Raw genomic sequence first — 140,017 nt, forward strand, 5'->3', positions numbered from 1 at the left:
TGAATCTGGTTTCTCCTGGCCCATACTTGACAAAGTTTGTACTGTAGCAATCCAGAGGTAAATTTGCCTCATGCTGATAGGCATCTCTCATGCCTTCTGTCCTTCACTTCAGTCTCTTAATGTCCTTGCAGTAGTTCAATCTTGTCACCTAAATTGAGAATAACTCACAACAGTTGGTGCTAATATTTACACCACTATTGAGACCGTTGGTCAAGAATCTGTGCATAGCAAAAGACAGTTATTGCTATCTTCAAAATATTTAATGATTATCGTCATAAGCAATTGGAAATGACTAGTGGATGAGAGCTTCTGTCCCCTAGATTTTTATTAAACCAGAATAGAAACTTGCATTACTCAAACAAGTCTGAACTAATCAAATCTGAACAAGCTTTCAGAAACCTTATTTAAAATAAATACTTTTTATTAACAAAATGTTAAACAAATAGAATGCAGTTCTGTCATCTTTGCTCACTGATTGCCTTTTGCAGTTCTGAAGACAAGGATATTCTTAATTAAATACAGTGCTCCCTAGTCTCATAAAGGTTGTCCATTTGTTAAGTTCAAGTACTTTCTTAGAGAGGATGTAGGTTTTTTAAAATATCACATCCTTGGTGTCAGTAATGTTTTACAGATAGGTAAAATTGTCACATCCTTGAACTAAAGCTTTAATACTTAAATGAAATATGAAGAATACTTCAAAAGCCTTTGATGATTTTATTAACAAATATGTTTTATTTAACATGTTATGGCATAAGATTAAAGTAAAAATTAATAAAGTAAAATATATGCTTTTGCAGATATTATAAGATCAAAAAAATAGTATTTTAAAAGTAAAAAAACCCCTAAACAAGTTGTTATATTCTCTGTGCTTTCATTATTATTCTTTCAAACATGGTGCTTATTCACTGTATTTCAGCTGCAAAGCTTCTGCTTTCACATCCGGCTCATTTAAGAATCTATTATTAATTCCTTTAAAACATGCAAATAGTACAACTTCCAAGAAGAACAGCCACATAGCCATAGAGCTACAGAATTTACTGCAAGAATACTGATAAATAAAACATCAGTTAACATCAGTTAGTTACTGTTTAAGGCTAGATCCTTGGCTGGTGGCAATGGGCAGACACTGACTGCAGCAGAACCCAGATGCACTAGCTAACTGCCAGCTTCCAAGTTCCAAACCATGGCAAGTTGCTTTGTCTCTCCATAAAGCAGAGTATTGTATATCTCAATAATAGTTCATTGTAATTCTTACACATCTCTAGGAAAGTTACATTTTCAAAGGCAATATGTTGAGTCCACCCCAATTTATATATTTGAAAATAGGTTTCTCCGAACAGTTAAAGGAAACCTTGGGTCAAATTATTGCATTACATGAAAAAAAAACCCAAAACACAAAAATGCATATACATGTGTATGTATACGTGCAGAAGGAAGCCACACTGCCACTTGCAGCATGGCCAGATGCAACTGTATGCCATTTAGTGCTATAGACATGGGCCTGGGTTGGATCAGAGAGTACATATACATGAATGTAAACTTTATCCCTTGGTTCGAGAGACCCCACTAAGGGAAGTCTTACTGTTAGGGAAAGGACTAAGGCCAGGGACTGTCTGGAAGTTGAGTTTTATTTCAGGCACCTGTATGTGGACCTGGACCTGCCCCACTGAAGTTGTAGTATCAAAGCTTTATTGCAAAAAGAACAGACTATTTTACACCAAACTGGTAACTAAGTCAGTATATCAATTTTATGGACTTTTGTAGAGCAGATATTAAATTATGTTTTCCATTTCCCACCATGTAAGTCTGGCAGAAACAATACCATATTTCCCATTGGCTTCTATAATTTTGAAGTGGCCAAGCTTAGAAAGGCAACTGAATACACTGAAAGGCATCAGCACTGGGAGTAAAGCACTCACTTCCAGCTCCTAGAAATAGCTCTCAATGACATTTCTTCAGCAGATGAAGAGTTATATTTTTAACTGCAAGCATGGTCTCTGTGCAGGTTGGTTTGATCAGCGTCTCAGGAAGTAAAAATCCAAAATGGCCGGTGTCACGCAGCTCAAACGCAAATGCGTAGGGGATGCCATTTTTGTAGGCCCAGTCCATAGAGCTACCAGAACTCACATCTGAGAGAGGGAATTCAGAGAAAATTTTAAAAAATGTTAAATGCAGGTCACGTTGAAAGCACCAGAGGGTTCTTGTGGCATTTTGTCTCCAGGCCTCAATGAATATACTTGGAACTCCAGCTGTTGCTTGCCCTGATCCTGAACACCCTTCAGAGAAGGGCATGGTGAAAGGTGCTCAGCACAATATAAATTAGACCCTTGATTTTCACAGGAAAAAAAATCAATAACTGACTTTTTTGTGTAAAGCAAAACTTTAATAAAAGAGAACATTTAGAATAAAACTTCAAACTGTTCTTGTCCCCAGGTGAGTGCAATCTAAAGCTTTGCTTCCACAAAGATCTCTCAGCTGGACTGGGGCTCTGCATGCTCCTGGGTTTAACTTAGGGTTTTTAGGCAATTCCTTTGCAGGGAGAAGGGAGAAAACTGATAAAGTAATCTACATTCTCCTTTTCAAAGTGCTTTTAAAATTCTTTTCTCTTAATTTCTGTCTTGTTTTCTCACCATTTCCTTACAGCATGAGAGCATTTGCATAGGTGGTGTCTAATATTAACAAACCTTCCCGAGGAAGTGTGCTTCTTATGCTTTCGTTATCTCCATATGTTGATTACCCAAGACACTTATATTTATATAAAGATCCATCTCTCATGTGGCCTGCTGTCTTCTGTGCAATTCTGGCATTAACTTACACTGCTCTTCCTTTGACATAGTGAGTGACTGCACTGTAATGAGCACAAGATGACGACTGTGCTGTGAGATGGAGGCCCACAATAAAGTGGAGCTCTAGCCAAAACACAGCAACAGCAGAGGAGATGCAGGGGGTTACTTGTGAAAAATCTTGCTATTTACTTAAGCTTCTCACTTTTTCAATGTCTGTTATCATTACCAAGAGCATTCAGGCCTCATAGTTTCAGTAAAAAAAAAGTGTCTCGTTGAAAACTATTGAACTTCTTTTTCTCTTACCTGTCTACGTGGAGAGCTTGCCTGACAAATGTTGTTCCCTATTTAAAAGGCATATTTTAAAGATATTTTGTTATAGGGAAAAATGCATTTGAAATTTCTCTCTGAAAAATGGAAGATGTCCAAATAAAGATACTGTTGCTATCATTTATCATCATCTAGACACAGAGACATTTGAAACCTAGCTTTTAAAGACATCACCCTAAATTTTAGGTAATGTCCACAATTGCAAAGAAGGAGAGGCAAAGTAATGGTGAAAAATGAAACATAATTTGAATTATTTCCTCCCAAATATTTTATAACTTACTAGTGCATTTAAAGTGCCTGATAAAGATATGCTTTTTAAGATCTTGTTTTATCTTTCTTTTTTTTTTTTAAATCTGTTTTTATATGTTCTGAACATGTTATTTGCTGGCTTTCGCCTCTCAAATGCATTGCATTTTAATCTCTTTTATTGCATCGAGTTAATCTTACTGCAATCAACTGACTGAATCAGTCACAAAACTTTATCTTCTGCCTTCCTCACCATCCACACCTGGAACAAAGTTCACTTTAAACACTGTTTGCTTTCTTTGTTATAATAAGGGTAATCTCCTCACTATAGGTAGGTCAAAGTCACAAACCTGTGCCAGAGGAAAACTTACACAAAGTGCTAGATGCAGGACCGTATCTGTATCTTATACCATAGGCTGACTGAAGAGCGTTAACAGCATTATAGGCTGCTGATTCCTGTGGGGGGAAGAAAAACAAATACATAAATTAGACTTTGAATTAAATACTGTAATGTGATTGGAACCTGAGCTATGGATCATTGACTTCCAGCGTAATGCTGTGTTCCATGCGTCCGTGGCAGCTAATTTAAATTTATTTTAAAGGATAAATGCATTATTTATTTTTATTGACAGCAATTCCCTAAATCCCTGAAAAACTTGGTTTGGTATTTTCATGGCATAAAGAAGCTCACTGCACTGCGATCAGCCATTAAGTATTTGTAATTATAGGTATATATACCAATTTAGTGACACAACAAATTTAGGCAACATGTGAGACCATGAGATGAGATAATGTCTTTTTTATGCAGTTTAAAAGCCATGCATGCATTTTCTGCCAGTACCTGTGGATGCATTTCCCAGTCCACTAAACCTCATCTCTGCTGGTCTTGTGAAGGAGAAATGATTTCTTGGTGACACTCCATAGTGGTTCAGTGAGCAGAGTGGGAAGAAGGAAGGAGGCAAATTTCACTCCTGAATCTCTGGCGGACAGGTGAATGTTCACTGCTGGTCTAACTTTCTCCAGTTAGGCTTGGAGAACTCTTTCCACTATTGCAGAAATGTGATTTCAGTACTGTATGGGGAAAATCAGCACCTACATTTCAACACCCATATGGATGCAGTCTGTTTAGGAGGTTCATGGCATCCTCTGAAACTGGGTGCAGAAGGCCTGGCCCATGGCAAGTTCTGAGGGTCACACGTGGATAGTGCATCTGAACACAGAGACAGGATGCACGTATTCAAAAGAAAAAGGAATATTATAATCCCACAGAAGAGGATCCTGGAGAATGTACAGTGAAGGCCAGGAATATCTAGGAAAACACAGAGCCATCTCCCTGTAGAGAGCAGGAAATGAACATCTTTGGAGCTAGAAACTGCTGGACTGTGAACCACTGGGTAAAGCTGCTATGGTTGTTTTATTTCTATGAACTGGAGAGATGTAGGTTTCAGTTTATGCAGGTCTTCATGAACTTGGTCCATACCTTGTTATTCATGAGGCACTAGATGAATGCACTGGGGAGGGATTACTCTATACTTGCCTTTCTGTTCATACATTTTCCCTAACCTTCCACTTTTTTGCCATTGTCAGGAATTGGGATTCTGGCTTAATCCTTGGTCTGACCTGTGCAGGCATTCCTGCTGAGGGTCTTTGTCCACCCGAGTAGAGAAGCCAGAGAAAATTGCTTTAAAACGTCATTCCAGAAAAAAAAAAAAAAGTTTATTTTCACTTAGTGGCCAGCAAATAGGGCTTTGGAGAGTTTATTTTATGCTGAGAACTGCTCCTAGCAATGAAAGAGCACTTTTTTATGCCATTATAAAAATCTATTAGGCAGAACTAGATTTTTTGTCTGTTTGTTTCTCAGCACAGGGATGACAGTGCCGGCGACTGACATTTTCAGCTTGCCCCTTCTCTTCCTCTTGCCACCTCCACGAGAGAGTGCATGGAGGCAGGGACTGCTGAGGTCAGTGCTGCCGGGAACTTCTGCCGGCTTGGGACGTGGTCGCCAGCCAGTGTGAGGGGTAACCTCTGACTCACCCTAACACCAAGGATGAGGAGGTGGGAGGAGGTCTGAGGAAGGGGGAAGGGCTGTCACTTGGGACTCTTCCTCCTCTTACAGACACCTCAACTTCTGTGAGTCACGACACACAAGACCCATGATGGGGTCAGAGGTGTTGGACGCCGTGAGGGCGGCGGGGTGGCAATGCAAGGCCATGGCGGTGGCAGTGGGGCCTTGCAGGGCTCCGGGGAGGGGGAAGCTCTAGCTGCAGCCTGGGGCTGTTGTCCGGTGCCTGCACTGAAGCCCCAAGTACCAGGCTCAGTTGCTCAACAGAAATTTGGCAAGCAGCTGTGCCTACCGTCGCAGGGCTGTGGTGTGGAGCTGGGACGGCCTGACAACAGGCCTGACGCCACGGGAGTGAGAGGCAGGGCTCAGCTGAGGGAGCTGAGATGGGTGGAGAGCAATGTCCTGGTAAACGCGTGATGGAAAGGAGAACAGCCACAAAGGAGAAGACTCCCTGTGCATGACTGACGCGTTGTACAGCAATGAGACAACAGAAGCAAGCCCCGTTGAAATTCTTCTGAAGAAATAGTTTGGCAATGCCCATTTGAAACCAGCACAACAGTACTGGGTTCTGTGCAGAGGCAGCAACCTTCTGGAGGCCAGAGCGGGAGTGACCCAAGTCCATGTCCACCACGTAGGCAGGCGTTCCTGGGCACTGTGAACGCAATGCTCTTAGCCTTGAGGGGTGCTGCTTGCTTTCACTGTTGGAGTTATGTGCCCAAAGAAGGGGACAGTTCTCAACCGCATCATACTGCACAGGTTGGATCCTGAATAAATCCAGGCAATCAGTCTTTGAACACCCTCAAGGAGAAAGCTTCACATAAAATTACCAGATTTTTACAAAGACATACACAAACTCAGTCATGCCATATAAATTCACTACAAACGCTAAGGCAAATGACTGTATAGGAAGAAAGGGGATGAAAAGTAGGTGGAATTTAAACTCTGGAGATGGATGAATGTTTCTGCTGGGTTTTTTTTCAATCTAAAAGCGCACTTTCATTTTAAGTATCTTAAAAGAACAGATTTCAGGAGACTGTTAATAAGAGAGTTGTGCCTAAATTAGAACAGAATATGCATGTTGTGATCAGTACACAGCTCTCCAGTTTCAAAGCAACTGTGAATAATTGAACACTAATCAAAGTAGTAACTGACAGGTCACTAGAATGATACGACCCAGACAGAAACATCCTTTCTTCTGCTCAGGATTAATTGTGGACCCCTGTTAGCACCAAATGTTACTTATCTACTAGGTGTGTGGAGTCCTACAGTTGTCCACTGTACACAATTCGTGGAGACCAACAAAGCTGGTTCCATCAGCAGCAGGAAGCAGAGATCTGCCACTTTCCACCTCATTGTAATTTCCGAAAGAACTGCAGAATCTGAAACCTCAGCCTCAGTCACCATTTTTGACACTTCAAATATTAAAGACTATTCATTTAGGAGGCACCAGGTGATGGAGCCTTTGGCTGTAGGCAAATATTAAAACACACAAATAAATAAGCAACAGTATTCCATTCATTTTCTCTGTGACCCTCATAACGAGTTTTCTAAATAACAGGAAATTACTTCAGTTTCTTATGCTAACCTCCCTGTTCTTTTTGACTCACTGCAATAAAAAGAAGTATAGAGTCCAAATACTAGCAAAATATTTAGAATTGGCATTTGGCTTCCATTTGTCCAGGGCTGTTGTCTAAAACAGTGTCTTTCTTTGTCCCTTTAGGACTGTGCTCTACTCCCTCTGATGAAAAGCCTGATGCAAGGTCTCACAAACCTGGGAAACACCTACTACACATCAAAAACTGGGTTCCTTTGGTCTAAAAGCTGTGGATGGAAAGACAGAGTGTGTGTGCTCAGGGGCAGTTACTCCCCGTCTCAGAACAGAAATCACCCTTGAGCAGCAAGAACAACATGTACTGAAGATTCACTGGTATGTGTGAAAACTCTCAGTTAGAGACTCCTTTTCCTTACAATGAATTTCCTGACACAGCGTCTGCTATTGCCTTACGTTACTCCGGATATTTTCATCAGATACCCAGTAATCATCTACTTGCAGAGGAGATGCTGATTCTTCCTAACACCACGTCTTTACCTTCTGCTGTGTTGTCTGTTCTTCAAAAAAATATTCTTGCACCTGCTGGCCTTCAAAGGAATGAGATCCTGTGGTTTTAAATTCCCAGTCTATGTTTTTTGGTAAGTAATAGCCACCAATTCACTTGGGGAGCTTCTTTCTCTTTGCCACTTCCCAAAAGAGGGTGGAGAAGGTAGAATAAAAAGAAGATTCATGGATTTATTCACAGTCAGTGCAGGGCTGGGTGGTCAGTCCCCACAAGTCTCATGTTTTCAGCTCCTCTGGCTGCTTAGTTAGCTTCTAATTTGCTCTGTTTCCCAGGAATGACATCAGACAGGAGAATTTTTAGTAGCTGCTGAATTAAGTGTCTTAACAGAAATAAACCCACAAAGAGAGTTTAGTTTGTGGAGTGCTGGCTGCTCAGCCTCCTGGGAGGGCAGCTTAGTGAAACTTCAGCAAAGCTCCAGGGACTGACAACATCATTTATTCTGCACAGCATAAATCTAAGGTGCAGTTAAGCTCCTTTGAAGTGAACTAGCTTAAACTGGTAAGTTAAAAGTCACTGCAAATTTCAAGGCCAAAATGGGAGATATATGGACAATGTAAGTTTACTGGGGACTAAGGGCAAAAGAAACAGGCTTGCAACTGGTTGGTATAATGTGTGTCTGTGAGCAGGAGCAAAGTAAAGCTTAGCCACATTTCCCTAAGAGAATAAGCCATAGGGAGGGTTTTATGTACAGGAGACTGGCTAAAAACAGACCTCAGACTGTGAGCAGAGGGGATAGTTCTTCTGCATTTGGATGAGCATGGAATACGTGAAATGTACATATCTGTAAATTGATAGGCTTGCATCAAAAAAAGTCATCTTATTAATGTATTTTTCTAATAGACAAAAGCCACTGATGTTAATTAACTGCTTGTCTTAAAGTATTAAGAACACTATGTCTGAGCAGGATGATACATAAAGCAATCGAAGCTTTACTTTTGGTGAAATCGATGAGATTTCTCCTCTAATTGATAAAGATAAACCATTTCAATTTTATTTTGTTCATAACATTGAGGATGATCTTCTTTGTGCTCCTAGTGTTTAAGTTCTGAGCATGAAGGGACAGAATTTCAGCTAGATGCCCAAGGACTTAACTACATAATTCCCATTACAGTTAATTAAATAAAATGATAATAACTATAATTAGAACCCAGGGATTTATCCTATAAAGTAATTTAAAGGGACTGATGGATAGAAGGCACTATACCATTTTAATCAAACTGCCACTGACTCACTTTGACTGAAGGTTATATAACCAGAAATGCAATTCCAAGCAGATCCAGAATAAATACCACTCAATATTAAATATGTGCAAAGTATTGAAGAAACAAGTCTCCCCTCAAAACAAAATGTACCAAAAAATATTATGTAGGGAAGAAGTTGTCCCAAGTTCTAAGGTACTTACCACGCAGCTGAAGTTTGGAATAGTTGCATATTTGTAAGAGTAAGGGTACAGCAGCATCTGTGCATATGCATGGAAGGACAAATAGGCTTTTATTTGTTTCCGATGTTTGCGGAGAAAATGAGCAACTGCCTTTACTTCAGGCTCAGACTCAGGAAAGGGACCACAGTAGGTGTCATCGCAGGGGTGAAATGAAGCACCTTCATCTAGAGATTGAAAGAGAAAGTTGATGGTGAACGAGCACAGAGAATTTCCAAGGGTCAACTTCTGGCTCAGCCTGTGTGGGCCTGTGTGCAAAAGTGTGAAAAGCAATAAACAAATTGCTTTCTTGTGACTGATGGGCATAAGCCAGTGGGACCTCAGTACAGCAATCTGCTTGTTCATCTAGTAGACACACCAAGCTGCCAATTGGCCAACTACATGCAGTCCTCCCCAGAGGACATATTTTTAACCTAACAGAAAAAGAAGAGCCTGACTTTACTGTATTTTCTTCCCTGGCTTTCCATACGAGTTGCACATTTTATGATAGCATTCCAGTATTAAAACTATTGAAGGGTCTCAACTGGTCAATTTGAAATCAGAGAGCTATACCTCTTTCACTCGTCACTGCCAAGACAAATCTAGCCTTTAAGAGCAGTTTAACATACTTGCTACTACAGAGGTGGTTACAATGGTAGGTAGATAACCTCAACAGGCATTATTGGTTTAGTGGGCATGGTGGTGTTGGGTTACAATTGGACTCGATGATCTTAAAGGTCTTTTCCAACCTAAACGATTCTATGATTACCTTAAGAGTCTGGCTTAAAACATGAGAATAGTTCCTGACTACTGCCTATTTTTACTCTTGCAAACCTTCCAGGAAAAAAATGAGAAGCCACATGGGATGATTGCTCAATTAACTAAAATACAAATCATCTCAGTTTGCACAGGGCTTAATTTTCCCTCAAGTTTGGGGCAGGGGTTCAGTTGCGAGGATATCTTTCATCATGTCAACCTGCTCAGGTGGCAGTAAGCTGCAGAAGTGTAGCCTGCTTGTAACATCCCATGAGGTACTGAAAGATGAAACTCAGAAAAGGAGATGTGGCAGTGGCTCCTTTATCATCTAGCAATTCTGGATCTCATCAAGCCACCGTCTCATTTACAGCTTAAGGCCTGAGCCTAAAAGAACAATATTTATGCAAATCCACCCTGCTCTTTTATCCACTGGGATTTCAAAATGCCACATGTTTTACACTGACCCACAGAATAGTAATAGTTTTGTTGTGACATTCCCTGGTGTCATCAGGGACTTACAGAAGCAGTGTTTCATTAGTGTTCCTTTGTATAGTAAGTACTGCCATCTTCAAATAATAAGAAAAGAGCAGTGTGTGAGAAGGCATAATATTATGAACTAAAACAGGGTTATGCAATCAAAAAGTGGAAGAATTTAATGCTGCAGCTTCATTTGTAATATGAAAATTAAGGCCACAGGTGAGGATTTCAAAAGGTGTTAGTGCTTAGATTGCAGTGGATATGGAAAGGTTATATAGAGGGCAGATGGTCTCCTCCCTGCAGAACAGATGGCCACCAAGTCATCCAAATCCCAAGAGCACTCTACCTCGATGTCTTGTCAGATAATATAGCTAAAGGAGAGCTATTTAACAGAGCCTCCAGCACCTTTGCTTTTTTTTATGGATAGTTCATCTCCTGTAGCAATGTAGTATACTGAATCATGAAAACGGACATCACAGTTAATGAATGGCAGAATCCTACAAGCTAATGAATGGTAACATAGCTCAATGGTAAAATATGACTCAGTTTAGTGACTTTCAGTGAAGAAAAAAACTCTCTAAACTGTCCAGCCTTCTATCATGAGCCATTTGCAATCCCAGCTGTAGTTAATGCCTTTCCTTAACTGAAGCTGGCTGGTGGTAAAAAGAGAGGGTTTGGTGGCCTTGGATAACGTAAGGATAGCCTCAATTTTCCTACTGGAAGTTCTTTTGAAGTAACACAAGAAAGAAAAAAATGATACAGTACGTATCAACTCCTGTGAAATTTCTGAGTTACAGTCATGAGAAGAAAATGCAATTGCATAAAATGTTACCATGCTGCCTTATTTTTGTAACTGATAGCATACCAGGGGAGGACAAATATCCTCCAACATCTACCATGAGATCAAATGTACAAAGGAAACGTGTGCAGAGACTGATAAAACCAATGCTTTGGTATGGAAGAAAGACTGGGAGGATGGATGAGCTGGAGCATGATTCTCAAAATTCCTTGCAGCCACTTCATCTGCCAGTGTGGGGTACTGTCCTCAGTGAGCAATGGGGTGCACTGGAAAATGGGATGCACTGGAAATTTTAACTCCCACTGCTGCTCTCTTGGGGGCTTTGGATGCAATCCATTTAACTGGATTTGCCCTATGACATGATTTAGTTCTAAGTAAGTACCTCATTATTGGCTTTAAAATTGCTATTTATTTCATGAACATTAAACCATTGTGCTAGTTATTGCACATAAGTATATACTGCAAGGAGCATTTCTACTCAGAGATCTTGCTGTCAGTATTCACCTGGGTCTGTGTGCAATTTCTGTGCACTATTTTGGGTACAGGGTGCTGCAGAGTAAAATCTACCACAACCAGTGATATGGCCCTTTTCTTGGTCCCTAGAGAATACAGAAGCAACATCATAAAGCTTACATCAAAGTCCTACACCAGAAGGGAAGAGGAAAGCAGAAGGGATGCTGTGTTATCTTTACCAAATAGCTCACTGCAGCTAGCATTCAGTGGCTTTGCTGGGGCTGGATTCTGCCACAACTCACCTGCCTGGAAGCCCCACAGTGAAGTTCAAGCCTGTCTGCAAACTGCAAGTGCAACAGAACTGAATTAAAAGGTTTTTAAAAGCATATGCAGTATTAAATGTTAAACACCCCATGATTATCAAGCCTCAAAGTGTGATATGATCCAGATTCTTCTCTGCCTCATTTAGTGTCAGATTAATGAGAACATAGGGTGCTGGGTGAGGATCTTCTGAGCACCAGTCAGCCCAGTTCATGAAAGAGCTCTTTATTCTCTGGCAAAATAGAGAATCAGACAGAGTTTGGGGTCCTGTGAGGGAAGCAGAGCATGTGCTTGGTGGGATGATGAGCAACTTTGAAGGAATTTTTATTTTTTAAACTCGGGGTGGGGACCTGTCTTTCATGTTCAGTGGAGGGCAGAAATGCAACAAGTAGTGGACTACAACACGCAATGCGTGTGTGTCATGTTATCGTTTCACTCAGCCTAGAAAAAATGTTTTTTTACTGAAAACTAAGCAAATATTTTCAGGACTGAGTAAAAAGTATGCTTTAACACAGTGGCTAGGGAGCAGGAAGAGGGAGAGGCAGAGTGATTTGAACCCAAGAAAGATGAATTAGGCACAGAAAGAAAATGCACTGTGTGAGTATTAATGTTGCACTGATAGGTACCTATAATATGGCTCTGAAGACTTTGTCAGAAAACCGTTCATTCCAACTATGCCGGTGGCTATCTACCTTCTGAACAGTAAATATATGTCCCCCAAATACCTGCAGTTGTGACTTACGCACTTAAGTAACAGATGGTAACTGTGATGCAGGTCTTTTTGGTTCATTTTTACATTATTTCTGCCTTAAAGATCGTGATAGCAGCCATGGGACTGTCTTCTGTAGTGGAGGGATTCTCAGCTAACACAGGCTTTCTGTAACTGCCTCTGTTTCAGCTCCCTTCTTAATGCAAGTAGAGTCAAAAAAATTGGAAGCATATTTCACAGGTCCATACTGTATTGAATGCATGCTTCTGTTCACTCTCACCTCATTTGTAATCTCCCCAGGCAGATTATTTGCACTCACTTTTATCCTCACAGTTCTCAAAAATCTACTTAAAGAATCCAGTCGCTGCAAGACAGACTGTGCAGTGCTTGAAACATCGAGAGAGTTCCAGTGTAAGAGGGACAGGCTGAAGGGAGGGCCGTTGCACTAGCACTATGCAAACACAGTTTCTGTCTTTACAAGTTTATAATGTAAATAAGGAATGCTGGAGGAGAAAACAGCTGTACAGAGAGGTGAAGGAAGTTGCTCAAGATGGGAAGGCAGGCCAGCAGAAGAACCAGTTATATATTGCTATATTTCACAACAGAGTGCTATTATTTTCTGCTGCACCAGAACTTGTACAGATGCTTACTCCTGTATGACTTGCTGTAAGATTTAATACAATACCATTTCTCCTTCAGTGGACCCATTCCAAATCTTCTGCTAGTATTTCATTACTGCTGCATTCTCTATGCAAAACTGAGGTAAATTTTTATGGAAGTATTTACAGAAGTGCTGGGAGTTTAAAACTGGATCTCCATGCATTTAGAAGCACCTTCTTTCTTTATTAAATCACTAATAATAATGGCCTTAAAATATTCTCAGACATTCTCTGTGAGGCCAACAAAGCAAGTCTGACATTTCCCAAGCTAAAGCCATTTCAGAGAATTGATGAATTAAATAAAATGAAGTTTGAAATATTTCCTAAAGCTGTAGTCAGGTAAATTATGAAATGTGATGGGCCAGGCTCAATGCTGTGCTTCAAATTATTTACATGATTGCAGAAATACAGAATAGCTGTATACATGTTTTTTATTTTGCCACACTCACCATGACTTTTTACTTGTGATGAGATGTGTTTTTCCAAAGTTCAGGACTTCTGTTTTTTTAGAAGCTATAAGAAAGATTTGAGCCTTGGCTTGTGGCTTTATGGGAAAGTAGCTTCAACTTTAACCATGGAAAAGAGAACACTTCACAATGGATATGACCTAACCTACTTAGTCTGTTGGATAATTAAATACAGGGTAATCTGAACTAGTGGACCAAAGTACCGCCAGACTTACCACACCATTTCACTTTCCAGTTGCGATTAGCATCAACACCATGACAGGGAAACCTTGTGTTCTTTGATCTTGTTTTTCTCCAAAATCGATCCTAACATAAGTTATAAAATAGAAATAGCAGTATTACTACATTTTGGCAAAAATCTATTTGTACACATAACAAACCAACCCTGGTAAACATATTCAGTATTATAACTGCAGTAATTTACTTCTGTTTTGCATGCCACAAAGTGATGGACCAGATTATACAGAAATTCATGCTTGAATGATGTAACAACCATTTGATCTTTCCTGTCTGAACAATTTTTTGAGTAATATTACTGATACTACTTACATTTGTCCAGCTAAAATGATATCCATCCACATTAAATACAGGCATGATATAGAAATACAGCTGAGTTAGCATCTTTCTCATGGCAGGATCAGTCTGGTATGTCTGAAGAGCCTACAGCAGAAAAGCCAAAGAAAGTAGTTTCCATAATAAAAATAATTTCCTGATTAAGTATTGTGACAGGCTAAGACAGTCACTTGGCCTTTGGCAGGACAGAGACCTGATCTCAGGGCACCGACATCCTTAGAACTGTACTTGAAAGGCTGACATCTTCCTGCAAATGTGATTAAAGGCAGCGTGTGAACATGTGAAAAAGGTGTTCAAAAGACCCTATTCTCTCTGCTTCTTTGTTACTTTCAAAAGCCAAGAAAATACAACTCATATTACAGAGAAGCAAATGCATACAAAGTGTTTTGTGATGTAAGAGCTGAAGGTCAGTGGAATAGATTCTTAGTTGAGGAAACGAGTTTAGCTCCTGTAAGACAACGGATTGCTGTTGCTTCCACCACCTGGTGGAATCATGCCCCATTATTTGATGGGGTCAGAGTATGTCTTAAAGCATTTAAGGCTCACATTACATACGCTTTTGTTGTATTCAAAGTAACTTACTATATGCACAATCATCAATACAGGCAGCTTATTCATTTATAATTTAGAAAACCCACTACTTCTGGAGAACCTCAAGTATAAAGGTTAGTAGAGGAAGTCTAAGTAGGGAAAGTATTTTTTTTCCATTCTACATCTTAGAAAAACACAGCAAACCAGAGGCTCCTCAGCAGTTCTGTTTGCTAGTACCAGAGATGCTCCTTTACCAGTTTCAGGACGCTTGGGCTCCACATGCTGTAGCAAAAACTGTCCTTGTCATAGCTGGGCATCAAACTTGCATCCTTCAAAGTTTAAGTCTTGATTCTGTAAGGTGAGGAATCAAGTGCTTCACCTGGCAGGTGGAAAGCATATCATACTAACAGTGGGTGCAGAGGGATGCCTGAGGCTGCCTCCTCTCCTCCTGGTGCTGTGATTACAGCCTTCTGCTCTGCAGTATCTCTGGCCCTTCAGATCCAAGAAGTAACATGTTTGGGGGGACAAAGGGAAATGTTTGCTCTGAAATAAACTAAGCTAAAAGCTTTTCAATTGACAAATGCCAGGGAACAGTGTGAAGTAAAAGAATTCAATACTGCTGGGATCCTAACTGTGCAGCCCTTTGGATTATTGAAGCTGCCACAGGAGCTGACAGATGCTTTTTGTGGAACACCTGTAAGAAATACCCATACAGTTAGACATGTCTGGGGCTGAAATTTACTCATGGAGGAGTCTGAACATTTTTGTCTTTACTGAGGGTCTAGTGAGACTTCTAAATACTTTTCCTGTTCATTAACTACCTCTCTGTCATGCAGTGCTTTCTCCTCACCCAGCCTCAGCAGTGCTCTGCACGTGCAGGTCCTTCAGCCTCACTTGCAGATCCAAAGCAGCGTGTCATCCCTGTGCAAAGCCACCAAGTCACCCAGTGCTGCTCCACACCGAGCTCCTCTTCTGTTTCAGCCAGCCAAGGGAAGGGGAAGGTGAGCAATAGAGGGCAAAGGGGCTATAGCACAGAATGACATGAAACTTAGGCAGCAGATGGGACAGCATGGTGTGGAGTGCTGCAGGGTGGGATGAGATGCTGAGAGAATGTAAAGTTATCACAGGGGAGAAGAGGATGACAGTGGGCTTCTGAGGGGAAGCTTGGTGGAGCCGTGGGCTGCCTGGGAAAAAGTCCCTGGCCTATGCAGAGGTCACAGGTCCCCTGACCCATGTGCCAGAAATTCCCCAAAGATTCTTAGCTGGCATGGTATTGTATTTAAATTCAATTTACTTGTATTAAGAAGCCACATCAAGGCTACAAATACATTTGGATAAAAATATTGGTATTCAGGGAACTGCAGCTATAGTAAAAAGTAGTTTTGTCAAAACAGAAAGCAATGGTTACTCAAAAATAATGACTGTGAAAACAAGGGCTCTGTTTCATTGATGTTCCACACGCAGAAAACGCATACTGAAGTAACTAGGGCTACTCTGTGCATTAAGCTAGCCTTTAACTTAAATCTTCACAGGATTAAAAGCCTATATGGTAAGTATGGATGTTAAACTGTAAGACTGTTCTTACAGTGGAAACAGAACCAAGTTGTGCTCCAAAATGTGAGTCAAGGAAAATGAACATTTTTATCATGCATATTTCAGGGAGAAGTAATTTGGCTGGGGAGTAAATAAGGCACCACACACCACTTCCTTGACTTTTTAATGCTTTTCTCTTTTTAGACAATAATAACAAATAAAGCTCAGGTTGTGTTTCCATGGTGGGTATTTACATATCAGTAATAATGAGATTGGCATATTTGCTTGTATCTGTATTTATGTATGCCATTCTTTTGCTGTCAGTTTCATCTGTAATTATGCATTTTGTTATACTGTAGTGTAACTACTGTCTTTTAAACTGCAATACTTAAGAATAAACTCTTTAAAACACTTTTAAAATCATCTCCTTAAAATAACTACAGATAATGAATTAATTTAAGGTAATAAAATCCTTAAAAATTGCATGGATGAGCTTTGCAAATTTTTCAGAACCTTTCCAAATTTGCAAATAGTGACATAGTGGAAATATTTTAATAAAGACTTTTTAACGTTCAATATGTTTTAAATCCTGTGAAGAATACATTTTTCTTGCTAGGTAAAAGCAACACCAATTAAAAACTGAACCAAAACATAAACTTCAAAATGCCGAGCACCCTTACATTTTTTAAAGCTTCTCTGTGTTATTTTAATGCCTGCTGTCAGTGACAAAATACTAGGAGAGACTTCAGAAAACATTATAGTCCACCGTAATACTCTTCAAAATTTTAAGTCTTAAAGTTGATTTAGAGCCAATTATGTCAATCATTCAATTCTGTTCTTTAAAGCATATATGGTTTATCTTAACACTTTGGTTACCCTTTTAGAGTAGCATTTTGTTAAAAATGTAATGGACCTGGTGCAGCTTTCTTCTTCATGGCAAGTAAGAGTGTAGATGGTGTAACCTGGTGTAAGTGAGATGATATTCACTCTTTCTCCTGAAAATATTTTGTCCTTCATACTATTTTTATCTGGCAATTTTATTTGATACATGTAATCAGGCAACACAGGCTGTATAATCTTACCTCCCTTAACAGCGAGGTCTTTGGCAATGTGCCTCACAGTTACTAAGGTGTGTCCTTGCTGGAGCAAAGCCCAAAATTTGCCTTTTGTGACGTGACTCAATTCCTCTGAAAAACAACCATGCAAACCACTCCCCCCCCCCCCCCCCAACAGTGTAGAAATATTTTCCCTTCACTATGACACAAGCAAGATGAATATAAACCATTAGTGAATTAACTGCATTGTAGTTTGCACAGAGCGCTCAGAATACAAAGTAACGTGACTTTACATGGCTTGATTCTGCTTCCCCATCATGCAATCAATAGCAGCTTTGCTGCTGAATGCACAGAGAGCCAGACTGGCCCAATAAATGCTGAATAGTGTTATTAGTGAATGAACAGATGATACAGGAACCCTGCCAACACCATGCAAGCAATCTGCCTGGGGGATGGGGGAAAGGACCAATGATTAATAGGAGGGGGCTCGATCATCTGGATCAGCAGAGTGGTGGTTGTTGATAGAGCTATGCCAGCTTAGACTGGCTGAGGATCTGGTCCATAGGAAATTTAATTTGGGGGATGAAGTGAACAAAAGAGCTATATCGTAAACTGCCAAGGCAATAAAAGGCAAGAGTCTAAAATGGATTTAGGATGCAGTTGGGCTTTTTATAAAGTAAGGGGATTGACTGAGAAGGACAAAGCAAGGAGACAGGGTTGAGAGAAACTCTGAAATTGCAGTTGAGCTTAATAACAATTTGCTGTCCCACAATTAATTATTATTAAATTTAAGGTAACAATCAGCTTTTGCTGTTTCTGGTTTTGAATTAAACAGTCACACTGAATTAAACAGTTACTATTTTAGCATAGGGAATTGACTCCTTTGCTGTTCTACCAGAAATTGCACAAAAAGACTTCCAACAAACAGGATTAACTCTTCCATGCCATTATTAAGGTATCAGTTAAAACATCCTTTCTGACAGTAACATACAATGTTTTACTATTGTCTGTACTTCTTACACTTTAGCAGGGTGACACTATCTGCCATTCAGGCCTTCATTGCCGCTTTATCAGTTTGGCAAGTTAGCAGATAGCTCTGTCTCTGTACTTGGAAGCAGTACATCTTTTTATCTCCATTTTCCCTTTTACTGCTAGTGTCCTGCTTTGGCACTCAAATCACAAGCAGAGTGGTAAGCCTGTTATTAAGGCTAAGATACAACCGAGTATCTAAAAACAAAAAGGGTCAAATTTTCAAGGCTGAAGCTTGAGCTGTGTCTGATTTATTTTTTTTTAACACCAAGCAAGATCTTCCTTCCTCTTTGGGAGCATTTCCCACAGTAGGAACCCAGCAACAGCAACTGAAAAAGATGAGTGTGCTGCAACTACTCCGCAGCACTCAGAAGAGAGCCCTTAAAAAGAGTGTGAAAAGAAGGACCTGCAGGATCCCAAAGCCTTGCTTATGCTGCTACTTAAGGATGCAAACGGAGAAGTCGCTGAAGCAGAAAAGAGGCAGAGGGATGATGGCATGATTGACATGTTAGAGAAACAAACAGCAGTTCCAAGAAGCTTGTGCAAGGCTGGGACCACCCAAGCAATTGCAGGATATTGTGGGGAAGAAGCTGCATAGTTACACAGTTCTTAGTGGAAATAGGAGACACAATTTCTTGGTTCCATTCTGAGAGGTACTACATAAAAACACCTCATAGGTCCCAAATAAGTCAAGGACTGTCTAGCAGAGAAAGGAAAGGCCTGAGTTATTCTAAAGCACTGTGAATACTCTGAAAGGGGCAACACAAATGTCTCTACTAGTAATTGTATGAAATTAAGGCCCACCAAGTTGGTGGAGACCCCCCCCCCCCAAGATGTCTACCACAGAAAAATGTAGTTCTTGACTTTTACGACCTAGTTATGTTGGTCCAGGGTAGTACATATTGAGGGCAACCCGACAGAACATTTGAATACATTTTTTAATTACAATGTTGAGACACAGTTAGATAATTGAGATGCAAACCATTGCTTGTAAGTCCATTTCTGGAACAACTACATTGTCCAACACAGAATTTTTTCACAGTCCTTTCTCATGCTCAGTAGTGTTTCTGCATATCAGTAGTTTCACTGAGGCCCTAATTACTCAGCATCATCATACAGGAGTGGACCGCTAAAATATAAAGAAGATTTTTTTCTCTAGGGCAAGTAATATGTTGGAAGAACAATGTGAATTCTCTTCATGCCTTAAAGAAGAACATACCCAACAGCTTAAAAGCCTTCACAGGGTAGAATTTGAATGTCCTAGTGATTAATAGTTACATAGGAGTTTGCACTAGCAAGTGTCATTGAAGAATTCCTACTACAGGCACAACACAGCTGCAGGGTTACCTTCATTTTATCAAGATGTATACACATTGTGAAAAATGAATAGCTGCAAGCAAAATGAAAGTAATTTTTACCTTCATAAGATCATGGGTAGGCAGAAAGATGCAGCTGGGTAGCTGAAAGTGCACAAGAGAAATAATGCAGTACTTTGGTTTGGAAAACTGGAAACCATTTTAACTGTTTTTTTGCCATCATGAAGATGTCACAGCAAAGGAAAGCACCTTCTCTAACTGTCTTACTGTTGAATAGAACCTGGGAAAATCCACCATGGACCAAAAGAGAAAGAAATACGGCACAGTTTAAAAATGGTTTGCCACAGCTGTTTTTAAAGCAATGCATCACATGCCTCGTTGTGGTGATTCCATGGTACTGCACTCCATGTTTTTGGCATTGGCTTAGCTTTTATCCATTAAAAGAAAAAGCGTCACAACTGAGGGCCCTATCCGGGAAACTCTTGTTGGTAGTGTTCACTGCTACTTTATTTTCCTTTCCCTTAGAAGTGGTGCACATTAGTAATCTCTGTTTTCAGTAGCGAGGACGTGTTGGAGAGGTGCAGATCCTCAGAGTGAAGTGGGATATAAGATGGCTGCCAAAATAACTGAACTCATTCAGAACTGAACCAGCTGTGGAGTGGAGGGGGATGTTGAGTAGAAGCAGAAACTACACACACACAGGTGTGATTACTGCACAGAAACTTCAAATGGCCGGAACAGCATTTGGAGAATGAAAAAAATCATGAAGATAAAACAGATTCTGCATTTGTACCAGCACTTCTTGCTGTTGAAAGGCTGATGAATGAGGTACTGAGTGAAGAGGCTGGAAGAGGTGATCTCTCTGATGGAGGGAAAACAAATAGTGCTTCAGGCAGAAGCCCTGACAGAGAAGAATGAGTTAGCTAAAGATAAGTAAGGCTGAGTGTTTCAAATATAGATGCTGCAGGATAAAACAGATGGATTTTTCCTCCAGATAATGGATATATAGGGAGCACTCAGAGAAGTCAATTTTTTTCTGAGGTTAGGCAGCTAAAAAGACAGCTGGGGAGACTAGAGTCTGGCAAACAATAAAAATTAACCTCCAATGATTGCATTGCATTTAATGGAAGAGCTGCAGAGCATTTGTGGAGAGATCTGTCACCAGGTGACTGGTCCTTCAAGGTGAAAAAAGCCCAGTCTTCACAGTGGCATCATCACTGGCAGCTGTGAAGGAGGCTGCAGGGGGCCAAGGTACAGCCCTTAGAAACTTCTGGCCTTCCTAAAACAAGGGTGTACTAAAAATTGATGAACAGGAGGAAAAAACAGATAGGAAGATTTCACAGAGCAAGAAGATGCGATGGTTTAAAGAGTAACAAAAAATGTCAAGTCAAACTAACATCAGCTGAAGAGCTTTAGCTGAAGGGAACAGACCTTGGAAAGAAGAAATGTATCCAGCTAAAAGGTGAAAGGAAAAAGCTACAGGTACAGCATTTGTTTTGGCCTTGCATGCTTCTGATTCACTTTGTAATATTTCAAATGATTTCAAAAGCTCTTCAGGTTTCTCTGAGCCAGCAGTCAAAGATATGTTAAGAACAGTTGTGTATCTGTCCCCAGGAACAGGAGTGGCATAAATGTGGCATAAATATAGGGAGAGGCAATCAGGCCCTTGCTTTCTTTCCTCTATGGTTCAAAACTTCTGCTTGGAGAACTCCAAAAAAAGGAGCTGGAAAGCCTATCATAGGAAGTGAACTAACTACGTTGTCTCAAAGAATAACTAAATACAGGTGTAAGGAGCATCCTTTAAATTAATATTAGTCTGAAATCCTGCATTGTGGGAACATGGCATTTCAGATGTACCTGTTCAAAAGACTTAAGTCTGTTGACAAGTGTTAGGTCAAGCATATAATCTTTAACAAACGTAAGTGTGTTGCTTCACATAACTATCTTACAGACTCCCAAGATCAGACTATTTCTGAAGTGGGTGAAAAACTGGTATCTGAATTTCATAATCAGCCAGTATTTTGAGGCTCTGGTAGTTATGGATAGCAAGGGGAAATAAATTTTCTGAATCCTAAAGGATTACCAGTTTTGATGGAGTTCAGCAAGACCCAGATATCATCCATAAAGAGAAGGTGTTTTCCTGACAGTGTGGACTTCAGCACTGGAATGAATGACTGAGCGCTGCTCTGACTGTTGATGCAGCATATTGCAGATGTTTTGTCCATCAGGACACAGACTATGGAATTTTGCAGAATGAGTATAAGTGCTACACTGGCTTTCAGCAGATCTTAAAGTAGGAATACTTATAGCTTTATGGCCTTCTGACCACATAGCCTGCATGGCACAGAAGAGCCAACCCTTTTTAACACCGACACTGTCTGGGTCTCCTGCTTGGACCTGTGTCTGATTGCACTGTTGTCCTTATTCAGTTCTATATATGTGTATGTGGTGTTATTTTAGGTATCCTGTCTTTACAGTCAAGCACTTCATAAACATTCCTGAGGAAGAATCTGAGGTCCTAAACCCTGCAAAATTCCTGGTAAAGACTGATCTCTGGGGCCAGGTCCACAAGCCTAATAGCTGGCTAATTGGCAGTATGCATTCCATATGCATCCACAAGGTGACTCATAAATCAGTCTCAAGCTTAGAATAGTGGGGGCAGGTGTTGCCATTTTGCATCTTGGACAGTCTGTGTGTCTCTCTTAGCTCATTATTATGGAGTGAAAAGACAGGATTCAGGCCTGGTTTTGGCAGCAATCAGTACCAAAGTTAGCATTTAAAAAAAGGCCCACAGCCTCTAACTTCTTTTCCTGGGGTCACCTCTCTGCTCCCTGGGTGCACGATGAAGCACAAACACATCACCTTGAATAATTTGGGAACTCATATAACTGGGATCATAGAACACCCACATTTCAGAATTTGGACTTTCAGCCACACATCTCACAAATTAAAGCATACAGAGCATACTGATATTCTTTTCAGATTTGGGATTCTTCTGAGATGAGACAGCTATTATGGCCCATCTTTAAAGGATGATATAGTGCTGCAGGATGAGCAGGGCTTCAGAGGTGCAGATTTGGATTCCTCTACTATACAGCTCCTTTCCAGTGGGCCTGTGGATAGGGGTGAGGGAACATTCATGGATAGTCTAGCAAGGTCAGTGCCCAAACTAAACTTATCAAGTCACCTTGATCAAATCCAGAAAGCTCAGAAGTAATTCTGAACATTTTTTCAGCAAAGACTTTAGATATTGGCTAGGTTCTGGCCCAGAAGAAGCAGATGGTAGCACTGCTCATTCAGGAAAAATACCCACAACAGTCTCACATTAAAGAAAAGTGGCTATGCGCAATGCAATGTAAGCTGACACACATTCAAAGAATAATAATACTATTTTGAGGAAAGTCCTCAAGATTTAAACATCTGAAAAATATAAGAGCCTAGGGAGTCTATGGAAGAGCATGCTACAGTTCACATTTGAGATGCAGATATACTGAAACCTGTCAACACATGTTAATTTTCCTTTTTTCCTAAAAAGGCCCACTTTTGAGGATGGGAGAAGAGGGTAATGGTGTAATTTACTTTGTTTCCAAAGTGTGAGGCTATTTGCACCTTCATTCCAGGCCCCAGTGAGGCCGCTCCCTTAGCGGGATGCACTTGATCTTAATGGATGTTCCCCTTACAGTTGCCATTAGATTGTTAGAACATTTTGTCAAGAAGTACAATCAGTGCTTCCTTCTTGAAGGTTTTTAATTACATTTCTTGTAGTTTCTAATCTAGAAATACAAATTCCTGCATCAGAAACAAAGAACTGTGCATCTTAAAGTCACATCTCTTGTGTGTTGTTTTCTGAAAATGTTGTATGAATGACATTTCAAGGTTATACACCATTGACATGGATCAAATGGCAGCATTTACTAGAGGGAAGAAAGTCAAACCAGATGTAATGGGAATCCTCATCTGCTTCCACTAAAACTGAAACAGAATCTAGTTTTGATGTTAATTTGAATAGCAGCCTGTGAACCAAATTTCAGATTTTTAAAACAATGGCAAAATGCTAAATTTGAGGTCTGGATAATTTGATATCTGAATTCTGCTTCTCCTCTCACAATTGCACACCCAATGAAGAAGAGTTAAATGTTCTTATTTAACACATATACATATGTAATTGTACTTTTGCAAGAAGTCTATAGGTTTTGCTTCTTTGTTTCTATGAGGGCTATTTAATTTTGGATAAAGACATGTTATGTCTGATAAACAAATTTTGTTTCTAAAGCCTACTGCTTTCTACAAAGTAATAACACATAACAGAGTCCCTTTCTTTCCAGCTTGTAATATTTACTAACACATTTTGATGTATGATTAGATCCCGTGTGGTCTTTCTAAAAATCTAGGCTAATAAACCTTTTTTCCCCCTAAATCTTTTGCTGTGGACACAAATTCTGGGTTACATTAAATTAACTTATCTTTGCAGGTTGCCTTCCAAGTAGTCCACATGTAATCAGTTCTGTTTCCTTGTACGGTTCCTCTTGCTTCCCTGCTCCACCACAGGTCTCTTAATATGTTCACTCTCAGGGCCTTTTTCCACCTCTTTCCACCTGAGTAAGGCTTGAAGTTGGGTGGAACTCCACTGTAACCTAACTGGTATTCTACTACAATACTGGTGCAGACGCTTCTCTGTGGCTCGTTAGCTGGTACCTAAAGCTCTGATCCTGTGTGCGCAGGGCGTCCCATTTCTTGACTTGAAATTCAATGACCATGAGGTAGGGTTTGTCAGAGGCCACCAGTATTGCTAAATCTGGTAGAACATCTGATTATCTTTAGCTGAGAGACTACAGGCATTCAAGGATGCCTTCTGCAGAAACAAAAACTGACGTTATTAACACCAGACCTATGGAATACAGAGCCAAGGCTAAAGCTCATGCTGGAGTAGATTATAATAAAAAAACCAGACAAAAACCCCAACCCCCCCAACCAAACAATAGTCTTTGCTCTCCTTTTGTTTGTTTCAAAATGTGAGTAGGCTGGTTTTGTACTTTCAATTATATTATCCCATAATGCAAAACCCTTTCCTGTGCGTTCTCTTTCTGTTTTTAATCTTTAACTTCTATATCTTTCTCCCTTTTTCTCTAGTTCATATGTTCTTTTTCTCTAACTATTGTATTTGCCCAAATACAGAACAAGCCTGCATAGCAGGTAGCCTCTTGCCTTCCCACGCTCTAGCCTCACACCCTCACTTCCCAAGTCTGATCTGCCTGAGTCTGCTTTGTATTTCTAGATAGACGGGAGCTGGGTCCTGCTAAGCTGAACAGCTCCAGATGCTCTGTAGAAAGCGGGGAGCCACTGACTATACCCTATGGGAGATGGTGTCTCCTGTTGCTTGCAGCAAATTCAGTGGCACTCAAGAGCTGCTGCTTCCAGAGGCACAAGCAAGATACTGAGTGTTCCCAAGCTGGATGGGAATATCTGGTGAAGTTTGCAGCACCCGGTCTTGAGCCTGAATGTTAAGTGACATTCACACATAGAGGCTGCTTTCTAAGCTAACTGACTTGAAAAGCCTAGTTGTACACAGGAGTATGGATACCTCAATAAAAACAAGTGACAGAGATCACAGGGTGAAGTGAAAGCTCGATAAAATATTTCAGGCTGCCTGCACAGTAAAGGGATGCGCATATGCTGTTCCTGCTAGAAAAGAAGCTAACATCACATAAATCCAGCATTTCTTTTTGCTTGCCTTAAATCAATGGGCTTGTGGTGCTATTCCTTAGAGTCAACAAACATGCCAGGAAAAATCTGTTTCCAAGCTGACTGCCCTTTCTCAGAACTGCCTGTAAGCGCCAAGGAGGATGGAAAGTGGGCTGCTGGGCTGCAGAGGTGCTTAAGGGAGGAGTTTGCCAGCAAAAGAGAATTGCAGAGTTTGAAGCATGGAGAGGCCTTCAGTTTTCCTAGAGTTCTTGCTAAAAATGTCTAATTCATTTAATGAGAAAAGCTATATCCTAAACCAAACAATCTAATCATCTTGTCTCTCCTCCTCTCCCAGTCATTTTTAATATAATGATGGAGACTGTGAGCATAATGTATTCTTATCCTGATGCTTTTTGCTTTAATGCTGGGTTGAAATACTGCTCTAAGGAAAGAAGAAAATATATGTCATTTGTGAACAAAGGCAATGCACGACTGAGATGGGCACACAAAGGTGCTACATTCTTGTAGTCTCAAGGAACTCCACAGAAACATTCTTTAATCTAGGAAAATGCTTTTACATAGTTAGCGAAACAGTCTTACTAGCAAGCTACTCTCCAAGGATCTCAGGTAACAACCAGAAGGTTTTTATATACACATACACAGCCTATATTCTGCCATAAGCGCTACAGAGAAACCTTGTGATTTTTACCTTGCTGCCACATTGTATAGTGCTTTACGGGAAAACCTTGGTGAGGAAGATGTACTTGAGAAATAGGCTTTCCCACCAGTGCCTGTCTGTCCCAAACATCCTCCTTCCTTACTGTAGTGTGTTCTCCTGCGTAGGAAAGCTGCTCAGAAATAGTTGCAAGTTTGTTCATCTTTACACTAACAGAAGTCCTAATAAGAAGACACACCATCATTGCACACTGATCAGCTCCTGGATCTTTTAGCCTATCCATGCATCTGCAGCCATGCTGACGGGCTCACCCAAGTTGTAGTGGCCCCATTATTTCTGTACTTGCCTTATATACTGCTGTGACTTCTGAGGGAAGGCCACACATGCTTATATGATCATCTCAGCTAACGCATTAGGGTGTTGATGATGCAGAAGTTTACTCTCATGAAGGGACTTATAGGGCCAGGATCTTTCTGCTGAGTTGAGAGATCCCAGAAAATCAAAGGCAGATCCTTTAAATCAGAGGAGGTATTAATACATTGTAGAATTCCACAGTGATGGGGTGGAAGAGAAGTGAGAAAATTGTGTGTTTATAGGAAGACACTTGCAAAAAAAAAGTTGCACCCCTTATTTTGTGAAAAAAATGGTATGCAAAATACTCAAAGCATATGCGTTGGATTTTTTTAAGCCTTCTTTGACTTCTGTAAATTGCATTGCAAAGTAGTCTCCACTGTGCAGGTAATATCCCATCTTGAACAAAAGTTTGTTGGCTAAGGGGAAATGTCAAAATCCTGCAAACACATCATGCATCTGAAATGAATCCCAAAGTAGAAGAGATTAAATGCTGATATAAAAAAAAAAAAAAAGAGGTACTGGAGAAGTGGCAAATGGATGGATATGAAGGCTAAACCCTAGATATCAAAGATAAAGGGAGTATAAATCTAGTAAGATAGGATCAGAGAAACATTGGAGGAACCACTTGATATTCAGAGAATATGAAGTCTATCATTTTGGGTGAAATCTGTCCATGAAGAAGAGCCACCAGATCAATACCTGGCTCTGAGCCTGTTGTCACCAGCAGAATTTTGGTTTTTTTGATCGTGGGTCAATTTACACGACACCAGGCCTGCTGGCAACAGACAGGGTACACCTGTCTCAAAGGGGGAAAAGGATCTTTGCACAGGAGTTAGTAGGGCTCAGTGAAAGAGCTTTAAACTAGATTTGAAGGGGGGAAGGGATAAAACCAAGTTCGCCCTGGGTGAACACACTTGTCTAGAGACAAGCCTGGGGGCAGCATGCCAGTGTTTGAGGAATGGTGTGCTAGCGAGGTCCTTTGGTCTGCTGTCTCAATGGAGGTAAGGGATGGAGGCCCATGCGGCAGCAAAGACACAAGGGTTATTGATGTGTTAGAAAACACAGAAGTGCCTGAGAATGGTCATGTAGGAATCAGGGCTTCTCCCGCACAAAACGGTGGCAGGATCAGTAGCCCAGCTGAAGTGCATCTACACCAGTGCACGCAGCATAGGCAACAAACAGGAGGAGCTGGAAGCCATTGTGCAGCAGGAAAACTATGATATGGTTGCCATCATGGAAACATGGTGGGATGACTCGCACAACAGGAGTGCTGCAACGGATGGCCATAAACTCTTCCGAAGGGATAGGCAAGGAAGGAGAGGCAGGGGGGTAGCGCTATATGTTAGGGAGTGTTTTGATCATCTAATGATGGTGACAATAGGGAGGCTGAGGGGAGACTTTATCACTCTCTACAACTACCTGAAAGAAGGTTGTAGCAAGGTGGGTGTTGGTCTCTTCTCCCAAGTAACAAGTGAAAGGACGAGAGGAAATGGCCTCAAGTTGCACCAGGGGAGGTTTAGATTGGATATTAGGAAACATTTCTTCACCAAAAGAGTTATCAAGCATTGGAACAGGCTGCCCAGGGAAGTGGTTGAGTCACCATCCCTGGAGGTATTCGAAAGACATGTAGACGTGGTGCTTAGGGACATGGTTTAGTGGTGGACTTGGTAGTGTGAGGTTAACAGTTGGACTTTGGGTCCAACTGTTGATCTTAAGGGTCTTTTCCAACCTGAATGATTCTATGATTCTATTCTAAGATTCCATGATATTGGCTTACTATTCCTATGGAATTACACACAAGAGAAATGTCTTAATCTAAGTCCTTAAAGCAAAGATATTGCTGAACTGATGTGAGGCAGTACACACTGGCACTGATTTACCTGGACCGTTACCAGAACTACAATCTTCACATTTTTAGGTCTTGGAATAAAATCCTACTTCATACCTCTGCCAGTATGTGCCAGCATATTTTTGTCCTGTGCCTAGCTGTGTCTGGCTGTCACTGCCAGCTTCGTTTATCAAGCACTTAAGTGTTCTACAAATAAAAAATAAAAAAAGCGGTATAATAGCTAGTTATTTTTCTTATTAATAATATGTTAGATCAGTTATAGCAAAAACTCAATGTTTATTGAACTGAAGGAACCGCATGACTGTAAATAGTTAAACACTTACTTCTTTCACAAACCACTGGCAAAAGGCAGGGCCAATCCACTCTCTTGCATGTATCCCACAGTCTATCCAGACAGCTTTCTTGTAGGGCCGTGATCTTTTACCTAACTTGAAGTGTGAATATTCATAGAAATATCAATAGGTCTCATGACATTAGTGAAACACAATAATGAGAAAATACTAGAATGTTAGAAACACTAAACCATTTTGAATTTCCTCATATAAAGGAACATGAATTTATTGTTTTCAAAGGTACGGCCAAGATGATACACAGGTATGCCAAGATAATGAAGCTGACCTATGGGAAAAAAATTACAGGAAAAGTGAGATCTGTCAATTTCTCTTTTATGAGGAATGATATCCTTAAATATCACATGGAGCAGGGTGAGGAAAAACAATGCTACATGAATAGCCTGATGCAGAATCAAATTTTCAGAACTCTGCAACAGCAGGTGAAAAGAAAGTACAATAAAAGTAAAATTTTTTTTGCATCTTGCCGACACCCTCTAATTTGTGGTCCTAATAATGTGAGTTGAGAGTGCACAGCCCTGGAATTTTGTCAGTAGCTAAGGAGGAAGCATATGTGGCACGTGCTGAGAAGGACTCGAGAGTCCTCTGGGGCCCCTCTCCAGCACAACTGCTTTCCAAGTTGTCTGTAAACACAAAACTTTCCAATTCCCTTAAATCCAAATCCTGCTAATTGAACTTGTCCAGTAATCTATCTCCATGCATATCCAATCCAAGTAAACAGGATTTGGCTTTTAGTTTTCCAGCTTTTTATTTTTTTTCTTCATTAAAGATGACATTGAGAGAGATACTTAGATCTTAGAAACTCATCCTTAGGAAACACTGTTAACCTGAGTCTCCAGTGTACATGCTATAACATAAGTAACAAAGTGTCTGTCCCCAATTCCAGATTTTAGTCTGATTAGTGACTATTTAATCTTTACCTTGAGTACAAACAGTGGTCTGCCTTCATAGGATGTTCCAACAGAGAACATGTGAACAAGATCTGAATGAGTTTTATTCAGATGATGCATCCAACCCTGGATCTGCAAATACAGAAATAAAATTGTCGCTTCAATCTTTGTATTTCATGGGAAGCAACTGTAACACATTTATTAATCTCAGCTCTCGGTCCTCTTTATGTTTTTGGATTTTCCTGTAGTTTTTACTTTTTATGCTTTTTTTTTTTTCGGTTGGTTTGTTTTCACACTTTAATCATCATTGGGCTCTCATAGCTCTATTGGCAGTGGCTGGATGCAGCCTTCAGTCACATGGGATTTTTTTTCCCATTTTAATGTTGGCCATCGAAAATCTGGGGATGGGGCTAATCTGCCATTCCCACTAAATATTAATGGAATGAAGAAAGAAGGTCTCTCAATCTGCCTGTCAGGATACAGAATGGCGAACAGATTGACCTGCAGGACTGAATGCTACCTGCAATATTTTTTTCACAGGCACCAGATCTTATTGAGGTCACCCTCCACGCTCAACCTCGTGACTTTGTTTTGGTGCAGTTTGAAACCATGTATGTGAGCACACCGAAATCAGCAGAAATTATTTACCCCATTATCATCCAGGATAGTATCCCTTATACATAAATTTGTATCTAAGTGTTTTTAAGTCTTTGGGCCTCTTGTGCAAATACTTAAGCATTTGCTCACGTTGCTTACTTAAGTGACTCAGTGAGACTAATCACTCACTGAAATCTCTTATTCCATCAGAGTAAAAGGCCTACTTTAAAAACAAAACTCAGAAGCTGTCAAAAATAGTTACATGTAAAGATAAGCCTTGAATATAAATATTAAAAAATATGTGTTTTCAAGAAGGTGTCTATTTTTGAAGAAGAAACATTCAGAACAGTGTTGAAGATGAACAGGTAACTTGTACAGAGAGTGAAATATTAGCCTTATTAAAAACAACAGTGTAGCAGATAAGAGGAACAATATGAATTTTCACGTACTTCTTCCAGGGAGTGATACACTTCGTAGTTATACGCAGAGAGGGACCTTCGATTCCTATATGACCTCAGCCCAGTTTGGTTTTCTATTGCTTTCTGTAGGTCTGATATGAGAATCCTAGGTAAAAAAAGACAGCAGTATTGCTGAAAAACTGATAGAACACACAAGCTAAAGCAGAACAACAATCACATTTAGAAGTAGTATAGCAGGAGTTAAACCATCCCGATGTTATTTCTTGACAATAGAGTGCTTCAGGCTTATTTGAATATATGCTGCCAGATAAATACTCCAGCTGCTTTGAAATGTAACAGTGCCTTCAAAAAACACAATGAGCTTGTTAAGTGAATAAAACAGAATGATGTAAATAAGGTAGCCAATGTGAAGAAGCCACTTTCACGTGTTTATGGAGTAGCATTTGCTGTCTTCTTTTATAATCCAGTTATACTACATGATCATGGATCTTCAAAAACTGATTTCAAAACCATAAAAAAAATATCTCCTTTTAGGCTTAGAAAAACATGCACATACTTTCTCTTGGGAGTTATTGTACCAGCGTGGAACTTTACTTATACCTACAAGTTGTAGAGGCAAAGCAAAAAAATGAAGAACTTGGTGGCATTATCTTTCTGTCTGAAACATAACAAACAACAAAAAAACAAAAAATCTTGTGTGGTTTGTTGTTTACATGATCTACTCTGCAACAGTTGTTGCCAATTATTTTAAAATAAGTCAGGAAAAACATGAAACAATACTAAGTGAAAATTAAATATGCTTGCATAAAAAGTGAGAGGTTCTTTGCAGTAAGAGCAAAATGCAGAAACAGTGCTATAAGCTTAAAAGTTTCCTGTTTTATGGCAAAACCAAATAATGATACGAATATAAAAATATAATACAGAAAACATCTAAAAAGAATTACATTGAAGAAGTTGGAGCATCTATGCTCTTTCCATCACACCATGGCAGGAGCTGGTAATATTGTCACTGACATCAGTAACAATGTCACTGTAAAACTGAGAGTCATCCTTGTATACCACCTTCTCCTAAAGCATGGCAATGTGTAATCACCATACCACTAATTCATCATTCCTGTAAAACGATGGTCACATGCAACCTTTTGAATCATTGCATTAGCTGCAATGATTGGAAAAAGATGGAAAGAAACTGCATTTACTCTAATCCTAACTCAACTGTGCAGCAGATACCTCAAAGATAATAGGTCTATCTACATATGATATCAAAGTAAAGGTTATCCTCATCTTCAAATGTATTAGTGAAGTAATTGTATAATTAGGAATTACATTGTTCTACACCAGCAGTTTTCATTAAGCAAACTAAGGGCTTATAGTCTTGACTTGCAAATTGCTGTACACTCCAAGACCAGTACTGTAAAGCATTTAAGCCTGTAGTTAGATTAAAGCAGTGGTTTTAGTCAAGTCATTAGGACATCTGATATGTTAAAAAATACTTGCCTGCTTTGCTGAATTCTGATTAGTGTAAGTACCTACCAGGATCAAGTTCTCTTTGTTCACTTTTACAATAATAAATTTAATTTCACAACTCCTGATTGTTTATGTGTCTCTACTCCAAATGAGCTTTGATAATCTTTCTTTATGCTTAAAAGACTGTGTACTCTGTGTGCTTATAACACAAAGGCTCTTAAGTCCCTGAGGTCTGAATATAACCTAAGTGGCTTGGTTGTCAGAGAACTTACGACTGAGGCAATTTGGTGCAGTAAGAGTTTATCTGATGCCTAGCTTGTTTTCGTGACCGTCTTCTCATCATAAAGTCAAACACTGGGACAGATAAGCCTGTCTTATAGGCAAGGGCTAGTCACCTTGCTCATTATTAGGGCTGCTTAATGCTTCCTGTCTTTAGAAATTTGTCATAATTTAGGCAAGCATCACTCTGTCCGGCTGAAGTTTTACATGGTGTTTGCCTCAGATTTTCCAGTTCCAAAAGGGATGTAGCAATAGTTGCAAATGGTGCCTCAAAAATGAAATAAAACAAAAATATTGTGAAAAACAGCCATGAGAAAAGGGTCTGCATGAAACCTTGCCCAGCACCTCAGCCCCTGGGCTGTGGAGCCGCGCTTCAGCTCAGGGCTGTGGTCCCCAGCCCAGCTGCACCGTGGGCACGGCTGTGCCCAGCTGCCCCGCTCCTGCCGCTTCCCGACTATAGCTGTTGCTGCTCTCGTGGCGAGTCCTGCCGGCTCTTGTGGAGTTACAGATGTCAGGAGGCTTGTCAGGACAAAGCGCATGTTCGTCTGAGGCTTTGCAGGGTTTTGCTTCTGATGGCTGGGACCCAGCGGACAAGGAGTCCAAAACGGGCAGTGAGGAGATGAAGAGCGAGAGCAAAGAAACAGTCTGGAGCTGACAAAATGCTGCCCAGCTTCCTTCTAAGTGCACACAACTTGTGTGTCAAATGCCAAAGAGGAAATTTTCCCTGTGGAAAATTAATGTAATGTTGTCCTAGTATTTGTAACACGTTGTTTCAGGTAAACTGCAGAAAGCCTTCACCCCTGCAGTTCTTGCCCTTGCACACTCTGCTCTGCAAAGTAAGTAAAGTTCTTCAAGTACAGGGAGTGTTTATAACACATATAAAATGGCCTTCTGTCATTTCATTAAAGGTGATTACTGTGAGCAGGAACGGCAGCAGACGTGAATACAACTGCTGGGGCACAGTAATTAGGGGATATTTTTTGTATAAGCACAGGAAAACAATTACAGAAATCCCAATCTCATTTTTAAACACAAACAAAACTGAAGCAGCGTTGAACCCACATGAAAGTCACTCTGAACTTCAGCCACCGGGCCTGCGTAATTAATTTCCTTATGTTTGTTTTTGTATTTTTAGAACGAAAAATTAATAAGAGACCATTGTTATAATAAGAATGGAATTTTGATAAGAGTACATATAATACACAATTTGATTTGTGCCATCCTTTTCTGACTGAGAAGTAAGTATAAATAGCCTCACGTAGGGCTTTATTCAGCAAAAGTTTCAGAATTCAAATAACTCATCAGTTGATTATTCAGACACTTAGGCATCTCACTGAAAAGGCTTTAACGACAACAACATTATTCTTGTCTAGTATATCATATTGATAAATATGAAATGATAAGTATACTCTGTCTTGAATGCTTTTAAGGAACGCTATAAATGATATGTGATCCTTAGCTTGTATTTGTTCTGTTTGACTTGCGTTGGGTCACGAGGAATGGAAAGTTATAAAAGAGAACTAGTACATTCCTTTATAATTCATGAGGAAGGCTTGCCTCTGTGTTTGCAGCACACTTGTAAACAAACCTAGCTCCTGTTAAATACAGAGGCAAAGCAGGCTGTAGAATTAGTAATTACCATCCCTCCCTTAACAGATATGATTTCATATACATTGAAAACACTTCAGCTTGACTCCAAAGGAGGACATTTAATTAAAACTGCCTGCCTGTGGGAGATTTTCTGTTCTCCCATTAAAATGGTTGTTTTCTTGGCAATGTCTAGCTGTCTGCCAGTCTAATTGCTATGATGTGGAACGTATTTTTCAAGTGCACTTGGTGTGGCAGATGCAGACCTGCCTTGGAGGCCAGATCTCCGGAGCGAGGCAGAGAAAAGCGAAGCACAGGCTTACATGTACTGGATGTTTGCTTGCTGGAGGTAGGGCAGCAGACTTCGGGACGTGTTCTGGGGTACTCGCACGTCGGTGACCATACCTTCAACGATGTGGAAGGGGCTGCTGGGCTGCCACAGGTCCACCTGTAGTGCAGGAACCAACCTGTAATTCATATGCATTCAGTGTAGGTGGGGAAATCCAGGAGATGGGACGCTTGAAGCTATGTAGGCAAGCACTCTAGGCATGGTATAGATAATAAAACTCTATTGGCTGGTCCAGCTCTATGCTAATGGAGAAGATTTTGAGGAATGATTGCATCCAGCTTACCACAACTCTCATGGGAGATTTGCCAATGGGAAGAGAGAAGGGTCTCAGGAATGTGCTTCCTGAAACAGCTCGAAACAAAAGCTACCTCCAACTTCAAGCGCCTCATCAGACTACGATATATTCCCTATTTATTAGCTCCTATGGAATCCGTGAGTCTTTTATTTCACAAGGTATGTTCTATGTTCACTAAGGCAGCAAAAGAAAAGAATGCTAAAGAGAGGTAGAAAACATAGCATATACCAGTGTTGTTTGCAAAGCGTACCCAAGTTTTTATCTTGACAATAAGCAGATCAGAGTTCAGTAACAGAACGTCACCAATACTATGAAGGAAGCTGTGATCTACCCAATGATTTTACATGAGACACCAAAATAACAGGATTAAGATAATAAAATGATTACAAACTTGTAAAAAACAATAGCTTCTAAATGATACCACATTATTAATGTGATATCTATATCTGCACACACCTAAGGGATGCTTCTTGTCCATTTTTACTTTCTTTTGTTGCCAAATCTGAAATACACTTGGAACTTTAGCCCAGAACATGAATTTTCAAGAAAGCAACAGGGATTTGAAACTCAGTGTTCTGCACCTGGTAGCAAAATGGTTTTGTACTACCAACAGCACCAACAACAGATGCACATACTCTCCAACAGAGGTGAGAACAGTTCCTCCTCTGCCAGTGTGAGGACAGTGGCGAGAACACAAGTTAACAAACCTCTTCCCAGAGCTCCTGGGTAGTCACAGGAGACTATGGAAAGGAGTTTCAACAACAGCCTCTGTGTCAATGTGACAAATATACATGTCAAGTTCCACAGGCCTTAAAAATATGTTATGTTTGTGAGCTGAATACAAAGAGGGGAATTGATAGGGACTACCATGTCCCCACATTTCTTAAAGAGAATTTAAAAAGAATTAATACTTGATAAACATCTTTTGAAGTCTACTGCAATCAGCTGTGCCAGGCTGCATTGATAAAAGTCATGGACAGAGCTCATGAGTGTCCCTTGCCTTACTTGCTTTCCAGGTTGCTAAGGTTTTTATAACCTATATTTTAAAAGCTCCTGACTTCTATGCCATACAAGTGATTTTGGAAATATCTAATGCATTTCACCTTGATATGAACCTTGTTTGAGAAGACAACAGGGGTTTAGTTCCCACCATTTCTCAAATGGCCCCAAATAAGAATATTCCGATTACCAAGAAGGCATCTGATGCTGAACTTGATGCCACTTCTTCAAACAGTAGCAACTTCAGTTCAGTTAATCCAATTAAATGCCTGCTACTTTGTAAGGAGAAAAACTGAAACACAGGGGCAGCCTTTTCTATTCCTGCCAAAACCACTCTTTGTTTCATGCTGCCACAATATGGTCTATGGATCTGTGTGATAGTGGTGAGTGGGCACAGCATCTTTTGAAGTCTAACACCGGGACTGGCAAAGTTCACAAGGCCTGTGAAGCTGACAGCAGCTATGACAGATGGTCAGTAGAAACCAAACTCATGAATTAAATGGTGCTAAATGCTGCTTATAAATAAAGATCCTCTCACTGCGCTAACACCTTATGTTTGTTAGTTTATCTATCTTTCATATTTTGATTAATTATAGGCATCCAGTGAAATTTCCCCCTAATTCAACATGGTTGATTTCACACATGGTTAATTAGAAACGTGTATTTGACTTTTAAGATTTATCCCTAAAAACACAGGTCACAGAAGGTACATTTGTTGCTCTTGGAGTAACAGTGTACCAATCAGCTCAGCTTGAGCCATCTTTATAAAAATAACAACAAATTGTTACACACAAGCTAAGAGCAACTGAAGTGAAATGTCTCCTGGCGAAGTGCAATATCTAAGCACACAAAACTGGAAAGAGAAGTTACAAAAATGAAAAAAAAAATAAAAAAATTGAGATACACCTGAAGCTTGTTGCTGCTCTTTATAGTTACTAAGGATTAATTTTGGTGCATTTCTCCATCATCGTGGAGGGGATAAACCAACCAATATTCACACTATTGGTTACAACACCACCGAGCTTTCTAATCTCTGAGGTATTCTAATTGTACCTCACATTACTGGCTGCAAAGGAGTAACAAAAGCAGAAGCAATCTTCTTTTAACTAATGAATCAGTGGCATATTGTACAGCACTATCCTTTTCTGGCAAAAATGCAGTATTTCATTGCTGGCATTGTCCTGGAAGTGAGACAAAAAAAATCCCATTTTTAGAATGCAAATTCAGCTCAATTCCCTATTTGGGTAGTTTGGTTTCATTTGACTCCCACTTCTCATCCTTTGCAATGTAAACAAAGCATTCAGTGCTCATCTGGGAGATGTTACCTATGCTGTCCAGGGCACCACTTCAATTGCTGACTTGAATTTGCTTTACAAAACATGTAACAGGAAACACATTTCTCCAACAGACATCTTATTTATATTACAACTTTCAGCTTGTCCTTGGCGTGACATGGAAACAGCGCATGAAAGCTGACAAACAGAAGATGAATTTCACAGCTGGCATGTTTGGACTGAACAAGTCCAACTATCCCTTACTCACTGTCAACTTTAGGAGACTTCATCACTGCATCTCCCATGGATACTGAGGGCTCCATCGGAGCCATCACTCTTCTTTCAGCATCATTCCTCTAGCAAGCATGCCTTGGATTTCCATGCTGGGCTCCGCTGGCTAGCAAGTGGTAGTGATATTAATTTTCTCTTATCCTCTTTACTATCTGTGATGGGGTGTTGTTATCCCCACACATTACACATTAGCTATTAAATAGTATTATGGACGGTGTACCAGTCAGTGCCGAAAGACATTTACTTGTGGGTGGTGGGATTTGCTAGGTGGGGGGGAAGATTCTCCAGCTACAAAACGAACAGATGCAGAAATCCTACAGAACCCTCTGAACACACAGCCAAATATTTGAACCTCAAAATTCACCTGGTATCTTGAGGCTAGAGGAAAAGAGAGATGCTTTAGAGTATGTCTGCAAACCTAAACATTCTCATCTCCTTTGCAGAACTCTCTCCTTTGCACATCTTTCCCTATCTGTCAGGCAGCAGGTTGCCTTTAGAGGATCTTGGGATGTTTTAAGCCTCTGGACAATAAGCAGAGCCCAGGCAGGATTTTTCCGTAGGCTCAGACTTGGGACCTGGAGACTAATTACTTGGCACCTGCTGCTGCAAGGTGTGACTGCGGGTACCTGTTCTCAGGGACAGTGGTGGCTCCACAGATGCCCAGCAAATGCTCTTTCCCAAAGTCTCACTGGAGGCACAAGCATCCTGACTTGCCTTCTATGAGAAGAAATGGTATGTAAAAGCATACAGACAGCTCCCTTTCCCAGAGGATTTAAACACATTATTGCTTTATCTAACAAAGAAGGTATAAGAGATTATTAATTGTGACTACATAGTAAGTATTCTTTTTTAACTGAACATTCTTTTTTCAACCTCACCCATGCAAGTCCCTGGGATTCAACTTGTGCTTAGGAAAGCCAGCACTCTTTGGGTTTCCTTGTAGGCAGTTTCTCTTTAAACTGAGGTGTTAAAGACAGCTCAAGAGTATAAATGTATCAGCTCTTACCTGGACACCTTCCAAGCTACAGCAACCCTGAACTCACTAGTCTTGTCTCTAGCTTCTGGTCAGTATGGTGATGAAAAGTCAGCACAAGGAAAAGGGACAAATATTTTTAAAAGATTTGGGTGCTGAGCTAAGAGAATTCAGAATTTCTTCCAAAATTAAAAATGATGCAAATAATTTTCCAAGAATATAAACATTTCATTGGTATAATCCTACATATCACAAATGGTGTACATACAGCTCTGTTGCCCGGCCAAGACAGAAACCAGAGCAGGGAGTTTTTTTCTTCACTAGTTCCAGGTTTTCCTCCAGCTCATTCTGTGCCTGTGGAAAGGGAGCCCGAGAAGAAAGGAGTCTCTTTGCTTTTCCCCAGGAACACACTCATGGCTGCATAAATCCCACAGTCCTTTTTTTCATTCAAGTCACTGAAAGAAATCCCCAGCTTCTTTAGACCACAGGGCCTAGTCTGGCTCATACTTTGTAATTAAAGTCACATTCTCAGGCAGTAGCCTCCAGTTGTTCCTCACTATCCTTTCGTAAACAAGTGTTTAATTTCTTCTTCCATTTAGCCTGAAAAGAAGATGCTTAGCGCTCTCATCAGGTCTGTGATCGTGTATTGATCAAAAGAGATGACTGATGCTTGTCATTGAAAATAACTAGAATAAATCTGCCATAATTTACATTTAGTATCTGGACAAAATTGTTTGTATGATTTATCTGTGTTACACCCCATGAAGACAGTAATTTTGTTATGCTTTATGACCTAGAAATTCCAGTTTTTATACTTACTGAGTTGTATACAGCAATACATGTGCCAAAGCTGGCCTTGTCCTTAACATCACCATCAACAGCTTTCTTTGAGAAATGCTGTCAACTGTATAGTTCAGAACATAATTATTGTTATGATGCCATCAGTTGAAATGGCTTGGCATTTCTGAGCCTCCTGTATAAAGGAATGTGCAGTCAGTAGTGCAAGCAGCGATGCTCTTTGCTCATGGGCTCTATCAGCCTATTGTGGGCTCTCTCAGGATGTATGGGTTTTCCATTTACATCCATGTGCTCGTGTATAGACACATAAACACCCTAACCAGTCCTGAAACTCATGTTTCCAATTAGAAATCTGATAGCAGAAGGTAGGGAATAGAAGTAGAAACTGCTCTAGTCTCACTGATGCTGTCAGAGGTCTGACTATCAGAGGCTTCATCATGTAACACACAAGAAACATAGACACCTATATCTATGTACACAAACACCCCTCGCACACACATACGTAGTGCACAACAGAATTTTAGGCTTCTGTTGGTACCTTTGCAAAGAAAGAATGAAGGAAGAATGACTCCTGTTGACTCTGACACTGGTGGATAATTATAGCTGTGCTGTAGTTCACCTGGGGAGAGTAGAACTGCTGCTCTCTAATGTCTTCACCCTTGCAAGTATTTTCAGGATCAGGACTGATTTCATCCTCACTTGCTCCTGCCAATTAAGGAACTTAATTGACAGTCCTGACTGCAGATCTCCTTCAGCTGCCCTTTATGTGCAGCAAAATGGTCCAGTGGCAATTAAGTGTGGGATTCCTCGTGCTTTCTAGAAGGACTTAAAAGGTAGTCCTAGTTGCTGGTGCAAAGTAATTTAAGTTTCTGATTGAGCACACTAGACATTTAATTGGCTCTAACTTTTCAGTATTTATTTGCTTTTCAGTGAGGCTGGTAAGAATAATTGTACCAATAAATTGGGATTGATTCACGGGATTGCAGCAGCCGTAACACTAGCAGGAACAGAATGCGAACAATGCACAGCTTGAAGTTTTGAGTTTTGCAGATCTTTATGGAACTATAACAGAGTAATGATCTTGCCACTCCAGTTACACTGGTATAATTTTACACTGGGCTCTACAGTGCAGAAAAGAACTTGTAGGCTATTCCTCAAGAGAGTCACTGAGGAAAAACTCATACACAATTATATGGTAATTGAATATCCGTTCTTACAAGTACAGATGCCACTGGGCTAAGTATATTTGAAAGACGTGAAACAGTCTTTAACAGACTTGTTAAAAAAAACCAACCAAACCCCTATTTTCTTTCTTATTAAACTATTTATGGCTTGTTTTATTTTGTAGTTGTTGCTGCACTGCATGAGAAACAGAATAGTGACCCCTGAGTCTGATCCTACTCCCAGTGGGGCTGTGCTGATGACTTTGTTGAGCTCAGACTCAGGCTTCCTCACCAGTAAAAGAGGAAGCAGATTCCTCCCATCTCAGAAAGTCCAGGCTTTCTGCATGTTGTGAGAACAATACACTCACTACCTGGGCTCTCCCGTTCTATCTTGCATCTTCCTACTAAAGTTTGCCTGGAACAACATTTTCCTTTTGGGCCTGGCAAGTGGTTTACAGACACATACTCTGATATATTGATGAATAACCTCTGTTGTCACTTGATGTTCCCTGTGTACGTGAAACATTCTATGCATATCTGACTGGAATCCTAACTATGAGTTATGGTAAAATCTGGACTGATGACTAAAGCATCTGGCTATGTAGATATACTTGCTGTACATGCAAAGTAAAACGCACAGAGCCCTGTCTACTGAGCTAATTCTTTCCTTCCACAAAGTAGGAATAGCTCCATTTGAGCTGACAGGCTTTCTTGCTGAATTTTCAGATGGGCTTTTGTTCTCTGAAGCTTTTTTTCAGCATTTGCCCAGGGAGCTGTAAACTACCAGATTTATAGCCAAGTGATCCTTTTCCCCTATGAGATATTTTTCTGATTCCCTGAACTGCGATGACAGGATCAATTCAGGGATTACAATGGATAAGCAGCTGCTGTAGGGGCTAGAAAACAAACAAAAGGGAATGGAGCTGTGGCTTCAAGGCTTGCTACGCTGGCTCCTCCCAAAGTTAAAGAAGTGCCTGGCTGTGTCCAGGAATTTCTTTTGTAAAAGCTACTGAAGAATGAGTGGTCTAACTCTATTATGCCAGCAATGTTCACAGAGCAGTAGCTTCTTTGCTACCTATACAAACAGCCCTGGTCCCAGTAAGGCGTATGCGATAGAAGTGCTTGTAGACCACTGATGGAGTAGAAGTTATCAGTCAAGGCTCCAATGAAGTAGTGCTTCAAAAATAATGCTTACAAAGGAAAATTCCAGAGCAGATAAACAGAATCTGCTGGGTCTGAGGACCTGAGCAAATCCCGGTTTCTTTGCAAAGCACTTGGGAATGTGACATTTGTTTCTGTCAGTCAGGTCCAACCAACTTAAAACCATGAAAGGGTTCATATATAAGCAACAGGCTCCTCAAATTGTCTCCTAAACAAGAAAGAGCAGGAGACAATAGCCAATCATTGGAGAGTTATATGAGGCAGAGGGACAACAGATGGACAAGAGGAGCCCTAGGGGACACAGAGTGGGCAGTTCTGTAATACTCAGGTCACTGTGGTACTATCATCCTAAATATTTCTCTTTCATTTGTTGATTACTGTAATAATTTGCAAATTATTAGTGTGGAACAGTGAACCTGCAAAAAGGTATTTCTGGTCTTAAACACTGGGTCAGGAAGAAAGATTTGTACCATACCTATAAAAAGAGATAGTATTTATGAAAGCAAAGACTGCAGCGGAACATCTCAAAATTAAGGTCGATGCCTGTGACTGCATTAGAGCAGCAGCCAATCCAAAGACTGTGAGAGTGATCTATAGCTAGAAAACTAAATAACTCCATAAATTTGTACTTGAATTGCTAAAGAATTTGCTGCATTTTAGTCTATCAGAACCATATGAAAATGTTCCTTAACACTGCTATGCAACACACTTTTCATCTTACGTGAAAGTCGGAGAAGGAGCTCCACCATCATTTCTCCCTGTCATACTCACCGTCGTATCTGCTCCAGTGGTCTTTGGCACAGGGACTGTTCAAAAGGTGTTCAAGGGTGTGGGGTGGTGCTGCTGGTGGGAAGCAGTTACCAGGTTCTTATTTGTTTTGCCACAGAACTGAAAGAAACTTGATGTAGGAACATGCTGGAGACAAGAGATACATCCTGCTGTATACATACTGATGGCATCTCCCAGCTGCTACTACCTTTGTCACTTAGTGAAAACCAGAAACTGGCATCTCCTGCTTTGAAAAAGAGCACGACTCTCTGTTCCCCACCTGCCTCATTTCTTATGACCTCAGACACATACTGCCCTAAGAAACAGTTGCATACACGGCAGTGCACAGTGTGTAAGAGCTTTCTGAGAACTTGCTCTGGAGAGATGGTGGTACCGTGGTCCTAGAGTGGGGGGGCTGGCAGGGGGAGCGCAGGGGACCCTGCTCTGCCTGGCTGGGGCAAGAGCGGTCGGGGTCAGAGCCACCTCCTGCTGCTTTGCAGGCTGGGATGGTGGCTGACTGGACTCAGTACATTTAGGCTTCATTTTTGCTTTGTTACTGTGGATGAGTTTATTGGTTGAGTAACAAGTTTAAACAACTTTACAGAACTCACAGCAGACAAATTTTAATCTGCAGGGGTGGCTATTTTTACTGGCAGTGCAGGTCTACACGCTATGTTCACCCCATCAGGGCAAAAAGCAATATTTTGTCACCTGCAAGTTAATAGAACCAGCCAATGAAGGAATCAATTTATAATAATGATTAATAACAAAGCACTGTGGGCAATGGAGCTACAGACCAAAACTAATTTGTGGAAATTACTCAGCAAGTGATTATGACTAATGTGATTTGCCTTTGGGCAATTCATGAACCAGAAGTTAAATGTGTGGAATGAAACATTCATTATCCATTATTCACTCAGTGTAGGCAATGGCATTTGTACTGTAGCACAGCCTATACACTTCAGGCAGGTTTCAGGGGTTTATTACACTAAGCATTATACGGACTTCTTTTTTTCTTAAAAAAAAAGGGGCAAATGTCCCTCCTAAGGAGCTCCAGATGCCAAGTTTAAAAAGTCTAAAGGGACTACACCTTCTCTAAAAGTGTATGAGTTAACCTTACAGCTCAGGTATTGGTAGAAGAGCAGTCCCGAGATCAGAAGGTTTCCATGTGGACTAAAGCCCCTGAGTAGTCATCCAACTTCTTCTGCGAGTTTTGTTGCTTATGCTGTGGCTAGGCTGCTGCTACTGCCCAAGTTAATTACTGGGGGCATATTCTAAGAGAACTTCAAATACATCAAGACACAGCCAGTTCCAGGATGATCCTTCAAGGATGTCCCAGTGTAGGTTTCTGTAAACGTCTCATCCTTGAAAGGGATGGCCCTTGCAACCTGCTGACTTCTATAGCACTGGCTTTAGTGTGGCAGAAGGCAAAGCTCTCCCCGCTTCCTTCCCACTGCCCTGGTGTTTCTTTCTGAAAGAAAGCAGCTAAAGCAGACTGTAAATGACAAAATCGACTCAGGAAATATCAGTGGTAAGGACAGTCATTAAGAAACAGGCAGACAAAACAAAATGTGTGAAACATTGCCACTCCTTCCAGTGCCCCTTTATTTTCTTCCTGATTGTTTTCCCTTTGTCCAAATCAGTGGGCAATAAGAAGGGGTATCTTTGCATTTACTCTATTCTCTGCCTAACACTGCTTTGTATTGTACCATCACGACAATTTTCTCAGCCTTCTTTGTGATAAAGCCCTTCAGAAGGATATACTCATTTGAGAAATGAGCTTTCCTTTTAATTCTTTGGATTATGAAAGACAGGCCAGAGGCACAGGCTAAGTGACTCCGCCTTACAAATGTAGATTTTAAAGGCAGAAGGAAATGGCTGGAATAAACGCAGCACACCATGAGTCTATCCTAAAGCTCCCTCCACCAGACACAGTGAGGAGGGAGCCTGGGACAGAAGGGATTGTTTTCTCTTTCCCTTGCCAGCATAGATGGTCTGTCGTATGCAAGGAAATCCTGCAAGAAGAAAACGATCCGTTTGTGCAGAATCTACTCTGCGTTTGCCCTGTCCTGGCAATTTATTCAATACATTTAAGTTGTGCATGGATCACACATTGGGGCAAACTGGGCTCCCCAAACTTAACTTTTGCACTGCAATTTCTGTATTTCTTTGGGTTGACTAATGGGGACTAATCCGGATATCACTAGAGAGCATAACTTTTGGTACCTTTGAAATATACCTCCTCTCTAATAGACCAACTTGCCAGGGTAGAGAAACATATGTCTGAATCTAAACCCAAGAGCAGGTATCCTTCTCACTTCGAGAACGAAAGTGATGTAACTTTTATCTTCACTGGCTTTTCTTGTCCTTCTAATACTGACAGTGGTGGAGAATAATACCAGGCCATATGATAACTCAGGTTGAAGTCTTCAAATGGCTTTAAATAAAACATTAGCATTCTTCAATAGACCAACTACTTGCAGTTCATCCCGAAATACTTTCTCTGAAAAAAAAAGTGAAATTGATGCTATTTGATGGTTATTTAAGTACAAAACTGTTGTGTTGTGAAAGGATCTTGGTTCCAGCTTTATTTTTCCCTTGAGGAACAGAACATGTGAGTAATATGACAGGTTGGTATTAATTTACTGCTCAAACCAAAATGGATTCTAAGGAGATGTGTCTTCAACCAATTCTGGTTTTGTGACTCTAAAAATCCAAAGTGCAGCACTTGTATATCTGCTGACCCTCCATTCATATCTCTGTTGTTTCTCAGGCATACTGTGTTAAGACAGCAACAGGACTGTATCTGGGCTTTGTTTGTGGCTTATTTTGCACTATTGGGGTTTTTTTGTTGCACTGTCTTCTATTTTCTCCTGAGCACATCATCAGCATTGTGCTTGAAGACTCATGTTTAAAAAATTGAATGTAAGTCAGCCCACTGTCAGTTAAGTTTCCAACTCTGGAAGTCTGGGCATGAGGGAAGAGCAGGGGAGACTGACATGGAGACTTAAAAAATTGCACAACTCTAAATACATGGTTCTTCAGAGGGGTTGATGACTTGCAGCCACTACTGACTTTTGCTGGTATTGTGAGTACTTGGCACTTCTAAGAAGTGTCATTGTTGATCCACCCCTTCATAAGTGAGTAACTTGAGATTTTAATTTTTTTTTAAAGATAATGATAAGTAAATGTTAAACATATCCATTACTTGTTAGCCCCCCAGGTGTCTCTGTCTGACCCAATGTAGATGGGCAGTGAAGCAGCTGCAGATGGAAGCGCTGTAAGACCTGAAATGCAGTGAAACCCAGCCTGTTTTCATGAAAATGGGTGTCAAAACTCTCTCTCTTTTTTCAGTCTTCCCTTCAACCTCCTCAGCTTACTACCTCATCAGAATCAATCACTTTCTAATTAACTAGTCAGATTCCGATGCAGTTTGCCAAACTTTTATTATCCTGCTCTCAGAGTTATAGCATGCAATTATTTATTCAGGTTTCTACTGCTCCCGCTTTGATGGAGTTGGGTGAAGGAATCTCTTTCTGAGAGCCTAAGGGAGCTCTGTAATGAGAAACAGTTGCAGGAAGGTGAGTAACCCATTTGCTTTGCAGGGTTTGCAACATGAGGAGAAAGGAAAAAACACATGTGCTCCCTCTTTATGTTCCAACATCCAGGGGGAAGAAATTAATGCAAAAACCAGCTTCCACATGTATTTCTTGGGTTTATGGTTAGCTTTTTTTTCCTAATTGGGAGTAAAACAATTATCCTTTTTGGGGTATTACAGTAACATTCACCTTTAAGGGTCAGGTCCTTAGTAAGCACTGCAGAAACAAATATAAGACAATAGTCTTTAGGAGAGTTGGGCATTACAGTACAAAGTACTATAATACATAGCATTGCGACACTGCCTCTGCTGAACATCGGAATTCCTCATGCAACATGTGCGCAGGTTGGATGTCTTGAGAATGGGATTTACAAAAGACAGCATCTTGAGTGGGGAACTAACTGAACATATCGTTAAGAAACACAGAGATAATGAAGACAGCCTCAGCCTTCCTACTTAAAGCTAGTAAGGCATCAGTGTCTTGACTGCTGGACCATTCGCAGCAGTAAGCCTTCTCCTGGGCTGAGGTACCTAAGGTAGCTCTGTCCACTTCCTTAAAAAACAGTAGCAAGAAAACTTCATCGTAACTGAAAGATGGAATGCTTCTCAGGAGGGTGCAAGAACTCTTCTAAGATCTTAATTTTGTTTGATTTGGTATGCAGACTGAGATTTGATTTACTTGTATCCCAGATGTTAACTATGGACTAGAAAATTACATGCACCTTCATTCTTTGCCTCAGTGAGAACACAATCATTTACATGAGGTTTCGACAATGGAGACAGAGATACATCGCAGACTGCCTAATAGTTTGCTGGAGTTGAAGGCAGTGAGCAGCCCACAGGTTTTGCCCATGCTCCCATCACTTTGGTACCACTGGTGTTCTGCTGTGACCCAAAACTGTACGTCACAGGACTGCCAAAGTTACCAACGTGTTCCTTTGTCTATGCCCATGCAGCTTTTTCAGCCAGACACAAGTGAAGGCTTGAGTTTGCTGTGCCAAATGACTTTAGCTTGTGCCCATACTGCCTGTAAGGCTGCCCATCAAACCTCTTTACCTTCATAGGTACAGGGAGAAGTCAACTGTTGCCCACCAGGCTCAAGCAGAGTATGAGCTAACACAGGGGAAGACGCAGAGCCTGGGACTCGTGTTCAACTCCTGGAACAAACTCTACAGCAATCATGTTGTTGCTTCCCTGGTTCTGCTCTAGTTAGGCTGTGCTTTGGAGACAATATGAGGCTTGTCCCTCCCCCAGCGCCTGAGGGCAGCACATGTGCATGGTGCAGTCCTTTCGACGCCGTCACAGGGGCCAGAGACCTGGCTTACACGTACTCCCCATCCTCCGCTGAGGTAATGGGCCACACTGCTGTGGAAAGACTGCCTGTGCCTTCGTTACGTGTGCCGGCAAAGCAGCACGCTGCAGAGTGCTCTTGTGCTGCACTTCTACAGTGACACCACTGCTTTTCATTTATATCTGCAGGAAAAGGCCAGGGAAGAAAGTTTTTGGCTTGCTAGTGAGTCTCGTAGACACTCTCTCAACTGCCTTACAAAATTATTCTGCCAGAGCGATTCTCAAACTGAAGCCACTTCCTTTTTCCTATTCCTGTGTGTGTTCACATCTTGAATTAACTCAGTGTTTTAAATAAAACCATCAGCCAGATAATGAAGCATGCAACTATGTATGCTAGCAAGAAGTGGAAGAGCAAAAAAAGCAAATTTGCAAGCATGGCACCTATATTATTTTAAGGCAGTAAATGTTTCTTGTTACAATTGTCAGGCATGATGAATCTAATTCCTATGCTATTTTATTGGGAAATCAGGAATTTAATGGGCAAAGGCTGCTTTCCAGAGTATAAAATACCTTGAAGTAAAGTGCCAAGTGAAAGGCATGCCAGTTAACCCACTACAGTCTTCAACAAAGATCAGAAAAAGAAGATGAAAATCAAACTCACCTGAAGCCTGTTAAATGCAGCCCTCAGGATCTGCGTTTCCCTCTCGCTCTCAGGAACAACTCGTATCACTTTATCACTGCCAATAACAGAACATTGAATTGACACTTTAAGGGTCTTTGCAGCAATGCAATTCAACAGTAAATAGGTTCAGATAGCTACCGTACTTGTGCTCTTTTTCAGCATCTGCAAATTGTCAGATGAACTGGAGCTCTGCTTCTACACTTGCTCCCTGGATTATGGACTTCCATAGAAATGATTTGTTCTTTACAGATTATGGTGTCAGCTTGACCCTCCATTTCCATGTAAATGCTTTTGTTCATTCCTTCTACTTTAAGCCATTCAGGCTGACATCTTCCATACTGAGTATCTGCCTCAGATCAAAACATTTTTTTTTTTTTGCCAAAACAAATAATCTGTTTATGAAGACAAGATTAGGCAAGATACGTTGCTTTTTTATGTTTGAACATTTAATGGGCTTTGAAGCTTTGAAGAGTCCAGTGTTCTCATACGTTAAAGAGGGGACTTCACTTTAGAAGAGAGGTGACCTTCATATCAGGGGCATGCCTTTTGCTTTATCCTTTAAAGCTTGTACAAATTTTGTGACGTAAATAGCTGTTCATACATGCTCAGAAGGTTCTAAATAATAGCAGCTCATTTTATGCACTTTCTTTAGCAGATCTCAGTGAACATAACTTTGCAAACAGGCAAACAGAAACTGAATAGCTGTCCATTCAATGACCAGCATCCATGTCATGAACTATGAGAGGCTGGCGACCGTAGAAAATATAGGGGCCTATCATGTAACTAAGACATCACCATCATAATCCATACAGAAGAGGGCTGAAATAAAATTGCATGGCCAATGCTAATTCCAGAATTTTCCTACATTTTGACTTTTTGAATTTGTACTGTTGATAATCAGTACTTTTGCTCTTCCAAGACACCTTGGAGGTCACGCATATCTTTATTTCTACAATTCCATCCACTAGGCAGAACTCCCTTTTAAAAAATTTCTTTATCTCCCATTTCCTCATTATGTGGGAATGTTATGCAGTACATTTCCCTTGACATTGAGAGAAGTTTGTCCCTTAAATATATTGTGAACTCTCCTACTTTCCTGAAGCTTCTGAGTCTGCTCAGAAGATATTTGGCCAACTAGAAGCAACACTGGTGAGTGTGCATTTGCTGGCCCCACTGTTTTAGGAAGACTCCCAAGCTGCTGCTGTTCTCAGCAAGCAGGCATCGGGTCTTGCCTTTGGTGTATGGCAGCTACAGCTCTGGTAGGACTCACCTTTGTTGTAAGAATCCTTAACGCATATATAGGAAAGCATTAAATACTGTCAGTATGTGGTTCAGAAGAATGCACTGGTCATTGGGTTCAGTACTACTAATAAATATTGAATTTTGAAATGGCTTACTCCACCTCTTCCTGGCAGTCATTTTCCCTTCCCCCATTCTTCTTTAGTCTTTTCTCTCCAGTCAACATCTGCTCCCCTTGGTTAGCCTCTGATCCTTCTTTCTGTATGAGCTCTTCAGTTTTGGTTCTCACTCCTGCTGAGCTTTCCCTGTAGACAGGTCTCAAGCCTTAAAACTCCCAAGTCTTCCAACAGCTTCATGGGTCCAGTTAGACTCCAGATTATGGCTGCAATAACACTGATGTACCCAGAGATGTGGACCTCAGTCCATTCTGCTTGGATGCTGTTGACCTTACTTCACAAATGGTCTATGCCTAAGAAGGAAGATTCTTGAAAGCACTCTTGTTTGTTATAATTTGGCAGCTCTAAAATTTTAGGGGAAATTACTATGCTTCCAAGCCAAGTTTAACCTCCTGTATAGGAATGTACACAGAAAGGAATAAGCCTCTTAGAGTCCTACAACTGCTGCATCTTTTCAAGGAAAATAGATGCTTTTAATTTATCATACATACAACAGTAATATTCTTTCCCATTACTCATTTCTTTCAGAGTAGTAAATTGCTGTTAAGAGGAAATGGGTAAAAAGAAGCTATGGTTACCCAGGACATGTGAAGGTGAAGTAACTAATAAAGATTCATTGACATTTCTGGAAGGATTGGGACAACTGACATATAAAACCCAGATTTTAATGAAATAAGTAGCTAGGCATGTGTTACGCAGCTATAATGGAATTTCAAAGGAATGGTTATCACTTAGGTACGGTCTTGAATTAATACACATCACTCTAAACTGTCTTGGATTAGCTCAGTAACTCTGTCGTTTCCAATGTGACGAAAGACCTGCCTTAAAGAGGAAAATCCTGGTGCTGTGACAGATTGATCACTTGACACATTGTTGAGAAATGCCTCAAGCTGTGGCTGGGTCTGCTGCTAGAGAGCTCATAACAAGCAGTTTAGCATACCTGGTACTGTTAGTATTTTATGAAAAGACAGTTAAGCCATTATGACAAGGCAGTTTCATTTTTTGTGCATGCAAGATGCAGGAATACACTGAATTCCTGAGAACTGTTTGCTGACACCCACTTCTGTAGGCTAGCCAGCCAGTGGATAATCATGTGTTCTTCAAAAAAGCACAGATACCAAATCCAGTTTTACTCCTGATATCTGCCAGTCAAAGAACATAGTCCTAAGGTTATTTTTTTAGCTTTACAGCTTTCCTAGTTACATTTCATACTAAAGAAATCAATTAGCTTAAACACTGCACAATTCCCACTGAATTTAGGGTAGAACTCCAACAGCCCACCCAGTATTTAAGAGCCAACAACAAAATCTACCAGATCATGGACTAATGTGGCTGATAAATGGCAGCTGTAGCCCAAACACTCAGAACGACCCCCTGGTGAGGTCCTCTGCCATCCCTTGTGTCTAGCTGTTGAGGAGAAAGCAGCAAGTGATCATGTACACATCTAGAGAAAGTTGTGTTGCCTGCAGACATATGTCAGCACTCTGCTGATTTATGCAGACAAGGTTATTTTTCTAACCATAGCATCTCTAAACTTTTTTTAAAGTCTATTTTTTTAAATGTCTAAACAAACAGCAAGATGGGATGTATTTTGTAGAAATTAATATAGAACTTTACATTCACCAGGGCAAACTTTCTATTTACCCCTAGCAACTAGGCTAATGGAATTTAAAGCCAGGACTCAGTGAGATCATTTGAATTTTGTGTAAACACAGTTGAAAGCCTTTGCAAAGAGCAATACACAAGCTTCATAAAATGAACTGACCAGATGAGAGTGGTGAGCAAAGAGTAGAAGCCAGACTGCTGGTGTCCCCAGGGACAGCCTTGTGTCTGAGCAAAATGGGTGACCAGCTGTTGGCTAGCACTGACATGCAATGACATTTTTTTTCCCTTCATTACCCCTTATACTTTCAAGAACAGCATGAAAAATGACACAGCTGCTTTCGAAACACAGAATATGCTACATGGGCCTGTGAAGGGTGATATTCCCTGCCGCCAGTGGGGACTAGAACCTATTGGTTTATTTCTTTGGCTCTTTTCATTTACTATTTTCCATTTACTTCATAGTTTTTCTCATCTATGAACAGACCAGATGGATTCAATGAAACCATTCTGCAGCACATATACAACGTCTTTACTGATGGAATTAGTAGTTCTCTCTCATGAAACTTTCCTGCTGAAGTCCCATGGCATGAACTGCATTTATGTAAATTCCTCGTTTCCTTCAGGAAAATCCTTCTTATTGTTTTATTTTCCTGACTGATGTGAACCTTAATCAGCTCGCTCTCCTCTCCCATGGAATTCAATAAAAGTATGTTTACAAAGGCTTTACAAGTATTTTAAACACAGTTTGAGGAATGATATGTTATAAATCAAATACCTATAGAAAAAATCATAAAGAAAATAAATCCCCACTTAAAAGCATCCATTCCTAATGGTAGAGGAGGGATTATAGTTCTTGAGAACAAGCTGCCATAGCTGTTGCGTTTAAGTGGTTCATTAAGGCTTGGGAACTAACTACACACTGAAAGACACATCTGAAAAAAGGTACAGCATGAAAGCCTCTCATCAACTCCCAATATGCCATCAAGTATCATTTGTGATAAAAGTTCAATTGCTTCATTCCCTTTTCTCTGCTAAACTCCTCTGCTAGTCAAAATGCTAAAAAATATTCAAACGTTAATTTTTTTATCTCTCTTCATTAGTGGGATGAAGAGCTTCAACTGTGGACTCAATACTGTTACAAAAAACAGTTACTTAAATAAGGTTGGGCTCCTTCCTGAGACCTCATGGGGACATCTGGAAAGGGAACTTTACAAAACTTCCTGAGCCCTTCTTTACAGTTTTCTGTATTATAGCAAATGCTGATCCAAACAGATGAGAGCACCATTTGCATTTTCTAGGTAGCATTATATATATTTTCTGCCTGTAAGGCAGAAAAACTGATGTTATTCCTGGTATAAGGAAGAGGTAGCTAATCTATAATTTTGAATGAAAAAGATTTGTTTGGGTAAAGTAGACAGAAATGCTGCACAAGCAAAATAGGTTATTGCATGACGTTTATCAGTATAGCACAGATGGCTTCTCTGAAAACTGAATTTATATGCAAGTTGCCCGCTAATTTCCAGGCATGTGATATCCGAGTTTCATATATGTTTCTTCGGTGCAAAAAGTGTTTCCTACTTTACCCAAGCAGGAAACTTTAGGGACTAAACCAATGTTATATTACTAGTACTCTTCCTTTAAACAGCTTCATTCCAGAGACAGATGGTCTGGAAAGGTGAATGACTGCAGAAATTCCAGTTTTCATTTCAACTAAGGAACAATGCTTTTCCAGGCAAAGTTGGCCTCCAATGGCTTGTGAACGTTTCATATACAGCTGTCTAGCTCAAACACAGGAAGTGGGAACCAGTTGCTTCAGTGCATGTCTCTGTCTCAGAAAAAAAAAGTGCGTGTATGGTAATGGATACCATCTTGCTTCACCAAGTGTCATCTAGTTGTATGCAAATATAACAGAGAAAGAAAGTAGTTACTCAGGGCAGAAAATAAGAAGTAACAAGACAAATACACACTTAAGAGAAACAAACAAAGTAAGAAAGTAGACGACAAGGAGATATAGTGCTAACTGTGCAGCATTAAGGTATGCAAAAACTTGGGAGGTGCCCATTTTGACCCAAGGGGGAGGCTGCAGTAGTCTGCTTAAATGAAACAGCATTATACTCATTTGAATTAACTTCCTAAGAAACGTATTATAATAACATGTTTGCATGAAATAGCTGATGATTGTTTAGCTTGGATGTAATCCTTCCAATGACATGTTATATCAAGCACAGCTACTTTTAAAGAGAGGGCCATCACCATTCCAGTAACAGAGATTACTGAAAGGAGCTTCTGCTATAACCCCATCTGCTTCTTTATTCCCACAGCTCATATATTTCTCCAGTGAGTTGCTCTGTGCCTTGTGAGGAACTGATGAGTAGATGGTGATGCTGTCTGGCCTGGCATGGGCCTGACAGTACCAGGATGCTTCTCTGTCCATCTGGGTGCTCCCCCGCCCAAACAGGAGAGCTTCCCCTCATCCTCCCTCTTCATCTTGGCTGCAGAGGCATGTTGGACAAGCTTGGTTTACTGTCCTGATCAGGTTGTGGCAATCAAGCACAGGGCTGCCCAGCCAGTGGCCCTGGACAGACCTGATTACATCAGTTGCATATATTTTTATCCCTTTTCCCGTTCTTGACCCTCCCTTTCACTATGCTTGTACCTTGCTTTCTCTGTCCATCTTCTCTCAAATAAACAACTCAGCCCTAATTACTTTTTCCCAATTGGTCCCAGCTTTGCTACATCTGTACCCAAATTTGGTCTTTCTGGGTAATCTCAGCCTCATATGGTATTACTGATAGGGTTACCTAGGTATTGTTGCCTGCAAAATGTCCCTAGTATTCCCCTTCAATTACCTGTGAAATTCAACCACTTCTCACATAACTCCTCCTTTACCTCCTGCAAGATCCAGCTGTCCTTCACAGTACTACCTGAAATTTTTGTCAGCTTCCCACATTGTCATATCCAGCAATTTCTCATCTCATGTCCCATAGTTTGTCCACGTCCTGAACAGTCAGCTTAACCTCAGGCCACGGTCTAGTCCACAGCCTGCGTGTGCCTGCAGCCCCAGCCCTCCTCCATGCTAAAAGTCCACACAGAAACTCATATGCTTTTCTGAACTTCAAAATTGTTCATTCTAAGCCCCACATATTTTTTCAGATAACTGCAGCAACTACTTCCAAATTAAGTACCTCGGGACTCCGCACAGCAGATTTGCTCTTGTCCTCAGTGAAATCAAAGAAAGAACACCAAGTCTGAAAGAGTGTTGTTACAGAATTTAGGTATCAAAAGGCCAAAGGGGCAAATGGTTCAGCATTAGAGGTCTACATTAGACTTCTTGCACTCCAACTTCCTTTAAGACCTTGAGCAAACCATCACAGGACATCTACAAGTGAGCTTAAGTGCAGGCTTGGCAGAAGGTTTCTTATACTGAGCTCCACATGCTTTATATCCATATTGCTGGATGTCACTCGGTTGTAAAAACCACACACTCCGTATTTGGTTAGAGATGCTTCCGAGTGGACCAGTTTGTTTGGTCCCTCTCTGCCCCATCCATTCCAATGGCCCCAGCAAGAGTCTGGGCTCTGTCCTGGTGGGTTTGCTTGAAGCACAGGTACTTGCAAAAGGGTGGCCATTCAGCCTGACTCAGGACCTGAGTACACACTTGCCTGTAAAGCATGATGGACAAGCTTAGGCTTAGAGCTATGCTTAGCTGACAGTGTAAACATGGCTCAGCTCCCCACCCCTATAAATGGGGATGATAGCATCTTTTAAACTTGTGAGGGTACTGAGAAAATAAATAAATAAATAAATAAATAAATAAATAAATAAATTCATGACTTTTAAGCTTCCAGATGGCTACAGTAATGGGAGCAATGCAGGGACCACAGATGGAAAGCAGTAAATACGCATTTTACAGAAGCTGAAGAACAAAATTCTACAACTCTTTTCAAGTCATGAAACATTGTGCATTACCTGACAGACTTCAATGGTGTCACAAGCACTGTAAGAGATCATCTCTAAGCCTAGAAAGATATCAAAACTCCCATGGTCCATAGGTCTGACTTGCCATGCAGCTCTCGGTTTCCTTTGCTTGCCTTTGATCTTAACAGAGAGAAGCAGATACACTCAGACATGTACAATGCTGGGAAATGGACCAGGCTTCTTCAAGCCCTGTTTTCTGTTACAGACAGACAGACAGACAGACACACACACACACACACACAGAAGAGGCAGAAGAGCACTTTATTTGTTCTAATGGTTATACTTCCCCCTAGAGTTATCAAAGACTGTACTGCATGAAACTGGACAAAGGCATCAGTTGCCCGGCAGGTCTGATAATGCCTCAGAAAGACAGTAAATGCTTGTGATTCACTCATGGTGGAGAAATAAAAATCAGCATTTCTGCTTGGTCACCCTTCTCAGAACTTTAAACCTCACTATTCCTTGACTACTTTGCTTTTATTAAAGTGAAAGTACAATCACATCATGTGGACATGGCTTTGGCTTTTCTAGTATATCTGTTTGAGACTGAAAAAATCAAAGACTAATTTGAACAAACAAGGTAAACAATGTTAAGCTACAATTTATGTGTTTTAAAAAATTTAATATTGATGCTTTATTATTTGGTGCTACTTCTTTGCATCCTTTTTCAACTACTTTTTTCAATATTCCATAAAAGCTTTTTTTCAAATAATCTAGTATTTTCCACATCTTGAGCTTTTTCCATGTATAAGTCTCCTGATAACACAGATAATTTGCCGAAGTCTTGTTTGTATGCAAAGAGGGTGTGCAGAGGATCCTTACTTTTCAAGGTTCAGTGAAAAATTAGTAGATGCTGCACTACTTTCCTTTTATGGTTTTCCACAGACAATGAACTGATAAAGAACAGCAGAGTCCAAACAAGAGATGTCCATGTTCTCTCACTTTTGAGACAGCTATGAAATTGTGGAATATGGTCAAAGGTTGGAAATAACCTGCCATGGTTTAACCCCAGCCAGCAACTAAGCACCACGCAGCCGCTCACTCACTCCCCCCCCCCACCCAGTGGGATGGGGGAGAAAATCGGGAAAAGAAGTAAAACTCGTGGGTTGAGAAAAGCAACGGTTTGATAGAACAGAAAAGAAGAAACTAGTAATGACAATGATAACACTAATGAAATGACAACACTAGTAATAAAAAGATTGGAATGTACAAATGATGCGCAGTGCAATTGCTCACCACCCGCCGACCGACACCCAGCCAGTCCCCGAGCGGCGATTTCCCCCCCCACACTTCCCAGTTCCTATACTAGACGTGACGTCCCATGGTATGGAATACCCCTGTTGGCCAGTCTGGGTCAGCTGCCCTGGCTGTGCCCTGTGCCAAATTCTTGTGCCCCTCCAGCTTTCTCACTGTCTGGGCATGAGAAGCTGAAAAATCCTTGACTTTAGTCTAAACACTACTTAGCAACAACTGAAAACATGAGCATTATCAACATTCTTCTCATACTGAACTCAAAACATAGCACCATACCAGCTACTAGGAAGACAATTAACTCTATCCCAGCTGAAACCAGGACATAACCACCATTTTCGGTCGTTCAGGTAAGCTACAAACCTGGAAAATAAGAAGTACTACATTTTCAGTGAAAGCAGTCTTCCTCTGTCTTTAAAGAAATCTTTAAAGACTGGTGGTTTTCTAATAAAATTGCCTAAGTTGTCATCACTGCATACTAAACTCTGATTTTTCACCATGAAAAAAAAATGATAAAATTGATTTACCATATACTGTTTTTAAAAGTGTTTATATTAAAATTCTCATATACCCAGAAGTAAAATAAATCTTTTTTCTGATACTAATAAATAGCTTACCACACACAAATGTAAGGTCTAAAACCTTCCTTTAGAATTTTTGAAGCTCATAGAAAATCCTTAATTTACAGAAGACAAACTATGTGGACTTCACTTTTTATGAGCTATGGTTTTACTTGACCTGCCACAACTGAAGAAGGGAACCTTTCAGTACCTGCACATTTCCATCTGTGTGACAACCACTGAATGGGGTAACTTATCTGCCTTGACGACTTTTTTCAAGGACCAGACAATATGTCAGTCTTTGAAAAACAGTAAGGAAGGAATCGTTACTTTTATTTTCATGAGTCATGCTCTTCACTTAAATTTGTATTTTTCTTTCTTTTTATATAATTTAAACAGAATGTCTATGGGAGGCCCCTAAAAACTTTCCAAATTTATTGTGCAGTTTCCTTTAACAGCAAAGAGGAAGATCTTCTCACCAGCAGGTTTCTTCTAGTACTCTGCTCCTCTCATTGTTTGTAATGAATTCAATCCAAAATGATTCCCATCTTTGGAGAATTAATTTCATTGAGTAACAGAATAAGTTTGGTTGATGGGATATCTGGAGACCACGTCATCAGATACCCTTGTAGCTCTTCTCTGTACCTGTTTCTGGTTTTCTGCTTTTGAACATGGATCGAAAGTGCTATGTAAACTTTGTTGCTCCTTTGGAAAGTCTCCACTCCTACAAACTCAATTTTATGGTCGTAACACACTGGCGCTCACAGTCATCCTATGGGTGAAAACTACATTGCTATTTTTTTTCTCCTTGATCCAACCCGAGGATTTGCAGTTATAAGGAGAAATTCCTGTATGTATGATCTTTAAATTTGAACTATTGAATTTCATCCTAGTTCTTTTAATTCAGTCACTAAGTGCATCGAGTTTTTCTAATATATGTCTAGAACCTTCCTTGAATAAATACCTTGAGAAAATAAATTGGAGATGAAGAAAAACTCTGTATTTTTGTGGGAAATTATAATTCAAGGCATAGAGAACAAGGGATAAAAGCATGAAGCAATTCCTGCTGCTGAATGGGACAAAGTCTGGAAGTATTTGGTTATTCCTGATAGGCAATCTCTTGAGCTCAATTTAAGACCTTGATCCTCAAGCTCTCATGAATGTATAAAGGCTTTCAGGGTGAGCAGGAAGAAGTCTGTACTTATTACTGTACTTGGCACAGAAACACAAATAACTGTTAAGTGTATGAGTTCGCAAGTGTATAAAAAAGAGATCAGAGGAACTGTCTCATACATATTTTAAAAAGTAAATGTCAAGATGGTGAGCTTAGTTTTAATTTAGGACTTATCATTAATGTTTTCGATGTATTTATTCATTTATGTAAGTTACAGCAAGAAAGATGAAAATATTTATGGCATAAAAAAAATGTTATGGTGTGAAATACTGTTGCATTGAGATGTCTGTAGCATGTTAAGTTTCCCCAAACTATTCTGTCATGACTTATTACCTAGTTTGCTTCCACAGACTGAATTTGTATTTTAATTCATGGAAAGGAAGCCTTTAGTGTCACCATACAAATAAAGGACAAACAGGACATACCTCTCCACAGTTTTGCAGGAGGACAGGATCCATAGATTTCAAAGCTGGGGAATACACCAAATTTACTGAGTGTAGTACGGGAAATCCCAGGTCTACTTCTCCTTTTGCTAGTGTTACTGCAGTAGGCTTTTTTTTTTTAATGACAGGATAAACACTTATTCCTGTGTTTCAGATAAGGGTAATAGAGACCTGGGCGCTGAACTGTTCATTAACTTAAGTATGCTATTTTGAAGAAGAAATTGTAAATCTGCAAGCGCTAAGCCTGGGAACAACCACACATGATGTTAACTGCTAAATCCTACAACAGCAGACAACTGAGAGTCTCACAGGGAACCCTCTTATCTTCCTCACACGGACATGAACAAGGCGATGATGTTGACCTGGGATGGCAATATTTCGTGCCCAGGTGGAGTGTCTCTGACAACGGGGATGAGAAGAGTCCCTCAGCAAGGGGACACCTTGCACACTTAAACCGAGGTGAAATGGTATTTGCAAATTTGTCTTCGAACAGTCTGTACAGCAGAATATCTTCCCATCAGCTGAAAACAATACTGCAGGAAAGGAGCAGATTAAAAATATATAAAGCAGAGATGTAAGATAGAGTTTTCGAATTAAAAATGCCAGACAGTTGGTCTCCACGATCCCTGGTACATGGTGTCATTTTTGCTCTCTACCAACTGCCTTGAAAAAAGAGACCAATGAAAGAAACCTAGCAGTAAGTTGAGATGCCTGCAAAAGCTACAGCTACACCTGGGAGTATTTCCCAGTTTAACGCACAACGTGGATGTATCTCAGCTTTGAGCTGAATCCTGGGTGACCGCACTGCACTGTGTTCATCCATCATTTCCCTGCGAAAGGATGCAAGGTGCACGTTGCTGATGGGAGTCCGTGCAGGCACTGGAAGCAACATACATCACTGGGGAACCAATATACAGAAATCCCACCAAATGCACTTGTCATTTAGCATTCTCAGGTTTTGTGCAATAAAATGTTTTGAAAAATTTGGAAGTGTTTTTGGATGTTTAATTACGTAATGGGTTTTCTTTAAATCAACTTTCAAAAATATATTTTGAAATAAATATGAAAATAAAAATGTTTAATTACATTTTCAGTGAACATGGAAACCAAATGTGTGGGGCAAGAGGAAAGAGAAGTAATTTTCATGAAAAATCTTTGGTTTCTAATCAGCCGTGTCACAGAAATCTAGAGCTTTAAAGAATTATACACTGAAAAGTGCAGCTCCAGTTCTGCACCACGTACTTCAAATTGCAGTGTATTTACTGAACCATCTTTCCTTACTGAAATCAGTCCAATCACCTGTGAAGGCAAATTAAGTATGCATGTGCCTGCAGTATGAAGTGTTATTTTACTAACTATAACAGATTTTTAATGTTCACATTTTTATAATTTTCAGATAAAGATCAGATTTTTTTTAATGTGAGAGTTCAAAACAACATTTTGGAACTAGATGTAGTTCAAAGAGCAACCTCATGACTCACAGCACGTCCTCTCTTGAGGACCACTTCTCCATGGTGATGAATTTATAGACAAGGTTTAGAAACCTTCCATGGTGGGACATTTTTAGCACACAAACAAGAAAACTTATCCAGCTGCTCCACACAGCTTTATGGATGCAGTCTTTTTGCTTATACGTCCATTTAAGCTAGTTTCAGGCTCTGTAACTTATTGCCTGAGCCTTTTTGTTTGGAAATATGGGGGTTACATCCTTTTATACATTATCGCATTTGTTTCTCATACCATAGGAGTTACACGATAATCTGCCCAAACGGAGGAACCGGCCACTCTGGAGAGCCAGTGCTGCCAGACTGGGTGTGTGCGTCCTCCCTGCCATACTTACTGCTCACAGGCCAGCAGCTATTCAGATGACTGCTTGCAGCACTTCTATCAATATTTTGTTGAAAGCATAAATAAGACAGATAAGAATAAAGACAGAAAATATATGTTGATATTTCAATGGAACCAAATCTAGGACCTGCATGTAAATATACATGTCTCCTTACACATCAGTAAAATTAATAGTAAACCTAATTGCTTGCAGGACCTGAACATTAGGAGGTATTTGTATATATCTGTGGATTAAAAAAAAAACCAGCCCAAAAGTGTGTTTAATGTGATCTTCATAAATATCTTCTTCATTACTTATTTTATAGGCTCTGAAAATCAGCACAATAGCCATGTAAAAGTGCCTTTGCTTTGATAACCTCCATTTTGAACAGACCGGATTTTGCTTGGTTATTTTTTTAGGGAAGGGGGAAAGTGTTTTTTTTTTGTTATTTTTTTGTTGTTGTTTTAAAAGTAAAGTGGTTTTAAGTATCAGTAAGGGCCATTCAGATGCACCCACGAAAGCCTGAGGTCAGCTGTATTTAGGAGCTGGGGTGTGGAAGCCAACCAGACTCACTTTGCTGGACATGGGTCTCCCTTCATAAAGGCTGTGCAAGATTCCCAATACCTTTGCATTTGTCTAGCCCATCAGGATACTACATTTTATCCTTCTCATGCATTTTTATAGCCATAAATTTTAAGGTTCCAACCTGGCACAAAGTTTCTCAGGGTTAGACTACCCATGCAACGTTGCAATGAGCAGGATTGACGTTTGTGCTGGCCAATTACTTGTTAAGATGGGCTGTCATACATTTTGTCGTTCATTTGGCTGGATCCAGCCTGGTTTGTTTTTCAGTGTCAAAAGTCAAAGCTTAAAAAACCCCCAAACAAAACTGATAAATAATGTACAGCAAGTGGCAGGGAAGAATTAGATCAGAGGGGCTTCCTGGCCAGGCTCCCTAGAAAATGAAAGGTGACCCAAGAGAGCTCTGCTCATGATGTGCCTGCAGCTGCTTCTCAAGGCAGTGCATTTCTTTAAGTGGTATTTAGTATTTTCTTATGAGAGGCCCTGTGTAGGTACGTAAGACAGTCTTAAGCCCTAATGATGTTGTAATACATACATCACAGTTCTTGCACATACATAACTATGTGCCTTGATAAAAAAAGACTTCAGGATGCTAAATTTAAACATGTTTATAGTAGTTAGCAGGTTTGCAGTCTCACTTAACAGCGGGCAACGAATGGGAAGGAAGCGTATAACAGAGTCACACATATAAACAAGATAGCTATGCATAATTTGATGGGTCTGAATCTTTGAACTCAGTCTTGATATGCACATATGCAGTCTGACTCTCCTTTGATCTGTATTTTCCAAAACTAATTCTTTTCTTTTTCCTTATGGCACAAACCAGTCCTGAGTATCTTAAACAAAACTGACCTGCTATCCTATCATTGAAAAATGGAAACTATAGTGCTGAAGAAAACCAAAGCACACCAAATGCAGAATACTATTTAAAAAAACAAAATAAAACTGAAGGCTTGGGGAGGAAAATAAATATTTTAGTGGCAATGAAATTACTTATTCTCTGAAGACAGTTCCTGTAAGGCAGCTGCACCAGCCATTAAGGCAATTACATTTTGCCATTTTCATAAGCTGCTTGAGAAATAATTTTTCTCCACTAGATTAATGCTGTGTCAGTTCTCTACAAAATCACTTCTGGCTTAAGGGAATGTTGGAGATACATGTTGCGTAATTATGGTGGTAAAATCTCGGGACTTACTTTATTGTATTAATAGTTGTTTGGGCGGGATGACTTGGAATCCTATAGAAACTTCTGTGCCTCTTAGTTTGCTAATATCCTGACCTTAAGAGGATGCCATAGCAAGATTTCCCTAAGCAAAGAAGTGGTAAGTCTGCTTGTGGTTAAGATAATGTTTAGCTTAACTGCACCTATCTAGCTTGTTGCAATTTCAATATAACTGAAAATGAGGCCAACTCCACAGGTCTTCCATGAGCAGTACTGTAACACTCCTACAACTTCTAGCAGAGTGCTGTGGATAGACAGAATAGTTTTGTTACATCGTGACAGTCTGAATATACATGGGAGATGTTTGTAGGTATCTAATAAAATGCTGCCCCTTTCTACCAACACAAGTTCATGAACAGACCAGCCACAAAACCGAATTCTGAATTGCTGAGAAGAAGTACTTCGTAAAAAGAATGACCTTAGGCAGGCATCTTGGCAAAGCACCTCTTGAAGAGCTGTCTTCTAGCGGGTGTTCGCAGCACCTGTGTTACAGGCCCAGGTCCATTCCACATTGTGCCAGGCCACCCGACCCTATACAGCCCATAATGAGAGACGGGCATCTCAAGACTATTCAGACTGCTAAAGATACGACTCACCCTCTGGTAGTCCTCTCTCCATCATCTACACTGTGAAGTATTTGCAGAAGAACCAATACAGTGTAGAGCACAATATATTTCAGCTATTTTATATTCTTTTCCTCTGGCAGCTTTACCTTAGGGCTCTATGTTTTATTGCCTTTTTCCTCCCTTTAAGGAACCCAAACTTGCTGTTCTCCCATTCCAGAGATATGACTGCTTTGAGCATTTTATTTTGAGCTTTGCACACTAACTTAACCACTCTGCACATTCTGACACACTTCCTTGAATCAGCTGAGAATGGTTTTTATTCCTGTTCCTCATTAGCACAAGATAAATGTGTATTTTTAAAGTAAGGGTGACAAATAAGGATTAACAGGCAATGAATCAATTAACAGGTCTTGGTGAGGTTATTTACCTAACCAAAGTGAGGTAAAATACTTCACCAAGGAATAAATGCAGTTCGTATATTATAGCTGTGTTGTGAGGCTGATATTTAACTTCTTGGCAATCTGTGTTTATGACTGTAAGGAGAAAGATTTATATTGCATATTCAAATAATAAACTGTTTCTTAAAATATCTTCCAAAATAACTTGGTGTTCTTTTCTTTTTTGTTGGTGTTAATATACACTGTTTTATTCAAGTCAATGGACTTATGCCTGCTTACATGAACTGAGAATTTGGTCTTGAGTTTTCATATCTGCTGACACCTGTGATGTGCAGATGTTAGTGCAAAATGTTTACTGCAGGATGCTTATTGCCCTGCAATTCATAAGTTCATCATTGGTACTCATTTAAAAGATACCTACCTTGCATGGGCAAATAAATCTTTCTGCAGTACAGCCCTCACAGCAACATTTTCAATCCTGACGGCTTTCCTTTTTTTTTTTTCTGTTTAAAAATATCCTGATTATAGGATGAGTTAGATGTAAGACCCAACAAAGCTGCTAACACTGAGGTTATTAGATACCTACCTACAGAAGGCTTACTGAGCTGAAGCACATTGGAATTATAGTCTACACCTGAAACACCATTGGACAATGATGACAGTTTTGGGTGAGTGGGAAATGGGAGATTCCAGAAACTTTCCCATTCTGCATGGAGAGAAAATTAAAACTTTTCTATTTTAAATCCCATAGAAAGACTCAGTGGCCCAGAATAGCATGGATATAAATCAGGCAGCATGTGAAAACTCCTTTTCAGGTGCCTGGTCTTAATGACATAGTGAAGGGAGTTCACCATGTCACAGGAACATCCTAAGTACAGTGTATTTTAAGGATTTTTGTTTTGTTTTCACTGCTCCATTTTAGCTTGAAACTTCTCACAGCCTGTGTTCTTCCTCTGGGGCAGAAAGGTGCTCTAGGGTTGGGAATCATCCATACTAATGCAGTCTGCATGCAATAAGGAGTAACAGTCTTCTGACTTCTCATAAAAGAGGCTGTAGCAAGATCAGTGATGATTAGTGATTGTATTGGGTTTGCGTGGCAAGGTTTTGGTAGCAGGGGTTTACAGGGGTGGCGTCTGTGAGAAGCTGCTGGAAGCTTCCCCTGTGTTTGATGGAGCCAAAGCCAGCCGGCTCCAAGACGGACCCGCTGCTGGCCAAGGCATAGATTATAGTATGAATGTTGGACTAATGCAAATTACTTTGTAGCCTGTTCCTAACAGATCCATATAGCTGTGCGTAATTAACATGGTAATTACACATCTTATATGGTCTGTTAATACAGGCATAAACTGCTTGTAGTGAGCAGTTCAGATCTGCCCATTTGCCAGAGCAAAACCAAGTCTACTTTTAGACCTCATTGTTCACATTTAGCTTATCTATCACATTTAGCATTTTGATTTTGTGAAAATGGTGAAAAGTTAAGCTAGTCTTTTCTAAATCCTTTTCTGGTAAGGACAAACCTTTGCAAGCTGTACAGGAAAACAAATCACAGAAGGATATTAGATCATCTGCTTTTTATTACCTTTTTACAGGAACAGCAAAGATGATGTTATTAAATCTTATTAATATTGTAAACAGAGTCAATATAAATATTAAAATTAATAAATAACACAATAAATATTAATAAAGTATTTTTTTAGTAGTAGATTTCCAAACTTTTTAATACCACTCAACTGGGAAACAGTGCACAGTAAAAGTGAACAATGCAAGGAAGCACCAGATTAAAATGTTCACATCAAAATGATGTCAAGTAGAAGCTGGGTAAGGCAGTTTCAACACAACAGTAAGGAACTGCTGAAAAATGTGAAAGAAAAAGGAGAAAAGCAGTGAATTTTTTTGTTCATTTTTGTAAACAGAAAACTCTAAGGTAGCATGTTAGCTCAAGGAGTACAGTCTTGAACATTAAGAAACACATAGTGAATGGCTAAATGTACAAGTAAGTATCAAATGAATGACTACCACACTACAGATCTAGTGAATTGTCCAGCATCGCTGTTTGCAGGACCATGCTTCAGGAGCCTCAGATATCTGCAGTAATCCCACTTGCCCTGACCAGAGCCAGTTTCCTGTCTCCAGCAACTGTTTCTGCCACGGTGCCTACAGCAGGACACTGCCCTTTTCCCTTCTTAATGCCTCAAATACCTTTAATTTCCTTAAATACCTCTTGATGTGCTTCTGCAAGGCATACGCAATATAAAATTGCTTTGAGATTCTCTGAACGTTAGCATGGGTCAAAGGATGGTTATCTTTATCAAAGCATCTCAAGGACAGCTCTTTTTTTTGGACAGACTTCTTAGCCCAGAGTCAGCATGACATACCTGTGGTAGGTGACAGCCAGCCAGATGCTCGGTTGTACAGTGTCACCTGCACGAGGAACAGCAGTGTGATGCTGAAGCACTTTGGATTGCCCTTCCAGAAACTATTTACTTTTTTTCAATAAACCATAAAACCATAGTAATTTGGAGAATAACGCCGTGCGCTGTATAAGTGGAGGTTTTCCCTCTCTGCCCTCAAGAAAGAAGCTAACAGCTGTGCTCAGTTTACTACAAGGGAAGTTGCCAATGCCAGACAAATTTGTGCCTTCTCTCAAATCTTCAGCCCAGCCTCAGTCCCTTTCCAGGGCTGTTGGGACTTGCCCTACATTTCTTAAGCCTGTTCGTGGTAATACGACTCCGTTTCTAGTAAACTCAAAAGTGAAAGCCTGGTATTAACCACTTTTGTTACTGGAGAATTTGTATTTCTGCTTACTGATGCCTTGGTTTCCATAAAGGAGGGGTTCAAAAGACACCTTCTTCAAGGGAACTCAAGGAAAAAATTGATACTGAGAGTTCACGCTTTGCTGTTTTTGTGTTGGGTGTGGTGCATCCATAGCTAACATATATGGGGCTGTTTTATGGTGATGCACAGCTGCCTCTGGGCAGGAGCTGAGGAGGCAGAGAGCACCCAGTGCCAGACGGGCACCGCGGTGCGGTCACAGCGGCGGACCCGAGCGGACCGCACGGCTCTCCCCAGCCATGCAAGACCTGCCACCCAGGCCAAGGCTGATGGGGCTTTTCTCCCAAATCCACTCAGATGGGTGGCTCAGGTACACACAGGTAAACATTCTGCTTCCCCCAGTATAATTTTTTACTGAAGGACAAATATTGTTCACTAAATATGACTCACTTCAGTCCTCAGCTAACAAAAGAAATGGTATGAATGATCCTGAACTGCTTCAGTAGTTAGTCAGCCAGCCGATTTCTAATCTCTGAGGACAGTGATTTGAGGTGATCTGGGTAATTACTGACACAACATCCTTCAGCATACAGGTCCCAACAAACAGACGATATATGGCAACACTTTCTATTAACTACATTTGCTTCTACAGTTATCACGTCTGGGCCACAAAGCAAAGAAGAGAAAAAATTTTGCTCATTTAAATACATTCCTGGTACAGAGCAGGCAATGACTTCCTTTTTTGCACAATACAAATCTGATTACAATGGGAAAGTATTATTCTGAAAAAGGAGCCAATGGCTGAGTAAAGCTTTCAGAAGATGTACAAAGACAGGAATCGTGGATCACTCTGGACGGAAGCTACTCCCCATTATACCCACAAATTAAAAAAACAACTAATCACAAATACAGCAATTTTGTATCCTCCTCCAAGATACCTCAGAGATTTCAGTCTCTCTAGCAATGATAAAATGATGGAGATCAGGAAGAAACCTTTGCTGCAGGCATGCTATTTAATAGCTGCAGTGCTTGAGACACCTTATTCTGTAGGTGTTAGTGCTGGGAGAGGGACAGAAGCCACATAAAGATTTTAATTCAGATCAGAAGTGCCCTTCCAAAGCAAATCTGAGTGTCCCTTCCTACCAATGTGGTTCGCACTACGACGCAGCCTCTGGGTGCATGTCACACGATGGACCAGTCTGAGGGTGCATGAACTGGACTGAACGTGAACTGAGAGATGCACTTGGGGTGCATGTAATGTGCCCCAACCACAAACAGGCTTTCAGCCCATGGGATCGGATCTGCCAGTCCAAAGCAAAACCCAACCAGCTTCATATAGTGTGGAGAAGGTCTGGTCCTCAGCACCAGCTGATCCAGTCTCATCGGTGTGTCTACATAGCACTACTTGCTAACATAGACATAACCTGAAAGGATGGTTATTTTGACTCAATATGCCAAGACTTATAAGTAGATCTTTACTTAGGTTTAAATTTAACCAAAACTCATACTTTAAATTTACCAAAGGTAGTATAACAACTGGAGGGCATTTCTTCCTACAGAAGACCCCTGTGTTTGAGAGTGTGGATGTATATCCTACACTACTGCTTGTGGAAAACTTTTTTTCCCCACTTAAATCCATGTTATTAACATGTGAGCTACAAGTCATCCTGCCTTCTCGTGAGAGAAGTTTCACCCTCAGACTTCTGTCATAATTGAGGTAAATTCTGATTTGCCAATAACTGCTCAGGAAATTTATCTATTTCCAGAGAAATAATAAGAAGGAAGTTAATCTATTCAGCTTCCAGAAGATTTTTATTAAAATATATTTTAAATACCTCTGCTGCCTCTTTTTTGTGGTCAGTGAAAGCATGGAAAAACTCTCAATGAAATTTCTATTCTGTTGAAGGCCAATTTCATCAAAAACCACCCAGAGTAACTTTTGTTTTTACCAGCTCTACTTGACAGATGTTTTCTGCCTACAGGGGCACTATGTTACACAAGTGTTGAGATCTGAATGCTATCAAAGTCGGTACACACTTAAATGTGTAAAATAAGCTTTCTCAGTTCCACATTAGACTCTTATGTGAAATATTACAGTTCTAAGAAAGTGCCAATGAAACCGAAGCACTCTTCTTCAAAACTTCTCCATAAAATATTTTAATGATCCAGCTATGCATGAACATAGCTTTCTAAAGGTCTTCTGCAAAACCATAAATTCTCTGTTCTTACGGATTTTAGAATCTTATGTCATTAGCCTAACTTTTAAAATTAAGTACTGTAAAAGTTTAACTACTAATTCTGATGCCTCTAGCTTCTTTCCTCTTTTCAGTATTCATGTTTAGCTATTTTTGGGTAACATAAATGTCAGCCTTAAATAATTAGGAAGTACTTTGTCTGAGCCAAAAGTGATGGATTTTACTAAGTGATTTGATAGATTTTAGGGGCTCTTTATATGCTCTGAGGTTTGCACTTCACGTTTATTCTGAAGGTCAATTGGCAAGAGAATGAACTGTGTAACGAAGAGGCTATCAGTTTGGCAGATAAAGTGAACAGATACCTAATTCTCTGGGGTAGATGAGTATTTGGGGTATTTGTCTGTAGGAAGCCTGGGAATCTGCTAGAGCTTGATACAGTTTGCCACAGAAGTAAGTGGCATCCTGGTGCTGTTATCACTGTTGTAAATGACCGTGCTATCACACATGACCAGATAAATACAGAAACGCACCAGATCCATGGCTGTTTTAGGGAGCAGAGCAGGGTGGCTGCTAGCTTGCCATTTGCTGTCACTTTGGATGTGAAAGTGAAGAGATTCCTGATGCTGTAAGTCTCCTTAATGCTCACAGTTAATGAGCAACACTCAAAACTTGCCTTTGGGCATCCTCTAGAGAGCAAAGTAGCTGCTGATTTCCCTTGTCCCACTGTTGTTCCCAGTGAAAACAAGGGAAGAAGCAGAAGCCCTTTATTTATGCTCCCTTTGATACCAATATTATAAGTGAAACTATTTCAATGGTTTTCAAATCAGTTTAATAGCATACTTCATAATACCACACCACAATGTTTTTTATATCAGATTATGAAAGATTCATAATCCGTTGTGTGGCCCGTCACTGGTCTAAGGTTCAACAGTAGTAGCGATTTCTAAATGGGCGCTAAATTGGAAGAGAAGTGGGAGCATCATTATCAGAAGAGCAGCGAGGGCACTGAAGAAGACGGGGGCAGTGAGGGGAAAGGCTGGGGGCAGGGCTCAGCAGGAACAGCCGTCAAGAAGCAGAAAATGGTAATCTGGACACGAAAAGGTGGGCAGTCGGAGGGACGGGCATACAGACAGAAGGTTTTGAATCTTTATAGCAAATACAATTGGGGAAGAAAGTCTATCTATAGAGGTTAGAAGGCATTTGTACGACAACACTTGACTCACTCAGCATAACATACTGGCATTTAATAATAACATACTGCTATTTAATAATTTTCTGGGGTGCAGGAGAAGTCAGTGACTGATGCCTGTGATAAATAGAGCACAGACAGGAGTGCCAACTGCGATTCTCTGGCCTGATGCTTCTCTGCTTTCCCAGTCATTGCTGACTGTGAGTATTCAAACAGTTTGTGCAGACTCTAAGAGAAGTTTAAAAAATTACGAGTACAGGAAAATAAAAGCATTAGGCTATTTATCTGCTGGTTTTGAGTATACAGGTTCACAGTGGAGACTCATTTTCCATGACATTTCAGATTACTAGATATTCTCAACTGCATCATCTGAGCAGAAAAAGTAATTCTTAAGATCAGTATGAATATAACTGGCTCCATGGCTCCAGAAGGCCTGACGATATGATGGCCCTAGACCATTCAGCAGATCAGGTATGTTGTATACAGATTGAAGTGTCAGATATAGGGGCAAGAGTACTAGGATGCTGTAATCAATACACAAATGGAACAGACCAAGAATGAACTATCTCAATTCCTCTATTTTCTAGCTCACTTCATTCGGAAACTACTGATGCTCCTTTTAAGCAATTTTATGTTTTTATTAGGGTTTAATATCCAAGAGGTAATGATCAGAATTCTTTTTCTCCCTAACAGCAGCTTCAATCTACTTCTAAAAGCAGTAAGCGGCTTCTTTGCAGAATACCTTAAATCAAGATATATATAAATGGGACCATTTACAATCTGTGTTTCAGATGACATGCGTGGTTTAATCCTAGACTCATTTTCATAACTGACAAACATAATTCCTCCAGCTGACTTCTACTAATAGACTTCTGATAATAGAGCCCAACACCAAGCTAGAAACTATAATATAAACTTCAGAGTCAGTTTGGTAAAGTAAGTGATTGAGAAGTTTCTGACCAGCAAATGGATGTATTTATGGTTTTGTACAGATGGGAAACCCTCTTCTAACTGCTTGTTTTGAATGTCTGCAAGTGCAGAAATTTGGGTGATGCACAGGAATATTCAGGATCATAATTCCTGTAGTACTGTAAATTTGTCCCAGTCCTTAGAAAAACCAATTTGAAATACATATTTAGAGGCTTAGAAGAACAAGGTTGTAAGCCCTAAATACTAGGGCTGAGTGTGAAGTTTTAACTGTGTGGAGATCCTCTCAAGAGAGAGAAGGGAGGGGAATAAGCCTAAACATTAAATGTTAAACAACCAGGAACACATGGCAGTCCAGACAGCCCATCATCAGTTAAAGCATGTGGCAAACTCAAAGGCCCAATTTAAAGCTGGCAACATAAAGTCTGTGTAGGCTGCCAAAGAACCAGATGTCTCATGCCTGGAAGACTCTCTTTCCTTTCCTGACTCTCCGCTTATGGGTCCTGTGATTGATATCCCAAAAGGACAGCATAAAACATTCATAATCTAATGTGAGGTACTGTGATCACTGCCATACCCAAGAGCTCTTCCTTCTTTTTGTTTTAAACAAAAGGTTGAAAATCTTTCTTACCAATTTAAAACATGAAAAATGACCCCTTAAACAGTTCATCTTACTACTTCAAGCGCTTTGGACTTATTTGGTCTCAGACTCTGTTACCAATATGACTTAATTTATGGAGAAATGTTTGTAAAATGGATTATGGAGTGTCTTATGTAATTTTATAAAGTCAGTTTATGGCTAGATAATACAAATATTTGTGTAGAAATGTGGGGTTAGGTTGGGAAATTCTGGCCACAACATGAATTAAAATGCATTACAGTTTCATTCACTTTGGAGAATTTTGCAACTTTTGGAGAAAACAGCTTGTTTACTAGCAACTGTCCCACATGAGAACTTCCTGAGCCAATATTCCCCAGAATTATTCCGGTTCCTGAATCAATGTCTGCATTCTTCCCCAGCAATTCACAAGGTAAACAAAAAGATCAGAAAATAAGGTGGCAGTGTTATTAATTTTATCTAAATGAACAACAAAGCTATAAGCTTGAAGGAGAAGTGTGACTTGAAAAACATTCTTTGAGCCAAGAATTAATGCACTAGGGTTTGGGAGTCCCTTACGTTACCAAGAAAAGAAAAATAATCTACTTTGGGGGGGAGGTCTGCTAAAGAAAAAAGCCAGAGCTCTTATTAAATGGTAAGGGTTTTGCTTCCACCCAGATAAAAAAAGGCTTAATGCTTTGAACTGGAACTTGTGAAAATCTCACCTATTTGCCTGGTGATCAGTTTTTCCTCAACTTAAGGAGCATTCATTTTTGGCTGGATTCTGATTTTATTGCTGCAACTCCATCAAAACCGCCCTGCAGTATCTTGGCTGCGCTCCCAAAACTCTAACTGGCAAAGCAGCAACTCTGTGTTTTCAAAGTTCGAGATGTGATTACAACTGAGTTATGGCTTGGACTATTCATACTGAAAGTGATGTGATGAGTTTGGCTCTTCTACTGGGAGAAGGCATGGAAGATGGTGAAGGGGCTACTTTGAAAGACTCAGCCCACTGACAAAGCACAGCAAATCCCATTGCTACAATTCTCCGTGCTGGAGCCGTCGTAGTGGTGTCTGTGGTAGTAAGCAGACATTATATGCACTGTTATAACAACCTACAACGGATTTCCTGAGACATGCCTTTACATTTGCTCATTACTTGATTGTTAAAAAGCATTTACAGCACTGATTAGTTGTTAAACATCAATCTGGAATATAGTTTGCTAAACTAAGAAAAACCACAAATGCAGAGATCTTCTTTAAGTATTATATCTTTGCCACTGAAATACCAAACTTTCCATTTGAGATTTTATGTCATTCATTTTGTTTAGACAATTCACTGCTGTTCTCTTAGAATAAAACACTCCATGCTGCATAAGTTGGATTTATGAAACATGGTGCAAACATGTTCTGCCTAACAGCAGGCAGACAGCAAATGCCTAGGGCATTCTGTAATTGTCCTGGGAATATGGTTTCTAAAACATCTCAGATTTATTACTATAATTTTCATCAGATACCTGATACAGTAAATGTTTCTAAAGGTTTTATAGTTTTTATCTAAAAAAGACAGATTGTTTAGTCTACCTTACTGAATGACATCATGCTATTCATACTTTCTGTATAAAAGACAGCTACCTTTGTGTGTGTTGCTTTGACTTAACAGGTTTGGAGGTATAATGGATGCCTTTCCTATTTCAGAAATGTTGATGCACATACTTGTGTGAATATAGAAAAATATACATGTAATTTTTAGTGAAAAAGGACATTGCTATCAACTTCATCCAGGGTGTAAGCTACCTGGGACTGAAATGAACAGGGTGGATTATGTCTCTTAAGGGGTATTGTTTATGACCTCCTGCTTACTTGCCTCTTTATTGATCACAATTTCCAACTCTCACATCCAGAAAACTACTAAAACCAAGCAAATAAACCAAGAAAACCCAAAGAGATCCAGGAGAACAAGATACCAAGTTCAGAAGGTGTCAGTAGAGTCTTGCACTCAGGTATCAGCTATTTCTCAGCCTTGCTTATATCAACTCAACATGTTAAGAAACAGAGCTCTGTCTGTTGATACTTGATGGAAACTATCAGTTTATTACATAAATGCAATTTAGGTTCTTTTTTTGCTGCAATAATTCACAAAAATTAATAAAATGCTAAAAAGAGCTGCTAGCTCCTTACATAAATCATCTCATCAGCATTTGTTGCCTTGTGTCCAACTGAAAACAAATCCCTAAATTGAAAGCATTCATATTAATAAAAAATTGTTATTTTCACCTGTATAAGACTGCTATTTATCATACTGGCTGGATCCACTGTCCAAAAGACCTGTGTTAGAGCTGAAACTATTACTTGATTATAGTGCAGACACAAGACCACAAAGACCTGGAGTTACCTGCTGATCCAGCAGGTAGTAAAATGCCAGTCCCTACCCAGAACAGTTCTGCAGGCTGTTTACGACGACACACGAGGACAATGAAGTAGAAAGGGGGTGAGAACTGAGAGGCAGGTATGAGGAAAAGGAGCAGGTTTTTACACAGCAGGCTGTAATCTCAGCTCACCACCTGCACAGCAAGCAAAAGGAAAGGTCCTTTGAAAACGACAACTGAGAAACTATGTACATAGGCCTTCTGTGAAAGAACTTTTGATGCCAAATGCTATTTCCATCAGGGAGCTGTTGCTTGCCAAGATATGTCCCCTAAGCAGCATTTTCACTAAAAATCTGCTTCTGCTGCTGTAGCACCCAGTGATTTTATCAGATAGAGCCTCTAATGTACTTGCTTCCCATCTAAAGGTGAAATGCTGGAGCGAGGGAAGGGAAAGATTTGGTTGGTCTATTTAATTTTGCTGAGTGTTTGCTAGATAAATAGGATGTAGCTCAGTTTGACTGAAACGGACTAGAAGAGTGAGATGAAATTTTACATGACGAAATATAAAACATTTGTATTGTCTTATGCTATCTTGAGTGCATAGATTTTGAAACCTGTGATCAATATTGAACCTCAGCCTTGCTCGCTCTGTATTTTGTCCTAGAAGAGGACAGCTGCTTTGATATGCCTGAAGGAATGTAAATTAGCAAAATTATAAACGGAAGGGGTTTGTTTTGAAATTAGCAGCAACAGTACATGCCCACTAAATACTAAAATCAGAATCCAGATACACAGCTGTGTTTATTTTTGTTGTTAGGTAATTTTAAAAAATCCAGCTAAAATCACATTATCTGCTTTTATATGAATATACACTTACAATTTAAATTGTCTTTTTTACATTGTACACTGAGATAAATTAATAAAGTGAATTAATTTTCATTTGCAATTATTTCAGTCTATAAAGCTGATGTACAAAATATGTGCACACTGAGCTACACTTGATATGTCATGTGAATTAATACCACACAAATTTAGAGCTGTACAAAACCATTAAATTGTCAGCTCCGTATTTCTGCAGCTTGTTTCTTGTTACACTCTTTTTGTGCCAGGCTATCCTTACATAAAGTTTCATCAAAAATGGAGTTTGCATGCTACATGGCTACAAATAAGATGCCAAAAACTTACATTATGCAAGAAGCAGCACAATATACGAGGTGATACTTTGCTTTTATATCAGAATTTTGTTTTTTCCATCTCAAATGAAAAATATATGGCTTTGTTGTACTTCCATTTTTCTGTTGTAAAGTAGAGTGTGGAGTGACCTAAGCCACACATCAGGACAACGTGTGGCCAAAACAGCAGAAGCCTCTTGGCTTTGGCTGCCATGCTCATCCAACAGGCAATGTTTCCTTCGGTTAATCCCTACCATAAGACAACTCTTACTTCTTCCACCATAAACTCTAATTTTAAACTCTCCCTTCATGTTTCACATGAGTAATAATTAAGCTTAAAACAACAAAACGCCACAGGCAATGGGGACACAAGTCTTGAATGCAGTGAAGAGTGTTTGGTGTCCTTGCAGTGAAAGCAAACTTTCTTGTTTTATGAGCAAGATGTCGCTGCTAAAAGCGAGCATCTGCCTGTTCCTCATAGACAACAGATTCCAGTCTTCTTCTGACATTACTTCATTGTACAACATCTGGTGTTTTATAGCCATGCAGTTTAAAAATAAATACTCTGCATGCAATTTGATAACTTTAAAAATATTACCTTAAACCCACCCATTTATTTATTCTTCTAAGCAGCAAAGTTCTTTATACAACAACTAATTTAAAAAATCCTTTGTTTGCTTGAAGTTTGTGGGGTTTTTTCTCCTGAAAAAAATTAATGTTTTCCAGTGGAGCAGAGGGACTGCTGGTTGCTAAATACACCCTAATAATTATGTTTTCCATTGGCTGCTGTGAACCTGGTCCTCCCAGTGAGATCCCTGCATTTTCCTCCTGCATAAAGTCCTCTTTTTCTGTTCTGTTTATTTCATATGTTTTAACAGAATGATTTTTAGCATTTTCATTGGCCAGCTATAAGCTACTCCATCATTAAGACTGTATTTCATTAGCTCTAAGGTAACTGAAATCTGGTAGATCCATTACCTGTAGAATAGACTTTTAAAATGTTGTATCTCATTTCCCTCAATTCACAGTGAATACACCGGAATATTAGAAACTTCTTTCCTCACACCTCCTAGTTTTCATGGACCTGTCCTCTTTTGTCTCCTGCTTGCTTCTTTTTTTCCAGTGTAACTGTGCAGCCTGCAGCCAGTGTGACTTGCTGGAGGCTCTGCAAGCAAATGCCTTCTAATTCAAAGACCACCCCCAGTGCAGTTGCTATACATAAAAGCTCACGTGTATTTTTTCAGCAGAGATAATGGATGCTGGATTAAAGCAAAACAATGCAGAAAGATCAGATTTCACAGAGCACAGTGTGGATGCCTTGTTCTCTATAATTCTGTACTCTGAACTCTTTCATGGCACTGTCTTGCTGTCTGCAAATTGGTAGGACTGATCTGGTCTGACAAGGTAAAATCTGCAGGTTTTCTTCACACTCGCACAGTTTCATTCAGCAGAAGCAAAAGATCAGGTTTTCCTGGTCCCTGGACCCCTTCACCCACCATTCCTCGGTGTAGCTTTTAAAGCATTTGGAGAGGTCGCCCCTCATAAAAAGGAGACATAAGGCCTAACTCATCTTGAGCCCTAGTCTATACCGTCTCCTTACCGTGTAGGAGACTGGCTTTACTTCACTTTTCCATCATCTCCCAGAAGCTTAAGGTAATTAATCTTTCTACAATTTTGTACTGTTTTCCCATCTGGTTGTGGGTGATAAGTGCTAATCATTACAAATCCTTCTCCACTTTGGTCAGGCAGGAGCAGCCTGTGCTACCAGACTTTTTGAGTGCCTTTTTGTCCATCACTCATCATACAGTCAAAAAATGCCAGTCATCTTATGGAGAAGGTATGATAGGTGCAAGGAGAGAGGGATGGACATAGGAAAAATAACACGCCAGTGGGTTGCATGCTGCCCACTGGCTAAGGACTAAGCATACATGGAGGACCTGGATGCTAGGGTGAGTCATTAATGGTTCTAAAATCTCCAAGTCTGTGACACCTGCTAACCTGCTTCTGAACTGCAAAAGCACTTGAACTCACTGGACACCTCCTTCCTAATTTGATATACATTTTTGGCAGGTGAAGCTAGATGCGAGGCCTTGAAAGACATACCTATCTCATGTGACAAACACCATACAACGTAGTGGGGAGGAAAGGCTGAAGCCTCTGAGTCCTGCCTCACCAAATTTGGGCCTGAAATACCCACATTTCTGTTTCCACGTTGGCCCAGAACTGTCTGGCAAAGAGTAGATCAGCGTCTTTGTCATGTGTTTTTGTCTGACAGATGTCGATGATGTTGACCTGGTGATGATGTTTCTTTGCCTGGGGCCTCTGAGAAATAGAATACACCAAATGTGCTCAGACACTGCATAGCCCATGCCAAGCAGACAGGGTTCCTCACAAGACGTGGTCTCCCTTCTGTTGAGCAGAGGAGCCCTGGGTTCCTGTGCTTCCCTCCCCTTGCAGCTGCTTCGGAGGGAGAACCACCACTCTCCCTCAGGATGACTTAGTGCTGAACAGAAACAACTCTTGCAATAGGGATCAAAACCTGCATAATTACATATTTCACTGCAGTTACAATTCTAGGCTAGGCCTCAGAAAATACAGCAGGAATTATTTTTATGCTGTTGGATAGTCAGTATAAAAGCTTTTACCCTTTATACTCCAATGCTTTGATTTCCTCTGAAGCTTTTTTGAATAGGCCATGACTTTAAGACTATATCAAAATGAAGATAACTGCTCTTCATAAAACCAAAACAAAAGAACCTCAGCTGAACAGACTGAAGGTGAAACTATTTAATTTTTCACAAAGAAAGCAAATTACTTAGACTTTATGTTCTATTAACGATCTCCACGTATATATTTTTAGCATTGTCACTACCACAGGCAGACGGACCAGGGATCCAGCCTGTTGATGACAGAGTAGGATAAAGACACAACGTGCTGTCTTTGTGCCACAGGGTATGTTTACACTGTGTACCGCTGGCAAAGACACGAGCTCATTCTGCTCAGACACTCGGCCTACTAGCCCAGACTTGGCAGTGTGCTTACATGGTGACTCTTGTTATTTGGTATAAATTTTACGCAGAGTATGTCCTTGGCTGCCTGTCTTATACAGTTCAAATGAACCCAAGGTTTATTTCCTTGTTGAAACTGCACTGTGACAAAAAAGGCAGAGCTCTTCATAAAACATCCTTATTTAAATGTCTTCCCTGTTTCCTTGACAAATACAACTATTGTTTGCTTAACATCAACCTATTTAATAAATATAGAGGTTATTTTTCTGGAGACACTATCACGTCAGTCTTGTCTGTTATGTAAAGAAGGATTTACAGCTTCTTCAGACATTAGGAAAGATGAAGTCTCTCTCTTTGCTTCAAAACCCCACACGTGATGATGGCTAGTACCAAGGTTAACTTTTCTTTGGTTTTGCACTTTTAGGAATGTGCTTATTTGAAAATAAGCATCCCACTGTTCCCTGTGAGCCTGAAACACTCATTTGGGATTGTTCCATTGACATCGGTCTGGAGAGGAATGTGGCAGTTGGGACTGATCGGGAAGCCAAATTCTGCCGAGATAAAACCACGGTGTGCTCCTTGGGGTTCACACCTGGAATTAACTGGTTTCAGACAACCATCTCCAGTGCATATGTGCACAGGGAGACTGAGAGGCTTGAGGTATGCAGGTAGGTACCAAAAACCCAGGCACTCCCGCCCGTTCCCTGTGCCACCATGAACACCCCAGAGGCTCTGCAGCAACCAGATCACAGCCCAACAGGCTGAAAGTTAGTCCAGGAAAAAAAAAAAAGGGGGGGGGGGGGGGGGGAGGTGCTTTTTTTCTCTCTTTGCTCCTGGAATTGGCTCACTGTAGGCAGAGGAGTGCCAGTCCCTGAGCAGCAGCTGCACATCTGGAACAGTGGGAGCACAACTGCTTGCCCTGGCAGCAGCTGGCCATTAGCGAGGGTTAGCAGGGTTTGGCTGTATCACTGCACTGCAGCCTTAGAGTAGCATCTGGTGGTAATCTTGGTAGGAGTACAGTGGAGGAAATCAAAGAGTGCACCAGTTTTTCATCAGGCCTACTAAAGTCATTTCTCACATCTGTCCTTGAGGCTTGACTTTCCTTCAGGGTCCTATCCCATACTTATATAATCAAATGCCTGACTTCAATGCATTAATCTGTTCATTTTGTTCATTTTTTTTAAACTAACACCTTCAGTGCTTTGGGAGAAAAAAAAAAGAAAATGGCCAAAACATTCACATTTAAAATCCATCTACAGACTACAGTTTTATCGCGTACGCTACCTGACCCTCAAAAAAAAAAAAAAAAAGTCTTCTAGTCTTCTGGCCTAATAAGCTGTTACGTTGTCTTGTATTTAAGATGTACCACCTGTTATGCTGCTTACCTGAGGCTTTCAAATCTGTAGGATACTGTAATCATGAGTTACTATCCAAATGCAACACAAAAATCTAAATTAAAAGAGCCTCTTTTTCTCTCTCTGAGTCAACCATGAGGTGCTGCAAACTGTACCATTACTCTCCTGAAGGTATTTGAAATATGGTATGATGTAAGAAACAGTAAGGTTTTTTTAGAATAACCTTATTGTAATAAACCCCCTACAAACTCATTTTCAAGGTCCTGCTTTGGTAGCCTCCTCTGTATAGAGGCCTTAACTGAGCTGCAGAACACAAAGAAAAGAAAAAAATGTTTTGATTTTATAAGATTCTGTTTTTTTCATGGCTGTATTTAAGCAGTCTAGAACATCTTCTCCTTAGCAAGTGCTGTTCTGTGTATTGCTTTGCCTGGTAACTTTATGGTGTGGCTCCTCTTTAAACAAGCACACTTGCAAGTCTCATCGTTCCCCAGGGGAAGAGGGGATTCGGCAGAACCTTGTTCTCCAGAGCATTCAGCCTGCACAGAGCAGACACCGGCAGAAGGAACAGGTTCATGCTCCCTGCCTGCTGCTGTATGCCAGACTGTGTCAGCACCCACCCCAAAGACCAGGCACCCTTGCTCCTCCTGGGTGATGTGCAATGTCTGGCTTTTAGTTTCAGAAGAAAGCAGTGCAGTCCTTGGCCTTCCTCCTCATTTGGCAAGCTCAAAAGGTGTGAAGCATTAGAAAATATGGAATATATTGTCCCCATCCATTTGTTGGTCAACTGTTCAATTCAGAGTACTTTGGCTCACCTACCCTCAGGAGCCTTACACAAAAAGCAGCTTTAGAGTTCTCTTTGAAGAAGCTTTCCTTACAATCAGTGTCTTTTTAAGGTCTGATTCTGATCTGATATACTGAGGTGTAAATTAGTAGCACCCTTAAAATCCACACATGTTTTGCTGTAATACCAATACCAAACCAGAACACATCTTTGTACTTAACCATGTGAACAAAGCTTTTAAATCTGAAATCAAAATTTACCAAAAAAAATTAGGATTGGTCTTAATTTCCAGAAGTTTTCTGTCTGTAGGTCTGTTCCTGCAAATCTAGACCAACAAAAGTTCTGTTAAGTTCTGCAAGGAGTTTTGCCTGCAGCAGGGTTTTTAGAGAGAGGTCTAATGCATAATTGTAATTATTGGTTCTCATTTTGCAACCAAACCTGCTTATAATTGTAAATAGAGAGTACAGGATTCACTGAAAGTTGTTTTCTGTATGAAAGATAATACTGATGACAGCATAACTATGTAAGCTAGGTGGGCAGGCGACAGTAACAATGCTGGGGTTTTTTGGGGGGGTACAGCATCAAACTGCAGGAAGATTCTCCTTATCTCCTGCCTGGGAGCAGAGTGAAAATACTGAATGGTGAACTACACTGTCTGTTTTCAGTTTTTACTGCTATATGCATACTCACAGAAGGTTTTGCTTACACGACTACTGAACAGACGCCCAATATATGATCAACGTATCTGTTTCTTCCTTGACTTTTGCCTGAACATTATACCCACAGTGAACTGTTAAATACTATGTTCTACAATAGAGGAGGGAGTACAATTTCAGTTATGTATTCAGAGGTAAAATTAAGGAGAAAAGATAAGTGAAGGACAGCTCTGCAAAACAGAGATGACGGAATTTACCTCCTGGAGATAGTGAGAAATGATTAATGGCAGCCATTCACCTTCAACAGGATTGAGCAATAAACTTTTCCTACAGCATTTTGACCATGTAAGGCTGTTTCAGACATATGGATGACATTTTTACAGATACTAGAATTTCAGGAGACCTTGGGATCCTGTTTATGGGATACAGTCCTGTGCAGTGTATGAAACTAGAGTTCCCTACAAATTATTAGCAATGTATTCAAGAAAAGCAGATTTTTAGCTTCAATTTTTCAAATTTGCTCCTTCCAGAACTGTGATTTTCCTGGACTACAAGTAAGTTCCACTGTCTTTCATCTGAATTGCTCATGTATTTTAGATTCCAATTTTTTAAATAAAAAATGTACATAACTCATATAGTATCTGTCCCCCGTTAAGTGCTTGTTAAAGTTCTGTACAAAACATTCAAAGTTGAGAACTTCATTTTAAGAAGCCCATGAGTGACTCTGGGAGAGTAAATTCACAGCAGCAGCAGCTGAAAGTGGGTGTAGCATAGAATTGGGAGCTTTGGAGTTCACTGCAACTGGTACCAGAAGCTCTGGGAAAAGCCATATTTCTTTACCTTCTTATTTCCATGAGACAGTGAAGCTGGTGGCTTCAAAGTAAATGCTTTGCGCTGAGGGTCTAGATGGATTTGATGTGTGAATTCTCTTTTTTTACAAGTATCTTTGCCTAAGTACACCTTAAATGTATCCTGGTTTTTACAGAATCTAATTGTTGGACTCAAAACCAAGCCTGAACATGAATTTTCTTTAATAATATACTACATTCCTGTTTGTACATATATACTTTTAAAAATGAAGAAAGTGCAAATGTTTACTGGAATTGGTATTACACTTCACAAAGAATCATTCTTACTGGAAGATCATAGGTTGCATCTAATGTAGGAAACCTAGGAAAGGTTCAGAGCTCCCAAGCATGGGTGCAAGCTTTGCCCATGTCCTGATTTTTTATGTTTTCCCTTACTGCCCATGCTTTCTGCCCCTCTCTTCCACCTGCAGAGGCCAGACAGGAACCACACCAGCACCCAGTGGGGTCTCAATTTGGACAAGTATGGGACCAGGCTCACATGGTGACATGAACCTGGAGATCAGTTTAAACATAGCCATAACAAACAGCCATAACGAGCCTCCTTGCCTGGCATTCACTTCACCTGGGTAATGTGGATGTGCACTGTTGTTCCATTAAAAAAAAAAAAGGGCAAAAAAAACCAGAAAGAAAGAGCAACTGAAACACTTCATATTTCTCATTAATAATGAGGAGGGCGGAGAGGCTTTAAAAGGTAAATTTATCATGCTTGAACTTAAGAGGAGAAAAAGAATCAAAACTTGGCAGTAATTTCTTTTTTCCTCTAGGAGAACATAAATGATATTGTGCAGGGGGAATATCAGGTGATGAGAAAGCACAAAATTAGCGTTACAGTGTTGGGAAAAGAATGGGTATAGAGGTCCCAGAGTTGTTGTGATTTCACTGATCTTTGCTCTTTTTAGGAACCAGTGGTGCTTTCATTACAGAATTATTGGTTATTTGAAAAGAGGATACTTAAAACTGTTTGTGCTGGAGAGCTCACAGCTTTTCACCTTTTAGAAGCTACCTGACACCATCCAGAGAAGCACTAAGTGTGGTTTTCATCTGAATGAATATGATTAACTTCCATCTAACACTGGTGGTGTGCTTTCCAAATGCTTTTTTTGCCAGTTGCATGTATGACGTTTTACTTTGACTTCCGGGTGGGGAAGGAGAGCTGAGCAGCAGAGAGAAAGAACATTTTATACACAGCAAAGCAGATCATTTAGTCCCCGATTAAAACATTTGGAAAAAATTTGCAGAGGGGAATAGCACAGGAGGAGTTCCTTTCCACTCCTCAATTCCCTCAGCATCTCATTTTTTTCACACTCATGTGTTTTTTCCATGAGACAGAACAATTGCCAGCTATTGTGTGTAAGGTATTGTGGGATCAGAGGCACTTAGCTATGGTATGTAGGGATATTAATGGGCATTAAAATACTTGAAATTTGCTGAATGCTCTTAGATTTGTTATCTGTGCTTATCTACATGAACAGTTGATTTATGCAATTTTCAGGATGTGATGTCCCAGTAGCTGCAGCATATTATATCTTGGATTACAGAACATTTCTTTACTGTTTTCAGTTTCCTTGTTATCCACCTCAACATCACTCCCAGATTATTTTACACAGCTGTTACACAATAATGTAAGCATGTACCATAGCCTTCACCTGACCAAGAGAAATGACAATTATCTGCTGCACTGCAACCCACAGAAGAATAACATTTTGGAGGAGTTAACATCTCAATCCAATATTTAAAAAGACTCCAAAACCTCCAGCAAAAACTTAGAGAAGAACTGGCCAAGTTTTTTCAGCCTTTGCCTCATTTGTTTATTTGAGGTGGGAGCAGAGGTGAGATGAGGCACGCTTCTGAAAAGGCTTTGGAAGAACAGGAAGTGGGATAGAAGATGGAGGGAACATGCCCAACCGCCATGTACAGATGGAGGCAGATGAGCTGGAGTAAACAGATCTTAGTAGTGATTTTTAAAGAACAAATGAAAGAGGTGCTGTTTGTCCTAAGAAATCTTGACCTGCTAATGGGAAGCCATCTCCTTCTTCATAGGATTCCTAAGAGTAGAAAGATTGCTGCGTTTGGTCAAAAAAACCACAAAAAGTCCATCTGCTCCAGTACTCTACTCTGGAAAACTGTCAAAAGACAACTACCCAAGGAAGAGTAGCAACAAGGCAATAGTGTATGATATTACCAACCTACAGTTGCTTTCAATGCAGTGATCTCCTGGGCTGGATGTCATTTCAGTAGCATACCTAGTAACTTGCCCTTGCATGGACCTGTCAAGCCCCCTTGAATCCTTGTTAACATTTCACATCCTTCAGCAAGGATTTCCACAGGGGGTGAAGAAGTTTCTTTTCAACTTGGTTCCTACTAGAATCATTTTATGCCTCTCGCTTCTTGTAACTGGAAGAAACAGTGAACAACTGATCTCTGTCCACCACCTCCATGTCACTCAAAGCTTGTAGACACCTGTTAGGCCCTAAATTGTTTCAATTAGAGACCAAAGAGTCCTAGCCTACTTGGTTATTTCAGGCACTGAAACCATTCCGTACATTTGGTTATATTTGTTGCCCCTGTTTGAACCTCTGGTAATGGCCTCCTGGAAAATCCTCTTGAATATACCACATCTACTCTGTCAAACCCTGATGTGTGTCCCCCCCTTGCCTACCTGCCCTGGAACCTTTGGACAGAGCACGCAAATGGGAGAAGGAAAAATGTGTGTGTGTGAGTACAGTTTTGAGTTTGCTGTAGGGTAGCTGATTAGCAGTGTCTTTTCGAGGTGAAGGCAGTAGCTGCAAGCTCCTCTTGAGTTCCTGCAGGGACAAGAGTACAGAGGCAGGCTGAACTCCTGCATGTTGTGTGAGGCAGCAGAGGCAAATACACCCATTCTGCAGTCTTTGCAAGAACTCAGTGGGTATGAGAGCTGCTGTCTCTTTGCTGAGACTTCCCAAAGGTATCTGGAGTGCATTTGCTTAAATATGTGTCCATATGGTATACCTGGCCTGCTCTGAACACAGTTTGGAGAAGTTTGGAGAAACATGTGCAATAGCAATTAATTGCCTTAGGTCAGAGTCCTCAGCCAAAGAGCTACAATCGCTCTGTGCCTCCTAGGGCTGGCCTGAGTTTATGACAAATGTTTTCCATTGCCTTTTTTGTTCTTTTTTTTCTCTCATCCTTTTGCCCTAATTATATTAATGCCTTTCCCCTATATGGTACAGCTTCTGCCATGATAGAAATGACTAGGATTGACACATGTTTCTTAGCACAAAATGAAGTCAGGTGGTTGGGACACCCCTTTTAATTATGAAAATTAGAAAACTATATTCACCTCCAGATTGCATTTCTCAAAAAAAACCTACCAAAATTTTTTTCCCCTTGGGTGATGACCAGGTTCAGTAGTGATGGCAATACCTGCTCAACTGTTCTAATCAATTGCACACACTGAGGAAATTGAATGATCCTGCCCAAGACACGGGGCTGATAACAGATGCCTCAGAAGGGCAAGATATATTTGTAATTCTGAAGAAACCTTCATCCCGCTTCAAACTAATTTTTCATCATCTTTTATTGACACACATAATGCCAGGATAGTAGAAATTGAAAAGATTAGTAGAGTGGGAAAAATATCAGGTTATTTTTCCAGTTTGCGTTACACATGTGGTACACATTCTGGTTTCTGTTACAAATGTGACCACATTTTCAGCAAGGCTTGTAAATGTATCTTGGCCCCCTACTACAATTGCCTATTGACCAAGAGTTTTTATAATGAACTCTAGCCTTTTTTTTTTGAGTAGTGATTTTTGTAGTGCTTACCCAAATTCTGGAAGCTGATGAAAAATCTCATTTTTCTGGACTAGACTCTATGGGAAAAATGCTAGGACAGGGATCAACAGGGAAAGTTTGGGTGGGTCTTTCACACATCACCCAGGGCACATAAAATGCTTAAACGAGAGAATTATTTTTAAAACTATTAAGAAAATTGGTGAACCACATAAATGAGCAGAGAGGTACAACACTTGAATCTGCATGCATTTTTTTCTATTTTAACCAACTTGATTATAGACTGACAATCTCGCTTAAACCTAGAGGATATTAAAATGTGTATTCTGACATCTCATACATTGATCAATAGATAGCTCATGTAACTAATATTCAGAAAAAGTTATGTACCAACACTGGGGATGTGTTATTCATCTCCATATCATCTGCAAACAAATTGAATACAACCTTCAATTTAAAAAAAATGGGTTTTACTAAGACCCACGACTGTGCAATGGGCTCCAGACAGAGAGAGCAGTGCTGCTGCACAAAACTTATGACAGGACCCTGGCTTTAAAGAACAGTTTCGTTTTCTGTCCTGTTCCTTTCTGGGCACTGTCAGGAGGGGTCCTGACCCTGGTAGCCAGTTTGGTTTCGCAGTGCTGATAGATGGTGATGGTGAAACAGCTGTCAATTGTTTAACTATGTTCTATCGCTAACAGTGACCCTGGGGTGAATGGCTTCATATCACGTTACCAAATCCTTGAAGCTCAAGGAATGTTTTTTTTAAACTTCATTTTAGTAGTCGAATTTCCATGCCTGGCTTGGCTACTTTAATAAAATAAAAAGTACAGCTCCTACTTCCACAGGAAGGTGTGCTTATCCTGAGGAATCTGCTGGTCAGTTTGAATGAATTTTATACTCCATGTGAAAAGACGCCACTGGCTCTTAATGCTCCTGTATTTGACTGTCTTTTCATTTGCATCATAAACTTATCTATCTTGTTAAATAGTTGCTAAAAACAAAGTCTTTAAACCAGGCAAAAAGAACATGCACTTTGGAAGCAAAGCCTAGCAATGATACCACAGTTCGCCTTTTACTACTACTTAGTTCAATCTTTCCCTTTCTAACAAAAATTTTAACATCAAATGAAAAAAAAGTCTCGTTTGAAATACACGTGAAAGTCTTCACTTGCTTACAGTAAGGTTAATCAAGTTCCCTTATTGGTTGAGCTTTTTATGCATTCAGTAAGACTGCACATTGTTCAACTTTTTTAAAAAACAATTTTAAGTTCCATTAAAATTGTCCCCTAAAGGAAAGTACAAGCCTTCATTCAGTTCAGAGCAGGGTGAAGCCTCTAAAACTTTTTCCCCCCTGTATAATCGCAATTTCTCTTTCTACAAGGACAGTAAAACTTTCTCCCCCCCCCCCCCCCCCCCGCAATGTAGCATCCTTCCTATCGCTAGCAGAGACTTAGAGAATCTATTGCAAGAAGGAGCCGGAGCATGCCACAACTGAATGGAAACAAGCAAACAACCAGCTCAGCAACGGGAAGAAAAGCCCGAACACGTACAGACAAGCCGGTTCTCGCCAGCGGCGTCGGGGAAGGTTAGCGGAGGGAGCGCGGCTGCGGTGCTGCTGCAGTCGCCGCTCTCCCGCGCTGCCCCTGCGGGGCGGAGAGGGGCGGCGGGCGGAGAGGGGCGGCGGGCGGAGAGGGGCGGCGGGCGGAGAGGGGCGGCGGGCGGAGAGGGGCGGCGGGCGGAGAGGGGCGGCGGGCGGAGAGGGGCGGCGGGCGGAGAGGGGCGGCGGGCGGAGAGGGGCGGCGGGCGGAGAGGGGCGGCGGGCGGAGAGGGGCGGCGGGCGGAGAGGGGACTTACCCGGCGTAGCGGCCGCGGTGGCCGCGGAGCGGCAGCGCAGCCTGGAGGCAGAGCAGACAAAGGGGCAGGAGCGCGGCGGGGCGCCCGCGGAGCGGCATGGTGCGGGGCCGCGCCGCCGCCGCCGCGCCCGCCCCAGGTGGCGGCTGCCGCGCACACAAAGCCGGCGCGGAGGCGGGGGCCGGGAGGAGCGGGGCGGTCGGAGGTGTCGCTGGTTGCCGGCGGCGAGGGGAGAAAGTCGCCCGCAGCCCCGCCGCGCCTGGGCACGGGGACGGCGACCGGCACCGGGACCGGGCGGGGAGGCGCCCGTCCGCCCGCCTGGGAGGGCTGGGGGGGGTGCGCGGCCCCGCCGCCGCCGCCGCTACCGCCGCCCTGCCCCGGGGCGGGGGGCCGGGGGCTGGCAGGGGCCGGGCGGCGGGGAGCAGCCCCCCGCGGGCACGGCGACTCCGTCGGGCCTGCCGGGAAGAGGGGTGCCGCGGGGTGGGCTTCGCCTGCAGGTGCTGCGGCGGGGCAGCCGGCCAAGGGCCGGTTAACGCGCGGTAAGTGGCATCGGGGGGATTACCGCCGTGGTTTCCCTGGCTGGGCAAAAGAGCCTGATAAGAGGGCAGAGGTACGCCCACGTAACACACAGGCGGCGGAGAGTCCATTAGGAACCCCGAAGGGAGGAGAAAGTGGGATTTCGAGTTACCAGTGTTGCCAAAAATCTCGAGCCTGAGTAGTGGGAAGGGGAAGAGAGACTGCTAGGATAAAAGAAAATAAAAACTCGGCATTTTTTTAAAAACTGGGGGTTTGCTGTCTCTTTTCCACACTGGTGAGGGTGAAAGAGCCACATAAAGAGAAGCACTGGGAATAGCAAGGAAAATGGGGAGAATTTTGTTGCAAGTAATTGTAGTTTGTAGAAACACGTGGAGTACTTGTTAAAGTAGGTAAAAATATAGTGCTGATATGGGATAAATTGAGAGCCCCTTCGATACTTTTATGTTGACTTTCATAAAAAGGAGGGAAAAGTGCTTCAAAACCAGCTGATTCTTAGCCTCTCTGAGACCAAAAAGAACGAGTGGGATGTAGACAAATAAAACCAGCTGACATTTGAATATGTGTGAGACCTACTGTACATTCCTGTTAATGTTTTAGAGACGCAGGGAGCTTTTTGAAAAAGGACTGTATTAAACCACACACACTTCATATTCTATGGGTGAAAGGCAAATGAACGTTTTCTTTTGTCTCTTTTCCATACTGGCAAATCTGACTCTAGTTCTGTGATAGAGTCTGGAGATGGAAAAGACTTGGTCCAGGGCATGATTATTCCCTTCTGTTTGGTTACTGGCATTCTTTCCCTTGAGCTGCCTGTCCCCCCCATAACATACGCTGCTTAAAATTTCAGATTAATTTCTGGCGAGGCTACGCAGAGGTGAATTTGTGCGTGCGTGTGCTTATACGCAGATGTGCGTTCAGCATGAGATGTTCTACAACCCTTGTTGAAAACACTTTCCATTTACTACAGGCAAATCCCCAAACCTTTTCTGCAAATCTTGAGTCTTGTAGTAAATGCAGCTTTAACTTTACAGACACCTATTTAATAGAAGCTCTACTGTATGTTCAGAAGTGACTTCAAAGTTAAAGTCAGCTGTCATGAAGTTGAGTAACTGACTTTTGGAGAGCATGAGTATGATACTGGACCAAACCCCACTGCTTTATTTCACATGCTGTTCTTCGTTACTTTCCTTACTATGTATCCTCGCTACACCTGAAGTGCATCAGGTAATACACCAATTTATGAAAATGTTTGACAAATGTAGTTTGGCTATTATTCTAAAATACTTGCTTTCAGGATGAAAACCTGGCTCTGTTGGAGTTAGGAAGAATTCTACTATTGGATTCTGTTTGCAAAATACTTTGGCTATTATTCTAAAATTTCTGCTTTCAAGAGGAAAACTTGGCTTCATTGGAGTTAGGGAGAATTTTATTATGGGCTTCTGTGGCTCTGGATTTCAGTTTTAAATCCTGCCTTTCTGCAACATTCCCTGAAAGTAAAATGCAAGAAAATATAAGAAAGGGAGTCCAAGCACCAAAGCCAAATAGTGAAGGTAAGTAACAGAATGTGGAATAAACACTCAAAGAAAGGTATTGCTGTCTTTGTTAATATGTACTACTTCTGCCTGTTTAAAATAAATTAAAAAATAATTAAAAATAAACCTTTATTGCTGTGGAGGAGCTGGAGAGAGAAATAGCTCAAAAATATCAAAAAGGGCTTTAACAGAAGTAGGGATAATGAGGGGGATACAGATCCATCAGTCTCTCTGATCCATCAGTTCAAATCATAGTAGGCAATGGGACAGACTGGCAGGAGGGCTGGAACTCTGTCATGCTGGCAGCTAGCAAAGGATTAAAACGCTGTAATCGAGCCTGGAAATTATGCTTTTGGTAAGCCTACTTTCCTGACAAGATGGGGCTGTAAAACTTGCACCCAGCTAAGCAAAGGATTTGGGAGGAAGAAGGTAAGAGTTTCTTTTCTTTCACTTCTTGGAGCTGAAAAGAGTAATTGCCAACACCAAGGGTTCTGGTGTGCAGCTTTGACTTGGAGGTGATGACATCCTGTGAAGGAACAGGAGAGAGAAGACTGAGATATGGTTTCCCTCTTAATGAATCAAATTGTGGGATTTATCACAGCATCCCACACTTTGCAGGGAACACAGGCTACCGAAACAGAGGCAATTCTGCATGGCATGAAAACAAGAAAGGCTTCATGTAAAGTGAGTGGGCAGGCATCCTACATTTGGTACCTGAACTTGAGAACATGCCATTTACTGAGAAGCCTGTAATTACACGGAAGAGCAGAAAGAGGGAAATAGTTTCTTATAAGCATGTTTTATACCTTTGAGCTGTCCCAACTCTCACCTTCATGAGAAGGTTGCATTAGCTTGAATAAATAATCCTTGCTGTATGTTTGTTAGAGCCATAAGGGTTCAGAAACAGGAGTTTAAACAAGGTTTATGTTGCAGTTTAGATCATACTGGTTAATAATAAGTTGGAATAAGGGTGTTCATGCTGTGATTTGCACTGCTATATCTAGTTAAAAAAGATTGGAATTGATTGAATGCAGTGTCCTTTTCAAGATCCGGTCTTCATTGCTTTTAACTTACACAGAGACCTTGATGGATGAAGGACAGTGAAAGCAGCCCTGCCGATTCTGTGCTAGATTAGGTTTGGGACCTAAAAGAACATGAAAGCAACGTAATCCATGCATGAGTGCCATGGCCGAGTTGACTTAAGCTAACCACTGTGTTTAATCAGGAGTGTTACTGTAGCAACAGAGAGCTGATCACCTGAGGACTTACCCACTCTTAGGGTTGGTTATTCAGGTTGTACTGAGCTTTGTACTGTCATGGATGGGCTGCTGTTGGTACCTGAGCTAGTCTAAACTTAGTTGGAGTACCATGCAGTTGCAGAGGCAAGACACTTAGGGTGTCTGTGCTTCTCTATGTAGGTTTGCTACCTTTCCCTGTGTCCTTCCCCGTCCCCACTCCCATCTGCTTTAAGTTTCTTCAACCTCCTGCTCAGCCTGCTAACACAGCTCTGTGGTCCTTCTTTCTGGGTCTGCGGACAACTGGTACTTGGGAAGGTGTCACCATCACCCTGCCCTCACTGTGGCCTAGGACATGGCAGCACAGGAAAGAATAAATGATCACCTAGTTTTGTAACAATGAACCAGTGCTGAACATTGCCTTGGAGGGTATTCAGATGTAATTAGCTTTCTAAAATTAATTACAAGTGTCTTTAAAAGGGATGAGGTTTGCAATTAAGAATCTTGACATTCTGTCTTCAGCTTACTTGGGGGTGCTGCATTACTATAACTGAGTCATTTTATTTGGACTTGTGTCAATGGCACTGAACTGTTATAAATGGTTCAATTAAGTGAAAGAATGGAACTCTTCCACTTAAAGTATATCTGTCTTCTGTTCTGCTATTATTCTGTTATTCTGCGGGAGGACAGAAACACAAGTTAAATATTCTTTCCTGTTTTGTAGAAATGAGAGACATTTAAATATGGGTATGCTTTAGAAGCATCTAAAGGAAATTAGATGTGTAACAGACAAATCATCAACAGATCAACCCCCCACAGGAGTCTTTAGAAACCATACTGATAGATAACATCAGACGACAGTATTACAAACCTGATGAGTTCTGTTCCTTATCATGGTTTTAGTCTTGAAAAGACTGCTAAACTTTTGTTCATTGCTTTCTTTATATGTATGGAATTCCTTCTTAAAACGACCCACGAGAGAAGAAAAATTCTTTGAAGGCTCTGCAGCAGGCAACATTGTGAAGGAAAGCTTGTTCTGTCTTGAGATTCTGCCTTAAGACACATGTGGCCACTTGGTTTTAAACTTTTGGCCAAGAGTTCTGAAAAAAAGCATTGCTCATGACAATTCTGTAAAACTTCTTTTCTTTTTCTAAGTGAGAGATGTATATAACTGGGTAAACAAATTGCAGCATGACTATATGTAGACTTTGCCTCAGATGTCTCTTTACCCCTGCTAGCACTCATAGAGAAACAACATCAAAAAAGATTTCCTATATCTGAACCTACAGGATTTTTATCTGAGTAAAAATACAGACTTTCATTAGGCAAGAGATTTCTCTAGCTTTTCTGTTCTGGTGAGAATTTTGGACTGGGAAATAGGAGGATGGCAATTTAAAAATTTCTTGCACCTCCTGCTCAAATAATGTGTCTTTACTTTCTGTACAAATGATTTGTGTTTAGTAACACATTGAACTTGTATTGCACATTCCTCCAGCCCTCTCAGAAATTTTGTATTTTGCAGTCATTAAAGATTTCGTCCTTCCTCTAACTTCATGCAACCAGTATTTTGGAGTTGTTTTGCAGATAGGGATACTAAGGTATGGGGCCGAACAATTTGTCCCAAGAGAAAGAGCAACTCTTTGCCAGCTCTAAATCTAGCATTTGGGTCTCCTGACAACCACTGGAACATACGCCATTAGCATAGATTGTATTTTTAATCTAAAAGGCAAACATATTAGTTCCCAGAGTCTCAAACTTGTCTGAGCATACTCAGGCTTATGTAGAATTTCACTTCTTTTACTCCAAGGGAAGTGGCATATTCACAATGAAAGATAATGTTCAGTATCTAGTTTTAATATACATGTTATTTACAATCATTGGATACCCAGTGATGATTTTGTATAATGTTGAGAAAAAAAGAAAAAATAACAATGTTTCTTTTGAAGCACTGAGAAATCTAGGTGACTTCTGAACCAGCGAACTGTGTTTATAACTGTTCTACAGCAGCTACTGTGCACAAAAGATGACAGGTGCTGAGGTTTTATTTATATCAGCTAGCATTTACCATATGTGCACATATGAAAATATTTAGAAGGAAAAGGTACTTTTGAACGAGTAAGTTCAGTACAATAGTGTGCTGTGTGACTCCCCCGACAACTCCCAGCTGCAGACGTTCTGCAGTGGGCTATCATTATATCTTCTGGGAGGAAAGGGAACATTATGTAGAATATCATACTGGAGGTAGGTGAAACAGAAACTACTGAATTGTTAATTTATCTGTCAGCTGCACTGGCATGAAAAGTGTGTTTCCTCCTCCTCCCTTTCTCGCCCTTAACATTGCTGGATAATTATCGGGTCATTTTACCATCTGTGCCTGGAATGATACTTTGATTGTCCTCCTTCAAATTTGGATGCCTCAATAGCTTGAAACTGTATATAATTAGGTAGCATGTACTTCAGAGCTTTATGCAACTTGAATACTGAAAAATGCTGAAAAGACTGGAAAACGTGAATGGTGAAAAATACTGGTATTAGAGGATTCTGTCATTCCAGTTCTGAAACATTAAAAAGCCAGGGAGTAAAGTCTAGATCTGGTGAAATGTGTCAGAAAAGAGAACAGAGGAGGACAACAAGAGGAAGCCCAAAGCAGAGTTAATGCAAACATCCTTGTGTCTTACAAGCAGGCAGCATTACAGCGAGACAATGCCACCTGTCATAAACTTTTCAAAAAAACTGGATGCACGTGAGCTCGGCCATGAGAGGAAATGGTTTCAGTTGGGAGATGGAGAACTGCCAGTGCCCCGAGGGCCCTGTCAGCCCCTGCCCATGGCCCTGGGCTCCCCCCACGCTGCCCGCAGCCCAGGGCCCCATGTCAGCCCCTGCCCCAGCCACACTGCGGCAGGGCCGGTCTCTAGCTCCCCACAGCCCTGCCCTGCCTGGCCACGGGCCCACCAAGCCGGGCCCACCTGCAGGCCCACGTCCCGGCCTGGCTCGGGCCTGTCCCAGACCCCAGGTCCCCAGGGCCGGGGCTGCTCCTGGCGTCCTCGGCTGCTATGCCACCCTGGGGAGCCCTTAATGTTCCCGGCTCACGGGGAGCTGCCAGCTTTTGCTGTTCCCTGACATTAACTTGATGTTTATCTTCTCCATCTTGGTGTAGTTGAAGCAGCGAATGCACGTATAGCCTTGCAGTTCACATCAGAAGCGAGGGTTACAAAACTAGAAGAGGCAGGGTGGCAGAAGCTTTCCGGTATCAGAAATTGCAGCGTAGTCACAAATGTGAAAATATGATGCCAGGAAAATCTGAACTCAACCCCCCATATTTATGATTAACACTCTACTTGAATTTATAGCCATTGAGTTAATTTGACAAACATTCTACTGACTTAACAAGAGCTAACTTGACATGATTTTGGTTCAGGAAAGAATTTCATCATGAGAATGTAATCATTTCATTATCTGGTGGAAGTTGTGGGGTCCAGAAATTTGCACTGAAAGATTAGAATATATCTAAAAAGTTATCTGTAGTAATCTGCTGTTGGGGGGCCCCTTCCTTTAAAAGTGAACTATTATGTACTCTTTCCATTCAAAAAATTTAAAGGACAACCTGTAAAACTATTTTTAACTCTTTACTAAAAGAAAGGATTGAAAACAGTTTGTAGAAAGAAAGAAAATATTGCTAAATGTGGTCATTAATATTTTCCTCAATTGCAGACCAAGAGTTGGTTTCACCTGACATAGGCATGGGTAATGCTGTTTCACACAGCATTACAGTGCACGAAGGACACATGATATAGTCGAAGAACATTTTAGATGACGCTTTTGCTCTTTGCTGTTGATAGGGAGAGTTATCCGAGCGTGATGTCTAAGCTAGACCTTACAGTACATGATCTGCACACGGTATCTCTTTTTCTTCATTAAATAAGGTACCTAGTGTTTGGTAACTTAGGTAGCAGGTAGTCTTCATCACTCATTAGTCTCTTAAACATGGTGATTTCAGGCATGATAGCAAGTGGCTGGGGCACAGGAGTGCAAATTTTTTTCACTTTATTTTTACTTGGGTTGATTAAACTTCCCTGAATAAGCAAATGACACCCCTGCCTCACCCCCAACAAATGTAAACATGTACTTGTCTCTTGGTAGGTTGTTTCACTGTTGGAGGAACAAGAAAAAAAATCTGAAAGCAATACACTAAAAAAAAAAAAAAAAAAAAAAAAAGAGATGTTTTTCAGCTGCTGTGTTACTGTCCACAAATGTAAACACATGAAAACACTGAGCAGTAACAGCCAAGCAGAGTAGAAGATACCTTTACCCCTTAGGAGACTGTTAAACCATCTTTCACTTCTCTGAGTAGTCAGTTAGTGGATGGCAACTTGTTACCTGTCACTGACGCCTTTCTCTGCTGTTTCTCAACACTGTTAAAAGTTTTTCACGTACCATCATCCTTCAATCTCTGTGTGACTGTAGAGGTGGGATAATCCTTTACGATAACATTTAACCCAGGTATACATGAAGCTTAAGTAAGTATAGTAGATAAGCCTCCAGGTGAAAAAACTCTATTCAGATTCAATTATCGATTCAATTATCAATTCAACTATCTTGCTAAAATTTAAAAGTTTTTTTTTTCCAGCCCAGCCAGTGTTCTGCTTGCCTGCCTACAACATGCACCTGACATACCACACAAGCAGTGAACATTTTTGAACCCAGGCTCCACAGAGTGAAAACTTTCCTTATTGTAAGACACCAAGTAAGAAGAGCTGTGGGACCTTTTTCCTGGGAATGAATTACAGTTTGCTTCCCTCTGTTAGTGCGAAGCTTAGGTGTGAAGATCCATACAAACTGTCAGGGATAGTCTATCCAAGTAATGTCTTCATCAATGTGGAAGTATTTTGGCAAAATCCCATTTTGCTTCCTGTAATGCGGTTATCACTGGGTATAAACAAGTGACTGCAGCTGAGAATACTGTTGTTTCCAAGAAAATGGAAAATAAGTCTGTAGGTACTGTGGTCAAATTTTGTCAAATTGGTTGATATATCTGATAGTCAGAATTAGACTCTCCATGCACCATGGAGACTGTTTCCATAGTGAAAATCTCTTAGCTCAGAGACAGTTCTCTCTGGATTAAATCCAAGGATTGAGACTGATAATCTAGAGCCTTCTCTAACAGTTGAGAAGGTCAATACTTAAGAGGAAATTGCCACAGAGCTATCTGAAGGTTGTACCACCCCACTGCTGGAATATGTTCTTGCCCTCCAGAGCAAGAGAAGTGCCATGATGTTTCCACGCATCTTTGGCATTCAAATGCTGCCAGGCGGGTGGTTTAGAGACAGTTACACATTCTGTCAATATTCTCAGTTACCTGCCAGAAATACAGATAATTGATGGCATCCCTTTGTAGGACAGCTGTAATACAGTGTTCCTATATAACACCTCAAAAAGACCAGTTACTCTGCTGTAGGGAAACTACTTTTAACCCATGTAGCGAGGGTGGAGAGAGTAAAAAGCATATAATGGTGAGGTCTTTCACATTAAGAAATCTTTCACATTTCACCCTTAATCTTTCACATTTCACCCTTACTTGTTTGAAAGCTGATTAAGAAAGCATTGTGGGATCTTGAATACTTGTGGATCAACATATTAACAAAGCCCAGGAAGGGCACTGATTGGGATTTGTTAAAGGCTAAATGAAAAAGAAGTGTTATTTCATAAACAGTACTCTAACATATGGAAATAAAAACTGTATTGAATTGAATGTTCTTTGAGAAGTTATTTTATGGTCTGAAGACACAATTCAACAATTTCTGTTTCCCAGGAAATAGGACAGCACTGGCTAAAAGCCCATCCTTTGTTCATTAGTGAAATAGGTGCAGCAGTTAAAAAAGAGCAATATGCAACAAGAAAAAAAGAGAAATATATAGCAGTGGATACACATATTCTACACTTCATAAATTCATACACTACAGAATTCATAAATTCTGAATTATAAGAGGATCTAAAACCATCAGGAAGAAATTCATGACTGGCAAGCCTAAGAACAAAAGGGTTTAAATACATTGGGTACAGTGTAAATCCTAGCAGTGGCAAAGAGCCACTGCTTGATGGGTAAATTGTTAATAATAATGCAGAAATAGCAGAAGTGTTCAATAGGAAAATCTGTTCTGTATTTGGAGAGAAGTAAGCAGCAACATTATATCCTTATACCACAAGAGAATCAGGAAGTCATTTTCACTGGAGGAAATCGAGGAACATTAACAATATCGAACAAGGGATAAAAAAAAAATATTAATCAGCATGGCCAGAGAAGCTGTATCCTGGCCCCTTGTAATTTTAAAAAATACTGGATTTCTGAAAAGTTTCTGGAAAAGTCAAATACGGTTCCATATTATATATTACAAAGGCAAAGTGGCTGATCCAGTTAAGGATAAGCTTGTTGGTCTGACACAAATCCTAGGGAAGACAGAGGAGTGGTTTATACAGGATGCAATTAGAAAAAAAAATCTGAAGGTTGGAGTGGAAGTAATGCCAGTCAGTATGGTTTGTGAAAAAAAGGTACCTCAAAAGATTTAAATCAAGTATGCTTGGCATTTGTTCACAAAGCATAAGCTACCCCTCTGGGAGTTGGGTTGATTGCCACATAGGTGCAATATATGCAGACTTTTGAGAAGTACAATACATGATTTCATACTGCCTGATGTTCTGATTAGCACAAATCAAGAATAGGTCTATGCAATATCAATAAAGTGCAAATTCACAGCTTAAGAACTAGCTGGCAGGTAAACACAGAAAGCAGTGGTTTTTAGGAAATTGTAATTAATGGGAACCATCTAAGCAAGGCTCTGTAGATATAAGTATTAAGTCTGATCTAGGACTTTCATTTGTGATTTTGAAATAAATGTAAAATCATTACTGGAAGGCATTTACTTACAAACCAAATTCAACCAGTGCAATAAGCAGAGGAGGAATGAACTACAGAGAATCATTCAGGTAGCTTAAGTTCAGTGTGATCTGCTTTTCTTACCTGTGGATGGATAATTTATAACATCTGAGACAAATAGCCTGTATTTGATAGGATCCACAATAAATGTGGAAGGGACCATCAGCTGAGGTGCTTTAGTAGCAGATTGGGACTAGCCCAGTTTCCAGTATCAGGGGATAGTTGACCACCTATTCACCCACTACATATAAAATATCATTATGAAAGCAAAATTGCTAGGTGACGAAAGAAAAGAAAATGCGTTTATAGGTATTTACTGTGCTGCTGGGAGACAGCGGCTAGAATCTGGGGCCAGGAGTCTGAGGGACTTAACTTTTTGACCGGACCTTGCTGCTAGCCTGCTGATGACCGTGCACGAATTACATCATCTTCCTCACCTTATGTTTCCCATCTATAAAAGAGCCATAATGATACTCACTATTTTCAAAGAGCACTTAATGAAAAGTGCCAGCTAGTCTTACTGGATCTGTATTATCTTAACTGCAGCCTCGTGTGATGGATGTAGCTAGTAACTGCTCTAAAACATGCTTCTGCTAAAGAAACAGACTGACAAAACACTTAGTGAATGCAAAAGAGAGGATGTCTTTTGGAGTCTTGTATCCTTCCAAGCATGCAATGACATTCAAAGTTCAAAGAATCAGAATGACAATATATCACCACTACTCACTGTGCTGTTTTTGCAGAGTAGCCCCATACACCTGTAGAGACCTACTCTGTCTTTCTAGCTAGTGCAGATCACTTGTGGCATGAGATAGGTAATTGCAGACAAAGCTTCAGGGTCTTTTGGCAGTTGACCAGGAACTACTTACTTTGACCACTGAAACCTCAATAAAAATGCCACATTCCCTTCTTTACAATTTCTTTCATATTAAATGTGTGGATATGCACCTCTCCTGCTTGTCCTGAGGTTTGCTTGCAAGTGACAGCAGCAGCTCTAGAAAAATGTGAAAGTTGACAGAACCAGTCCTATCAAGAATTATTATTTTTTAAAAAATAAACTTATTTAAAAAATCCCCCACCACAAGGCATACCTGATATTTCTCATTTTCCAGCTTTCCTGCAGCACATCAGCCTTATGGGCTTGACGAGCTGGAGGAGGCACTGCCTATTTGCAAGTCCAGTGCTAAAGCAAGAGCTGCTGTAAGGGGCGACTGGCTCCCTGCAGCCCAAAGAACCTATCAGCTCTGTAGGAAAGCTGTTACAGTACCTCTATCATTCTTGGATAACGTGACGCTGTGTGACAAATCATGAGGCATACTTGTAAGAATTGCATTAAGAAGCTGCTTTGCATTGGTAATGCTGAAGATTCCTGTCCAAAACTGATGAAGGTTTAAGCCAGAGACTATGAAGAATAAACTTTTAGAAGGGAGTAAAAGGTGGGTATGAACCTATCTAATGTGCCTATCAGAACCGCAGTCCCTCTCGTCCAGCTTATTTCCTCTAGCTGTGCCAAGTAGCACTTCAGTAGAAGATGCAAGAAGTCTTTACTTAGTGTGGAATAGTTGTCTCTCCCATCAGGTTTTGTCCTGTTCTTGCTTTCTAACAAGCATGGACCCTGAGGTTTGAGGTTTCACAACTTTCTTACATGTAATTTAGTTTCTAAATACACCACCAGCTTCTAATCACATCTGGGAAAAATTCAGTGGGGTTTGAAATTTGTGGAATCAGTTCCACCATTTTTTTAACCCATAATGAACTCCATCTAATTACTGAGATTTTATGTGTGTATTTGAACAGACAGTCATTCTCCAAGAAACATCTTAGCTTTAAAAACATAAAAATCTGTTCTGCTTTTTTCAGAATCCTCACTGTATCTTTCAATTTGATTGTGTTACTCAATTTACAAAACGGCAGGCATTTGGTTTTTAAACTGATTTATTAAGAAGGCTACTCTGACCCTCTGGAAATAATTTACTTCAATCTCCTGCCATCTAGTGTCAGAAATAAGACACTTGCACCTCCTACAGCTATCACAAGCTTTTCCAACTTTAAACTGTGCATGACAAAAACTATAAAATATCGTGGAGGGGTTTTTTTTTGGCAATGTTTAGCACCTTAGCCTGATAAAAATAGATGTGTGTATATATATTTGTATATATGATAAAAGATCTTTTCTGTATTTATTGATTCTGATATACACACTAAAACTTTGCTTTGAGTCTTTGGGATCCATTTGGCATTGAAACAAAGTGTGGGTTTGTACCTGAGCATAGCATATGATCAGTCAAGTAAGCATCCATATTTCTGTGTCTATTTTGGGGGGGTAATATGAAATACATTAACCAGTGATCAGTCAAACATACTTTGCTAACTCCTTCACTGACTTTGTGGTGCCTTGAGGCAGTTTGTTGTTGCAGCAGCCTGGGTGAAGGTTTTGGAAGGCTTCCACGTCAGGTCCTAGTAGACCAGCTCCCTCACTGAATGATTGGGAGGAAAGGGAGGCAGGTAGGACCTTCCTGAGGCACTTCAGTATGGCCAATGCTCCTTTTAGAGTGAGGCAAATCCTGTTAGAATTTCCCATCCCTCAGTCTATTCATTCACTCTTCTTGTCCATTAATTTCCAGGTCTTCTAGTTCTCTATGACTACATCTTCCTCTTTTTCTTTCTCACTCTTTGCAGTGGTTCCTTTGCAGATTTCTTTCAATTTCCTCTCTTTTTTATCCTAGCTGCCTTTTCCAATTGCCTCCTGAACTCTCACCCTCAGGTGATTACATTCCCTTAACACAGCAGTTTCTCCCTTTCTTTCCTTTCCACCCCCCCCCCCCCCCCCCCCTTAATTCCCTTGCCTTCATAGAATCATAGAATCATTTAGGTTGGAAAAGACCCTTAGGATCATCGAGTCCAGCTGTAAACCTAACACTGCCAAGTCCACCACTAAACCGTGTCCCAAAATGCCACATCTACACATCTTTTAAATACCTCCAGGGATGTTGACTCAATCACTTCCCTAGGCAGCCTGTTCCAGTGCTTAACAACCCTTTCAGTGAAGAAATTTCTCCTAAGATCCAGTCTAAACCTCCCCTGGTGCAACTTGAGGCCATTTCCTCTTGTCCTATCACTTGTTACTTGGGAAAAGAGACCAACACTGTCACGACCCAGTCTGGACAGACCAGGAAGAGAGGTCATGGTGAATTCAGAATTTCCTTGGGCTAAATTAAGGTGAAATGACACCAAACAATTGGTTAAATGTTTTATTTATGGCAGAAGGAAAGTGAACTGGAAGGTGTTAACAGTAGGTGGCAGGGTTTCTTACAACAAGAATGGGCATGAAACCATGTCACTAAACCGTGGTAACCATAGGTATGACAGTAAAGAGTCATTGAGTCCCATTGAGTCACGAGATTTGGCGTGGACCCCCTTGCTTTCTAGACTCCTTCTCAGAGAGGAGCTGAGGGGTGGCTGGATCCACTCCTAGTACCAGACTTGGTCAATAGTTTATATCTAAAGGGTTGAAGTGTGGGGATTATGGAAAAAGAAAAAGAGAGAAGGGGAGAGAGAAGGAAATGAGAAGGGAAAAGAAAAAGATTCCACCAGTCCTGGGTCCAGCATTGATCCAGTATTGGTCCAGCCAGTGTTGATCCAGCCAGTCTAGAGGTCCAGTCCTGGAGGCCAGTTGCAGGGCTTCTTGTCTCTGCACCTTCTGTAGCCCAGTTCCCACCTTTTTTCATGTCAGCCAGGCCCCATCTTGGTTTTCTGCGCACTGCCCCTAAGGATTTAGGTAACTCTCGATCTTCTGCTCAGGCATCATTGTGGGGGGTGGTCGTGAGCCCCTTCCCCAAGTAAACTCTGGGTGACCCCTGGCCATATGCTGTGAGTTGTCCTGCTCAGTTCATCGGGATGTGGGGCTGCACAGCCTCCAACATGTCTCTGGGTCACATGGTATTGCTGTGCAGAACTTGCCTTGTTGCTGGACCTTGCAATCAAGGCCTGTTCCTCCCTTCAAAAGCCAGGCCCCAGTCCCTGTTGGTCACAATGGGTGTTTAAAGCATTAACCCCATCCAGTCTCTCACAAACACCCACCTCGCTACAACCTCCTTTCAGGTAGTTGTAGAGAGCGATCAGGTCTCCCCTCAGCCTCCTTTTCTCCAGACTAAACAACCCCAGTTCCCTCAGCTGCTCCTCACAGGACTTGTTCTCTAGACCCTTCACCAGCTTCGTTGCCCTTCTCTGGACACGCTCCAGCACCTCAATGTCTTTCTTGTAGTGAGGGGCCCAAAACTGAACACAGTATTCGAGGTGGGGCCTCACCAGTGCTGAGTACAGGGGGACGATCACCTCCCTAGTCCCACCGGCCACACTGTTTCTGATACGAGCCAGGATGCTGTTGGCATTCTTGGCCACATATTGCATCTTAGTCCTCTTCTGTTCTTACCTGTTCCTCAAAAAATATTTTTGTTCAGCAAATATCTCTTTGGGGAAAAAAAAAATATCTGAATTTTCCTCATGCTACTTTGCCACATTCTAGATGGTGGTCCAAAACTCCTCTGAAGAATTAATTACTTAGTGGAGGAAATAAGCAACAAATTGTTTTCAGAGTAGCCTCTGGCAACCTGAGTAGTAAATTAAACACAAAATAAGTAGGACAGGAGGGTTTTTCTTTTTACCCTTACCTAAAGCTGAGGGAAGACTCATCATTAGCAGAGGTGAAGATCACCTTTTCTTAAACAATTAGCTGGCTGCATTTTATATTAGCATTTAATATAATAATGTAATATACTGTCATTAATTAATACTAATATAATTTAATATAATAGCATTTATACATATTGTTAAATGAAGATAGTTTTGCAGGTATGCACACACCTTGCTTTCCATTACAAATGGAATCAGTGAGAAGATATGAGATTTAAAAAAAAATTTTGTCGGTGTACCCAAGAACAGGTACACCAGAAAGTACAGTTACTCAAATTACCCTTGATCTTAGGAAATAAAGGTTAGGACTTACTGGGTTTAAAATGTCATATCTTAGTGTCCCATGTCTCAGTGATTACTGGCAATTTAACTGCCTTCTTTTTTGTTGGGGAGGAGGGTTTTGTTGTTCAATTGAAGGCTCCATCCAAATCCATAAATGTCTGCAAGGAAGTTATTTACTGAGGGGGGTTTCAACATAATACTTCGTAATGAAAAACAATGTGAAGAAAACAATGTATGAATTATAATTTATGTTTTCCACTCGTTTCCTCCTCCAAACTTCTTTATTTAAATATTTGTTGATACAGTTACTAGTGGAATGGGTATCGATCAAGTCTGGGATCTGTTGTGCAAATAACACTGCAAGTACAGTGAAGAGGGTAAGATGGAACAATGATGAATTGTAGAAGGATCTACAAGTTAGATTAAGAAACATTGGGGAAAAAATTTGTCCGTGGAGCCGTCTGAACTATCCCCACTATGTAAAGTTAATGTCTTGTTACCACCTTGCTTTCAAACCTTATGCTTTCAAAACTCCCTCTTCTCACTGCCATCTCTGGGAGTTACAGGCTTGAGCCAGAATGTGACTATTACCTGAAGTTGTTGATTTAAACTAGTGGGGATATGTCTATGCAACACTAAAATCTCAATAGTATGATCATTGTAGTTGTACCTGTCACAACGTGTTCATACCCCTCACTAATGAAATTGATAACTGACATTGAGTTTAGCAGCAAAAAATTAATGTCCTGAGTAAGTGCACACAGAGGACACTCAACTAGATTAATCCCCCTTAAGATTATTGCATAGGATCACAGGAAAATTTAGGTTGGAAGGAATTTCAGGAGGTTTTTAACCCAACCTTCTGCTCAATAGAGGCATATATCCAGGGCTTTATCCAGTCAGATCTTGAAAAACCTCTAAAAGCAGAGACTGTGCATCCTCTCTGGGCAACCTCTTTCACTGTCACTGTCCTCATAGTGAAAATTTTTTCTTCATATGTCATCGGAACTTCTCTTGCTTCAATGTGCCTGTTTGTTTCTTGTGCTCCCACCATGCACTGCTGTATTAGCCTGGCTCCGTCTTTTCAATCATCTCCCCATAGGTACTGGCAGGGGATTATTCAGTGTCCCTCAGAGCTGTCTCTTCTCCAGGCTGAAGGTCAAGATTTCTTAGCCTCTTCTCAGGAGTGTTCCAGCCCCAAACCATCTTGGTGGTCCTTCACTGGATGTGCACTGGTTTAACTGATGTCTCTCCTGTATTGGGGCCCCAAAACTGGACACAGTATTCGAGATGCTGTCTAACAAGTGCCAAGCAGAGGGGAATAATCACTGCCCTCAATTTGCTGGCTACATGGCTATTAGCGTAGCCTAGAATCCTCCTTCCTTGTGTACTTGCTAGGCTTTGGATTGACAGTCCTTTCAAGTTTGCTGCCACTATTTCACTCTTACTTGAGCTCAAAGGGTCCAAAGTCAAAACATGATATAACATCGACCTGAAGAATATGTTTTAATTTTGGTGCAAGGCAGCCTGGCTTAGTGGCGAGACAGACTCCTATAAAGTTTTGACAGACTCCCATAAACACAGCATTACTGCACTGATGGGCTCTTCTAGCCCTGCGTATTTGGCAAATACCATATCATTTACTTCCCTTAAAAATTTATCTCCCTTTGAACTTTGCAGGTTTATGCATACAAACTGATACATATCTAGATTAAGATTACATTTTAACACTTAGGTCAGTCAGTAGACTCTTGTGGTGAGCAGGCAGATTTCAGTGTGCTTTTGTGTCAAGGAAGCTGTGTGGGAAGGAAATTAGAGAATTAATAGAGCCACGGATCTTCCCAACATTCTTGGTGGAAGGGATATACAATAGGCAATGATCACCCACAAATTATTCCTTCCCCTTTAGCGAGGGGAAATTGGAGGAGGTTTGTATCCAGACTAAGCCACAGAATCTTTTCCAGGCTGCTGTTGGACAGAGTATTTCATGTTCATCTCCTTTCTCAAGACTGTCTAAAGACAGACTAGAAGCAGCAGTGTAGGAAAAACAAGATCAGCACTGACTGATATTTCTAGCCTGTGACTCTTATTAGTGCTCTTTGTTCTCTACTTGCCACATAGCTATTATTTGAACTGAGCTGCAAATGGATAAACACATGTGTTCAAATTAAACTTCAAATCACAAAGTCTATTGAAAATGGAAGTAGGATGAGCTCTCCCTTGGTAGATTCCCTTGGTCTAGCAGCAGGCAGACTGAACTCTGATACCTTTTGCATGTTCTGCCCAACTTGTTGACTTAAACTAAAATTCACAGTGACCTATTAGTTATATAGGTAGTGTCTGGCATTCAGAAACAGGATATGTCTCTTGGATAAATTCCATGGAAAAGGTATAATGAACTTTTGACAGGGCACCACTAAATCTTTTGGTTAATTTCCAAGCACCTGCAGATAAATCTATTTCCCTTAAATTAGAATGATGGCAAATGAGAATACTTAGCACCTAATTTAGCCTGTGTATAATTAAGGCCCTGGTTAATTTTAAGCAGAAGACTGGTTTCAGTTCTATATAAGTATACATGCAATTTATTTGCTACATTCAGATTTTAGCATATGAGAAATGAGTTGGTAAAAAAATGTTTTTCTGGAATTGCAATAATCACCTCTAGCTCTGGCAACCATTTTTTTTTGATCAGTATTTAGTAGCCCTGTGACAGCGGAAAGAAGATCCTCAAAACCAAAGGAAAAAAAATGCCCAAATTGCATTGGAAACCACATTGTCTACTGCTGTACGAACCTAAGATGATGTGCTGAGGAGGGAGCAGCATCATGCTGCTTTTATACTGCATGGATATCTGTCAAATTAATTTTTGCTAGCTTCTTGAAAAGCTTTGCCAAAGAGTGGTTGCACCAATCCCTATGCCTTTGGTTTATCTTTTTATGGGAAGCATCATTTAATATAACTATATAGGTGCTAAACAGGATATTTGGGTTAGTTGAACAGGACTTTTACAGGAACCATGGACCTTGAAATTCTAACTTAAGAAATATCAGTGATGTTGGAACAGGATCTACCTGTTGTTTGAAACAACTGTTTTGCCACAGTGAAACACCACAGTGTTTCTTAGCACCAGTTTAGTATGTATAATTGATTGCATATAATTTTTTTTCAGAAGAAATGGCACTACCACTGAAGTTAAGGGATTTGCAGAGAAGATGTGAAATGCAATAGCAGAGAAAGGTAGGAATGGAAGAGATTTTTCAGAGGCCACTAATGTGTTGGCACCTTTGTAATCTTATTATCTGTGATGGAGCAGGTTTCAACCTTCAAAATGATGAAAAATCAGTTTGCTAAGCTGTTTCCTCGGTTCAAAGGATCTGACAAAGAGAACAAGCTAATGAACAGCTAGATGTTATCACATGCTGAATGTTTGTCAGAAAGAAAAAATTAAGCAAGCAATGTATAAGAGATCTTAGGAATCCATTTATTGCAGGAACAGGATAAGCAGGAACCCAAATGAGGAAAAGTTATCAAAGGTGTGCCATTTGCTTTACATTCTGGTATGGCCGTGGAGAACACTGCAATGGCATTACAAATTTCCATTCCCCTGTAGCTAGCCAGTTGTCTAGAAAGTTTAGATGAAATGCATGGAATACTACCAGATAGGATTATTAATTTGATCTGAAATAAGGCTTTGTCTGAACAAACTTGTGGTGATTAAAATAACAGAAAAATCCCCTTTAGGCTGCTTCCAGTGAATTATAACCCAAATTATATATGAAGGCCAAGATCTCCTCTTTATAAGGAAGCAATTAAACTTATTTCTCACTCTGTAATGTCTACTGGGCTATCATTCCAGCTGCTTGACAACTCCAGTATATCTTAACTCTGATATATATGGGAAGAATTCTAAGCATCATGGAAATATTTTAAGACAATCCCCTGAGTGTAACCATTCCTGTAAATACCTCTGCCATTATCATAAAATCACTCTGACCACATCTAAAAATTCTTACATTCCGTGGAGGACTAATATATGATGTGTACTTACATATCTTGCACTGCTTACTTTTCAGTAAGAGCTATTTTGATTCTATATCACATCGAGTTTCTCCATGGGAAGCATTTAAGGTGCCTTAGGATGTGTGTGCATGGTTTGGAGCATCAGGATGTGCTAGCACGCCATCCAGGCTTATATGTGTCAACTCCTGTGGATAATATGTGTGGGATCAGGATCTGGTCTACTATCTTTTAACCAGTGTTTAACCACATTATTTCAAATATTTCCATCCAGTTTTGTCACTTATGTATCAGAAGTACTGTCTTTCAAAATCAGTATATCTGTTTTGTTTTCTATAAGCTGCTTAATTTCTTTACCTATAAGCACTTACACTAGAAAAATACAGTTTTATAATACTAAAAAAATATTGTAAGGCTTTGGGAATGTATCTCAGGTATTTACCATAACCACAACACTATGAATAATATATATGTCTAATTATGAAATGGCCACTGAGAGGTTTAATTAGCACATTTCATTTTAGTAGTGTAAAGCATTTTATTAATAAGCTTTTTATAGACGATACAATTTTTTTACATGCATCTCAAACTGATAATTTCTAAATAAATTTTTCCCCTCAAAATATATGGGAATTTTCATGCTATAGTAATGAATAAGAATAAGCCTAGGAATATTAGTTCTATTGGTAGTATTTTGTTAAACTATTTGAGTCAAAATATTGTAATGACTAAGCTATAGCAGCTTAATAGGAGGTTTATTGTGAATAAATGACAAAAGGTGGAATAGTATAAATGAGTAAGCTGCTACAAAGCAAAGGTAGCTGGGTATGGGTCTTTGCAATAGGGGATCCCAACAGTCCCTCCAGTATAACTGTGGAATTAGTGAGTGCAGGCAGGCAATGCTTTTCCTTCCTCCTTTCCTTTGTTTCCCACCCAAGACTTAAGTTTACCTAGTTATATACCTCATGCGCCCATAACCATCAGATCTTTTAGGGGTTTTTAAATATGGTAATAATGTCAAAATGGGTGTTATCTTGTTCTCTAACTCTTGTTGCATTTCCCCACAGATGTGTTGGACTGCCAGACTGAAATGGCAGTTCTTGTCAGGTAGGCCTGGGAAAATAACAATATCACAGGGGAATTCACAGGGACATGATACCCTGGGGTACATCCAAGAAAAAGTAACATCTTTCCTTTCTTATAGGAGAAATCTGACAGTGTTATTCATTGAGAATTAAAATTTTATGGATCTGTGTAGGGTTCGGTGTTTGGAAGATCTCGCAATGTCACGGAAACTTAGAGGGTTAGTCGCAGCCTTATGACGTACCTGTAATCCCACCTCCCCTTGTTAGTATAAAAGGAATTAACTGCGCAATAAAAGGTGGAAGCTGGCGCTCACACTGTGTGTGTTATCTGTCTCTTTCCCTGGTCCAGGCCGACCAGTGATCTAAGTGTGGCACCTTGATATGTAGCAAACACTACAGATCTGCAGAATTATGGAACATTTTTGAGCAGTCAGAAATAATGTAAAAAACCAAAAAAGGTCCCGCAAAGCCCCTGTTGTTCTTCTTACTGTGCAAAGTGCCTCTTAAAGGGTCTTTTACATCCTGTTAACTTAAGCCTCATAAAACTAATAACCCTCAGCTTCCACTTGGACTCTTATAGAGGGAGATGCAGGGTGGGTGAAGTTGGTCTTGTGTTGAACTGTGCCCAAGAAAACTTCTCTTTCACTGCTGAACAATGAGAGATCTCGGAAACAATAGTCTTTGCAGGATAATTTTAGGTTGTAGGCAATCTCTTTGGATTTCTTCCTGCTGTTTCCAGAGTTTTAACTGCTTTATGGAATAATTTATCTACTAATATCTAGGCCTGAACTTCTTGCGAGGAATAGCTCCCTGAGCTGTCTGTAAAAAGATACTGATATAGATGCAAATATTAGTCATTATAGACATAAAAATCAGTTAATAACACATTCCAGGTTGGGTAGATAATGACCAACAATTACCATCTATCTACTGTTTGGAGGACTATGTGAAATGTGCTGGCGATCTTGATTCAGTTGGCCACAGAGCTGTCAGCATTGCAAGCCTTGACCACCACAGAAACTGCTGCCTAAATTGGGTTTAATTGAAGCTCACTGCTGGAAGAGGTCACTGGAGGCCAGGGCTGATGGATGTTGCTAAGACAGCGTTGGGAGGATAGTGCCAGTTCTGCTCAAGCTGAACCTTTTTGTGAATTCACAAAGGAATACAGTCACTAGGGCTGTCATTCACACTTCTGTAGCTCTAATTTAACATTAAGAGAGAGAAAAAAACCCAACAGGTTTCTGACAGAGTGTCAATGCTCGTGTTTCATAACCATCTGGGAACAAGGTGACTTGTCACAGGGGAGACTTCTGGCAGTGGTAGCTGAATCATTGACCTTGTAGATTAAGAGCCTGGAGTATACAATGTAAGCTGGGGTATGTACTAAACTGCAGTGGTCCTTGTAAGAAAAACTTATTTATATGTTTTGGGCAAAGTTCTCTTTCTAATTCACACTGTGTGCTGAATCATTGATATCTCTGGTTGCATAGGATCTAAATCCCCACAGAACATGTGCAAATGTACGTCGTGCTGTTTTTTAATTTGAATTTCTCTATCTCACTAAGTTCTCCTTGAGCACCCTGCTCCAAATGTTAAAAGAACATAAATATTAGATATTACATTTTTTCTCTCTCTCAGCTGAAGCTGAACTACAAAGTGACAATTTTACACTGTTCCTTTGCTGTTTTTTTCCCCAATATCACCAAGATTTATAGGTGAAATATCAATACTAGGAAGAAATACACAGTATTAGCTGTCTTGTACTTGGCAACCTCAACCATTCTGTGATTCTGTGGTACACATATGGGGTAGCTGCCATTCCCCACAGTCCTTGTGGGGTGCAGACCAGCATAGCTGAGTTAGGTTTGGAGGAATAACATGTAACATGGCTGGGCAAAGCTGGAGATGAAGGCTGCTTCACAGCGAAGCTGTAGCAGCAGTCAGGGAGATACAGGGCTCTCTTGGTTCAAGAGATAATGCAGGGGTTGGCTTGAGGCTGGCACCAGGTCTTACTACCCCCACACTCTGCTCTTGTCCTGGGCCCTGGGGGCAGGAAAAGTCAGAAGGTCAATGGGGCCAGCCCATGTGATGGGGAGTGCACAGCACTTCCCGGCCCCAGCATCAGCGAGGAGGAGTGAGCCAGGACTCTGACCCACTGCTTTTGTGCTTTCTCCTCCCTTGGGAACTTCTGCCTAAAGCTAAACCTGTGACTTTTGACATGGTATTTTTGAGTAGGATTCATGTCAGATGCACACGAAAAAGAACAAAAGCGTGCAAAGTTTAAGTGTGCATGGTTATACAACAGCCTTTAAATAATCTAACATCTTTTTTTACCACCATGATCACTACTAAACATCCCAATTCAAATCACTCACATCTTCAGCTGCTGAACTATGACTTAGGTCATGTTTAAATTTCTCCTGCTGTATTTTAATATATAAAACTTAAACTTCAGGTTAACCAAACTCAACTAAATATTCTATTCTTTAAAATACAACTTTTGAAAACTGGTTAACTCCTCAGACAACCTGTGGTTATTTTCCTGTCTTCTGTCTGAAGACCTTGTGGAAATCCCAGAAGCGTCTCTGTTAATAAAAAGGAAAGGAAGAACGAGGTGAAGCAGTTGGTGGAAGAAGGGGAGCATAGTAAAAGTGTTACTGGGAGAAACCAAAGATAAGGTGCAGAAAAGGCCCTTGAGGTCCTGGTGGACTCCAAGTTTACCATGAGCCAGCAATGTGCTCCTGCAGCACAGAAGGCTAATGGTGTCCTGGGCTGCATTAGAGGAGTATGGGTGGAGCAGCAGGTGGAGGGAGGTGATCCTGCTCCTTTACTCAGCACTGGTGAGGCCACACCTGGAGTGCTGGTTCCAGTTCTGGGCTCCCCAGAACAAGAGAGACATGGGCATACTGGAGAGAGTCCAGTGAAGGGCCACAAAGATGATGACGGGACTGGAGCATCTCTCCTATGAGGAAAGGCTGAGACAGCTGGGACTGTTCAGCCTGCAGAAGAGAAGGTTCAGGCGGATCTCATCAATATATATAAATACCTGAAGGGAGGGTGCAAAGAGGGCAGAGCCAGGCTCTTTTCAGTGGTGCCCAGTGACAGGACAAGAGGCAATGGCACAAACTGAAACACAGGAGGTTCCCCCTGAATATCAGGAAACATTTTTTCACTGTGAGGGTGACTAAACACTTGCACAGCTTGCCCAGAGAGGTTGCGGAGTCTCCATCCTTGGAGATACTCAAAAGACATCTGGACATGGACCCGGGCAACCAGCTTTAGGTAGCCCTTCTTGAGCAGGGGGGTTGGACTCAATGACCTCCAGAGGTCACTTCCAACCTCAACGATTCTGTGATTCTGTGAATCTGTCAGCAGTTTTCTTAGATGGTTTACTTGACTTTCAAAAGCCATCAGTATGAGCCCTTCTCTTTGCTGTTTTAAGTGTGCTGCTGAAGAACCTTCCAGTTAGCATTTCAGAGCAGAACAGAGCTGTCTATGACATGAAATAGAGGATCAGCAATGCAGAGAGTCTCAGTAAATCTGTAGACCTCATTTCTCTGATACACTTGTTTGTTTCTCTTCACAGAAAATAGCTTAGTCACTGTTTTCCATATTTTGGTTGTCACCTCCCAAATTGCTTGGAGCTCTCATCTGTGCAAAGCACTCTCAAGATTTTTGTCACAGCTTGCTTTTCTCAAAACTCCTGGGAACATCACATGCTATTCTGATCACCTTTCCATCACTTTTGTGAAATAGCCCCTTTGAATACACTTCACTTCTCAGATTATCAATTATAGGTGCTGATTTACTGGCACTCGTGCAGTTATTTTTACCCTGCCTTATTTTCACCTCAGTGGGACTTAGTATTTACTTGCAAGGCTGCAGATCTCATTGCTCTGAGCAGTATTGCCAGATGAGGTTGTAGGGCTGGCTTATGTTTACATCAGAGGATTAACAGCTCTTTAAAAAGGGGAGCCCTATTAATTTTTATATGCCAGCAGGACATAAGATGATATACATTTTTTAATGAAATGAATAATGTGTTAGATAACATGATTACTGTGACTAATATAACCTCCCCTGAAGGTGTTCCTAGTTTTCCTTGTCAAAAATGAAGTATTAGTTCACCAGTGCTAGTGACTATAGTGTTTAAAAAGCAGCTTCCAAGCAGGACAACTTTCTTAAAACTGGTGTAAGCTCTGTTGGTAAGTAGCATGTACTTGGAAAGAGGGGTTGAAGTTTTTCATCTGTGTGATTGAAATGAAAAGAGCTACTGCTTCCAACCATCGCACCTCACCTTGATGCCATGTTAAACTTCACAGAAGTTACTAAGTTGTCCTATGTAGCTCTCACACATCTCAAATAGTATGGCAGATGCTGGTTTTCCTCTTGATAGCACTGTGCTCTGATGTTTGTCTACAGGCTTGAGGTGGGTGCACCTTGCCAATCCTTGCTTTCCTTCAGAGGAAAGGTTTCCTGACTGTGAAGAAGGTGTTAGCTAGCTAGTCAGTAACAGGATACTACTGGAGAAAGGATGAAGATGACATTGTCCATGTATCAAAACAGGGTTAAAAGGCCCTTATTTGTTCAGTGCTCTACTAAAGCAGCAAACATTTTGATGACTAAATGGTCTTTTCTCTCTCTAATGCTGAGTGACAGCTGTCTGAATATCCTGAGATTTGGGTATGTACTGCTGTATGTACTTAGCACCTGTGCATGTTTAAATTCCACTTTCAGACTCCTCTGGGTCTCAGAATTCAAGTTTCTCCTCTTGTCCACAGATAGGTCACCCCATAATCTCATATTCTCATTTTGCACTTCCCTTTGCCTCTGGGTGTCCCCCCATTCTCAGATAGCTCCTTTAAAGCCCTCGCTGAAAGCATGTCTGGATGCTGTTCCTTTTCTGTGCGTGTGTGTATACCATGTGTCTTCCTTGTCTGCAGGAAATGATTCCAGGATGGGTGCTCCTAAAAGCACCCAGGTGATAGGTGTCTTGGCCTTTGTGCACGCACCTGAACTGAGACCAAACACAGCCCTCAGCAGCCAACCACTGCAATTCCAAAAATGCTTTTGCTCAGATGGGGTTAAAGCATGCTTGGGTACAGATGGACTAGATGGGAAAATATACTGCTAGGATCATAGCCTCTGCTTGGGATCTTCATACTGTAGTTCTCTGTGAACTTAAAACCTACACAAATTTGTGGGGATTTTTCAAAAAGATGAAAAAGCCACATTCTCGATACAGTGGCTGGCACTCCCCCCTTCTCATCCTTGCCCACCTGAAATTCAAGTCCGTACTTCAAAGAACAAATTGCTAGAACTTTTAACAAAGCAAGATTACTTTTTTTTTTAATACAAGCAAACCCAGCCTCAGCCAGTTCTGACTACCCAGCTGAACTATTCTTTTTGAAATCTGTTCCTTTCCTTCTCTTGCCCCTCCTCCCCAGATTTCAAGCTGATATGATACTTGGCCTGGAAACAAAATCTAAGGGCATACTACTGACACTTGGCAAAACTATAAACAACTAAACCTAACATTTAAGGTGGAAAGTGGTAAACTTGATAATAGGTGCTGCTAGTGCCATCTAACACAGGAAGGAAGCAGTGCACCATAGAAGGAAACTGAATAAGGCCGATCTTGTTTTCTGCTACTGCCATGGAAATCAGTGGAATCCACAAGTCTCTAAAGCTCTTTATGGACCTTTTCTTCTGCTGAATCCCACTTTTGCTCTGATTTTACTACTGTGAGAGAGATCAAACAAAAACACCAGTATTCTTGAGCCTGGGACCTCTTGTGCTAATAGAAGAGTAGAGAACAGGCACAAACCAGAATATCACATCAATGCATGAGTATGAGTCTCAAAGGGAGACAGAAGAACACTTTCCTTTCTAAAGCTGACCGGGGAGGCAAAACTTCCCTGTGCTCATTCTGTAGCAATCCTTGTTGGCTCTAAAAGATGCCCGGATAAAAGAACTGAAACCTCAAATAGACTTCTATTGAATTTGAAATTCCCTGAAGTGCATTCCTCTTCTAGCCATTCTAAAGTCTGTAGCTATTTACTTCTAGCTGCTTCTGAAAGTTAGCTTCAGTGTCTGATGCTGATAAAAGGTATAAAAGCATTCTTGTAAATTAGAAATACTAAAATCTGGCAGCTTGCTCCATAAAGAACTATATTGCACAGACATGCAAAATTGTCATCCTATCCATCTGTTCCCTGATGTGTATTTAAAAATGGGCAATGCCACAAAAACTAAATCCGGAAGGAAGCAATCAAAAAGCACTCCATATTCTGGTTCCTGGGAGTCAGAAGAAATGAGCATGGACACACCTGGGTAGCAGAAGGGCTCTCATGGAGCCTTTTGCAGCACTGCAGGAAGGATATACTGCTGGTATGGGGCAATCTATACCCTTGATCTGCCCCTAGATGTAGGCAATGAACTCAAACTGTGGGCTGAATCTTCAGTTTCACTACAGCATTGAACTCTGAACTGTGTTATCCCTCATCATGTCTGGAGATAGTCATGCAATGTAACTGTTCATCTCCAATACAGGCTTGATTTTATTTCCCATCAAAGTTGTTGGCCAAGATCCCTTGATTTGAGTGATAACAGAGTTGACTACATGTGTAGCATTCGCTACATATCAAGGTGCCACGCTTAGATCACTGGTCGGCCCGGACCAGGGAAAGAGACAGATAACACACGCAGTGTGAGCGCCAACTTCCGCCTTTTATTGCGCAGTTAATTCCTTTTATACTAACAAGGGGAGGTGGGGTTACAGGTACATCACAAGGCTGCGACTAACCCTCTAACTTTCCGTGACAACGCGAGATCTTCCGAACGCCGACCCCTACATACATGGATTAAAATCCTAGACTATCAGGATTTGATTCTCCTGTCAGATGTCTGTCTGCTCATTGTGAGAGCATTGTGGGATTCCGACTTTTTTCATAAAGGAGAAATAAAGAATAATTTACCCTGTTCTGAAGTCTTGATTTAAAATGTGATGGAAACAGTGTATGTATTTTGTTCCTTGATCAGTGGCAGGGCTTGTTTCATCATACTATAGTAAGCCATGCTAATTAAGAGCTTCTGATCTTTTTCCTTATGACTCTCAGAATTAGTTGCAAATCAATTAATTGGAGAAGGAGGTGGAAGGGAATGTGGTTTTTCTGGACTGGGCTGAATGCAGTTATTGACACAGCCTTTTAGCCATACACTTTACAGACTGAATCACCCTTCCTGTGGCATGCCTCCGAGTACATTCAATTTTCTCTCTAAAAAAAAATCAGCCAACTACTAAACCCCAAATTCAGAGATAAATTACTTACCTTGCTTGAATTTGCAGGAATTTGTGAATTTCAGGAGCAGACTGAATTGTAGAGAGACTCATATTTTCACATGGAGTGAACAACAATGCTGACACTCAAAGGACTTTCTTTTTTGAGACTATTTGCAGATCTGTCTTGCTCAATGTATCAGCTGTATTGAAGTGACTCCCTTTTCTGCAGCTTGTACAAAATGTTCCTTCTGGTAGTCAAGATTTGGATGTTTTACCAGTCTTAGCCTAAAAAGATGCATATCATAAATTATACGAGTTCTAAATTATTTACATTACTTATAAATGCTTATTAAAAACCTCTGTAGATTTTGGTTTAATTTTAAAATACTTGGCTTGACTCTGAAGTAGCTTAAGGCCTTCATTAATTAAAGTGTTTTTCAATTATAATGGATACAAAGAGAAAGTTTTGTAGCTTTGATTATCAAGTTCCAGCCTATGAGATATTCTGATGTAAAAAAACCCCACGAATAGGTATTTCCTGGAGACATGAAGAGCTATAATTTGAATTTAAAGTATACACAGTGCAAAGTGTTAATATATTTATCCCTGCTTAATTAGAGATCAGTTCTGTAACTGCTTATATATATGCCTAAGTGTGAAATCCCGTGGACCCACTTCTGTGACCAAATTCAAGCATCTACGGAGTCTTTGCAGGGCTTGGGAAAACAATCTAGTAGGTGTATATTCTGACTCTGTTGGATTACTTTTTGGGTTTGTTTTCTGACACAAATCCACGAGAGGGCAGTACACAGCAAGAGTAATGACAGATGTATTTTACTGCGGGTTTCTTCAAACGGCACCCAAACGATCGGAAAGAATAAGTAGGTTGGTCCCCAGCATCCCTAATTTACGGTATTAAAAAAAAGATCTTGAGTCAAGTCGGCAAAGATTATGATATTCAGTGTAATTTTAGGTGAACTTTGTCTTCTGACATTTGAGTCTGTTGTTATACTTGGTTCCTGTTTTCACAACTGCAAGTTCTGTGTATTTATTGAAAAGAGGAAGCAAGCTGGATTTAGAAAATAATCATGATACTAAAGGTACTGTGGCCATAATGGAAAAAAACCCCAAATATAGTGAAATAAAAACTGTGAAAATTAGTGATAACAAATTATCGCAACAAACCCAACAGCTGTTTTGGGTCTTGAAAAAGATTTAGGCAACTGAGAAGTGCCTACAGTGCATAGAGTTTTGTACTCGGGCAATGGCATTTTTGACACAGTCAGATTGTCTCATCCTATTAAAAACCCCAGGAATTCAAAGATTGTTGCAGTAACTGGAACAACTGAACTATTTAAATCTGATTAGAATTTCTCATTTAGACCCAAAGACTTGGTATGCTATGTTTCTGATTGCAGCATTTCATTAATTAGTGATTAAATCACCTGTGCTTGTGACAGTAGTACATTGGCTTTGCAATGTGGTGGTGATGAAAAGGATGCACCTGATGTACGATAAATATTCAGCATACATTTGTGATTGAATTATTTTAATTCTGAGTATTAATGGAGTGAAATTTGTCTTCCCTAATAGAAGTTGACTTTCTGAGTATTACTTAGTTAATGAGCTGATGAAACCAAACAAAGATTTAAGCCAAAATGGCAAGTGGTCCATCTTTTAAGCTTTTCACAGACATAACAGGAATTTTTGTGTGCCCGTCTCACTTTTCTTTCCCATGGTAGAAGATGCCATACCTCATTTGTCGCACATCAGGCTTGAAGTTTACCTTCAGTGAGAACAGCTACGGAAACATTTCTATAGATACCTACCAGAGGTTCCTAACCTTAGCCTTTCCAACAACTTCTGTCCGTACTCTGATAAAGATGTGGCTGCCTCGTGCAGTGGCCAGTTTAACCTTGGTGCTGGTCTCCTGTCTACAAATGCCACAATAGCACGACAGCTGCATTAAGTGTCCAGTGTAGGACAAGCTGCAATGTGGCTCTGGTTGTTTATATGTGCTCCGCACAGAGGTAAGTGGTGTTTATTCTCTATGACTACTTCTGTGCACCACAATTTGAATGTTAGTACACAAGACAGTGACTTGTACAGGCAGGACATCAAATTCATCCTCCCCAGGGGTCAGGTACAGGAAGTTCTGGGTGCAGGACTTCAGCCTTCCTTATTTTCAGATTTTGATTATTCTGTTAGAAGGTTTAATTTATCCTTGGATTTGAGCTCTCTTCAGCCCTGAGAGCAGCAGCGATAAAGATCCTACATGTCACAGCTTGCAGATGGAGAAACAACTCTGTTTCTTTCACTCTCTTTGGGGATGTGGTTTAGTGTCCTACTGAGCTTGCCTGCATCCTCTTCTACTCCAGGACCCAGCCAAATGCATGTGTGTGTCTCTGTGTGCTTGTGGATAAATACACACCAAAGCACACACAGAGACATATATACAGATACTTTAATACAATATCATATTCCCTCTCTGTACTTTGTCTTGCATATAGAAGTGAAGAAGGATGGGTGTTCAGACAGAGGGGCTGTGAGCGTGTGAAGTGTGCATGCATGCAAGCCCCTCTTTGTGCATAGCTGCGATGAACAGAGGTGAATACAAGTAGAATTGACTGGTGAAATAAAGACCATGTTCTGCTTGAGAAAGGAGTGAATGGAAAGGCTAAAAGTGAGTAAAAAGCCACAGGAAGTATAAGCACCGAATGCAACTGAATAAGTAATGGGGAAAAGGATTAGCTGTGTGTTTGTGCAATTGAATTGACTTAATGCTAATTTATGCACAATGTATTTAATGGTACACAGTTACAGGAAAGGAGAAGGGATGGTGGAAGCAGAATTTTTGGTAGTTGAATGTGAGCTCCATGAAGACACCTGTGCTCTCTGCTGTAGGACAGCAGCTGGGAGAGAGGGGGCCTTCAGGATGGGTATGTTAACCTTTTGGGGAGAAATAGAAGTCCCTTTCAGAATTATACTGTCCCTCTGCAAAAAATACAGCATCAGCCACACAAACGTTCTAGGGGAAACAGACTGAAGGATGTGTGTAGTGATCCTGACCAGAAGACCATTGTACATTGAGGAGTTAGTGCTCCACAAAACAGTCAACCTGAGCTGGCCCTGGGCTGGTTTGCGCTGTGCTGCACACGCAGCATTGCCTTCAGGCTGGTGCTGTGCTGCATAAATCCCCTGGCTTCGGAAATCCCTTGGCTTCAGGATAGACTCAGCCAGCTCATTGTAAAAGGAGAACCTACAGGTGGCTCCCACCAGGTACCAGTGATTACGCCACCTGTGTGGCCTTGCCTTTATCTGAAAGCACAGCAAGAATTTCTCATGTGAACATCCTTTCTGACTGACAGTAGAAATGATGGAGAGAGTTGTTTTCTTGCAATAAAATACCGTAATAGCCCAAATGACCAAAATTCTATGGATGGCATCTGCATGATGTGCTACACGTGGATCAGAGGCTCATTCAATGCTACACCACTCGGAGTTCCCAGCATCCAAAGGGATGTAAGATTACCTTTACTTTTCTCTCATTATAGTGTTATCTCTAATAAGTAGAATTTTAAATGATACCTTATGGAGTCTGAGTGCCTTTCTTAGTGGAATCATAACAGACCAGCAACTCTTGGTGCAAAACAAGGTGTCAGGTGAAAGACTGGCTGTACGTTATCTGGATTTTCCTCAGCCTTACCAAATTGAGCATCAAAACTTACTGAGAAAGGCATGACTGGACTCTGACAAATCTTTGGAGCTCTTATTACAGAATAATTGCTCCACAATGCTAGGTTCATTTTTTTCTTTTTTCCCCAGCTGGTGACAGAACGGAAGACATAAATGTTACAGCTCCTAGACATCAGGAGCAGAGAAGGAAGTGTCTCCAGATTGCCTTTTTCAGTCATGAGAAGACTGCATAGGGCTTGAGGTCAGTATAAAACTGAATCGATCTTGTGAACTACTTTTGCATTTTTTCCCTCGAAATGATCTCCTTTAATAAGAACAAGATTATCTGAAATCTTTGGCAGAATTAATTGAAATTGTGAAAGACTGAATGACCACCTAAAAAAAAGAAAATAAGCTTTCCTTTGATTTTTGGACCAAAAAGGTAACAGTAGGCTTGTAGCTGAGAATTTGACTTTTATAACTCTTTGAAGGTTTTTATATTAATAATTCTTGGTCATTTTATGTTTTCCGGATGTTCCAAGATTACGGTTTTAATTCACTTTAATCTGTGTATGAATAATTGATCAGTAGCTTTTATATGGTGTCAGTCCAGTAGAACTACCCAACGTACCCAAGCTTTCTACATGAAAGATGAGCAGTTCTGCCAACAGAAGATGATTAATCAAAAGAAATTGTAAATTATGTACAACAGTCACTTCTTTTTCCTTTTCCTCAATAGCTATTCAAGTGACATTAAATAAGTTACATTTTTATCATTAAAGAAGAAATGAGTTAATATAAGAAGTCCTGATGAAAATCAGATAAAAATAGAAGTGAAAGTAGGGTATTGTATAGTTTGATACATGTAGTTTAAGCTACAGACTGTTGATAGAAATCATTCTTCTGATCATTTTTGGCAGCACAAGCAGAACGGATGGAACACGTTCCAGAAGAAAAACATTTTTTTGAGTCATTCCTGTTTGAAGTGAGTAAAGAAATTAGTATCTGGGGGTGAATGTGTTGAGGTGGCAGTGTTCTTTTTATCATGGTTTCTGTATGTGGAAGAGATACATTGAGCAAGAGCAAGGAACAGAAAAATAACCAGAAGAAACCAAGGCAAATCCTATGTTTGTAGAGTAGGGAACAAGGACAGGAGAGGAGTGAGACCATGGCCTTATGATGCCATACTCTTAATAACTATTGCATCCATGACTATCAAGGCTATTGTGAAGCAATGACTGAAGAGAAAGAGAATATATTTGGTTAGACTAGCTGGTATGGCTGGAAAAAGTAAATAATCTCTTTTATTTTGGCACGCTGAACTTTTTTTCAGCTGTCTTGTTCTGTGGTGAAAAGAACAGCACTTCTAGCTAAAAATGTAAAACCTTAATTACAGCAGTGAACTATTACGTCCATTCACTTCTAGGTACAGAGTAATGTAAGTGAGGAATTAGTACTTAGAACTCCCTTGTTCTAAATGGTACACTGAAGTTTTTATTTGGTTGGGGTTTTTTTTGTTTGTTTTTTTGGTTGTTTGTTTTGTTTTTTTTTTTTCCTCAAGGAGGAAGACCCTTCCCTTCAGATTTTTAACACAAATCATTCCTACAGCACCTATGTGTGAAAGGGTAATTTTTATCTCCTGGATGGAGCTGTCTTTCCAGCTATACAGATATCTGTGTGTGCATTTCTGGGCATTAGGAGTGTAGGTTTCTGTTGCTGGCTCTGGAAATGAATAGGGTTTTAAAACTGCATGACAAATCAAACTCTGCCTGTTATTTTTGTGGGTTTTGATGTAAGTTTGAACCCTTTTCAGTTGAGGTAAGAGATGTTGGACTGAAAGAAGTACTGAAGTCATAAATCTATATAAGGACCTCAGGTGACGCCGTATCATAGTTACAGATGAATGTAATGGCTAAAAAGTAGCTGAGTCTGCTAGTGCTGATAGGTGCATAGTTTGGAACACAGTCTCTGATTATTTTGTTGGTGTAATGGGTGAATGACAGTTATGGGATGCATGAATCCTTGCCTCATAATAAAGATGTGAATGTAAAAAAAGTTCTTAATGTAGTTAGCAAAGAACTTGGTGAATACATTTTGTTGCCTGGGTTTATAGATAGGCACAGTAGTTGGTTAGTTGAGTAGTATCTTTTCCCAAAAACACAAACCCCCCTCAGTTCTCCTTTTACTGTTAGTGGCTAGCAATTCAGCACATGGAAAAATAGCCTACTTGGTCAGATATGAATCTGCATTGCTTCATAATTTTCCAGGACTTCATTTCATAATACTAATAAAAGTAGTTCAAAGGAAGAAAAAATTGATAAAAACTTAGTAGAATGCCATCCTTTGACAAGAAATGTTAATTTTATTATTCTTGTAAACAATCATAAGAGTGAGGAGACTAACTTAAAAGTATACAAAAATGAACTATCTGTCATGTTCTTTCTCTTTTATTGGTGCCTTTGAAATAATTAACGGGTACATGTTGAAAAGGATTATTAAAACATATTAAATATAGTGAACATTTACGATAATTAAAACTGAGTTTTGTTATAGGCTGTTTGGCCTTCCCTGTTTTCATTGGTTTGTTTCCCTTCCTTGCAGTTTTCTCTTTCTTTTTCTTGATGAGTTACTACACCGAAAGATTACTTTTAGAAAGCATACATTTAGAAGACTTACACTGCTATTTTATCTTATTTGAAATTTTAAGCAGGAAAACCCAAACCTGAGAGATCAAATGCTTATAAGATATAGGGTAATCAAAACTACTGTGGAATGATAAAATTTTCTCCTTTATTAGTGACGGAGAATCCAATACTTGCCAGCCCTCCACCCCCAATCTTTTTAGACTTTCCACAAGAGAACTATTATCTTGATTTTTTTTTCCTTGAGATGCTGTGCTGGAAAACATGTATTAAAATGTTTTTGAATGCTTTCAAAATTAGCAGTGTGTCTTTGCTGAGCTACACAGTCAGAAAAGTATCTTACTGTAAATTGTTTTGAACATATCTCTTATTCTGTTACTAATTATGTATCTACTTTATTGATGTGAGTAGTACTTTTTAAAATCAGTGGTGCTACTGTTTGAGGTAGAGTTAAAACTGTATGGATGCCCGAAGTCAGACCATCAGTCTTCAGGCATTCTCTGAACCCAAGGCAACACAGGGCAGTTTAAAACCATAGGAAAAGTTCATTCCTCCAGCTCAAACTGAAAGCACAGTTCAAAAGACAATGTTGCATGACATAATACTACAATATCTGAGCAGCCAAGAACTAGCAAGGTGGCCTCTGCGAATTGAAGTGTTGGGAAAAAACTTAATATTTAACTAAATGTCTGGGGTTTTTGAAACTTAAGAATGCCCTTGAATTATATAAGTACAATTTGGAATTATTCCATCAGTGGATACACTGGACCATAAAAAATAAATAAAATGAGATATTGTGAAACTTGTGGTGGATTGACCCTGGCTGGCAGGTAAGCCCTGCCCCAGTCGCTCGCTTACTTTCCTCCCAGTGAGATGGGAAAGAAAGTGAGAATGGCAAAGGCGAGAAGAAGACTCGTGTTGAGATAAAGACAGTTTAATAAGTGAAGGGGGGGAAAAAGAAGAAAAGAAAACAAGTGATGCAAAAGCAATCACTCATCACACAGACTGATGACTGCCCAGTCCCTGAGCAACGGCTACTTTGGAAAAACTCCCCCTTGGTTTTATTGCTGAGCATGACATTATCTGGTCTGGAATATCTCTTTGCTCAGTTGGGGTCAGCTGTCCCAGCTGTGTCCCCTCGCAGCCTCTTGCCCACCTCCAGCCTGCTTGCTGAGGGGCAGAGAAACAGAGAAAGCCTTGATGCTGTGCAAGCACTGCTCAACAATAGCTAAAGCATCGGTTTGTTATCAACACTGTTTTGGTCACCAATCTAAAACACAGCACCATACGGGCTGCTATGATGAAAACTAACTCCATCCTAGCCAGACCCAGCACACTTGCAAAAGCTGACAAAGCTGTCAGCACTGCAGGTCCCATGCATTTCCATGCTTAATAAGGACTCTATGGCCTAGCTATTTAAAAAGAAAATAAATGAGAGAGAAAGATGTGAGCTCATGCTTTTATTTTGCATTTATGTTGAAAACTTGACTGTTATCTGTAATGAAGAGTGTGGAATTAGAGACTTAATTCAAGATCACAGATAAAAATCAATACTCTAGTGAATATGGAAGAATATGACAAATGATATTTGGGCAGTTTTAATTTCTTATCTGCATGTCTATTCTTACTTGCTCTTCAGCTGTTGGTGCTATCAATACATTGTGTTCATACACAACTTGGAGAGATTGTTTTTTCTGAGAAAATGTCAAAAAATGCTTATTTGTTATTTAGATATTTAAAATGTTTTAGTCATCAGTTTGGAAATACAACCAAAACAAATACATTTTTAAAATAGATGGTTTATTGCCCAGACTAGACAGCACTGGAAGATCTATAAATACACTGGATGTGTCTGTTCCTCTACTGGGAAATCAAATAATGTTAAAATACATTTTGAAGAGCTGTGATGACTGATATCTAAAATGTTGTGGGTTAAGTTCCTACACAGTGTAAATCAGTCTGGAAGCTACGAAAAATGTGATCAAACAGCATCTGATACAGAGCTAATGACCAGAGAGAGGCACCATCACCACTTCATTTGTTTTTAGTACTTAAGATGCTCTTAAATATTATTCTGTCCTAATTACAGTTGCTACGACAATATTACAATATTGGCACTGGATCAACTACATTTAAGACATATTTTCCAGTGGCATATCAATGAGCTCTTGTTCCTTTGGTTCTGTTCCACAAGATGACTCAACTTGTTCTGTGATTTACTCAAATGTTCCTTATGAACATTCTTCATAGTTCTCATATATTTTTAGTTTTGTGAACTGTGCTGGTGATCATGACAACTGTTTCTGCTTCAGAGCTACTCTTTTGTCACTCTCTGATGCCACATTAGAATCTTTGAGTGTCTGCTTTTTTCCAGACATTTTTTGCATACAAGGGAGTCATATTTAAATCTTTCAATAAGCATAAAAATAGTTGCATTATCAGAAGTGCTGTTTGCTAGTTAGCTGATAAATGACCAGGGGGAAAAAAGGCCATATAGTGATGGAATGGTACTCAGTTAGAGAGAGTAATTCTGCTATCCACCATATGAAAAACGTCTTTACCATTGGGGGTGACGGAGCACTGGCACAGGTTGCCTGGAGAGGTTGTGGAATCTCCATCCTTGGAGATATTCAAGAGTTGTCTGGACATGGTCCTGGGCAACTGGCTCTAGGTGGTCCTGCTTGAGTGGAGGCAGGTGGACCAGATGACCTCCAGAGGTCCCTTCCCACCTCAGCCATTCTGTGATTCTGTGAAAGAAAATGTATGCCCCTCCATACATAAGCCAAATCCAAACCAAACAAAAGGCTCCATCAAAATGAAAACGAGTGTATTCAGTGTAACTCTATGAATATAGATCACACTTCTACAACATTACAATATAGACGTATTTATATAGTTTGAAATTACATAACAGTATTTAATGTTGGCGTTGAATTTTGCTTCTCCCCTAGAAATATCCTCAGGATATGTAAATGTGAGTTACATAGGTAAAAATCCATGGCCAAATCTCAGGAACCATAAGATGACTGCAAAAATTTATCTTGATAATGCCTTAAAAACCCCCAATTATTTATCTTAATAAATACTCTACGGTTATGCTCACACAAGGTATATATTATAATTTCTTTGTCCTGAAGGCAGTAACTCTAAACACTTAGAGAAAGACTTAAAATTTAACTCTGGTGATGCTAACTATGCATTCAAGGATATATTTAATACTTAATATAATTAGGAAAGTACTTATACATATGGTGATGGGTAGATGAAAGATATACATCTAACTTAAAGCACTCTTGTTGACTTCACAGTCCTTGTTAATATACATTAACAACAAAACAAGGGCTAAGGAGAATCTCCATCCTTTATTGAACATGAGGGGAAACATAGTGACAAAGGATGAGGAAAAGGCTGAGGTACTTAATGCCTTCTTTGCCTCACTCTTTAAGACCAGTTGTTCTCCGGGTACCGAGCTTCCTAAGCTGGAAGACAGGGGCAGGGAGCAGAATGAGACCCCGATAATCTAAGGGGAAATGGTTTGTGTCCTGCTACAGCACTTAAACACCCACAAGTCTACGGGGCCGGATGGGATCCACCCAAGGGTACTGAGGGAGCTGGCAGAAGTGCTCACCAAACCACTTTCCATCATTTATCAGCAGTCCTGGCTAAACAGGGAGGTCCCAGTTGGCTGGTAGTTAGCAAATGTGATGCCCATTTACAAGAAGGACTGGAAAGAGGATCTGGGGAACTACAGGCCTGTCAGCCTGATCTCAGTGCCAGGGAAGGTTATGGAGCAGAGCATCTTGAGTGCCGTCACAGGGCACATACAGGACAACCAGGTGATCAGGCCCAGTCAGCATGGGTTCGTGAAAGGCAGGTCCTGCTTGACTAACCCGATCTCCTTCTATGATAAGGTGACCTGCTTAGTGGATGAGGGAAAGACGGTGGATGCTGTCTACCTAGACTTTAGTAAAGCCTTTGACACCATTTCCTACAGCATTCTCCTGGAGAAACTGGCTGCTCATGGCTTGGACAGGCATAGTCTTCGCTGGATAAAAAACTGGCTGGATGGCCAGGCCAAAGAGTTGTGGTGAATGGTGTTAAATCCAGCCGGTCACAAGTGGTGTTCTCCAGGGCTCAGTACTGGGGCCAGTTCTGCTTAATATCTTTATTAATGATCTGGATGAGGGGATCGAATGCACCCTCAGTAAGTTTGCAGATGACACCAAGTTGGGGTGGGAGTGTTGATCTGTTTGTGGATAGCAAGGATCTACAGAAGGATCTGGACAGGCTGGATTGATAGCCGAGGCCACTTGTATGAGGTTCAACAAGGCTGAGTGCCTTGGGTCACAACAACCCCATGCAATGCTACAGGCTTGGGGAAGAGTGTCTGGAAAGCTGCCTGGCAGAAAAGGACCTGGGGTTATTGGTTGACAACTGGCTGAATACAAGCCGGCAGCATGCCCAAGTGGTGAAGAAGGCCAACAGCATCCTGGCTTGTATCAGAAACAGTGTGGCCAGTGGGACTAGGGAGGTGATCGTCCCCCTGTACTCGGCACTGGTGATGCCCCACCTTGAGTACTGTGTTCAGTTTTGGGCCCCTCACTACAAGAAAGACATGGAGGTGCTGGAGAGTGTCCAGAGAAGAGCAACAAAGCTGATGAAGGGTCTAGAGAACAAGTCATATGAGGAGCAGCTGAGGGAACTGGAGTTGTTTAGCCTGGAGAAAAGGAGGCTGAGGGGAGACCTTATCGCCCTCTACAACTACCTGAAAGGAGGTTGTAGCAAGGTGGGTGTTAGTCTCTTCTCCCAAGTAACAAGCGATAGGACGAGAGAAAATGGCCTCAAGTTGCACCGGGGGAGGTTTAGACTGGATATGAGGAAAAAATTTCTTCACTGAAAGGGTTGTCAGGCACTGCAACAGGCTGCCCAGGGAAGTGGTTGAGTTGCCATGCCTGGAGGTGTTCAAAAGACATGTAAACGTGGTGCTTAGGGACATGGTTTAGTGGTGGACTTGGCAGTGTTAGGTTTATGATTGGATTCGATGATCTTAAGGGTCTTTTCCAACCTAAATAATTCTATGATTCTAAGGGTTGTGTGACTGGGTCCCTACTGACTTCAATGACTCATGGTTGGGTAGATCACACAAGTATTGATTTACAAGTTTTGCGTTTCTTTCTTTAGTATGATTTTAGTTATTTTTATCTTTTTTTTGATTAAGTATTTTAAATAAAAGTTGAGATCTGGAAAATAAGCTGTGTCTGTATGAAGTGATAGTCCTGTTTTCTCCCATTTTCTGTGCATGAGAACAAGAGCAGTATGCAGGATGGCTGTAGCGCAGCGCATAAGGGAAAAATCTTAATGTGACAAGTAACACATTTGCCTTTGTTTATAAACACAAGGTACAATTACATTTTTAGAGTGAGAAATTGTTGCCATTTTTAGCAGAAGTATGAGTAGCAGGGGAAGTAACAATTATGAAAAAAAAAGAAAAAGTATTTTTCAGAAGATTAAATATGGTTAACAGCAAAGTAGAGTCTTCACGTAAAATTAGGCTGGGAGAAAGGTGATAACGAAATTCTCACTCCAAAGCAAAAAAGCTCTGGGAGACGAACAGTCATATAATGAACCTTTCAACTGAAGCAGTCTTTCCCGTGTTGTTCATTACTCTAAGCTTCTAAATGTTTCTGTGTTAATTGCTGTGATCTGGACTAGAGCTGTTAAGCACACCCAGATTACTTAGGGCAGAATAAAAAGACAGAAGCGAGTGCTTTTGGAGAAAATGTGGACTGGCACATGAAAAACACGTTGCAGTGGCAGCATCACTAATGTTTTGATAGTACAGGAACAAAAATACAGAGACGGCGGAGGGAGAGTCTGCAGTTGGGTCCAGTGGCTGCCAGGCAGGGCCGTGGTGATGGGGCCAGGCTGGGGCGAGGCCGGGCCATCAGCCTGCAGCTGAGAGTCAGGATCAGGCCTGGTGAGGAGAACAAGGGTCAGACATGGCTGGGCAGTGCCGTGGCAATGGGGCCGGGCAGAGGCCAGGCTGGGACGTCAGTGCATGGGTGGGCCTCGCTCGGCAGGGTCCATGGCTGGGCAGGGCCGTGGGGAGCTGGAGACCAGCCTTGCTGCTGCATTGCTAGGGCAGGGGCTGATGGCCCCGGGGGGCCTGACAGGGGGTCCTGGGCCGTGGGCAGGGTGGAGGGAGTCCTCGGGAGCTGACATGGGGTCCTGAGCTGTGGGAATGGTTGGGGGAGCCCTGGGGAACTGAAACAGCCTCCTGGGCTGTGGGCAGGGTCCGGGGAGCTCCAGGGAGGCAGGGCAAGGCTGTTAAAGGCTGGTAAGTGCCCTCAGGGCCCTGACAAAGTATGTATGTCCCTGTACTCATACTTGACCATTGCCGGGGGAGGGGAACCTCAATTCATCCCGCCAGTTTGATGCCAGTGCCAGCAATAGATGCCCAGAGCCTGGAAAGGGATCACAGGTCAGCAGGAGAGGACCTGAAAAGCAGCACAAGGAATTCCAGCCATTCCAGCCAGCAAGTCAGCTTCATTGGGGGCTGAACTTAAATGCCGTTTTTGCAAACCCACATAGCATGGGGAATACACAAGAGGAGTTAGAGACATTCACTCGCCTGCAGGGTTATGATTTATCGGCATCAGGGAGATGTGGTGGGATGGTTCCTATGACTGGAGCGTTGGAATGGAAGGATACAGACTCTTTAGGAAAGATAGGCAGGCGAGGTGAGGAGGGGGTGTCACTCTCTATGTCAGTGACCAGCCGGAGTGCATGGAGCTCCACCTGGGGATGGGTGAGGAGCCAACTGAGAGCCTAGGGTCAAGATTAAAGGGAGGGCAGGGACAGGTGACATTATAGTGGGGGTCTGCTACAGGCCACCTGACTGGGAAGACTGAGTGGATGAAGTCCTCTATAGACTGACAGGAGCAGGCTCACGTTCATAAGCCCTGATCCTCATGGGAAACTTCAACCACCCTGATATCTGTTGGAGGGACAACATGGCAGGGCATAAGCAATCCAGAAGGTTCCTGGAATGTGTTGATGACAATTTCCTTCTCCAAGTGATAGAGGAGCCAATGAGGAGAGGTGTGATGCTGGACCTTGTTCTCACGAACAAGGAGGAGCTGGTGGAGAATGTGAAGCTCCAGGGCAGCCTTGGCTGCAGTGACCATGAAATAGTGGAGTTTAAGATCGTTAGGGCAGCAAGGAGGATGTACAGCAAGCTCACTACCCTGGACTTCAGGAGAGCAGACTTTGGCCTCTTCAGGGATCTGCTTGGTAGAGTACCATGGGGGGAAGAGGGTCCCAATAAAGCTGGTTAATATTCAAGGGTCACCTCCTCCAAGCTCAGGAGGGATGCATCCCAACAAAGAAGAAGTTAGGCAAAAATGCCAGGAGGCATGCATGGATGAATAAGGAGCTTCTGGACAAACTCAAACACAAAAAGGAAGTCTACAGAAGTAGAAGCAAGGACAGGTAGCCTAGGAGGAATACAGAGAAATTGTCTGAGCAGACACGGATTGGGTTAGGAAAGCTAAACCCCTGAGAGAATTAAATCTGGCTAGGGATGTCAAGGGCAACAAGAAAAGCTTCTATAGGTATGTCAGTGATAAAAGGAAGACTAGGGAAGCCATGGGCCTTCTCTGGAAGGAAATGGAAGACCTGGTTACCCGGGACATGAAGAAAGCTGAGGTACTCAACGATGTTTTTGCCTCAGTCTTCACCGGCAACTGCTCCAGCCACACCGCCCAAGTCGCAGAAGTCAAAGGCAGGGACTGGGAGAATCAAGAACTGCCCTCCATAGGAGAAGATCAGGTTCAAGACCATCTAAGGAACCTGAAGGTGCACAAGTCCATGCAATCTGATGAGATGCATCTGCAGGTCCTGAGGGAACTAGCAGATGAAGTGCCTAAGCCACTATCCATCATATTTGGGAAGTTGTGGCAGTCTGGTAAAGTTCCCACTGACTGGAAAAGGGGAAACTTAACCCCTATTTTTAAAAAAGGAAAATAGGAGGACCTGGGGAACTACAGGCCAGTCAGTCTCACCTCTGTGCCCAGCAAGATCATGGAGTAGATCCTCCTGGAAACTATGCTAAGACACATGGAAAATAAGGAGGTGATTGGTGACAGCCAACATGGCTTCACTAAGGGCAAATTGTGCCTGACAAATGTGGTGGCCTTCTACAAGGGATTTATAGTGTTGGTGGATAAGGGAAGAGCAACACACCTCATCTGCCTGTACTTGTGCAAAGCATTTGACACCGTCCTGCACTGCATCCTTGTCTCTAAATTGGAGAGACATGGATGCGACAGATGAACGACTCGGTGGCTAAGGAATTGGCTGGATGGTTGCACTCAAAGAGTTGGGGTCAATGGCTCGACGTCCAAGTGGAGAGCAGTGACAAGTGGTTTTCCTCAGGGATCAGTGTTGGGACAGGCACTGTTTAACATCTTTGCTGGCGACATGGACAGTGGGAGTGAGTGCACCCTCAGCAAGTCCAGCTGCCCAGGACAGTGTCCAGATGTCTAATTCCTGGCAGAGGATTCTACCTCTTTTCTTACCTCCAAATAAGAAAGAAAATTGGACCGAGTTTTGTCTTGCCTCAGGTATCCTGAGCTCACTAAAGTAACTAACTGGGCTGTTTTCAAGCAGTGAGACAGCCCTTTGCATTTCAGACACCTCCTTATTTCAGTCACTGTGTTCTATGTAGTCTCTAATTGATATAGATCAGATTATTGATTTCCTGCTGTACACATAATGATTTTTTTTTCTGTGGAATAGGTTATATCACCCATATATTTTTGTTCTTTAAATCCTCAACACAGCTGTTCTTACTATGCACGTGCATTTTTAGGGGAAGACACCAGACACCGTACTTTATTCTAAAGGCTGATGATTGCTTTCATAGTAACGTTGCTTCAGAAAAAGTTTTTTCTCTGGTTGCTTTAGATTGGGGAATAGTTCAGTTAGATGACACACTGGTAAATCACACAGCAGCTGTGTTGCATTTAGTTTTTGAGATACTGTGCCAAAACCTGAGCAGAAGCTGTAGGGTTTGGGTTGCAGAAGTGCTGCAATTAACACGGTTAAATTCTAGGTGAAAATCAGAGCAAGTATATTTAGGTTTTGGTGGTTTGCTGATGTTGACTTATTGATGCTGCTTTCTCTTGTTGGTAATTGAGAAAACAGGGAGGATCAGGACAGTGAAGCAGATACAATCTGGAGCAATAGCCCTGCTCCAGCTCTGCAGAGCTAAATGCAGGATGAGCCACACCAGCTGACATGGCAGCACAGGCGTGAAACAAGACTGAGATAAGAAAGCAACTTTTACACACTTTAATAACAATCTGAGGCTAAATTCCACACATAATGACTTAACATGCAGAACGTGTTTTCTGATTAGATAGTCTGGTGTACTTGGTTAGTGTTTGGTATCAGGGGCACTGCTGGCAGCATAGGCCTGTGGTGGGTTTGTTAGTTGTTGGGACACTGGTGCAGTTTGGGTGCAGGTCAAGGGAAGTTTTGAGGGTCTGTAGGGAACAGCGGCGTCAGACTTCTAAGATTCTGGGGGTAGGTGCTGCATGTGTGCATGTGGGGAGAAGTGTCAAGGTGGGGCTTGAGGGGTGGTAGGGTATGGCTGTGCAGGAGTCAAAGGGCAGTCACAGGCAAGACAGATGCCAATTGAAGAATTTATTGCCAATTGACATAAACATTTAGTTACTGGTTTGGGTACTGAGACAGAAGACAAACATTGAAAGACTTGGGGAAAACACCTTTCCTTCCCTTTTCTGAGGCTTAACTTTACTCCAGACACATCTCCTTCCATCTGCCTTGTCTTACACTTCCCTTGTTACTGCTACAGGTTACTCCCAGTCCCTTTTGTGAGATGACACGTGGCACAGGCAGTTGGGGTCAGTGCATAGCAGTTTCCTTCTGCTGCTCCTTACTTCTTTTCTTTTGCTGCTTCTTTCTTCTTATATTTTTCCTGTGCTCTGTGCTGGTTTTATCCATGGGGCTGCAGCACATTATTGGTTTATGTTAATCTTGTCTATCAGAATGCTCAGGTCCTTCTCTGCAAAGCTGCCTTCTAACTGGTCGGATGCCAGTGCATGCTGATGCATGGAGCTATTCTTCCCTGGTGCAGGACTTCACATTCCCTTTTGTCGAACTCAATGGGTTCTTCTCTGCCTTTTTCTCCAGCCTGTTGAGGTCACTCTGAATGGCAGCACAATGATCTTGTATATCAGCCACTCCTCCTGGTCTTATATCATATGTGAACTTGCTGAGGGTGCACTCTGTCTCGTCATCTGGATCATTAATGAAGCGGTTAAACAGTTAAACCCAGTGTCAGCCCCCAGGTATACACCTAGTAACTCACCTCCACCTGGACTTTGTGCCAGTGATCGAAACCCTCTGAGCCTGGCAGTTCACAGAATCACAGAATAGCTGAGGTGGGAAGGCACCTCTGGAGGTCATCTGGTCCAACCCTCCTCCTCAGGCAGGGCCACCTAGAGATGGTTGCCCAGGACCATGTCCAGACAACTCTTGAATATCTCTAAGGATGGAGATTCCACAACCTCTCTGGGCAACCTGTGCCAGTGCTTGGTCACCCTCACAGTGAAAAAGTGTTTCTTGATGTTCAGAGGGAACCTCCTCTGTTTCAGTTTGTGCCCATTGCCTCTGGTCCTGACACTGGGCACCACTGAAAAGAGCTTGGATTCTTCTTCTTTACAGCCTCCCTTCACGTGTGTGTATACATTGATGAGATCTGCCCCTCCCCCTAACCTGAGCCTTCTCTTCTCCAGGCTACAGAGTCCCAGTCTAAGCTAAACAGTCCCAGATATATATAGTAATGATACCAGATGAAGTTCATGTATTACCAAATGTGTCATGGTTTATCAAAGAACGACACAATAAAAAGGATATTTTCTACCAAAAGGAGTGCAAGCCTTGGGTTTTGAAGCTATACCTTGGAAGTGGCTCAACTTCTTAATCCTACAAGTGACATGACCATCCTGGGCTTATTACTCTGAATCTTATAAAGATTTTTCAATATAAAGATACTGCTCAGCTCCTCAAATCAAACTCTGCAATCATTCTTGTCATTTGCTGGATGACATATAGAAACCTCTGTTTCACCAGTCTTTGCTGGAAGTCCAAATCCTGCATCCAGAGTTATTAAGCATTCATGGCGTCAAGTACCAGAGCTGTACGCCACTGTCTTACAGGGAAGCCAACTGCACTAGCAAGTGGTATGCAAATCTGTGATAACTCGCTGGGACAGCAGATCTTACAGCTGTGCTACAGCTGTATATAAACTCCTCTGTAAAGTAAAAATAAAATCTTATGTATTGCAGTCATTTGAAAAATAATGGAAAAGATAAATATTGAGGCAACATTATTACTCTAACAGAATAAATGCTTTTGTCCGGGAAGGACAAAATCAGATATTACAATTCACACTGATTTGCAGGGGTGTTACTGTTTAGTCTCCTACAGTGAAATTCCCACTAGTGTAAGAAAGCTGCCCTTCACTGATACTTCCACTTTACAACAGCAGCAAATTTGTGTCTCCTTTCAGTGGGAGGTACTTTGTGGAAATACCACCAGGTATTTTTGACATTATGTGAGCAAGGAAATGTGAGTTAGGAAGGCCTATGAAAACATAACAGCTGCCAAAAAAAAAAGCCTATATTGGTTTGAGGGTTAATGGTATTCAAGTGTGTAAATGGAGCTAATAGCTGGTAAGAACCCAGAGGTGCATGTAGTGGAATGACTTAATAGAGCCTACACAACTAATCAGTGTTAAACTCCAGATTCAGCTCTTAGTTCACTGCTTCTTGGCCAGTGAGCCTTGTGTCTTCATCAGTACATTGAAACATTTTTTTAAACTGTGATTTCATGTTGTTGACAGAATGTGTTTGTGTGCTGTTTAGCCACACAAACATTTCTGCAGTTCCTTCCAGCATTCGTGGAGCACCTGTACAGGAAACTTTCTAGATTCCAAACAATATCATAGTGGCTGAGTGGGAATTCTTACTGTGGAAAATAAAAATGCTACTTCCACAGGAAATTCCCAATCATCCATTCCCATGGCTGCCTTACTGCACTTGTTGCTACACAGTCTTTATGGATGGCCATAAACGGTTGCTGTTCCAAACCCAACTTTTATTCAAATTACTGATTTTTCAGCACTCATAAATCAGTGTGCTGTCACTGGCAGGCATGTTTACATCCCGCATCTAGTGAGCTTTTGTCTCAGAGAGGCATTATACTGCTGCTGACCTTTAACACTTCTGTTAGCCATAGTAAGATGCTAAACTTAGCTGATAACCAAGAGGAGATTAATATTGAGACACCACTTGGCTCTGGTTCAGGTTGCATTGCTTCTTGGCAGAACAAAAGTGTTTTAAAATCAGCCTAGTCAGCAAGTCCTGCATTCCCTTCATAAGGAGAAGTTATTCAGTGACGGATGTCATACTGGGCTGAGTATGAGACCAAGAGCGTAGCCAGCAGGTTGAAGGAAGTGATTCTTCCCCTATGTCTGGCACTTCAGAGACTGCTGGTGGAGTACTGTACCCAGATTTGGGCTTCCCAGTACCAGAGAGGCACTGACATTGGAATGAGTCCAGCAGAGAGCCAACATGAAGCTTATAGGGCTGTATAATATGATGTATGAAGAGGGGCTGAGAGAACCAGCTGGGTTTGTTCAACCTTTAAAAGAGCAGGCGGTGCTGATGCTGCTCTCTGTAACTCCATAAACAGCAAGGTGTGGAGAGATGGAGCCACAATCTTCTCAGAGCTGCTCAGTGGAAGGATGAGGGGCAACAGACACAAGTTAGAACGTTGAAAATGCTGACTCTACAAGGGGAAAAAAACCCACAGGAGCAGTGAAACACTGGAGCAGGTTGCCCTGAGCAGTAGATTAAAAACTCAGCTGCGCAGCCTGCTCTAACCGTATGTGCTTTGAGCATGATGTTTGATCTAGAAATGCTCCAGAGGTCCCTTCCACCCATGTGATTTTTTCATTATATGTTACCGTAACAGTTCTTGTACTTCCTTCCAAAGTCCTGGTACAGGGACCAGGCAAAAGGGATTTTAAAGCTACAGATAAAAACATGCAGATTAGAGGAATCCTGTCTGATTTACTTGGCTAGATCCAGAACTGGTTATTATCTGGTCCCCTGGTGCAGGGAAGAGAGACATAGCCTCACAGTCTAGATTTACCTAGCCAAAGTATTTCTTAAACACTTGTATTATTAGTTGTACATGTGAAAAAAAAAAAGAGAAACTTTCTCATAGTCTCAAAGGGCTACCATTAACTTGTCCCAAAATTGGGGAATGTTGTTATCTTAACCAGTTTCTGCCTGAAGTGCAAGGAGTGTTGCTTTGACTGTCCCTCCTCCATTGTAAATAGCAGTATTTCTGTGTTGCTACATGACTTTTTTAATCCCAACCTTAACACTTAACAGCATAGGCCTTTTCCCTTAAAGGAAGGGTAAGAGAATAAACATGTACCAGATCCCAGTCATGTTGCTTAATGCCTGAGTGGTAGTCACTTCGATCATACCATAAAGATCAGGTTAAAATCTACACAGAAGCAGCTTCTAAAGAATAAACACAAGAGTCTCAGAAGTGTGTAGTCAGTGCAGGAAACTGTGTAAAAGTGGAAAAACTTATGGTCAAAAGATTCTAGTTTTGTGCATCAGAGGCTTCTGGAGGAATATCAACCAAGGAGGAAAGCTGTGATTATTGATAGGCTGAGATCCTTCCACCCTCAATGTAACCTAGTTTTGTAGTGTCACATATGAACAAACTGGGAAAAAAAATCTGAAGAAACATTGGAGTTTAGTCAGTGTGACTTAACTGCAAGATCTAGATGTTTAGGTTAAACTCAGTAGCAGTAAGCATAATACTGAATCTTTTCACTTTCTACTGTATAAAATTAGTTCTGTATTTCCAGCTCAAATCTCATTTTTGTAAGTAAATTGTCAGTTTTTAAAGTGATATATCAAAATGGCTGTGTTATGGAAACAAAAACCTGGAAGACAGAGGAGCTGCATGAAGAAGTTTGTCTTTTTTTTACAAAAAAGTTATGCATCCTTGTTCAATCCGTCTTGCCTGAAAGAAATTTGTACGGATATAGCTGACATTTTATAGCTCCCTGGGGGCAAATGATGTGAATATATTGATAAATTCATATATGTTATTATGATAGGTAGAAGTGAAAAGGAAGGTTAAAAAGAAAATGACTTGGAGCAAATTATCATGTTCTATTTAAACTATTCTATAAACATTTAATATTAATGTGTAACCCTTTTATGGTTGAAGAACTAAGTATATTTAAGAAGGAACCTGTGTGTTGTTGCTAAGTTCATAGATTTTTTTGGTAGTGATATTCTATTTTGTTTTTTAATGTTTTCTGTCCTTCTCCTACCTTTCTAGAGAAGAAAAGTATATTAGGAACATGCTGTAAAAAACCCCCACAACATTTCTGCCTCCAAATAACTACTGCAACTCCACTGTAATATGTTTGTTCTTTTTCACGCACATAGCTAAAATAAATGGGTGATAGTTCAACTAGGGTTAGACTGCTAGTCCGTATTTCATTTGAGTCTTTAATGGTCAGTGAAATGAATGGAATTGCAGTGATTTATGTCAGCTGATGATCTAACCTTGTGTCATGTTGTTTCGTGGTTAAAACACATGGCTTGGGCTGCAGAGCCTTGGCTTTTTCCCTGTTTGGACAAATGAACAGAGAACATCAGAACATACAAATCATATTTGTCTGTGAAATATCTTGCTATAAAGCAATAAGTTGCCACTACAGTAAACTTACCATTCAGATTTTTTTTAAAAACCTGCTTTTACAAATGGAATTGTTTCACTTCTTCATATAAAAACCTTCTAGCAAATGAATACTGTAATACTCTGCTGTACTTGGTCATGCTTTCTCGGCATGTCCAGTCTTACTCTGCTTTTCTGGTAATAACCTCTAATAAAAAAAGATTTTTAAAGGATTCATTTTGGCAGAATCTTCATCTTCTGACAGTACCAATTCTGCCTAGGGAAGAACATATTTAGATTTCTCTGTAATAGTTATCATTCTTTCAGCTCCTTCATAAAGAAAATGCGTCAACCATAATAAAATTCAAATTAATTTTTCAGTTTAGTTTAAAGTTTATCTTTTCTTGATTGATAGGTCTTGCTAGAACCCCTAATTCATAATGGTTTCAAAATATTACTCTCTCCACTCTTGTACTCTCTGAGGGGTTGGAAATACAAAATATCTGCTTTGGGTATCAGCAGCTTTAAATCTCTGGAGTATAATGGCAGTTTGTTCTGTACTTTCAACTTTAACCAGTGAACTCAGTATCTCAGCTGTTTTTTATTATCTTTGCAAGTTGTTGCATGGCAAAAGAAACTAGGAGAAAAAAGAAGCTTAGCTGCCACATACCTTATAGCACATCATAACTTGAACAGTCTGTATTTACTGTTGCTTTGGCAGAGGCAAAGAGATACAGTGCAAGTATCAGTTACTTAAAACAAAATGGAAATCTTGAGACCAGTCAAATGCCGTTGGTTTTGTGCTGGTATTACCAGTGTGACTTGTGTTCTGCTTACATGCATGTATAGCTTGCTTCTGGACATCTGCTTTATGTTACCTCTCCTTGCCTGCTCCCTACCCTCTCTCTGAAACACACATTTGTGAGCATAAAAAATAATTTCTGATGAAGTAGGAATTGAGTGTTGGTTTTGGTTTGGTTTGGGTTTTTTTGTTTTGTTTTGTGTTTTGTTTTGTTTTGGTTTTTTTTGTCTTGGGCTTTCAATTGATTGATATTTGAGGCTCCTGCATCACTTCATCCAGCAATTAAAGCAAGACAGAAATTTTTTTAACTTAATTAGTAGTCTTGCTTAATTTAAGATTTTCAGGAAGTATTGACAGTACCATACACTGCATATGCAATGACTAGAGACATTACTGATCAACTTTACGCTTTGAAAAAAGATGAAAAAACCCCTTCTAAGTCATTGTACTAGAGCAAGAATATTAAAAAACTTGAGAAAATAATTAGCTTGACTTGTATTAGTCTCTGAGTAACAGTAGTAAGTCTTTGCACTTGGAGGGACAAAAGTTCCTTACTTTTAGATGTGACAAAATTACCCCTTGTATCAAAGGTATTTCAAACTGAGTGAAAGAGTACCTTCAAGTGGGTCTATATGTCATGTACTTGCCAAGGTACAGAGGCTGCCTGTGAAAGTCAGATATGTCTGTCTTCTAGCTTGTGCTAGCTGATGAATCTAATGTTCTTTCCACCTTCTAAATACTGCCAAAGTTAGGCATGTTTATATAATAGTTCAAGCTCTAGTGCTGGAAACTTATTGATGAGTTACTGTCCTCTGATTAACTATAAACAAACAAACATGCTATTGTTTTTGGAGAACTCACTGTACATCAGCTAACATTCCTCCTGAAAGCTCATGATTGGGTTCTTATAATAAGAAGATTGTTTTTCTTTTTACCCTAAAGTGAACCAAATGGAAATTAATTACACTTTCCTTCATATCAAGTTTTGTTTTACTGTCTGTTATCCAAAGTCAAAGACGTGGTTTCGACATAAAGCCCTGCTTCTCAATCTCTGTTTCGTTGTTCTGCAGAGCTCCCATGAGCAGATCAAAAAGGTGTTTTAATTGATCAGTTATGGTTTCTTTCCCATGGAGAACCCAGTGATATAAATCTGGCTAGCAACATGAAAGACCTTGTATACTCTGTAGTTAATTTGTTTTATTTCTCACTAAGATGTGGGAGGTTTTTTTGAGATTACTTGAGTAAATTGTATTCAGTTTATTTCAGCTTGCATGGTTTATAATTAATTTTGCTTCAGTTTTCTATCAGCTTTTAAAAAGGTTGCTAAATATCTAGTGTAAAGAAGCTGTAATCAGGTGTCCTCTTGAAAATGAGGTGGAGTAATTGTCCACAGCTGCCCATTCTGTCCTTCTGCTTAGATACTACATAAGCTGAGGTTTTAGTTTAAATAGCTTTCATCAAGGTACACTAAGCTGGTGTTGAACCTTGTGGAGACCATTTTTACTTTGTAATGCTGGCTCCATGTAAGGTCAGTTTCTTCCTGGACTAATTAGAGTTTCCTGAGGGGATCTTGCCATGTATTTGTGTTAGTTCATGTTCTTTTAATACCAATTTAAATGCAAAAGGTACGTGAACTAACTGCACTCCTGTCTTGAGGTTCTGGAGATGTGCTGGCTCATGCTAGATATCTTCTGAAGAAAAACTATCTATAGTGATCACTTGCCATTATAAGACTTACGTGGCTTCTTGCTGCAGGATTTCTTGAAGGTACAATTGATTTTTATAGGGGAAGTCAAATACATGCCTTTAAGTGAATTACTAATCACCCCTTTTTTTTCTTTAGAGTTATAATCTATTTATATCCTTTTAGATTTATTTTTGGATCAATCAGATCTGGATCACGCAGTAGTTCTTTACATGCTAAGTAAAGCTGAATGTTGAGATTTTGTTTGCTACAGATGTTTGCCGTGTCCCTTGTGCTGGTGGGAATAAAACGGTTGAAAGCCTTGCAGATAGATATGCACCATTATCAGAGGCTTGTGGAAAGACTGTGTGGTGAAGTCTGGTGCGTTCATACTTGGAAAGTAATGTTGCAGCAGTTTGGGGTAAAAAAAGTCTGGGTTTTTGGGGGGACCAGCTGGTATTCAGAATACCTGCAGAAATCTTTTGATTATATGAGCTCACTGTAAGCGTTATGTTGATGATTATATTACTTTGCCTCCACAAACTTACAGGGCTTGGGGCCATTTGAATGTCTTTGTGGTTGAAGTACCTCCATCTTCCTTCAAAAATGTCATAAAGGAAGATTACAGAACTGATTATTTTGGTCCATTCTGTACAAATAATGACTTCTCTTTAAAACCTGTGTCTGCAAAGCTGCTTTAGTGTAAACTCTGTGATGAATGAGCAGACAGCAATGTGTCAAAAGTGAACTCCTCCCTTTACTCAACCCCCAACACTTACTTCATGACAGTTTACAGCTAGTCCCTTAGCTACTCTTTTCATTGCTCAGTATGGTATTAGAGGCACCTGTAAACAAACTGGTTTTATTCAGGTGAATTTTTTTAGTGTTGCTTGTTAATCATGTTTCTTGGGCAGGTCTCTTAAGAATTCTTTTTTTTTTTAAAATTCTAGTAGTGAAGATTGCTTCAGGAAAATGGCTAGTTTTAGCTTTGATAGCCATTTCTGCATTGCATGGACTGTTTAGGCAGGTTAGAGTGGGAGAAATTACTGCGTTATCAGTATTACGTGGAGAAAAGGGACTCCCAGTAGTGTTTTCTACAAGGGGAGTAGAAGTGGTTGGCTTCTGTTAGTCTGTCCCTGGTTTTTGTCCTTCAGAAAAACAAACCTTGGAGAAAGAAGTCTTCAGTGTTGGTGAGCAGCCTGCAAAGTAACCTATACCATCTATTGATATAGCTTCAGAAACATATTTCAGATTTCACTGAAAAGAAGACAAATTTAAATTCCCAGCTGGATTGAAGAGTCCTTTACAGTGCTGTGATACAAGATAATATGCGCTGCAGAATGTTTGATTTAATTCGTGTGTGATACTGGTACTGTCTTGCACTGATAGCCATCGTTCGGTAGCAATACAGAAACAAATCCATGTGGTTTTCCATTAGACTACACAAATGTCATGGCAGATCGATGAAGTTTAATTACTACCATCTGTCATGCATAAGGGTTTTAATATCTGGAAACTTGTTCCAGGTCATCAGATAGGACCACAAAGATGATTAAGGGAATGGAGGATCTTGCATATGAGGAGAAGTTGAGAGAGCTGGGACTGTTTAGCCTGCAGATGAGAAGGTCCATGGGCAGTCTGATTGATGTTTCTAAATGCTTGATGGGAGGCAATAAAGAAGAGGGAGCCAAACTCTTCTCAGTAGTGCATACTGACATGACAAAAAGTAATGGGCACACATTTAAAAAAATTAAGTTCTGTTTGAACACAAGAGAAGACTTTTTTTTACTGTAGAATACTGGCTAGACACTAGCACAGGTTTCCCAGACAGGCTGTGGAGTCTCCATCTATGGAGATACTCAAAACCTAGCTGGACAGCCTGTCCTGCTGCCCTGTGCAAGCAAGGCGACCCACCCTGCTTGAGCAGGGAAGTTGGACTGATGATCTTGAGAGGTCCCATCCATCCATCCTCAATTACATGGTTTTGTGAATAGGCCAAAAGTTGTGTGGTGCCAATATTTTTTTCAACAGGACTCTAAATGGAGTTCAAACTTGGGCCTCAATTACCCTTGGACCGAAATAGTTCTTGTTGTATTCCAAAGTTATAGCATCCCACAGGAACAGTTTCTCCAAACCTGTAGCTTTCCCCATAGGGAGCAAGAATTGCGCTCTCTCACATGCTAGCATAATCAGTATACTGTATTATATAACTTGTTTCTGTATTTAAGACAGGTAGTGCTATCTACTAGTCAGGTTCCCTCATACACCACACTGTAAAATCTGCTCTTTGGTTGCTTACAACATTTTGTTTGAGCTGACATTTTTCATCTTGTGTGTATGCTCTACCTTTCTTTTGTTTTATTATTTTTTCCAATTTTGATGTAATGAAACTGGAGCAATTCAGCTTTTTCCTGAAACTAGGGGGAAAAGAGTAATTTGCCCTTGTCTTTAGCACTTCAAGCAGGTTGTCAGGGAAATTGGCTAAGCATGTATGCATATATGTTTTCCATAGATTGCGTCTGGTACTTACAACTACTTTTCCTAACACTGCATATCAGCTGTGGGCTTTGCTGGGTTCAGTGGCCTTAAGTGAGTCATAAAAATCTCTTCAGTGTTGTCAGTTGTGCTTTTGCTGGTTCAAATAGCTGGAGCTGCTTGCCTGAATGAAGGAGCAAGAATTAGTTGCGTGAGGACAGCAAGAGTATAAACTGGGACAAGGATCACTTAGGCTTTAAGGTCTCCTGGCAATGAGATAACAAACATTTGAAGGGAAGGGATTCTTACTGCTATAGATGATGGGGAAGAAAAAGACAGTAAGCTGCTGCTCCTGTCTCTTTTAGCCTTCACCTAGG

At 40.7% G+C, this 140,017-nt stretch overlaps 1 protein-coding gene across 2 annotated transcripts; it reads right to left on the minus strand.

Annotated features, from left to right (window-relative positions):
- Nucleotides 1-752: 752 nt before the first annotated feature.
- CPA6 (carboxypeptidase A6) lies at nt 753-86,151 on the minus strand. 2 transcript variants are annotated; one of them, XM_075024342.1, is made up of 11 exons: nt 85,965-86,151; nt 47,404-47,479; nt 34,107-34,231; nt 30,481-30,595; nt 29,465-29,566; nt 28,518-28,622; nt 14,146-14,256; nt 13,812-13,902; nt 8,941-9,143; nt 3,731-3,815; nt 753-2,129 (listed from the first exon to the last, which is right to left on the minus strand). In XM_075024342.1, the coding sequence occupies exons 1-11, from the start codon at nt 86,060-86,062 to the stop codon at nt 1,942-1,944; spliced, it is 1,299 nt and encodes a 432-aa protein (XP_074880443.1). In that variant the 5' UTR covers nt 86,063-86,151; the 3' UTR covers nt 753-1,941. The 2 variants fall into 2 exon arrangements, with proteins under 2 accessions (XP_074880443.1, XP_074880444.1); XM_075024343.1 differs by lacking the exon at nt 47,404-47,479.
- Nucleotides 86,152-140,017: the final 53,866 nt, after the last annotated feature.

The sequence above is a fragment of the Buteo buteo genome, chromosome 3, assembly GCF_964188355.1.
Source record: "Buteo buteo chromosome 3, bButBut1.hap1.1, whole genome shotgun sequence".
Lineage (NCBI taxonomy): Eukaryota > Metazoa > Chordata > Aves > Accipitriformes > Accipitridae > Buteo > Buteo buteo.

Excerpts from the sequence above, each read along its gene's own strand:
- CPA6 (XM_075024342.1), bottom strand. The coding sequence starts at position 86,062 with ATGCCGCTCCGCGGGCGCCCCGCCGCGCTCCTGCCCCTTTGTCTGCTC. Across the intron at positions 47,480-85,964 it reads CACCGCGGCCGCTACGCCGG|TGATAAAGTGATACGAGTTG; the intron begins GTAAGTCCCCTC and ends TGTTATTGGCAG. Across the intron at positions 34,232-47,403 it reads CTGCATTTAACAGGCTTCAG|GTGGACCTGTGGCAGCCCAG; the intron begins GTGAGTTTGATT and ends CCTGCACTACAG.